The sequence below is a fragment of the Xiphophorus hellerii genome, chromosome 8 (assembly GCF_003331165.1).
Source record: "Xiphophorus hellerii strain 12219 chromosome 8, Xiphophorus_hellerii-4.1, whole genome shotgun sequence".
In the NCBI taxonomy this organism is placed as follows: domain Eukaryota; kingdom Metazoa; phylum Chordata; class Actinopteri; order Cyprinodontiformes; family Poeciliidae; genus Xiphophorus; species Xiphophorus hellerii.
This window is the reverse complement of record NC_045679.1, coordinates 13,551,402-13,670,749: the sequence shown is the minus strand read 5'-3', so window position 1 is coordinate 13,670,749 and position 119,348 is coordinate 13,551,402. Positions and strand designations below refer to the sequence as shown.

General features: G+C 37.2%; 6 protein-coding genes and 1 long non-coding RNA gene across 10 annotated transcripts; 3 read left to right on the top strand and 4 right to left on the bottom strand.

Moving 5' to 3' along the window:
* Positions 1 to 28,412: 28,412 nt before the first annotated feature.
* On the bottom strand, positions 28,413 to 32,754 carry ndufa8 (NADH:ubiquinone oxidoreductase subunit A8). The gene is made up of 4 exons (XM_032570838.1): positions 32,550 to 32,754; positions 30,724 to 30,887; positions 29,194 to 29,359; positions 28,413 to 28,572 (listed from the first exon to the last, which is right to left on the bottom strand). The coding sequence occupies exons 1-4, from the start codon at positions 32,598 to 32,600 to the stop codon at positions 28,435 to 28,437; spliced, it is 519 nt and encodes a 172-aa protein (XP_032426729.1). The 5' UTR covers positions 32,601 to 32,754; the 3' UTR covers positions 28,413 to 28,434.
* Positions 32,755 to 32,931: 177 nt separating this feature from the next.
* morn5 (MORN repeat containing 5) lies at positions 32,932 to 45,050 on the top strand. Its single transcript, XM_032569185.1, has 5 exons — positions 32,932 to 33,156; positions 33,282 to 33,429; positions 34,946 to 35,057; positions 36,312 to 36,443; positions 44,532 to 45,050. The coding sequence occupies exons 1-5, from the start codon at positions 33,110 to 33,112 to the stop codon at positions 44,627 to 44,629; spliced, it is 537 nt and encodes a 178-aa protein (XP_032425076.1). The 5' UTR covers positions 32,932 to 33,109; the 3' UTR covers positions 44,630 to 45,050.
* A 704-nt stretch (positions 45,051 to 45,754) lies between these two features.
* lhx6a (LIM homeobox 6a) lies at positions 45,755 to 59,550 on the bottom strand. Of its 2 annotated transcripts, none has more exons than XM_032570587.1 (9): positions 58,929 to 59,550; positions 58,055 to 58,126; positions 57,746 to 57,928; positions 56,108 to 56,229; positions 49,235 to 49,455; positions 47,899 to 47,999; positions 47,707 to 47,802; positions 47,334 to 47,508; positions 45,755 to 47,225 (listed from the first exon to the last, which is right to left on the bottom strand). In XM_032570587.1, exons 1-9 carry the CDS (start codon positions 59,004 to 59,006, stop codon positions 47,146 to 47,148), a joined length of 1,128 nt encoding a protein of 375 aa, XP_032426478.1. In that variant the 5' UTR covers positions 59,007 to 59,550; the 3' UTR covers positions 45,755 to 47,145. The 2 variants fall into 2 exon arrangements, with proteins under 2 accessions (XP_032426478.1, XP_032426479.1); XM_032570588.1 differs by having other exon boundaries at positions 49,235 to 49,452; positions 58,929 to 59,465.
* Positions 59,551 to 61,319: 1,769 nt separating this feature from the next.
* Positions 61,320 to 74,352, bottom strand: rbm18 (RNA binding motif protein 18). 2 transcript variants are annotated; one of them, XM_032570589.1, is made up of 6 exons: positions 74,148 to 74,352; positions 72,190 to 72,303; positions 67,258 to 67,384; positions 66,375 to 66,461; positions 63,454 to 63,554; positions 61,320 to 61,901 (listed from the first exon to the last, which is right to left on the bottom strand). In XM_032570589.1, the coding sequence occupies exons 2-6, from the start codon at positions 72,294 to 72,296 to the stop codon at positions 61,718 to 61,720; spliced, it is 606 nt and encodes a 201-aa protein (XP_032426480.1). In that variant the 5' UTR covers positions 72,297 to 72,303; positions 74,148 to 74,352; the 3' UTR covers positions 61,320 to 61,717. The 2 variants fall into 2 exon arrangements, with proteins under 2 accessions (XP_032426480.1, XP_032426481.1); XM_032570590.1 differs by having other exon boundaries at positions 66,381 to 66,461; positions 74,148 to 74,351.
* Positions 74,353 to 74,497: 145 nt separating this feature from the next.
* Positions 74,498 to 94,201, top strand: mrrf (mitochondrial ribosome recycling factor). The gene is made up of 7 exons (XM_032569942.1): positions 74,498 to 74,597; positions 78,207 to 78,386; positions 78,525 to 78,677; positions 83,482 to 83,600; positions 89,667 to 89,758; positions 91,833 to 91,992; positions 92,076 to 94,201. Exons 2-7 carry the CDS (start codon positions 78,209 to 78,211, stop codon positions 92,151 to 92,153), a joined length of 780 nt encoding a protein of 259 aa, XP_032425833.1. The 5' UTR covers positions 74,498 to 74,597; positions 78,207 to 78,208; the 3' UTR covers positions 92,154 to 94,201.
* LOC116724325 (uncharacterized) lies at positions 85,329 to 87,539 on the top strand. Its single transcript, XR_004340140.1, has 2 exons — positions 85,329 to 86,163; positions 86,525 to 87,539. It is a non-coding gene; the product is annotated as an uncharacterized LOC116724325 (long non-coding RNA).
* A 13,464-nt stretch (positions 94,202 to 107,665) lies between the features above and the next one.
* On the bottom strand, positions 107,666 to 116,550 carry LOC116725109 (programmed cell death 1 ligand 1). 2 transcript variants are annotated; one of them, XM_032571006.1, is made up of 9 exons: positions 116,399 to 116,550; positions 114,882 to 114,951; positions 114,439 to 114,695; positions 113,760 to 113,856; positions 113,004 to 113,270; positions 112,090 to 112,200; positions 109,127 to 109,192; positions 108,842 to 108,892; positions 107,666 to 107,808 (listed from the first exon to the last, which is right to left on the bottom strand). In XM_032571006.1, exons 1-9 carry the CDS (start codon positions 116,399 to 116,401, stop codon positions 107,792 to 107,794), a joined length of 939 nt encoding a protein of 312 aa, XP_032426897.1. In that variant the 5' UTR covers positions 116,402 to 116,550; the 3' UTR covers positions 107,666 to 107,791. The 2 variants fall into 2 exon arrangements, with proteins under 2 accessions (XP_032426897.1, XP_032426896.1); XM_032571005.1 differs by lacking the exon at positions 116,399 to 116,550 and adding an exon at positions 116,041 to 116,138.
* Positions 116,551 to 119,348: the final 2,798 nt, after the last annotated feature.

Here is a 119,348-nt window from a genome sequence, read left to right as displayed (position 1 = left end):
TGTTGCCAGTTCATCATTGGGCATTTTGAAGCCTAATTTTAAGAAATTATCAATTTTACAGGAGCAAAAATTCCAATAACTATATCTGAACTGTTTAGAGAGTCAGTTCATAGAAATAAACTGACTGCATTTTGTTTTTGTGTTTTTGTTACACTTATATTTAACTCCTTGATTTGGTCTCTTAGCAGTTCAAAAACAGCTGAAATAAATCTTTCATTAATTTGTAGTTACTGCAGCAGAGTTAAGAACATAACCCAGTTTAAGTTTTACACTGCCACTAGCTGTAAAGCTATTACATTTTGTGCTGTATGGGAAAAATAAAGAGAACCCAAAACTGTAAGGGACAGATGCGATTGTTTTATTTTATGCCATAATAGTAATGGTGAGCTACAGTTTAAAACAGAATAGTCACTAATTCAATTAAAGGCCTCTGGAATCTAAAAATATTTTTTATACTCATTCATTTTATACTGAGGAGAGAAAACATTCTAAAAAGGAAGCTTGTCATTTGATTTCTTAAATAGAAACTAACTCCAGAAATTGACCTTACTTTTAATGAATTAATCATAAAGTTGTATGCTTTCTACTTTCACATGAGTCCCAAAAATAAGTGGGTATGATAAACTAAAAGAACAATAATCAGAATTCTGTACAGCAATAACAACAAAGACTGTTTCCTTTGGCACAGATTTGTTCTGCTTCTGCCTTGTTTCTCACCATTTTCCATCAAAGCTTTAAATCTAAAGCAACCCTATATGGAAGTGCATTTGTTATTCCACCAATTTGAAGCACTGCTTCCCCTTACATGTAATTTAGCCCCCAAGTTGCTGTTTGATGAGTTAGACTTCAGTCCACCAGCCGCACTGCGATAAGGAGATAAGTATCTACGGTGGAGAAATTACACACAGATAACAACATATGTGAGCAACTCTGGAGGTCAGCACCTGCACATGCTTTTTCCTCCTGTTCTTTCGCTTCAGTATCTGTTGTTTTTTTTTTCCTTCTTCTTCATTTGGGTTTTCCTCCCCCCCTGACTAAGTGCAGGTTGCTTTTGTGTGACGGAAACATGTCAGACCACTCAGTGTGTACTTTTAGATGACTATCAGGGAGTTTGGTAATATTTTAGATACAGATCTATATGCATAGCTGGTGACTGTATAAAAGTTGAAAGGAGAAAAAAGCCTGTTTGTGTGCTAGCGTGCGTGTGTATGTGTGTGTTAACCGTTATTTAAGAGAGGAAACTTGACTAAGAGTCTTACTGCACATGATCTATAGGAGCAACAAAAGGACACACAGGGCAGGGCTTTTAAAAGCTGCAAAACAACATCGTGCATTTTTGGCTTGTGAGCAACTGTGCAAGTTATTCAAAATAAACTTACTACTTTTTCCAATGTCTGCACCTCTTACGCAACTAAAGTTAGTTTTTATTTTCAGCTCTCACTTTCCTTTCCTTGAATGTTCTCTCACGGTTGATCTCCACTATTTTTGACACTGTCTGATGATTTATACAGTGTTGGCTACAAAAGCAAACTTGGTTGAAACAAGTATGTTTTTTTAATGTAATAAGTTAGTACACGTCACCCATTATTAGCTAATTTGCGGTTCTTTCATGCCATCAGATTAGGTTCTACAAACTAGCAATAAAAACCTTGAAAACATGCCTGTTTCTGTTAATTTCCTTTTATGAGTGATGGGATTAGAATATAAAATTTCCTTCCAAACTGGAAGCACTTTTTGTTATTTCGTGATGACAGCTTATTGTTTTTTTGCTTATATTATTTTTCTCCTGGGACAGGAGCTGGACAAAGGTGATGTGTGATGACAGTCATGGAGCAGTTTGGAAATACAGCCAAGAATAAATGCAGTCATATCACAGAATTCACAGTCACAGCAAGAGAAACAAATTTGTTCGTCTTTGACATCTAATTTCATTAAACATATTGCATGAGTATAATGAATGCATAATGGAGTTGGATGTTGTTGTGGAGAGATTTTTAACAGTTTTAAATGCTTTACTTATTAGAAGCACCTGGGGTTTCATCGCATACATAAAAAAGCAACATTTTTCTGTTCACAGTAACAACTCAAAAACTAAGAATAATACAACAGAGAACAGGAAGGAGACAAATAAATGACAGAAGCACTGAGGCTGGTGTACTTTCTATGGGAAAGAAAGAGTGAACATATTTAATGGCAGCACCAATAACTCCATGCAGGAAAGAGAGAGCTTAAAATGGAATCAGGCAGCTAAGTGTACTAATGCACTAATGCTGCATTTAACTGACGGTAAATGCAGCACTGGTTTGTCTCTGTCATGAAAAGGTGCAAGCTCAACAAAGAATCTCCTTGACAAAAAAATCTGTCTATGGAAAGGACAGACAACGACAACACACAAAGTGCCAAATTGAGCCAATAGCTTTATCAGTGGCTCCATTCAAGAAAGAGACACAATTAAACACAAAATCAGTGAGCAAGAACTATTTTCTGTCACCAAGATCATATGGCCAGTTATATCCTCTATGGAAAAACAAGCACAACGATGGAAACAATTTCTCTGTTGTTAGTTTTATCCAGGATAAAAAGACAGAAACACTCAGCTAGTTCATTTGATGAAATAGAACAACAAAGATATCACAGAACATCAATTTTAACAAAACTTCCATTAATGGTGGAGAAAATGAACACAGAAGGACAGAAGGTATACCAGGTAAATCTTCCATTAACATCAACAATCAATTTTACTGCACTTACTTTATCTTCCGATGTATTTCATTAAAATCAAACAGTGAAGAAAGAAGGCAGAACATTATAGTCATTTAATATACCAAATGCAAGAGGTAACAAGAAAAAAAAAACATCTTATCAGTATTTCCTGTGAGACAATGCATTTAAGATGAATTTTCTTCAGCAGCTTACCTGTCTAAATAAAATAAAAATGTGTTTGAAAGTAAAATTGGATTTCCCAAGCGTTAGTCTGAGTTTCATTTGCTTCGTGTTGCTAACTATCAATGTGGTTACTTTGGATAAACTACCAAGAGTTTCACTATGCTTTCTAAAATAAGCTCCCATGAAAATAGCTTTGAACAGAGGCTGAGTCAGAGGGCTTTGGTACTTTAATTTACTCCTTGACTAAAGCATTTAGAAACTTTAAGAAAGCATATCAACCTTGGGGGCATTGTATGTTTCTATTGCGAGAACTTCTATAAAAATTAAAGCCCCAAATCTTCCCTAATTGGCCAGCTAATTTGAAAAGACAACTCTTTACTCTTTCACTGGGGCATGTCAAACCTGCTATCTATTCAGTTTTGCACACATTACAAACTATGATTTAAGTGCCAGAAGAAAAGCTTAAAATAAAAACAAAGAAGGCATTTTAAGCTGCTCATAAGCAATGTTGTGCTGAATTTCTACCTGTGGTGTTGACTAAACATGACCAAAAGGCCTCCAAATATTACTGAGTTTGTATCTCAGTAAACACCTCAGGGTGTTTGAATATTAAACTTATTACATAGAAGCAAAGGTCAATTAGCACTTTTCTAGTTTATTTGAAACAAATTGTAGCGTTGCTATGTATGCTATAGTGTACAGCAGAAAAGGGAAACGTTTACAACTTTTTCTGCCATTCTGAGCCCATCTAGTGTCGGTGATCACAGATTGGTGGTGGGCTTGGTCTGTAAGTGTATTCAGCATTAAAGAACTAGTAGTTTTGTCACAATGCATCTAATGCTGAACACTAATTCCTGCTTGTTATGTTTTGTGATTTCAGCATGAAAAGCTTGATGAAACTGTAAAAAATTTACTTAACATTAAAATATGAAAGATTCTATTGTTGCAACTATTTGTTTTTGAAGCATTGATGGCTAACGCCAAGGCTCTGAATCCAACACTGACCTTAGGGCAACAGTGGCATCTTTCTGTCTGTGATCCGTCGTTCGTCTGATCGTAACATGTTTGTTTTTGTTTCGAGGGAAACGGTTCAGAATCCAGCGTTGCTCAGCTTTCCTTCATTTGGTCCAATTTGCTGCTGGCAGCGCTCTTGTTTTTCCGTTGTCGAGAGAGAAGTCCCTTTCATATTCATATGAAACGCTCTGAAGTCTGCAGAGAGTGCATGTGTATTCCCTTAGAAATTATTTAGAGAAAAATATGTATGCTTCAGAGAGAAGTTGATGGCAAAATATTAAGTCAAAACAATCAAAGCAAAATGGAAATTTGATGAAGAAACTAGCTCAGTCCTAACAAACACCTAAAAGAGAATGATTAAACAAAGGTGGTGCAGAGAAACTCCATTAATACCCCTGTATATCAAATAATAAGTCTCCTTGTCCACAATTATCTAAATATTTGTTATTTTCCTGTGTGGGGATGGAAGCAGAAAAACTGGACCTGGATAACATCAAGGAGGGTAAAGAACATCAATCACAGTTAATAAGGTAAACTAAAAGCAGAAATTAATATTTGAGTTAGATCTTAATGACTGTTGTATTTCGCCACGGTTTTTGCGACAGGATGTATTAGCAATTAGCACACGCCTTAGCCTGATTAAAAATAAGTGTTAGTTCATTTTTAAACGGTTTGTCCTACTACATATTACTGTCAAATCTGACAGCAGGACATGAAAGGGGTATTTCTTTCAAAAACTGACAGAGCGACATGATATATTTCACTGATTCTTGCCTTAAGTAAGTTGTTGATCAATATGCCCAGCGGGTGCGATGAATATGCACGAGGCGTCCGCCGCCGCGGCCCGGTAATTGCCGGTCGTCAGGGGTGGCAGGCACCGTAATTTGCATCTCGGGGATCCTGCAATCAGCGCTCTATTCATTACCGCGCCAGCCGCTTCATCTGCTGGCCACTCAAAGCTGCCAATCTCCTCTCAGCAGCCAAAGCATTTGAAAAAAAGAAGAAGAAGAAGAAAAAAAAACAGAATAGAAAAGTTTCAATTATAAGCCAAGGCTGCGTGTAGTGGTGTAACAAGTCTTAAACCCTATATTTAGGCTGCTTTATGCAGGTGATTGACTGTTATTGCATTGTGAAAGAGAACTGGAGGAAGAGCTCAGTGTAACGACCATAATCTCTTGTATTTTATATCACCTTTATCTCTGGGTGACGGTCTGCATTCACAGCAGGAGAGGGCAGCGGCCAAGACTTTTCTGCCTGTCTCAAGTAGGCCTTCCATCAAAATAGAGGGGGGGATGAGTTACATGAAAGGAAGCTTGTAATAAGTGAACACTGAGCCTTAAGGCCATTGTCTCATGACAAAACACATAATGGGCACACTTTGGGCCTCCATTCAGGAATATCTATCATTTTCTCTGCAACAAAAGGAAGTGATTGCAATATTTCTGCATCCGATGCATTAATAAAACAGAGTTGGCTGATGTAAAGCAATACTGAAACATTGTTTTTCTTCTTAAAGCCATAATTTCATAAATAAATATGACACCTCTAGTGTATGGAGTCTCTTACCTATACAATGCAAGGTATAGTGTCCTACCTTGCATTGTCCTGAAAAAGATGTTGTTAACTGTTTAGCTCAATTACAAGCCTGAATGTGTTTATCACATTTGGATGGACAAACAAAGTTAGTACATATAGTAGTTGTGAAGTAGAAGGAAAATAACACATGATTATCCACATTATGAATGATACAACAGCTTATTGTTCAGATCTTTGTTCAATAGTTTTGGCTGCATGTTTAGTATCATTTGGCTCTATTTAAAGTCTTTTTTCCAACATTGACCTTTATCTAGCTCCATCCATCCTCCAGGCATCTCTGACTACCTTTCCTGTGAGTGGTAAAGACGAGCATCCTCACAGGTAATGCTGCCACCACCAGGGTCATGTGCAGTGTCAGCTCTGCACAAAAAGCTTCAGCTTCAGTCCTCAAGGGCCGGTGTCCTGTCAGTCTTAGATGTGTTTGTGTTCCAACACAGCTGATTCAAATGATCCAACTACCTCCTCAGCATGCCAAACATCCGCAGAGTTCTGCATATCAAACCATCACTATATTTAGGTGTGTTAGCTATAAATCTCTACAGCTCCTCCAAAGTCATCATGGAGTCTTTTACCCTGTGCACAATGTCAGGTGCACAGGGGGGACCTGACATTGTCCCCCCTGTGCAATGTCACAGGGGGGACATTGCACAGCTCATCAGACTAATTTATGCTGCAATTACTCAGGATTTTATCTATTAGTATCAGAGTAAAGGGGAGTAAATGCAAATCTGTCACAACGGTCAGATTTTTATTTGCAAGATCATCTATATTATTCCTTTAATTTCATAATCATGACTTTGTACAAGTAGGGGGACAAGAGAAAATGCAAAAAAAATGGAAATAAGAGTACTTTTGTAAGGATATGTATTTTTTGTACATTACAAAAAAAAGTTCTTAATTCACCGTACTATACTGGCAGCTGTGGTTGCCGTATATGGTACAATTCTGGCAACCACAGCTGCAGGTATTTTACCGTAAAGTATAGACATTTCTTTTCCAGTGTACTATTAAGAGGAGGATGCATAACATCAGTCACTTTAAGCTGACGTCAAACAGGGGGGGGTGTTTCTTAGAGCACTTCAGCAGGAAGGGAGTTTCTTGCAGGAGACGCAAGGGCTTTGCTAGACAAGTGTGTAGTTGTGAATTTTCTGCCTATTGTTTTTTCAGTGACACCATCGCTGCTTCCTGTATCATAAATCTAAATACACACATAGCTATAAGCTAGCAGCAGCAGCACCACCACTCTTAATGTTCATTAAAATCTACTTCCACAGAAACACAGCTGACCAACATATAAAATAATAGGATGTACTGCTACATTTGCCTGCAACCATTGCAAACACAACTCTGTACACAGCTGCTCTGCCAGGCCATTGTCTTGCAGAGGAAGCAATGAGTTTAAGAGGTAGAACCTTGTCTTAAATTGAGGATCAACATGTGATGAAGAGGGTTGTTTGGAGCACACACCAGGATGGAATGATGAAGGTGAAAAGGGAAGAGGAAAGGAACAAATTGTTACTAGAAAAAACAGTTCAAGTTTTGAACTAAAGCTACTTCACATATTATTGATGTAAGTGCAGCTTAATGCCAAATTTTAGTCTCTCCTTTCTTTCTGCAGCTTTCCCAGGCAAATTACAGCCATTTGACTTCTCAAGGGAAATGTTTTAGGCTTAATAAAGAGCAGTAAACTCTCCTTATGCATATGCTCACAGATATTTTCTCAGTTAAAAATGTTTTATTTAATAATTTAAGTATCCTGAATTTGATCTATTCATTGTATGAAGATGCAGCTATTGTAAAAAGCCAAGTTGGAATTTAATCACAGAGAATCCAGGCAGAATTTCCCCCCATTGAATAAATGAACCCAAACAAAAGGTTGAATTTGTTCTAATGTCTTGGTGTGGTAGATCCCACATTTGATTCCCCACAAAACATTGTTTTTCCAGTTTATGTTGGTTAAGATTACTGTCCATGATGATGATTCAAATCACATCGTAGCGCTCTGACTGAGTTGATCCGAAACAACCCACAGGTGAAGGAGAACAGAACTGAAACATAGAATGTGTCTATCACATCTATTATCATCAGGTTGGTAGTTTTTTTAAGTAAAAAAAATAATTAACTGTGACTAAATGAATTTGTCAGAGTTTGAGATTTTTGTAGAGAATGGAGGAGCAAGAATCTCAGATTGCTCTGCCATTTTCAAAAAACGTAGAAGTTGCTCCACTTACTCCATTGCTTATGATATTGCTAAAAGTTACTTGGAAGGAAGTTTCATGGTGCCATGTTGAAATTTATTCTTTTACAAATGTGTGTAGAAGCGATATGCATATGTATACACCTGTGGCCGTGGAGGTGAAGGGAACGCCTGAGTTTCATATTTTGGAAAATTGTTGTTTTTTTTCAAAGTTGATATCTTCAACTTCTTTAAATAGGTATTATTATTTTGAATTCTGAATAAAGGAATGGGGTTTGTATAGAGACACATGGGTGACTTCATGGCTCATTGTCTTTGGTTACCGAAGGCAGACTCCCATGTTCTAAAGACCTCTTGGTCTGAAGGTATCCATCTGGGTCTTTGCTTAAATTACATTTGAAATCTTATATCAATCAAATATCAAATGGGTCCAATCTGTTTATTTAGAGATACCATTAAGAAGAAACTCCTTGAATGTCAATATATATTTAACAGAGCTCAATAATTTGTCCTAATGTATGTAAAAAGGCACGCAGATGATGCGTGTCAGGGTCTGATGACTTTATAATAGTGTCTGCCTACCGGATTGAGCTGGCTGGCAAAGAGCCACTTAACTGATTAAAGCCACCACATCAATCTATGTGTGTATAAACATGGGAGTGATTGATACATTACTTATGTTGCCATAAAGAGTTAACAGCTACCATATTGATGTGAGCAGCATGAAACAAAGGATTTGTCCGATTTAAGGATGTCATATTTTTGTAAGAAGTGTTACTGCGTTATTAGGAAGGGAAACAACACTCCTTTTATCTCAGCGGAAGCACAATCTATCTTGTGACCACAACATCTGCATACAAAGTCTTCCTGTGTAAGCAACATACTACTGCGCAGCTTCTGATTTTTGTTTTTTTTACTCATTAAACTGTTTATTTTTAAGGGCAAATATGCTTTGCTTCTAAAAATGATTCATGTGGGAAATAAAAAAAGAAAAGCAAAAGTTCAAAATAATGGTGATCCAAAATCACTAACCAGATTATTCACGGGTTTTGATAGAAACTATATTTCAATATGGCAAGTAATTTACTTGTAGATGTAGTAAAGTAGTAGAAAACCAACAGAACCAACCGTCATCACATGCAGGTATCACACAGGCTGTACTTTTTTAAGGACAAAGGCAGCAAATGTTGTACATGCAAGCTTAAGTGCATTCTTTCTAAAATCTGATTAAAATGACTTATTTGGGACATGAGAAGACATTTTCTCAAAAGCTTTAAAATGGAAACCAAAATTTGTCTGTCTGCATGTTTAACCAGGTGGTTAGCAGCACAGGCGGACCTCAGGGGGCTGTACTCTCACCATTTCCTTTCACTCTACACCCCCTCAGACCTCCAAGATAAGTATTTTAGAAATGGTCAAGCAGAGTACAGAGAGCTGGTGGTAACGAGTGACAACAAAAAATGTTTTAAGTATTGAAATTGATCATACTTAATATAAAAATATAATTAAGCAGCATTCTCAATTGTTATGTTTATTGATCCATTGGTCTTTTTTATTCCCTTCTTGACGTTCTACCTCAATAATTGTGTTTGATCCAGTTTAAGGAAACTCCATCATACCAAGCAACATGGATCAAGAATTTATCTTTGCATTTTAGTATTGTATCTGTGAAACAAACAATTCCGTTTTCAACTGTGAGAACTGAGACAACCTTTGTGTGGGTGATCTTGCACAAGACTGTCGTAGATTTTTCTGAAACCATGTTGTACACCCTTGTTTTAGTTTATCACTAAAACCACAAATGTAAGCAATTCCTCTTTCTGCTTTCACTAAACCGACATAATTGATTTGACATGTCTGTGTCAAATTATCCTGTAGCACCTCTCCCATTTCTGCTTCGATGCATATCTCTGCAATGCTTGTTCAACTGGACTCCACACGCGCAGAGACTCCCTGTCTCCAAATGATTGGAATAACACTATTACTCCTGCCATCATCACGTCAAAACTTTTTTCAGTGTCAGTCTGTCTCACGCAGTGCCGATGACCAGACCCACAGCTGTCAAAATTGTGCAAATAAAAGAAAATAATAAATTTTGCCATGAAAAGACTCTCCGGGATGCATAAAGGGGAAGGGAGGAGCCTCTGCAAAGGAAGGTGAATTCCAGGCAAGTCAAATACTGGGAATTTTCGCTGGGAAGCCTCCTTTCCCAGTTTAAAACAACAAATCTTTTTTGTTATTGCTCTTAAGAGGTGTGAGCGGTATGCCAACACCGATGCGCCTCTCTGGGCTTGAATAGTAAGAAAGTCTGTGCGGCTCTGTGCAACCGCGGCAAGCTGAACGCCCTGCTCATGCAGACACCTTGACACGCACCTGCCAGCTCCACCAATGCAGCTTCTGCACATGTGCACGAGACACAGAGGGAGCAGCCGAGAATGCTTTGCAGCTTTGTGGGTGGCAGAGGAGAGGGATCACTGGATCTGACAGGAGCTATTTGACTAATCCAAAACAACAGCTGTAAGGTAGGGGTGAGGAGGAGACAGGGGGCAGGAGAGGGTGGAGGTGGAGGTGGAAATGGAGGTGGGCTGTCAGTTGAGGGGGTTTGGGGAAAAGGGAAGCGCAATATTAAAATTAATTCCTCATGTAAGCCCTGGGGTGGAAGAAAACCTAAACTGCAAAAAAAGAAAAAAAGTAAAAGTTGGACATCACAAAATAAGCATGTAGGGTGAGTTCATGTAAAATCAGCTCTATAGACGGAAGAAATGACACGTCTGAACCCCACAATAACTTGGGGTTGCATCCATTAACCTCTCTACAGGGGGCTGGATCCGCACACACACACTATGACCCAGGTGAGAATGATTACACACACACCATCCTCATGTATGCACTGGCCTTCATTACACATCTGGTTGAATTTTGTGGGAGGAAGCTACAATTGGGTGGTCCTCGCGCCTCTAACATGTCTGCCTGTTAACAGGCCGGGCCGCTTCCCTATGCCATCTTTATATCTTTACTTTTCAACATTTCGGCTCGGCACAGTGCAATAAATGTCACCACTCAAGGTTGGATTAGCAGAAGATACTCAGAAATGTAGAGGTTTTTTGTGCGTTTTTCTTTTACTGTCAAACACAACTCCAACTAGAATTAAAAGCTGATATACATTAAAAATGCCATAAGCACAAAAAATTAACAAAACCTGCAACTACTAGTCACTGAAAATAGAGGTCTACATCATTAAAGGAAAGCATGAAGATACTGATGTTTTTGTAAAGCTAGCCCTATTAATTACCAACATAGGAAGCTAAATTCAGATTAACATGCCAACTCCAGAATTTTCCATTTGGAAGACCAAGTGTTTTCATCAGTTTCTCATAATGCCCTTTATTTTACAATGCACCAGTCCCTCCAGCAGCATATAACCACCGTATCTCACTGTACTTCGGGATGTGTTCTGAAAACAATGAGAAAGCGGGTTTGATGACCTGACTGCCGAAATGTTATTGATTTTAGACAAAATCGTAAACGGCAGCAATTGAGCAGCAAACACCATTCTGTTCCCTATCTCCAGTAAATGTAAATTAAGTGATTTTTTAGATAAGCTGCACATTCTGTGTAAAATGCATGCTTACCTACCTGCCATTCATGGCAGATACTAGGCATCAGGCAAAGAGCAGGGTGCAGTTTGACATAGAAAAGGAAACATAAAATTCCTACCTAACATATTCTGAACTTGACTCCACATCTAAGTGCATGCAAAGTTAGATGATTTGTGATGACCAATCTTATGAGAAATACATACATCTTAACGTAATCCCTGAGGATGTGTGAAAACATGCAGTGTGTTTTTTCTGTGCTGGTTTGATGTCTGTGGCATGTTTCCTTCTGGTTGGAAGTCATCCATTAGTTTGTGTCCAAAACTACTGGATTTACACAACTGGCATTGCCAACAAACAGCAGACAGATTAAAAATATCTTCAGCAGACTCAAAAAAGGAGCAGATGAGTCAGTAATGAACCATGTATCAGTTAATTTCATTCACAAACCTGAGTTACAAAATGTACAAAAATTGCTTCGTCAAGTTAATTTAATCACTTACAATGCAACTTTATCTTGAATGTAAAAAATAAACATTTTTAATTTTTTTTTAATTTCTGCATGTAATGTACAGAGCTCTGAGACATGGAAGCATTAGGCTTCAGTGTCAACAATTTGTAATTTTTTTTATCTTGCTACTTGCTGTTTTTTAAATGTCAGGCTAGTTTTAATAAGAGCAAAGACATTTGTTGTTTAGTTCCAACAGAAATCCTGAGCAAAGTTTCTGAGCAAAAATGTGGTTTTGGGAAATGAAACATTAGTTATATTCTTAAAGATGACGAGTTATGGCGTGGTCATCTTCAACCAGACTAAAGCTACTCAGCTTCCTCAGTAATTACTGTTTTCTCAGTAATCGGATATATGAACTGGAAACACAAATATACTATGAAAGAGACACTACAATAAAGTCATAGACAAGTTTTAATTTTAAACACTATTTTTATAATTAAAACAATGTATTGACATAACTACAATAGACATAATGCTAAAACAAATAGTAAAACTCCCACACACACCAATTTACATTACATGTGGAGGATATGACGTGAATCACTCTTTAAAGTCACTTTTGAAACTTTAAACATGCCTTCATGTCTGATTGGGTCTCAGCTCTTCTGTAACCTTTACTGATGCGCTCTATGTGTGTGTGTGTGTGTGTGTGTGTGTGTGCACGTGACTCATGACTTTATTGTGGACATAAGTAGCAACAGATGCTGCTGTGACCTCAGAGACTTCCTGGAAACACAAATTTGTCAAAATGAAGCAGCAGAAAGAGACAATAGCAATTCAGGTAAGTGCAACATGGGGCAGACGTACGCTTACACACACACGCATAAAGGACACACTCATCCCTCGCACTAACTGAACAAATTAGGACAGCAGTCTACAGCTTTGACAAAATTTTGCCCTCAGTCCAGCAAAATAAAACCCGTCTAGAGCTTTTGAAAGCGACAACTTTAATTTCTGGTACATATCTAATGCAGAAAATTTGTGGCCATTTTTTAAATACCAGCATTTTATTTCTTTCTCTTTCGATTTTAAAGTAGAAAAAAAAAACATAAACTTTTTGCAAGAAAAGGATGGGCACATTTTCTTGAATCAGATGCTGTTATTTGTCCAAAATTATGTTGAAAAAGCTCTAGTTTTCAAACTAATAACAAGAAAGACTGATCTAAAATTATTGCTCATAGCCTTAGTAATTTTGTAGCAGCAATTAAGTGCAATTATTCGTTTAAAAAACTGATAAACTACGAAAATCGGCACCTACATTTAAAACATTGTTTGTTTGTTTTTTATAATCGTTTGCCAAAGTTATTGCGAGTCATTATGAAAGGTCCAAAGAGAAACATGTAACTTTTTAGCTCCTCTTTTGCAAACCCCTGAACAATAATTAAGCTTGCATAATATGATTGCACATATTGATACAAAATAAAAAGAAATATTTACTGAATAACTTTGGGTTTACTGTTAGAACACATGCTATTTACCTAGAATGAGTCCAAAGTACAAAAATCTGACTTTCTCAATGAAATGCTGATTCTTTATTGAAAAAGTTAAAACAACAGATTAAGCAACGCCAGTGTGGCCACAAAAATCTGAAAAAGCAAAAACAAATTTTGCATAAGATGAAATAGACTGTAGCCAGACCAAAAATCCTCACAGCTGGTCTTTCCTCTTGAGTCATTGAAATCATAGGCTACAGCAAATTATTTTAGCTTTTGATATAGAGCAATTTCCTCCTGACGTAATCGCAGAACATTTAAAATACCAACTTGTAGAAAAGGCCCTGTTCTGACTGTATTTTGGCATATTCTCCATCTATTTTAGCGATAAGTGCGCATGATTTGAAGTGTGATTTACCGACCCAGTACCTCACAGAGAATTATGCTGCCCTCTCATCCATCTTTACTCTCTTTTTTTCTCCGACACCGGAAACAATCACACTATCTCACTGACGAACAAGCAACCTGAGCGCATGATATCACCTCTTTTAGGAAAACAAGAAGGAAACGCGTGCCAGTGCTCTCACATGCGATCAATTATTTGACGCTGAACTCAATGGGGGGAGAATTTTCAGCCATTAGCCCTTTAGTGCAGGGATCACACTGAGGGTAATAGTGACTAAACACTGAACAAACACATTTGGCTAATAGGTCATTCAAACCTGAAGTGGGCCTGTTGATTGGCTGGAAAGTTGCTGTAAGTACACGCATTAGCAACACTTTCAGTCTGAAGAGCTCAAATGATTCTAAAAATATATTTTATTCTGAGATAGAACAGGTAGAAAGGATATTTAGCAGAAAGTATCAACGATTTAGTGTAATAATTTCCAGAATAACGTGCAAATCTACCACCTTTCTTGGAAGTCCTGGTAAAGGTGTATGAAAAGTCTTCAAATTAACGAGTATTTTACTGTCGTATAATAATCTAAGAAAATCTGAATAAATATAAATAATTTAAATACATCTATTCTGCAAAAATGAATAAATTGTGAATGACATCTGAAACAGTGTAATATAAATTTGAAGCATTTCAAATTTTTTGGCCACCATTTAACTTGTTTTATTTTTAATATTTTGATGTGTAACTGTGTAAATATAATGTGAAAAATGGCATTTCGTTTAGCAACTCTTCCAAATCAGAAAGACAAGAAAACAGGTGATTTAAAAAGTCAGGAAATTGGTCAAAGAAGCCATGTCTATCTTGGCACCCGGCTGCAAGAAAGTAAGGTAAACTGATTGTTTTGTGTGTGAGAGATTATGCTTCAGCAATAAAATAAATGTTAAAAGCCACCCACACACCTTGAGGCAATGCAAGGGCACAGTGGAAAACAACTACTTCCGTAATTACTGAGGACTGAAAGTTCACCCTCTAATTCCAGCACCTTTAACCTCAAAGAGCGATCGAGCCACTCACCAGAAAACCATGACCTCAAGTTCACTGCGGCTCTACTTCAACGGTTGTTCTCATTTTTGATACATTTGCAGTGTAATTCACAATTAGGAGGTTTGGAGTATTGACAGCAGCAGCCTCACCATGCGACTCAACTTGTTTGTTTTCACTGTAGAAATACATTAACAGAGCGGGAACCAAAATGGACGTTTCCTCACTCTTCCCATTGCTTGGGCGTGTTTTGAACCCCGCCCTCTGTCCTCTCCGCCTTCTGTTTATCCTTCTGGTGATGCAGACCGGGCCCCAGAGCCCAGAGGCCAGTCATGTTCTCAGGGAAACAGCAACTCTCCATAGAGCTGATATCAAAATAGTTTAAAATGTGAATTGTCTGATAGTTCCCAGTGTGTGCAGAGGGAGCCAAACACTTCGAGCTTCCCCCTGCCAGTAGAATGTAAACATAGACGGGCAGAGAGAGAGAGAGAGTTTGTGAACCTGTTGGGTTCTGGAAACACAAAACAGCCTGGCCCGGTCTGCTTGCCTTAGTTGGTTTGTGCCAAGGTTCCCAAATTTTGTTTCTTTTTTCCCGTTGCTGTTGTTTTTGCACAATAATCCGAGAGAGTTCGAGGGGGAAAACTGTCAAGGTTAGAATAGTGAGTCTTTAGCAGACTTTAGTGGTCTGTTATTTACACATTTAAAAGCTGAACAGAACAGTGAATCTAAAGTTTCACATTCCGCTTTGAGACATCATTAAATAATAGTTTTACAATCAAGTTGCCTTAAGGGGTATCATGTGCTTTTTATTAAAGCCAATAAACTTTCCTTCATTTCCGTTGGGTGGCCTTCAGTGTATATTTTAATGGAAGAAAAATATGTGACAGTCCCTATGAGGGTCATGTCCATGATGCATTATAAGCACATTTGCAGGCCATTAAAATGTGTTTAAGTATTCTTAGAAAGTCTTCACAAATGTTCCTAATGGTACTTAATGGAATGTAAAGAATGGAAAAATTTTATTTTGGAAGTATAAATTATAAATATGAGAATATAGCCAATCCAGATCTCTTAACATTTCATTATAAGTTCAACATACAGCTCAATGAGAGCTCCAGTATAAATATTATAAATTAGTTGCACATGGAAAAATCTCAAAACTTTCCAACAAAATTAATGAAAATTCCAGCAATATACACAATTGTAAATTGTAAATGAAAGAAGTATTGAAAATAAATAATAAATAAATAACAATAATAATAATAATAATAATAATAATAATAATTGCATTGGTCCTAAACAGCAATAATGTTATATAGAGTAGCATAATCTAGCTATATAGTCATGCATTTATCTATGCCTCAGTTTCAGGCATTTACAGCTGAACAAAATTGTACATATTAGAAAAAAATTATAATATGTATATAAACATTTTTGCCTGCTTTATAAATTTATGTTATATTTACATTGTGTTAAGTGCAAATAATTACTTTTTTTAAGGGTTATGAATAGCATTAGAGTATGTTATAGATATAGCCCCCTATAAACTTCTGAAAGGTTTTTGTTATTAGGTATAATTTGCCGCAAGAAACAATTCTTTGCTATAGTTTTCCAACAGAGATCTTTAGAGATTTTGCTTATCATCCTCACTATTTTGGTGAAAATACAAACTTTTATTCAGTTCTTTGAAACTTCTTAGTTTTTGCTCTGAGTGTAGATATGAGACATTGAGGTGAGCAGCTATGTTCTGTTGGCATTTCTTTACTAATGAAGAGTAGCACAGATCTGCCTTCCTGGCATGTTGTTCTGTTTTCTATTTTGCAGAATAAGTGAGCAACTTTCCCTTCAAAGTTTGACTCTGTGGAAGCAGGCAGTATCACCTTAAAAAATTAAAGAAAGCATTTAAAAAAATTCATGTGAAATACCTCACATTTTAATTAGTGAAAGGTTAAGGTGTTTGAAAGGTTAGGTATCAAAGATGCTTTTTAAAAACTAGCTTTTCCCCTTAATGAAAGAGTTAAAAGGTTTGAATTTTGAAAATGTTTCTATTATGCTTGTACAAAGAATTTTTTCACATATCATTACCAGACATGCCAAAAATTGCAATATCTGATTGCAAATACAAATGTAGTTTTTCATAAAAATTCAGCAGGACATCTCTCTACCATCAAAGCTTCATGTAGCTTTGTAAAACTGAACGACCAAGCACACATGAAATGTCTGCTGCTTTGTTTGGGTAATATCTGTATCAGTACTTGCCAAAAGTTAATTGCAGGAATCTAGAGATTTCTCCTAACATTTGCATGGCCACTCAGAGCATATTAAAGTTATTAGAAATGATTACTTCCTATAGGTTACGAAGGGCAAACTGAAAACCTTAAGAAACAGACTGAAAATATAAGAAAACACCTCAGTTTCCGTTCAAGCAGGAAAACCATGTGAGGAAAATGAAATAAAGGCAGCTGAGTAAAATCTCATTGTCATTTTTCAAACCTTTGTTGATAATAGCGCTAGACTTTTAATCTTTAACCTCTATTAAATGTGGAAAGTTAAATTCTGTTCTTAACCTATTAGCTTAAAGAATGCTGGAAGAATATATTTATCACCTTCTTTTAATCTAAAATAAAGATAATTTTAAAGTATCTCTACTTATCTCTACTTACTTCTTCAGACCTCACACACACAATAGTTCTTTATTAGTGTTTTCATTATCCTTCCAAAATCTTGCAAGGTACTTAGAAATGCATAAAATCTTGTGTGCAAGGTGCCATTAATAATATGTATTTGTATAGGATTAATTGCAAATAAAAGAAAACACTGAAAACAAAAGAAAGTTTTCCATGAGTGTGTTTTTATATGAAGCATTTGTGGGCTTTGCCTGAACGCACACTGGAACTTTCCAACCTTTCTTTTCCTTCTTATTTATTTTTTTGTCTCTGTTGTTTTCTCAGGATTGCAATGCATCACTTGACATTACCCAAGCAGGTTTGAGCAGCGGCGCATCAGCTGAAAGCAATTTTGTCCAGAGCGCAGCTGCCAGGCGGATAAGACTTTCCTTCTTTCGTTTACTTTGAAATGCTCCTTTTTTTCTTCAACATCCAAAATACACAAGGCAGCCAAATTGCTGACATGTGTGCGAGAGGGGCAGCGAGACTTCTGCATTCTTTCATGCCCCACTATGCAAAACTCCACATTGTTTATTTAAAGAACACTGAACACTTTAGCACTATTAAGAAACATGTCATATGGTAAACTAAAGGTTTCCTCTCAGGAAAAATTCCTGTCAGTTTATTTTTCTGTAGTATAAAGTTATTTTAGTTTTGACTCACAAACTGACTACATTCACAATTAAGAATCAGTGTAGTAACATGGTGTAGCGAAAGACGCCAACAGACAAGGTAAACCTGAAAATGCTGTGTGTTTATTTTGGTGGTAAAAACAAAAAACTCCTGGGTGAAAAGAAAGGACTTTGATTCTTGGTATAAAAACTTCTAACACATATGATCATATTTACTTAAAGAACAAAAAATTAGCTACATAGCAATTTCAATCCAATGCAAAGAGAAAGTATTTGCCTCCTTACAGATATCCCAACTTATGTTTTTTTGTTACAATTAAATATTTTGAATTCTCAAACAAGTTGTAATATTATGCTAAGACAGCAATAATTAATAAAAAATAACTATTTTAAGTAATACAATTATTTACCTAAAAATGGAATAGTCTTTCCAAACCAACCTGAAACCAACCGAAAACAGAAATTGTCTCAAACTGGGAGCAAATTTCTTGGTTCTGCCATTTACAGCAAGTCAAGCAGCAAAGAAGTCCCAGATCTTTACATTGCCATTGTCACATTTGATGGCTGGTTTGATGTTCTTGTATTAAAATGGCTATGTAGTTTTATGCCAGACATCCCAACAAGGTCCACTTTTGTCTTATTATTCCACACAATATTTTTCCTGTTATCTTGGGGGTCATCAAGATCAGTTTAGGGGTAATGCTAGCTGGACATTTGCCTTTGTTTCGTCTGCAGTGTGTTTTGACTTAGAACTCTCAATTGTCTTAATATTGAATCATGAGCACTAATCTTAACACAGGTAACAGAGGCCAGCAATTATTTGGATGTTGTGCTGGAGTTCTTCTTTGATCTCCTGGATCAGTCATCGATTAATATCAAATACTGGTTGGTTCACCGTTGTGGGTGTTGGCTCTCACTGCAGTTTGCTGGAGCACAAATCCTTAAATATTTAACTCTTCCAAACCGATAGAGTTTCTATACATCAAGGCAAGATGTGTTGCTTTTGAGATGTTTTAGCCTACTTCATGTTATCAGACAGGTTCCATTTACATAATGTCTTGGTTTTACAAGTCTGGCATTAACCAAACCTGGTTGTGCCTTGTGAAGTTGCACCAACAACACATTGGTAATTACAATTGATTCATGATTTAATAAGCAGGAATCAGACACCTTCATACTGGGCTAGGGTGGGTGTGATAGCTTCATTTTTCCTTAACAAATGAAAACAATTATTTGAAAACTGCTTTTTATATTTACTCAGCTTTCCTGTGTGTGGCAACTTGATAATGATCTTACAAAAAACAACAAAATCAGAAATTTGTAAGCGGAAAGGTCTTTTAATGAAACAATAGGAAATTGCAGAAAGTTAAGGATAAGTGATTTTAGCACAAAAATAACATTAGCAAGCAAGCATTAGCTAGGACACTATATCAGGATGGATATAACATGGAGCTATATGACGACTTAAATTGAGTACAATGAAATGTGGCTTTCCATTTTCTATTTAAGAAACTGCAAACATTTAAGGTCTGGCAAAGTCATACTTTTAATTCATACAATTTTAAAGATGACAAGTGAATACTGGGCTTTGACACACTGTGACACAAGTGGAAAACGGAGCACAAGACAGCAGGATGTGAGGCCCGACAGAGTCTATAATAGGAAAAACCTGACATCTGAACTCGGGACAATTGTCAGAGGTTGTATTATGTGGCATTGCATACTAGGTGGTGTATGGGAGGCGGCCAGAGAGGGAGGAAAAGTATTGTGAGTGATAGCCCACCAGGGCATCAGAGCAGACTCGGCGCTGGAAGCAGTTAATTTACCTTGACATGCGTAGGAAACCCAAAACTTTCTGAGCTCCGTGTCACATAGGAACCACCCAGAGGAGACCTGCCACAGCCGTGCAGCCCCTGCCGCTGCGCGTCCTTTCTAACTAGCTCTGTTTAGATGAACACACAGTGGAAGAATGCTGCAGTATACCTAGCAGAAACCACAAGCACAACAGGATAAGGGGCAATGTGAACTTCCCAGGGGATTCCATGGGAATAAGACAGCCAGCAGGGTTATAAGTGCTGTACGTCAGCTGATGTGTATCTTTGTGTGTCTGAGTGCACACAACATTATCCCTGTCTCGTCACTTTGATGCTATGATACTGTCAGAAAGCAGTCAATAATAAGAGCTGACGAGGGGGAAGTTCCTCCGAAATGATTTTGACTTATGGGTGGGATTTTAAGTTTTACAGTGGTCATTGAAATCATTCATCTGTTTAAAATGTATTAAACTGCATATGCATGAAAAGAAAATCTGCGAATTAAATTCATCTGGAGATGCGGGTTATTGTCAAGGTTGGACTTCACAGGCAGTGGTTACAAGGAGCAAAAGACATGGTTTGTCCTCCTAAATAAAGCATGGACTTCACCAGGGATGAAACATTTATATCTAGAAATTCCTGTTTTCCTCTAAGAACATAATTTACGTTATTACTTCAAGCACCTTATAAACTTGTCATCATGTCTTGCTATATTTGGGACATTTTTTTCTGTATTTTGGGTTTGCTAATATTTGCTTTGAAAACTGCGTTCATATGGCTTTTACCATAACGGTTCATGTCCTATTGTTGAGTGTCTTGTTTATGTTTCTCTTCTGTCATGGCAGCATGCCACCATTACATTACTTATATGTTTATTTTTCTTTCAACAAAAAAAAATCTCTTAATGCTCTCTGTGTTCCCTGTGCTAATTAGTTAACATATTTGTAGATTTACAGCTCTCTGCACCCCCCCTGTTGTTGCCACCAGCCTGTATTCCTTCCATAATTTATTGTTTTGGATTTTCCCCAGTCTATTTTTTTGTATGTTTTTTCCTCATTTAAAAAAAAAAAATAAAAATTTATTTTTTACCTGCCTACAAAATTCTGGACTACGTAAATGGTAACCTTTCAGAACCTTTTGTTAATTTTTTACAGTTTTACAAATTAACACTGAATATCCCAGATGACTTGCGCTTCTAAAATAAATGTGAACTGAGGTCAGGACATTGTGGTAAGAGTTTACCAGGTGGGATAGCTGGGAATTTCTCAACGGTATTTTCCCTTTCCCTCAAGGCCGAGATGAACAACACTCAGACTGAACATTGAGTGCCATAAAATGCCAAAAGAAACAATTATCTATTTAGTCAAGATCAAAATTTCTACATGTTGAATATTTCTCTCTTGCAACAATGCTTTTTGGCAATAAATTGTATTCTATTGGGAAAGCCTGTTTATTTTTTCTTTGTTTGGTACCACATTTGCATGGAAAAGGCATTTTGGGGTTGAGCAGCAAAGTTGAAAATGTGGGTTGCAGCCATGTAAAACTTGCAAAATCATCTCTGCCAATGCCAAACAACTTATTCTGCTACTGACTTCTGTTTGGTCTCGCTTGTTGATCAGAGGATTGATGTTTTAAGAAAAAGATATATTGGCAATATACTACGCATAACAAGCCTGGAGCCTCCTCTTTTTGCAGGTCACCAGCAATAGTCACCCACCGCTGTAGGACGGCATTTGTCACAAGTCAGCCAATTAGATTGTGTTGATCATTCTGACAAAAACAGAACCTAAAGTGATCCAACACATGTTCAGTAGGATTGAGGTCAGGAATGAAGGCAGACTATTGCATCCTCTCCACTCTATAAGTGAAAGCATCAATATTTCTTGAGGATGGAAACTCATCCCTAGGAATGGAGAGATGAGATTATAGAATCAGGGAGATTTTGCCCCACAGCATCATGCTACTTCCACCAAACCTTTCATCAGCTAACTCTCAAACTAAACTCTGCTATGCCACTCACACATTAATTTTCTTTACAAATATGGTACCATTTAAATGGAAATTAACTGGATTTCTATTGCATAAGATATACTGACAAAAATCCTTCATACAACAAAGAAATAATCGCAGTTATTTTCTTGTGATCGGTTTGATACATTATGACGTAATTTCATCTGTGCTCATTCCTGTCCTCTAGTCTCTGCTCAATGAAAAAACAAGAAGTAATTCTGCTTTAAATTATTAGAACAAAGAAGATTTGGTATTTAGCCATTGTGCTTCTAGATTGGTATTTTGTGTATTAACCAACAGATCTACATATCCAATTCAGTCGTTGAAAGGCCTAGCCGCATAAAAAACAGTGTGAGAAAATAAAAACTATAAAAAGTTAAGTCTTTACAACACATTTAAAATTATGAGCATGTGCCACACAGACTGTATTTAATCACTGTACATATTAAGCAACGTGGATACTGTTTGTTGGAGAAGTGGAAGAAAGTCCCTCATAGTGAAGTGAACATGTAAATAAATCAAGGTATTGCTTGCAAATAGGGTTTTTCTTTTCAAAGAAACTTGTTGCATTTGCTTCAAGTTGTTTTGTGTGTGTGTGTTCAAATATTATCTTAAAGATTTTTACCCCCAGCGTGTATCCCCTAAGACCTTACAATGACATATGACTCCTCTCTGGTGTTAACTCTGCTAACTCACAAAGAGTTCCTGTGCTTTCCAACAGTAGAATATCTATAAACAATCCTCTACATGTGCCACAGACAAAACACACTTCAGATTGTTTTCCCTTTATTTTTGTTTGTGTGGTTCAGTAGAGGGAGGTTCCATCCCACTGCATGTCTACAGTATGGTTTATGAGTGAGATCTGCACAAATACAAAGAAATACTGAGAGACAACATTGAGATTTTTAAAATACTTTCTTCAAATCTTATAGTTTACACAATTTTTCTTAATATTTGGCACAATTGCCTTTTAAACTGTAGGACTTGTGTAATTGAGTCAGGTTTGTATGCTGCTCCTTGCTTGTACTGTTTTAGCTCTGTCTAAAATGTTCTATGAGACTGATATCAATGAGTTGTGATGGTCTCTCTAAAACTGTTTTTTTTTTTTTTTTTGCTGCTGCTGCTGCTGCTTGTTTCTTATGGTCCTCACGCCTTTTTGTGACTGATTTGGTAGTATTGTAGGTGCTAGTCTCTATTTTACCTATCTTTTTATGTAGTGTATACACATTTTCTTTCAACTACAAATTATGAAAAAAAAAACATTTTGTTGAATGCACTGAATGCAATTCCCCAAAAAACACTGTCACATCGGTTATGGGAAGTGTCTTGACTTTTTGTCTAATGCAAGTCAACAGAAAGTTTACTTTAGGAGTATTTTAGTCTCCACATGGAGAACAGGAAGGGACAATTAGCATATAAACAATCAATAATACAAAGGAAAAAATGAGTCAAGGATGGATATGGATATACACTTAGTCAGGATTTAATCTGCTTGGCTGAGAACAGGAAGAGCAAGAAAGGGGAGGGTTTTTTTGGAAAGAGAGAGGAGAGAGAGAAAAAAAGTATAGGATGTTGGCATGCAAGGAGAGGCAGTCTGCGGTAGACTTGTAAATAGCCGGAGGGACAGAGGGATGGAGGAATAGAGCTATCAGCGGAGAAGTGATGAAGGTCTGGGATCTGGCCAAGATAAACACACACCAGCCCAAAAGGAGCAGCAGCAACACACACTCACATACATTTCAGAACTTTCCTACACATAAAAATGCAACATATAAGGCTGCAAGCACTTTATATCCATCATACACCTACTTGTACTCAAGCACACATACACACCTGCAGAAAAATAAACAGTGTTCTATATGGATCACCAACCACAGCTTCTTGAGTGTTAAGCTGTGTGACAACAGGCTGGGCTGTCATTTTGACATCTCTTTTCATCACATGCTACATTAGTCCATTTGCTCAGATACCACAGAATAAACATGTAGAGAAAAGAAATGGTTGGAGTTTTATTTTTAAACACATGAAATAAACAAAGTTGAGTCCTCTGAAAATCCCTCTTGGCAGGGTCATTTCAAAAGTTTCTAATTATCATTAAATTCTCTACTTGAAAAAGCGGTGTCCTGCAGATTTAATCGTGGATGCAAGAAAGATTCCTGCCACTGCTTTTAATGTGTATGCTGGTCTTTTTTTTCTTTTCCCCACTGCTTTTGTGCAACTCTGTATGACTGAGCCGGGATGTTACGGTGTGCGTGTGACCAAGCTTCATTGGTGAGCCATGAAGCGAAGGCTCTCCTGCACTGTCTTGCCTTCAGCTAACACACACCTCGACTGAGACCTTAGAAGTTGCTAAATGTTATCTTAAGAGTGGCATTCAGAGGCAAAACTGCAGCGTGAAAGAGCAGCTGTGAAGCGTGCCGAGCTGGAATGCAGAACACAAGCCATGGTCATCACTCTGTCACCATCCTGATTTGGAGGACCAGTGCAAATCAGCTCAGTTTCGGCTAAAACTGTGTGCATGTCATTGTCGTAAAGCAGATACCTGAAAAAAAGAAGCCAAGATTACCTAAAGCAACTGTGAGGACTACTTAAAAAGCAGTTCAAATTATTTTCATTGACGTGTCAAAGGCTGCTTCTTAAAGCAACTCAGCTTAGGCTACATACAGGCTTTGTGGTTTTGATGACTTAGTATTTGAACTGTTCCTTGTCTGGACTAAAATAATTATGCAAGCGACTGCAATTAGATGCAAGAATTGGGCCTGCAAGTTTGAGTTTGTGAAGGATTTTCTCTAATCCACACAGGGTTATACATGTTTACACACACACTCAAATATATGCAGTCATATGGAACAATGTGGACACCTTACAACATCCTGTGTGTTTTCTGACGTACTTTACAGACATTAAATTTCAGTTTTAACAATAGGCCAAGCTGAAGATTAAATATACATCAATAAGCAATACAACTAAAGACCTTTAACTTTTTCTGTAAAATGTAACTAAAAGAAATGCATTTTTTTAGTAAGGAATGGATTAGGATATTTTTACATTTTTTTCAAGCTTAAAATGGTTAAAGTTAGACTTTGGTATAGTTGATTAGGTGGACATTAGAACATTGTTTCTCTGCATTTTTAAAAACTGTAGACTGTAGCATCACATGAGTCTGATGAGGAATTAAAGACACTTAAAATCAATCACAATCACAGTTTGATTGTCCTCCATCAGGACAATCATCAGTACAGGTGGGTTTTTTTAGAAATTTTCTGAACAAATGTATATTCTCAATATTATTGAAAATCTTCTCCTGATTGTCCATCAGGAGGACAATCAAAACAACTGAACTCATGCCTAGTACAGTTGTTCATCCTGAAAGCAGACTGCAAGATGCTAAAAGAAGACTCAGCAGGTGCTTGCAGCTCTTGATATAAAGGTTGATTCATGTACAATCAGAAAGAAACTGTTCAAGTGTAACTTTCATGTAAACATTTTCTGTGCAAGAAAATCATAAAGTCCAGACTGAATTTTGCTGGGGAAAAAAACATAGACAAAGTCCAGCATCTCTGGAATAATGTTCTTTGGACATTTGAGTCTAAAAGGAAAATAATTGGACACCAGAGGCAATTGCATGTTTGGTGTAAATAAAATACAGCATTCCAGGGGCACAAACTCACACCAGCAGAGTTCAAATTTGCAGAGTTTTAAAAAAGCTTTAACCACAGCAGAACTGGACTAACTAACCATTACCACGAGTTCCACCCTGAATCAGAGAGAAATGTGAAATCATTTGTGAAGAAATTAAAGCTGAACAGTAACTGGAGCCTGCTACATGATTAGGATCTATCAAAACATATAGGTGAATCCGCCAAGGATTCGCTTGGAATTAAAAAAATGGAAAGTCACCGGTCAAGTTGAAGCCCGGATCTTCATCTCATTGATTTGTTGTGGAGTGATTTAAAATAGTCTGAACATGAAATAAACCCCTCAAACATCTCATGGTTACAAGAGGAGTAGGGAATGCTTTCCCTAGACCAGTGTCATCTGGTAGATGGAGCTTTTCTGTACTCCTGTTTCCTGTAGAAGCTTAATCTTTTGAAGCTCTCAGATTAGTAATCCCCTTAAGTGCTGGTTGGGGATGCAGTGGTGGTACTTGTGACCTGGTGGGCATGTGCTTTATGCGCCAACCTGCATAGTAGTTCAAAGCCAACCTGTGCAACATGAGGAGGGGGGGGGGATAATGGGACACATGAAAGTAACACTCACCAGTGTGTAGTGTCTAAAGATCAGAGCCCAGTAGGAAGAAGGGAGCGCCAACATAAACAAATCAAAAGCTCCTACATTTCAGAGTTTGTCTAGTGAAATATGCCCACATATTGTTGGTTCTTAAAAGTCCTGATGCAACAGATGTGGACATTTCAAGGTAGTGTTTCAGACAAATAAGCAAGCTGAAAATGTCTGATGTGAAGGTGTTTTTTTTAGAAATTTTCTGAACAAATGTACATTCTCAATATTATTGAAAAAAAATCTTCTCTGGGTTTCTGGTTAACAGATGAACATTTCAAACATTCATTCTGCAAGACAACAGAGATATTGACACATGAACAAGCCAGGCTGCTTCAGTGTTTTAACGCGTCAGTCTCCGAGGCGGGTTGTAGCTTTAAAAGAAATTTGTATTGTATTTCTTTCCTGTGCCAGAGCCCCCTTCCTGTGGCGGTCCTGTGTCAAACACTGATGACCTCCCGCTTCCTGCAAGTCGCATGGAGACGGGCCTGCCACGAGCCCCGGGCCTCACCGCCGGCCCCTGAACAACCTCTGAGCCCCTACTCTTTATCTATCATCAATCTGTTTTGAAATTGTTCCTGACTTTTACTCTCAGCTTTCTTTCAGTTTAGTAGTTTCATTATTTTCTATCATTCTTCACCTGTATATCCTCCTCTTTATTGCTTTCCTCCCCTTTTTTTCTGTTTGCCACTTCTTGCCAGTAACACCCCCTTCTCCTTACCGCTTCCCTCTGTCCACACCTCTGTTCCCCTCTGCATCCCTTCTCTCTTTGTCTGTCTGTCCAGGTCAGAAGAGGGTCTGTCAGACATTTCCTGTGCAAGCTGCAGATCTAGACCACACCTTGCGAGGGGATTTCTGCAACTGCTGTCACCAACACCTCGTTTGTAAACTTGATGAAATACTACCTGCATTGAAAAAAAATAAAACAGTACACACTCACATAGGAGCCATTGGAAATTTATGTTGACTTTTCTCTGCTGAACATGGAATGTATTCATGATAAAGAGAAAGTTGTGGTATAAAAATGTGGTTATTTCACCTTACCTGTGGATCAATGCAGCTCCTCCACAGGTCTTATGGGTTACTGCTGAAAAACTGTTTAAATTGATATTAAATTACACAAGTCTAGACTACTAAGTGAGTGATCTGAAGGCAGTAAGTTAAAATCGAAGGGAATCAAAGTAAAGACAAGTAGAGACAAATGACTCCATCCATTATGTGGTGCCTACCTCTATCAGTCATCAGACAAGAGGAGGGGTACACCTTGGAAAACCTGCACACCTTCCTTGGATGTTTTATTTTTAAATGCTTTTACAAATCAATTAAATATTTTTTGTCATTATTTTGTAAAACTGAGTTTTTATTTTGACATTAAAAGGGTTTTTCTGAAAATGTTTCTGTCAAAAAAAGCCACATTTTGTTGATCCTGATTGATTTGTTAAAGCATTAAAAGGGTAAACCATCCGAGGGGGTGAATACTTTTTAATAGACACTGTGTGTTCCTTTACTTGAACTCAGTTTCTGTCATACGTGAGCGCCTGTGTGTGAGAGTTGGCACGGCCCCACATGTTCCACAGGCCAGCGCGTCTTTGACTTGGCCTCACTTCTCCTTGGATCCGAGGTCACCGAAGTGTGTTTGTGCACACGTGCCGTCGGCAATAACATACCTTTGCTGTGAATCTGTGCACACTGCCCCTCTGGTCTTCTTCCAGTCCAGGTCAGAGGCAGGAAGAGCGCCGAGAGAAAGGGAGGAAGCAGAAGCCTCTTTCTCGCTGGCTGCAGGTACTGACCCTGAGCTTTGACCTTTAACTTCAGCTTGAATCTTTCTGGCAAAACACAGCTCTACAATTACAACTCTAAATACCTGATGCTACGGTTACAGAAAGTTTAATATGGGTCATGTGAGTAACAAGTAATAAGCAAGACACAAAAAACTCATTAAATTCCAGAAATATAATTTAAATCTTTATTTAAACAACAATGTTGTTTTGACACATTTGACAAACCTTGTTGTTTTTGTTCACTCATTACATTTACAGAAATGTTTCAGAAAGCTGCATGAACTGATTTATTTTGTTCTGCCAATCATCTGTTTTTCTTTCCTTCATCAAACTGTTTGACAAAGACGATACGGTGCTGCTTTTAAAAAGGCTGTACAGACATGAGTCCTGTCCAAATCCAACCACATCCACAGAAAAAGGTGTAAAACGCTCACACCTGAGTGATTTAAACCACTTGATATCATCATCATCATCATCATCATCATTACATGGATGCTCATAGCTAGCCTCACTGTTTTTGGACAGAAACCATGACTTTGGAGGGTAATAAATTGGGGTTTTTTTTCTCCTGGTGCCATTTCACCAGGTCCAGAAAAATAACCTGCTGCCATGTTTGGCAGGCTCCAGGTTGCCTTCGATGGCCGGGTTGGGCTCAGGACGTGGTCTAGAGTGGTAGGGGTTCTCTGGGAGAGGCCGCGAGGTTGACACTTTGGTTACCTGTCAGAAAGCAAATGGGAAAAAAAAAAATTCAAAGGTTTATTAGATGTTCATTGCAGAAGCAATCATGTCTTTATGAACAGGTCACCATTATCACAGTATAACAAAGTTTTAAAATTAGAAAAGATTTTTCTATCACTTATAAGAAAAGCTAATTTGTTTGTTTAAAAATATTAACATGGTTTGGTAATCTACAAGCAGCTTTGTACTGTTTACTAAATGGCCTGGTGCTGGCTGGCTGCCAGTTACAGAGTCCAAATAATTAACCAGGAAAGTCAATTTATACTCAGTAACACTCTCTGTGCTGCTCTATGAAGAGCAAAATGGCAAAACAGGTTTAACATATTGCAAAATTACCAAATGTACATAATAGAACAACATGTAGATGGTGTTGATTAGATTTATCATAAATATCTATATCAAAATTAGAGTAAAAATTAATGTCAGACACAATGTGTCTGTTCATTAAAAGCAATTAGATCATATAATACGTTTTAGTAATACCATCAGATGTTGAAACAGTGTCAATTTTACTCAAGGTTATCAGATGGTGAACATTTTGTGTTGGGGTGCGTAATAATCAGCACAAATAAAGAATCACAGTACGTTCGTCTGTCTCACCTTAGATAGATCTCCCAGGTCAGGTCTCACCCAGCCCAACTTATCAAGGACACAGCTGTCAAAAGCTTGCTGCTGTTTGCGGCAGTGACGTAGTTCTGTCAGGTTGGTGTAATCCAAGCAGGTCCAGTACTCCGTGAAGGACTCAGCACAGTTTCCCTTGATTTGTCTGAGATGTATACAGACATGCAATTATAATTCAATCTACTGCTAAGTGTGACTCACAATTGTCAGCAAAGAAAAAAGTTTATTTTCTGGTTTTCAGAGATGATGTTTGTCACCTAGAAAAACATCAAAGCAACAGACAAGTGGCATACTGCTGTAAAACTGGAGACATTTTTCTTTAAAAACTAGATATATTGTTCAGAAACGTCCAAATAGGTCGGACCAATTTTATTGTTGTAGATATTGTCAAAATTACAGTATTTTTTCAGACTTGGAAAATGCTGACTCCCATATAAGATGACAAATAATAAACACATGAAAAAAAGACCCATAGTTATATGGTTACAGCTTTTGGGACTACCTTTTACACAATGGAAACCAACTGTTGACATCAAAATGTGTCTCAGAAAACATAAAGTAAACAAATGTTCAACCAAAATTTTGAAGTTGGTAAATTTACTTTTATAAAAACTATTTTTTATAACTCATTATCAAGGTGTAAAATGTCTTATCGCCATATGTACAGAAATGTGGAACTACTTTCAAATTTAAAGACAGCTGCTATATAAACAGCATTAAACTTTGCCCTTCTCAACAAGTCAATCTGCCACATTATAAAAAAAACACCATATAAACTGTTTGAGGTTGAATTTCTAAAATATTTCATAAAACATGAACCTTACATCATCAATCCTCCCTCCATTCAACTTAAAATCTCACCAGCTTTTTCTCCTACTGTTGTTCAGCACTAGTTTTAGTTACAAACCTCTACAGCCCATAATAAATTGCAAAGCCTAATTGCAGAACAAGACACAAAACCTGAAACTTTTTAAATCTTCAATCTATATAACAGCTTTGAAGTCCATAAAAACAACTATCTAGGACGAACATTTGCAACTTCAGACCACATTTTCTTCCCACATGTCCATCACTGAGTAAGAAACATACAAACTCTGACCACAAACCTCTTATGACCAGAGTTTCATATGGACTCCTAAGGTCTGCACTGTGTTGGCTCCAGCATTCAGCCACATCTTTAATCACTCTCTGAGCATAGGACCTAGGATCCATTTTGCAGATGACAGCAGGCATGCAATTTTTAAATCTGAAAATGTAATTATTCTTCACAATCAACACAGTGTTGAATTCTCTCAAATATAATAAGAATTTTTCCTCTGAAAAGGCAAAGAAAATTGTTACACACTTATTTTTTACCCTTAAATATGAACCATGAACTCAAGAAACCAGTTAGTCAACTAATCTTTCTAAATGTCATCTTTCATAGATTTTGGGTAAATGCGCCAGGCACTGTTTCCATTCTTATGAACTAGGTACCAAAAACATAAAATGCTGAATAAGTAAAGTTACCTGAAGAAGTTAAGTGCACATTCATTGACCTTCCTCCCTTCTTGTAAACACTTTCTTGGGTCTTTCTCCTCCCAGCGACAGAGCATAAACTCTTTATTGGGTTTGTCACACTGGGAGCCATAATGGTGTGCAGCAGCCTTCAGAACTGCAGATGAGACGTTTACCTAAAGCAAAAAAGAATGACAAAACATTGAGGGGTTCAGAAAAAAACAACCAAAAAAAAAAGGTCAAAATAATTCCTTTTTTTAGCCCCTTCATGCAGCCTAAAATTTTTGCTCCTGAATGAGAGATGAATAAACAAAGGTGTGTCGATTAAAGGCTGATCTAGAATTTAGGGAATGTGCCATTTTAATAGTTTCGTCCTTGTAATATTATTCATTTACATTCTTGTTCAAGGAGAAAAGTTAATTTTAAGAAAAAGACAATGCAAAAAATTATGCGATCTATGTTTTAAGAAAATCTATGTTCCCCACAATCATCTCAAACGTTTTTCCCACAGACGTTTAACTAACAAAGCAGTGGATTAATCTGTCAACTATTTGATCCCAGATATTTTTCTTCTTCACTAAAATAGTTACTGGATTAGTTGACATGTAAAACACATAGCAAATAAAACACCACCACTGTTAGTGTGTGCTTTAACGGGAAATGTAAAGTTAATATGTTTAAGATGTTTTTGAATGTGTATCTTCCTTGCTCTCAGTTACTTCCTGAAAACATGAAAGATTAAATTAAATTATGCAGTGCATGGGTTTTATTTGCTTTCTTAGAATTTAAAATGATACTGTTTTTTTTTCTTTTTTTTATACTCCACCTTCCCCCTTTCATTTTCTAAATTATAAAACTATACTGACAAATGTTTTAGGGTGCAAATCACATCATAGCGTTGTCATATTGTGCACTGGTCTTTTTTCCCTAAACTTTTGTGAGCAGGAAAAGGATAGGTGTTCAGAAAGTCTCTTCAAATGCTCTTACAGTCGATTATAGGAGTATATTAAGAGAAAAGTTCCATTTTCACTTTTTTATACACTATCCTTTGCAGCTAAAATATTTGTAGAAACAAACAACTATGAAACTTCACAAATCCTACTGCAATCAAAGAGTATTTGTCATATGCATTTTTCTGAAGGTGGTACACAACTTTGTATCTGTAAATGTATAAATAAACTTTCATTCTTAGCGAAGGCTTGAGTAAACTGCAAAAACACAGACAAAATAAAGACAAGACAGGCATATGCTAAAACAATGAAGTAAAAAACTTGCTCGCAATTGTTAAATAATTCTGCACAAGATCTGTCATATTAATAAAAGTAACAGATTTGCTGCATTAATAATGGTTTTATATATGTGAATACGACAAATATCGTCAAGTGTTTCGTAAATTGAACAACTACTGAAATACAGAAAGCTTCCAGTTTATCTCAGTGTTGACAATGACCTGAACTACTGACAGCGATGACCTGAATTTCAAGGACAGATTTTTTTTTTGGCTAAAACGAAGCCACCTGAATTGCAAATCCAATTCAACGAAGGATGTAAAGTAGTTTCTATAAAGTCATTGTTACTTAATAAGAAGCAGAATGTGAAATATGACTTGTTTGTCGTGCCGCAAACCAACGTTATCGTTCCTTCAGAAGGACATACGTACATTTTAGAGTTTTTACTTTGGACGTGCACACAGTAATTTCATTTATACATAATTCATCTTGCAATCCTTGTAACTGACTTTCACCGATATGACTTCAATGGGACAGCTTTAGCAGTTAGCCTGTTAGCTTGCTAGTTGGCTACCATGCCTTCTCTTAGTAACAGTAACCACTGCTTACCTCATCCACTTTCAGGTCCTGCAGAGTCGGTACTTCCAGTGTTGTCGGCATGGCCAACTGCTGGTTTTCTAATTCAGGCGACTAAAATCAAACACGGCCGAGAAAACCATTCAACGTCCTCCTCGTCTGTTTCAGGGACGAGAACGACAAGGCCGCAGAGAGGAAGGTCAGCTTACGTCGTCGTCATCCTGATGACGCAGTCACGTACGAGCTACGTGTAAATCTTAAATGATTTAAAGAAATTATTTGAAATAACTTATTTACGAAAAATTAAAAACAAGTCATCGTTTCGCTTGGCATTTGTTTTATTTTTACTCTTTTGAGCAGTTGGCTAAGCAAAGCGTAACCCTTACCACGTTGCCATGGTAACAACACACAAACATTACCCTATCTTAATCTCTTTTCTTCGTAGTTGTGTTTGAGTACATGCGAAAATTACCGCTAGTAACCTTTTTTTTCTGGCATTTTTATTGTTCTAAATTTTTAAAAAAATTGTTTTGTTTTCACTTAGTCTTTTTCTGTATTTTGGTGTTTCCAGAAGACACAAAACAGTCTAAGCAATGGAGCTGATTGGAAACAGATACAAAGGAAAAATAAAAAATGGAAGGTAAGTATATATTTTTTAAAAAAAGCTAAATTGCATTAATATTGGGCCATAGTAAGTTAGCAGTCGAGAAGAAGTTGATCATGTATTTAATATTTATCTTTTTATTTATTTATTTTTTACCATAGGATGGAAGGTGATGGAGAATACACCTTTCCCACGGATACTAAGTATGTGGGAGAGATAAAAGACGGGAAGTTTCATGGCAAAGGCGTGCTGTACTTTACAAATGGAAGTAAATATGAAGCCACCTGGGAGGAAGGCATAGCTATAGACGTGAGTTTCTTTGTGAGTTTGTGTGTGTTTCTTGCTTTAATTTTGGATTGCATCCATTCAATTACATGACTGTGTTTCGCATTGGTTATACTTAATGCTACATCTGTTCCCTTTTAGCAATCACTCACCATTATTGTTGGGGTAATTATGTTGCTCCCATTATTTCCAAGTATCATGCTTTGTTCTTCCCTGCTCTGATATGATCTTTCATGAGCTTTGCAAGTAAAGCGATCATTCCATTTTTTTTTTATCATTGCTGCAGTTGTGCTCCATTTTAAATGTTGGCAGCTCTGATCCATGGTAAATCCTGGCTCATGCTACCTTCCACCTGCATTCAGTGCCAGCCTGAGAACCTAGCTCTTTTCAAAGAGTCTTTAGATTAGCTGATGCAGTACTAAGATTTACATTCACAAGGGTCTTATTTTTTTCTTTATGTGTAATCTCATTTAGTATTTTAATTCAATACTTAAAATTTGAAATATTAGCTATTTTCTCTATTTGAGATTATAAAAAGTATTAGTTGATTCAGTGTTTCCAAAGCATGAACTATTGTGGCTTAGTACCCTTGATCTTTTTCACATCCTATCATGTTATATCCCTATGCATTGAAGCTCACAGCTCAATTGGAAAAAGCTATTATTCAGTCTGCATATCTGACTTTTATGAAAGAGTTGCGAGAAAAAAATCCCAATACTGACCAAAAGCCTTGCCCCAACAATTTTCCTCAAACGATATAGGAGACACGGCAAACATGTACAGAGATGTGCTCTGATCAGTTGAAACTCAACATTCATTTTCTTTAGGTTTTTTTTTTTTTGCAAAACTGAAAGTGCCCTAAAATATTTGTAGCTGTAATTGCATCACAGTTTGATTGTTTAAGGCATCTTCTCAGAACAAATTCTGCACTACACCCTTTTCAGATTTGGTTTTGGCAAAAAAAATAATAATTTTCACTTCCGTGGTGTTGGTCTATCACACAAAATTCAATTAAGATACAGTTAAGTTTGTGTTTAATACTTTTACAAAACATGAGACAATTATTATTCTGCTTACATTGTTGGTTTTGCACAGAAAAGGTTTGAGATATCCATCTCAGAGAGGCCTGTCTCAATCTAAAGACAATAGGGGGAAATATAAATTCTTTTGTGGCGCTTTAAGTGCTGGAGAATGTCATTTGAAAACCTCAGCATCTACTTATCTCTTCAGTAACCATGTCTGAGGTATGCAGGATAACCCCCTAGACCTCATATGCAACTGTTTGTGCTGTAACTATTTTCTGTGAAAGAAGTATTCACATGGGAAATGCTCAACAACACTGAGCATTATCTTGACTGGTATAGGTTTGTTTCTGCCTTTCATCTTTCAATTTACTTCTTGCTTGTTTTCAACTCTAAAAGAAAGCATACAGTTATACCAAAACTCTGTGCATTTTATCAAAAGAGGTGAAATAGCAACACCGATACTATTAATGAGGGACAAAATTCTGATTCATGTTTTTGATGTTTTCTTTCCTAAGGGGACATTTATCTTCCCTGATGGTCTGGTGTACCGGGACAAGAACTGGGACTACTGTGATGGTTATGACAGACGTTTCTATACTGAAAGATGCTATGGATTCATACCACCAGGTTGGAATTTATTGTATTTGCGCTGATTCCATTTTTTCTCTGTTCAGTTTTCTTCCAAATGCACACATCATTTAGTTTAAAAACAAAATAATTCACATAGTAGCAAAGTGAAAGAATAGTAATGTGACAGCAAGATAATTGGCAGGTTTAAAGGCTTGAATCAAAATTAGCAAAAAAAAAAAAAATCCAACAAATTACAAAACAAATAGAGAAAATAGGCAATAAAAATATTACTTTTGATTTTAAAGAGTGATAGACTACATATAAAAAGCTGAAATATTTTCATTTAGATTTTTAAAACCATACACAGTACATCATTTGGATCATATAAATAGGAGATTAGATTGAAATTTTGGCTTTTGAGGTGAATTGTTTTCCAATTTTTGGGAATGGGTGTGCCACATTTTTATTATTTTTTGTTTCACTAAGTCCAGATGCTTTAATAGCGCTTGCAAGGCCAGGACTGGGAAGTACCAAATACCACTTAATATGATCTTGATGGAAAAGAATGAATACTTTAGCTGAAAACTGTGAAAACTATTTGTTAGAGTTGCACAACAAGACAACATGATTTTTCCAGCTCCTTTCTTCTTTTTTTTCCCTTCATAGCTATGTCCCCACAACTTTTTGTGAGCTTTAGCATCTCAGCCACAAAAATATCTGTTCTGGGCATCAAGAACCAAATATACTACTGGCATGCACTCTAGAATTTATTGTGATGTTGCAATAACAAAACTGCTTCGATGTACTTTGTAACTTTACATGTACATGCCTCAAAAACCATACATCTGCGATTTACAGTTTCTGTTTGCAAGAAATAGCTGTCTAAGAGTCCAAATATTCATTGTCAGCCTTTGAATTTTATGGAATAGTTTAACTATACTTGTTATTTCAGATGAGAAAAACTCAAAAATCATCTGTGTTTGACCAATGAAAAAACATGATTTGCAATTTTTTGGGCAATCTACTTGCAGTCTTTGATGGAGTGACCCTCCTATTATTTGTAGGGTATTCCACCATCTGTTTTTGTTATTAACAATAACTGCTTTAAAAGTTGGAGACTTTTCCATCTAGTACATGGAAAAGGAATCAGGTGGGACACATTAGAAAAAACTGAGTAATCAACCAAGAGTCACCTTGGTTTTGTGCAATAGCATCAAATATTATTTTGCCCTTCAAGTTAACATTATGATTATGGAAAAAGAAAAGAAAAAAATCTTTAACGCTCTAATGCCAAGCTTTCTGTTTACACAGGAGAAACTCAGCTGACAAATGTACACCCACCACCACTTATCCCTGATGGCTGCTACGATTGTGCAGATGGTTTCTATGACCCAAAAATCAGAGTCATCACTACCTACGCTGGCGAATTCCTCAGAAATGCAGGTAAAACAAACATGTGGTTCATGAAAATAAAATATGTTATTTAACCACTTTTGTAGCCTTCTCAAAGACAATCCTCACGAATTGATGTCTTCACTATTATAATGCAGTCACATATAACAGTGAATTGCATGCTGTTGTGAACAAAAGAGCCTATAGTTGTTGTGTAACTGCACTTTTACTTTAAAGTAAACTGAGCTCACGTCTTTCAGTTTATGCATTTTTCTTCCACTAACCTTTTGCCAAATTGGCTCGGTCTGAGTGAGAAACATCCAAGCATGGAGGGCTGTGGTGCCAAAGTAAATTAGAAAGATGAAAGTCAAGAGCAAACACAAATTTCCATTTCAAATCGTGTACACAGACTTTTTTTGTTCGGTGAAGCATCTTTCACTGATATACCGGTGAATGTTAAATCTTTTTACTAAGTGACCTAGTAAAGAAACATCATTACAACAGAGTGTTACTGTTCATTCAACTCCTATGTTTTAACTTGAACATGTTTCAGTTCTTTATTTGTATAAAACAAAGAATCCTTCTAAAGTAGGATCAATATGGCTTTGCAGGACTCTTTAGAGCATAGTCCTTTATTCATTTTCCAGTTGTCTGGAAAAAAATGTTGGGTGGAGCAGTTGGTGGGAGGGACTATTGCCTTGAAACAAAAAAGTTCTGGGTTCAAATTTTAGTCCGTGATCTTTCTGCATGGAGTTGGCATGTTCGCTCTGTGCATGTGTGGGTTCTCTGTGAGCTTCCAGCTTCCTCAGTCCAAAAACATCTGTGTTAGGTTAATTAATCTGCGTAAGTTGTCTTCGGTAGTGAGTGGGCGTGTGTATGCATGTTTCTATGTTACGCTGTGATGGTCTGGCGACCAGGCAAAGGTGTACCCTAAATATCCTCCACTGTCCACAATCCTGCAAAGGAAAAGCTGATATAGATGATGGAGAAAGTAATGTCTCTTTTCTAAATTGTATTTATATGTGAAGGATGCAAATGGAATTTAAAGTCAATTCAGTTAATTCAATCCTAAAAAGTGGAATAAATAAAAGACTTCAGATGTTCGATTATTTTATCTTTTCAACATAATTTTACATAAAAAATAAAAAATTAATATTCAAATTAAAATATTTCACTTCTGAATAGTGGCTGTAGAAGAGCAGGTGTTGCCTGAAAGACCTGAGCGTATAAACCAAGATGAAAGCTTGGAGAGAGAGGTCCAGCTGTGTAGTTCTGGTTCTAAAGGGAACAACCAATAGGATTAGATAAAGAATATTGAATAAGAGGTGGCAACACAGACAACATTTCCTGATAAGTAGATTTTATGCCTAACTAAAGCTACAGTTGTTTCATAAATGTGGTTTGAGTAGAACATTTTTCTTTGCCTATATTCTAAAAGTTTCCTTGGTCTAGGAACGTTCACAATGAACCTATGGAGTGAAGTTAAATGAGACCCTGCATTATCTGATTTGAAATTTCTGAGTAATGTCATCTGACAGGTTTCCTTTTACAGGCTTTTTTTGTCCAAAAAGAAACATTGGATGCACATTTCATGACTGAATCAATGCCCAGAATTTAAAGTACCGTAAATGCAGTCTGTCAGGTGCCCAGAGAGATATTCTCTAATTCTGTCATCCTCTGTTCATCAAGTCTCCTAGACTTGTTGTGACAGAAAATGATAGCGTTGCTCACCTCAGGACCTTACAGGAGATGCTGAGGAATTGTCTGGGAAGACTAATCATTTCAGCACTTTGATCCAGAAAGCAACAAACTTACTTGGCACAGGAGGGAAACATGAAGGAAAAGCAAAACCCCAGCCACTGAGGAGCATTTGAGAAAAGGCATGGAAGGAAAAGCACTGGTCCCCAATCCTGGTCCTCAGGGTCCACAGCACCACTTGTTCTGGGCCGTTGTCTTCTGTCCAATACCTCTGCAATAAAAAATTTTTGAAGCACTTATATCAGAATAGGGAGACATTTAAAACCTGTTTGGCAGTGAGCTCTGAGGCTCATAATTCGGGTCCACTTAGGTAGATAATGAAAGGGTCTTGATAAAAATGACTAGAAATTACTAAACGCAAAATAAATAACTGATCAGGATAATCACACAGGAAAATCTGAATTAAAGAACAAATTGTATACAGTCTATAACACCAAATATGACAAATAAAACTAAAGTTCTGCTCATGTCAATGTAATAGTTGTTCTGTACACACATTCATCCACTTCAGCTTTGGACCTCTGCAGTTCTTCCAGAGTACTATGAGCCTTCAAGTTGCTTCTCTGTTAAGCAATTGCCTTCCCTGACTTGCCAGCTTTAGTAAACAGCCATGACTTGGTTGGTCAACATTTGTGCCATACTTTTTGAAGATGGACACTGTATGAGCTATTGAAAGCTTAGGATATAGTTTTCTAACCTAAGCCTACTTAAAGGTTTTTCAAAACCTTATTCTTAACCTGAACCCTCAAAGAACAACCATATTTATACTGACATTACATCAGAAAATCAGCAATTGGTTGTACCATATTTAATTTAGGGGCATCTTATTAAGGGGACTGATTCTGCCAGATTTTTATTCATCAAAATTGTGAAAATTATTATTTTTTCTCCACTTCACAGTTATGTTTGTGTTTGTCTATCACATTACATCCCATTTAAAAAAAACATTGAAGATTTTGATTGTAATGGGGCACAATTTGAAAAAGTACAGTGAATATGAAAACTTGCATTGTCTTTTGTGGCTTTTATGTTTCTTAACTGGATCTTTGTTGAACAGCACCAAGCATTTAAAGACTGAAAATGTTATATCTCATTTTCAAGTATGGCAAAGATTAACCAAAATGTCAGGATTATTATCTCTATCAGATTGATCCTGCATTTGAGATTTACTGGCTGTTTGCCCAGAATAACGAAAATAGGTATTCAGATAGAAATCCTGAAAGGAATGTATGAGTGACTCGCCTAAATGATTTTTTATGCAGGGTTTGTATTCAGATTAGCTATTTGCAATGTAAAACAGAAGTTCCACAAGCACTCAGATCTCATTTTCATACATGTAAAGGCAGAAGATAAAATCTAGATCAATATCAGATGCTTAAGATTGCAAAAATGTGCTTTTTTATATTTCTTCCTGATGCAAGTTCTTCTTTGCTATTTTAACTCTGGCAGTGACGAACAGAAAAATGAGATAAGGGGGGAAAGGGCAACAGAAAGACAATATGGGAAAAAATGTGTACCAAAGACTGAAGACATGAGGAACAGAGTACCTTTGAACAATACTCACTCTTGATTTAAATAGATATAGAGGAAAAACAGGAACTGTGGAATTGATGTCTGCCTGTTTTCGGCCGTGGTCGTGTTCGTGCCCTCCGAGGGATGTGCTCTATATGTGGCAGCTGATGACAAATACTATTTATGCCTATGTATTCTCTCCCTTTTGTCTTGATATACAACTCTTGAAAGGAATGCTTCTGTATCCTGTAAGGATTTATTTTTCAACCCTGGGAGGTGAAGGCATATTTGTCAGGGTGGGTGTGAAGACTGAATTTATTGCCCAGCGGCTTCCGCCCAGGATGAGGACTGCAAAGATGATGGGACACAGGGAAGACCCGCCCTCCCAGTGGGGGCGCTTACTGTGGCAAGAAAGAGGAAGGAGATCCCCATGCAGCTGTGGATGTGAGGCGATGGAAAACTCTGCCAGTGAAGACAAACATTAAAAAATATTGCATAGATAAAGCTTCTTTTTACCTGCATTCTACTCTGTTAGCTTGGACAGATGTAACTAGGAAGCATGAGCATATTTAAATTACTGACCTCCTTGGTTACTAATGTTAACATGGATAAACAAGCCATTCTGGAAAGGTGCCAAGCTGCAAAACAATAGGATCTGTGGCTAATATCTCCCAAGTGGTTACAGATTCTTTTGGAGGATCTCTGAAGCAATTTTTGCATAGCATCTTGCAGGACAAGAATGTGAAAATCTACAGGAAATTGTAGTAGTGAGTGGACACAAATGGTTCACTGGGCTTAAGAAGTAAGTTCAAACATATATCTCAGTCTTGTGTGTCCTTATTTTCAGCAGAGTGTCTTGGTGAACCTAAAGGCGTTTCTTCCAATACTGTATGTATTTTTATTCTTAAAATACGATTTAGACACCAAATGAAAAATGTGTCCATTGGTTTTGAAAACAGAAGAAGAAAAAAATGCCACAGATATGAAAGTAGCCAAAACATCCATTTAACATAACAGGGTGGATTGGAGAGAGGGGGCAGCACAACGAGGGAAACACGTAGAACCCAGCGGGAAGCATGGAAGCGTAATGAATTCCTGCCGTAAAGGCAGGGAGGTGGAGAATAACAGCCACAATGATTCAAAATAGCATTAGTACTTGTAAGAGCTGAGAGTCAGGACAGATGAGGAGATGCATGTATGAGCAACAGCAGCAAAAAGATCTGCTGACTAAAGAGTCCTGCATGGTCAGACCTACAAGCCAAAATCGGTTTTCATTGCCACAGGAATCGTCATTTTGGTTTCAGCCCCCTTAGATCAAATGTCCTTAACCTGATTAGCCTCAATGTTAACAATTTAGGCATTTTTATAAAAAAAAAATGCACAGACAATAAAAATCTAAAGCATGTATGAAGAATATATACATTATCTAAATCTGGAATACAACTCACACTGTGAACAAAATGAATATTTCAAATTAATTTAAAATGTCAGTTTTATTTTATTTCAAGGAGACTTCTATGGACATTTAATTGTATTTAAATTTGTTGCTGCTGATTAGAATTGTTGCTTAACTTTGGAGGTGTAATATGAGCGATTTGTGTAATTAAAAAGATTGAGAAAAGACACAAAGTTCACATCTGCACAATCAAACCTCCAGCATCATCTGATTGAGCACGTTGAGTTATTTTCAAAACAAACACCCTCCCGGATACTTTTTACTGTATACCCGCTTAGCAGAATGGCCCGCGTGTTGCCATATGATTTGGTCTTACTTTCCTGTTGCTGGAATGACTGCCTCCATCTGAAACTGTGGACAGAAAACATTCCACTGCCAAGGAAAACACCTCCAGTGACCGAACCGTGGCCTGCTCCCTTTGTCCCCGTCCAGTCGAGGTGTTTCACAGACAGATAAAATCAGCCTGGGCTCTGGGGAGTGGAACTGAAAATTCTTTGGAAATTCTCCCTTTTCAAACATCTTTCAGGCTTTCACCCTAAAATTTGAATTATAGCTTAATCCCCTGATCTTTGACTGATGAATTAATGTTGTTTTTTTTAAGTTTTAATCTGATATGAAAGCCACAAGCTGATTTTCTGACAGTTTCTGGGAGACGCTTGACTTATGTGAGCATATTTGAAGGTTTGTTTTGGCGTTTTTATATTGTGTGATTTCACTGTAGTGCCTCTACAAACTGTGCATACAGGATAATAGCACATAATGATCTTAAACTCAGCCTCTGGTAACTATCACAGGAGCAGTCGAAATGCTCCTATTTCTGCCTCAGTTTCACTTTAATGTCCAGCAGAACCCCATTATATCTTATGCAAATTACCACAAATGAAGAAAACTGATTTTTTTTTTTATTGAGCCAGAGTGGGTGTAACTCTTTGTGTACATGTGCAAGTGTTAAATCACAGCGATCAGGCTGGAAGGAAACACTTTTCCCTCAGAGTATGTTTTGAGGGTTAAGATAAACAGACTTTAACAAGGTGCCATTATCGCTTCCACACTCACTCCTGTGTGCCTTGTATGAAGATCATCCATGTTTGTTGTCAGTCCAGATCGGTATCCACAACAAAAACTGCTGAATGGGAGTACACTTCCCATTCAGCTTCTTAAATACACTTTAAGAAGTGTATTTTATTTTTAAGGTCTGGATTAATATGAAAAACTATTTATATTTATATTAGAGATGCATCAATCAAATGTTTCCTCTCTATTTTTGATGTGTGGGTTTTCTGTGGGGGGGGGTTGTGGTTCTGATCTGTCAATTTCCAAGTTGACCCGGTATGATTTACTTGCCTAATGATTGTTATATAGTGCATAAAAGTTCATGCTGTTGGCTGACACTTGAGCTGAAAAAGGTGGGAGTTCTCAGTTTTGATATATTAAATAGATTAAGGGGAAAAATAAGATCATTTAGTATGCTCAAATCACCAATCAGAGTCAATTAAAATAAAAATTTGGCTGATTCCAACCACTGGCTAAGCGTTTGGTACATAATGCTTATTATTTAAAAATTGGGACATAAAAAAATTGGAAATATAAAATGTACCATAGCCCTGAATATAAAATATGTGATTTTAGCTAGCTAAAATCTGAATATTTTTAAGTTCATAGACTGGAAATGTTATGCTTTAATACAGTGCATGCAAAACCTAAAATATACCAGCCACCTGTGCCCTCATTTAACTTAAGCTGCCAATTACATGTGACTTTAATCCTCAGATAAACGCTGCTATACAATCTGAAGAGGGCAGAATTACAGCAAATATAAAAATGTCTCAATCTAATCATCATTAAGCCTCGGGACTGTGACTAATTGAGGTCAGTCTCATGGAAACACGGATATTGCCGTCAGTAATTACCTGTCCCATTTTCAACTACGTCACAAAGACGGCGCAAATGTTTGCTGTGGCAGCTGTCGCGTGGCCGATAGAGGGTCCAATTGCCCTCGCGATCGGCGCAGGTAGAAAGGAGAGCCGGGCTGTTATGCCCTTGAAGTGGCTGGTGGCGACCACGCCCACCACTGCCAATTACACACAATCAGCGCGCGAGCCGCAGACCTGCACCTCTGCGTCTACAATAGGGGCCCCGCGCGCTTCGTGGACCCTCGGGGTGAGGCCCGCGAGCGGCTGAAGTGCGTGCAGCTGCGCGCGCTCCAGAAAAAGCTCACTTCCCCTGCAATTAGCTTCTCGTTTCAGCGTCTAACAAGGAGAAACTGGTTTATTATCGGCTCCTCTGGCGGTCGTTTGGTTTATAAAAAAAAAAGATTGGCGTCCATTTTTGGTGGGTTATTATTTGTTGGTGTCTGAAGTGGCACTAAGAAGTTATTTTCCTCTAATTGTTAGGCTTATCTTGCTTTGACAAATTTATCCAAGATTTGAATGACACTTCAGTTCTGCAGTCTAGCGCAAAAAACGACCTGCAGTTTAAATATGCAAGCTACTGATTGTTACACTTAAAATGAGCTCAACAAAATGCGCTCAGCCTCTTCTTACCCTTTATACCGGAATAAAAAGACGGTTCATTTTTGTTGTTTTGTTTTGTTTATTACGATTGTTGATTGTCTTCAAAAACCAGGAGATGTCTGGAATTTGCTTTCAGAAAAAATAAATAAAATGAGTGGAAAAAAATTTTTTTCCTTTCATTTTCTGAAAGACAAAAATCTGGTAATACTTAATCAGTGCGAGGGGATTTTCACATTGATTTTTGTGATATTGGCCATCCTTATATTTAATTTGCCTCATCACAATCTGATTTGAATATTTTGTCAATCATGCGTAGGTTTTTGATCCAATAACAAAACACATTACCAAAAAAAAATAAATTAAAGGCCATTTCACTACATGTTTGGTTTATAAACAACAATTCCGGATGAACTAAACCAGTGTTTTTTTCTACAATGCTAAGGAAACCACTAAATATGATATTTTTATTACATTTTAGTAAAGAAAATAACCATGTACTAAAGTTTACAAACTGTGTTTAATTTGGTCTAGAATATCCCATTGCTTATTTTAATGCCCAAGAGTTACAGGTTTTGAACTTGAACTGATGTAAATTAGTCCAGATGCCCCAAACGTTGTGTAACTACCCTGTAACACTCCAAAAGCCAATTCCAGAATTGTTTTGTTTCAGTATTTGTGGAACTCAAAAATGATAAGATATTTAAGCAAGTTCATCATTGATTTTTTTTTGTACTCAAATATCCAGAATGTTATAAAACAGCTGAAAAAATAGATTTGCTCCTGAAAAGGGTTATTATTATGAAAAATATTTTATTGCTCTGGAAGCAACAAGTAATAGCTGTTACTATTGTTTGTTTCTGATATTAATAAGAATTTATTTCCATCTAACCCTTTCCACAGATGACAATGAACATGAGTGGATAGTGAGCACATGTCGCAGGGCTTGGGATGTGCCTTTAACTGATATTCCTCTACAAACCTCTCGCAAGCAGATCTGAGGAGAACAGCAAGATTGTCTTAATAGTGTTTTAAATTGAGCTGTTTCACATAAACTGAGCTGTGGGGTTTTCTCTCTTCCTTTATTGTACTCAAGACATAGCTGAATAAATGAATAGAATTGTAATCAAAGTTGTTTTTTCTTTGAGATGTTTTTTTTAATCAGCAAAATGCTCTCTTTCCTTCTCAACATTAAGGCTCTTCCCACCTGCAGGATTGTGTGTTTCAGTACTAATGTACCTTTATGCCTATGAAATCAGTTCACTTAAAGTTAAACACTTTAGTTGTTGCAGCAACTGAAATTCATTATTTGCTCCTATTGAACAAACTCTTCAAGGCCTAAGCAAGCACTAAAGCCAAAATTCATTTTCTAAAAGATTCATTCCATACTTTTATTCTCTAAAAATGCAGTTAGAAGTTAGATAGACTTAAATTAAGACGATTAATAAAAACTTCAGATATTAGCAGAATTATTAGTCAGTTTTGTTGCTATGCAATCATAAGCAGGTAGCACTTGTTTACATAATTTCAACAAGTTAGTCACATAGCTTTCTTTTAATAATAATTTAAAATTACATTTCTTTTCTCCCCTCCAGGGGGTCTTTTGTGGGCTCTAGTGTCCCTTATATGAAAGCAGGCTGACAGGAAAGGGGGAAGGAGCGGGGGAAGACATGCGGCAAATGTCGCCAGGTCTGGGAATCGAACCTGCGACGGCCGCGTTGAGGACGCAAGGCCTCCAAACGTGGGTCGCGCTATCCTCTACGCCACCGCAGCACGCCCCAAAAATACATTTCTAATTCAATTTGGATGCCGTTTTCCTGCTTTCTGCCCATCAGTAACAGGAACAAAAACAACAAGGTGTCCAGTAATAATGTGAGACAATCATCCGTCACCCAAAGAACTAAACATGCACAGAGCAATCAGCACACAACAACCCATAGAAGTTGATCCAATAAACAATTAGATTTTGTGTATCTAAATAGATGCTTTAATTTGACTCAAGACTAATTTAACTATCAGGTTAATTTTTTGTGCCGCTCCATTGGTTTGATAATGCTTTTAATAAGATAATGTTCATCTATGCATTGTCATAAATGATCTTTAAAAAAAAAACCACACACCCAAACCAAATTATCACATTCTGATTTATTGCATTTTATTACACAAAACATTTATGATGCACAGTCTCTCAAATAAACCCTTTGTTTTATTTCTTTTTCTCTTTTTTCTTGTTAATATTTCTTGACTTAACAAAACGATGTCAGAAAGTGGGAAAAAGTGCTTTTTACAGGAATTTTTATCATGTCAATAAATACAAGGTCTTTGAGGTGTCGTTGGATTCTGTCTCAACACAACGGCCATGGCACTAAGATACAAACACACACTCACTCTCCCCGCCCATAAAACACACAGAAACACATGCACACTTCTCACTATGTACAAACCCACTTGGTTTAATTGGGTCGATATTGTACCAAAGTTCTCAGTTTTCCTTATGGTATAAAAAAAAATACACACACACACACGCACATACACAGAGAGGCAAATCAAGCAACCTTCTAAATATAAATTACTGAAAATACAAACATGTGACTTTCTTCAGGAATGGTTTGAGTAGATGTTAAAATGAGATTTTCTCTTTATTAGGAGCTTTGTAAAAGAATTAGAACAGATGCCAGAGCCTTTATTCAATAAAAAAAAAAACTCATCCAATTTTATGCCTTTTGATTTTAATTTAAGAGAGAAATGTGTGAGTGTAATCTGGAGGGGCATTTTATAAATATTTAATACCATTTTAAACCATCTACCATCTTTAGTTTTTAATTTACTAATGAGGAAACTTTATTTTAATGAATAAGGCACATCTTGTTTTATTTGTATTTTTTTATACCAACATTTTAATTGTAAAGCTGTTAAGCTAAAGTGTAATTGAAAACTTGAATTTTTTTTGTTTTGTTTTTTACAATATCATTAAGTAAATAGTTATTTCAAATGCAAACAGTATATCGTTTACATTTAACTTTCCTTCATGGTTGCTTTGAGAAAAAAAAAGGGAGGAGTCTTACCTCTAATGTGTGAGCCCTTCCCAACGGGCCACAGTGACATTTTAATTTAATCTTCAACAATCTGACAACCTTCGAGAAGCTGCAGTCCTGCTTCTTTTATCAATTACATCCATTTAAAATTCCCCAAGTTTGAAGGTGGGTGAACAGAGCGGAAGATGCTGTACATGAGAATCAGGGTGGGTCCATCAGTGGGTGTAAAACACAGATTGAGAGTTCCTGCTGATAATAAATGCTGGAAGGTGATTGATTTGACACACTGGCCACATGCTGAATGTCCCCATCCACTGAAAAGAAGAGAAGACGACGGCAGATCTGTCTCTTTCTCTTTCCGTCCATGATTGGAAGATTAGTCTTTTCTCCACGACTCTTGCACAATTTTCAAGTGAGGTCAGGCGGCTTCACTGACTGCAGATCCGGAGTAAAGATCCAGAGGTCAGGGGTCACGTGGAGAGCTAGCGGCTGAGGGGGAGCTGGGGCAGCGACATGGCCTGGTGAGGGAGGCTCTGAGAGGTCAGGACGGAAAACGGATGACCTGGAAAACATGTATTTTAAAAAAAAGAGACACGTAAATGAATATCTTGTATTTGATGAAGCTTCAAAAACACCGTAGGGCTGAAAAAAAAAAGAAAAGTAAACTCACTATCGATGTACCCGTGAAGAGCTACCATGCGCGCTCGTTCAGGACTGCCGAATGGGGAGTAATGCAGCTCATCGGGCAGCGACGAGGGTATCCTAGACTGAGGATGACCCTGCGGAGCACCGCTGTGCTGGGGCGTGTGCTTTTTATGTCGCGCTCTGCAGTTTTGAAACCACACCTATGAAGACACAAACATCATGTAGCTACGCTTTTTCCCTTCACCGCTTTATGCTGATGTAAAAAAAAAGTGTAAGAAAAAAAACAACACCTTTATTATTCTATATATCTGCTTTGATCAAGACAAAGAATTGTGGAACTGAGTTATTTGAGTTTGCATGCAGATGAGTAGATTGTGAATATGTGTGACCTTTCTGACCTGTATAACTCTTCTGCTCAGGCCCGTCATGTCTGCCAGTTTCTGTAGCGTTTGGGCGTCTGGATTGTTGTCCTGAGCAAACTGCGCCTGCATGATCTTCATACGTTGACAACATATTAATAGAGATAAACCACAAGAGTTGCTAAAAAAGATGCAAATGTTCTAAGACATTCATTGAAGGGAGAGTCTCACCTGTAGCTGTTCTGCAGTGAACGACGTTCGTGCTCTTTTGGCCGGTTTAGGCTGACTGTCCTGTTCTGTCGGGACTGCACCCTCTAATGTAATACCATTACCTGAAAAACACACCGAATTATCAGATGTAGATCCAGTCCATATTTGCAACTAAGAGGTATCACACGTTTTGTTTATTGTCAGCATCTTCCAGCAGATCCATATTTTACATTTAATATGTTGTGTTGCACCATGCTTTCAAAATATTGGGATAGGGGTTTAATGTTTACAAAAACCAAAAAAAAAGAATTAAACTTTCAGATGACTTACAGAAAATTGGCAAAAGTTTTGATAAGCATTAAGAAGTTTCATAGCATATATCAACATTGTTAAAAACATTTTTAACCCAAAAGTAAGTCAGATTATCTATTAAAACTCATCAGTTGCATTTAACTGCAAAATATTTTGCTAAGTTTTATGAGTTACGGTCCTAAAATAGTTTCAAATTAACTTCAAACAGCTGTCAGTGATTAAATAGGCAAAACAAAGGACACTTTTATAGTGTGTGCTTTCATTTGTCATGTTAAGTGCATTTATGTTATCTTCTAATTAAATGCTAGAACTTATGTGAAAGATAAACTTAAAGAAGTGCATTTTCTTTGTTTGTTTTTTACAGAAAATTAAATTTGAAAAGTGTGTTTTTCATTTCCACTCAGCCCAACCAAGTCAGTAATTGTAAAACTCACCTTTACAATTACAACAGCAGGTATTTTGGAGTGTATCGCTACACCAGCTTCACAAACCTAGAACTGAAACCTTTCCCCTTTCTTCTTTGCAAAACAGCTTAAACTCGGTCAGATTATATAAAGACCTTCTGTGAACATTGATTTTTAAGTCCTGCTCCACATTCTCAACTGAATTTGGGTGGAGACCAATATGTGACTATGCTTTTTCATAATACATAACAATGCAGCTGCGGTTGTATTTTCTACCATAGTGTCAAGTCCTTTACAGCATATTACAGGTTTTCTTCCAGAATTACACTGTATTTAGCGTCATCTAAATACTAACAAGAAACTCTGACCAGCTTCCTGGGTCTCTGCTGAAGAAAATGATCTCCACACCCACAGTGTTTTGCGTGTAGCTCAAAAGATTTTGACTGACGGCAATGAGTGCTTGCTGTGTCCTACTGCAAAGGGCATCTTTTGCCTGTTTGTTAACACTTCTTGCCATTCTTTCATATTGGCTAGATTTGTGAATCAAGTTGTCCTAAATAATAGTGTGAGCCACAAGAAACTATATGCTTGCAGCATACAGAAAATGCCTAAAGGCACAGGGAAACATCTTTGCCCCTCACCACTCTCAGCCGCCCGCTTGAGGTTCTCCACCATGGTGTCGTAGTGGATCCGACACAAAACCTTCTCCTCCACCAAGCCGAACTCTTCTCCCGTAGACAGCTGCCTCTTACACGAGTAGCACGCAAAGCAGGCCAAGTGGTATGCGTTCCCCCTCGCACGACGCACCCAGTCGCTGGCATATATCTGCCGCCCACAGCGGGCACACTTGGTACCAAACCTACTGTGAAGGAGAGAAGAGGGGAACAGCATGGGGCAGAGAGGGAGAAGGAAACACAGAGAGAGAAATGAGGGCAGTGTTCACTCGAAAACAAATCCTAAAAATGAAACATCCACAATTACATCCTTTTCTTTCAGAACATTTTTTACCAAGATGAAGTATGCGTGTGTATGTCTGTATGTGTGTTTAAACTTGTGGCATTTTCTGAAGCCTTTGAGGGAAGAAACCTTGGAGGAGGATGAAGCTTTTAGAAAAAAAGTCCTGCAAACTGAGCCTTGAATACAAACAAACCAACACCTGCAATTTCCTGGTTGATCCATGAAGGCCCTGACACACACACACACACACACGCCTACCCCCATGCCCCCTCCCCAACGCACGCACACACAAGTAAACACACATCCTAAATTAGACGGAGGAGCAGGGGCTTGCACACATTGGAGTAGGAGGAAAGACGATGACATCATTTCAGGTCACAACACTGTAACTGATAGTAACAGTGAGCTCGTCTGTGTGTTAGTTACTGTTGCGGGTGGGCGGTTTGGGGAGTTGATGAGCATGGGGGGAGACAGTGGGTGAGAAATGAATATCCGAGGAGGCACTGCAAGAGAAAGGGGATAGCTGTAGTTGAGGAAGTGGACATTAAGTTGTTAGATCAACAAATTCTGCAGAAAAAAATATCTTTCATCCTAAAAAAAAATGAAAAAAAAAGAAGAATAGCTGCATTTCAGAGGCTGTGAATATGACAGATGAGAAAAATATAACATGTTTGTAGATATAAGAAGTTATGGTACTCTAAATGCATTTAATTTGGAGCTGCACAATGAACCAAATCACAGCCACCATCACAAAATAAATATGTGCAATATCACAGTCACAAAAGATTGGTTGGCCTCCCCACCCTTGATACCTACAGCTGTTAAATGTAGCTATGCCAATGCTAACCAAGAGTGGAGGTGAATTTGTGATGAAAGAGAAAAAAGGGAAGTGTTAGCAAAACGTGGGTTAACGAGAACTGACGTGTGAATAAAATAAATAAATAAATAAATAAATAAAGCCAACTGCATTTTTCATACAGCACTAATTGAAAACAAATATATCTTGAGATATTTTGCAAGACAATCTGGTTTCAAGACTAATTGTATAGAACTGCCTGGTCAAAATTCTGTTTAAATTAATCTAGTTCATTCTAGTCAAATCAGTCATGAAGCTAGATTCAAATTAGATTGCATGCAGTCCAAATTGAGGAATACAATGCAGTCATATTTAGTTGACTGTATTGTATGGTGATTAGTAAAAAAGTTTTGTAAGCAAGGCACTCAATTTCATTGAGTCATTAACAACAAATCCTGAGAATGGGAAGGAAGAAGTCCCTTTTTAATAGGAAGAAACCAATCAATTCTGGCTCATTATTACTGGGCATCTGCCCTTGACCAGCTGGATGTTAAGAGTAAAATAAGCAGAGAGAGAGATAAACAAACATGGGAGCACATCTAATATGGAAAAAGGAAAACAAAAGGAGTTCACAAAATTCATGGGAAAAACACTTTGATTAATGCCGATTTTCTGACTCCATTAAGCACAGAAGTACTGAGTCAGGTGTTCTTTCTATGGGAAAGAAAAACAAGGGGAGTAAAAGAAAGGAAACAGTAGCATTAGCTCCAGCATTAGCACTATCCAGGAAATAGACTCATCTAAACACAAAAACACAAGGCCAAGTGTATTGACTGTATTTGTACAAAAAAAGAAACTTCAAACAGTAAAACACTTTTCACTGTTATTTTCCAGGTAAAATATAATATTCAATGATGACGTCCTCCTCTGTTTTTTACTACTTGGTTTTTGGTCACATGCATTAATAAATACAGTTGCTAAATCTAATTTTAAACAATCATACAGGAATAGACAAGACGAATAATGCAAATAAAGAAAATTGCTGTAGAATATCACGTTTATCAGATGCTTTAAAATGTCCAAAAAAATCTGCTTTACACATGAATGGAGCATGGGATTGAACTGTGTTCTGAAGTGTGCATTATGGACTTTAATGAATGTTAAATGCTTCAAGTTCAAGATGGTTGGGGTTAGGTTAAGAGCTATTGTTGAGGTCAGCAGCTGGCAATTCTGGTGAAGGAGGCAGCCTGAAAAAAAAATGAAAAAAAGAGCTGCATAAACAGCAACCTTTAACCGGAGTGTACAGCCAGATTTATGGTGATTAATGCTTGCTATGGAGATATCCTTTTCGATATCAGAAGCCATGAATAAAGCTCAAAGGAAAGTTATATTTCAAAAATACTTTAGAGGAATATAGGCAAGGGGAAGGAGCAGGATAATAGACATCCATCGGGAAGGCGAAGGACCGGGGCAAACAGTTGTAGTGCAGAGGGAAGTGGCAATGTGAGGAACGTAAGCGAGAGAGCAGGAGGACTAGGGTGCGTTGCCAAGTGAGTGGGTTTGGCAGCGTTTCAGTGCACTCAAGTCCACTCTGTCTGGGATAAAAGCGTACTACAGCCTCGACATCACAAGGTTGCAGCTCCTCTTCTGCATAAGAGCGAGAGGTTTCATTTTTATGCATGTAGTATCATAGAGGGCAAGTCGTTGACTGTGTCTTACTCGCCATCTAACTGTATTCCCTTCTGGATTTTATCATTTCAGAATAAATCAGCAAGTAATAATAGATCCAATAAATTGTTACTAGCCACAGAGGGATGAAACTCGCCTCAGTATGGACCGTGCTTACGAGCCAATAAAGCCGTGCCAGAAACAAATTGACCCTGTGGCTCGCTGTGCACATTGTTACAAAGGATTCCAGCCCGTTTTTACAGTAAGAAGGAAAACATTGTGAAACGTTGTGACTAAACCAGCATGACAGCTTGTCAGTTTCATGCTAAGAGACAGAACCCAGAAAAGCTGTAAACCATCCCCATGTTTCAACCTCTCACTCTTCTATCTCGATCAGTTCCCTCCTTCTACACTGTTCTTCATTAAAAAAAAAGAAAAGGAAAAAAAACATATTTATGTTGGAACACTGTCATTTCTGGCCACCTCTACAACATCCCACACCACTAAACTCATTTTCATTACCGGCCTCTCGTTTGACTAATTTTCATATTATTTTTTTTATAGTAATCTTCTTACTGCTGAAAGCGCTTTCAGGAGCTACTGATTCTTGCATTATTCCTTATGAGCTTTGAGAAACTCGCTTCGCTATTATTAGATTTGTAGAAACTCTGATCATGCCTGACTGCGTGGTTTTATGGTTTGTCTCAGGTTTGCAGCAGAGGAATCAAATAAAAGAAAAGAAGAAGTTGTTCACATTCTTTGCAGATTTTTGGATTTGTTTTTTTTCTTTAACTATTCAAGTCTTTCTGCTCAAATCTGAGAATACAATCATTGCATTTAACTAAATAGAACAAATGCAGACAGATTTTTTTTTTATTTGCTTAAAAAAAATTCAAACCATTCTCTCTGTGCCCACTGTTTTCCCTTTTTTTTTTTTTTTGCTACCATGGAGACCTAATCAGTTAAATAGAAGTGGGTAGGTGATGAATAATTGCTATTCCAAAAATAACAAAGAGTGCACATGCATAAAGAGGTGCACGGACATTTAGATGTGAAACACACACTCATAGTTACAGCCCTGACGTCCCAGGGAGCCCCTGATTAGTGCAGCAGAGCAACTTCCCATATTGCCTGCAGCTCATGGACGAGGCACCGGTGGAGTGAGGGGAAGGCTGGGAAGAGTAGGAGGCTGATAAAGAATCATTTTATATATATCTATATATATATATAGTATATCTATCTGTAAGAGTGTGTGCAAGATAAACTCCCAAGGTCTGACATTGGTTTGAGAGGCACAGCGGGGGCTTTATCCCCTTCAAGCCCCCCTTCAACTCCATCCCTGCACACACATACACAGAGGGAAACCCACTCTGATTTCCTGCTATTACGCCCCATTAAAGGAGCTGTCAGTCCAAAGCCAGATGAGAGGCTGACACAGATGAGGAAACATCTCCAGAGGTCTGAAAGCGGCCCAGAGGATCGGGACTCCAGGGGTGTTTAGCTCACTTTTAAATCTGATGGCCTAAGCCCAGACTGCAGTTTGTGTTTACAGAACGGGGCGAGGCACAGCAGGCCTTGCAGCAGAACCAGACTGTTTACTGCTATGCATTTACACAATTTTATACTCTCAGGCCAACTTAAAGAAACAGCAAATCAATTTTTAAGAATTTAACTAGGAAATTTTGATATTTTATCTGAAAATCGTTACAAAATTAGAGGATTCACTTTTTTACTTGATAGGGTTTGACCTGCAAAACATACAAATCCTCACTATTATGTTTTGATTTATTTCTGAGTTAAAACGGTTAAATTGTACTTTTAATTTGGCAATTGGAAGTGTTGCCCTATTTTAATCAGCTAAGATGTTAATATTTAGCCAAAACCATAAACATACTTGATTGGCAAACGTCTCCACTTTTCTTAGTTGAACTTTTTTTTACATTTATTCGGGCATCATAAATAAGAGCTCCATCTGTAGCTAAATAACTCTACTGAAGGCCTCTTAACACTGGCACTGCACATAGCCATGTAATTATTTCATCAAGAACCCTGCTGCTCTGTGGGAAAAAATGGTCGGATGATTCGGTTTATAATTCACCCTGTAAAATAGCACCATATGCTATATCTCAAAAGGTAAATATGTACAACTTTACATACAGAAAGTCAATCATTGTGCTTTGATGGCATTACTAAGCTGACACACATTCAGAATTAAAGCCTAAAATATAACAATATTTTCAATGACATAAAAGCTAGATTATGTTCATTATTTTTGGAAATATGAATCGAATTCAGAATAAACTCTACAGTGTGGCTTTGTGTGTCATAGTTTAATTTTAAAAAGCAAAGGACGGAGCCTTTAAACAGGCCACTGGTTCAGTAACACAACATAGCAAGGCAAATATGAAACTCCAGTTTGTTTTTAAGAATTGCAAAATGACTGACAGCTCGTAAATGAACACAGATCTCCATGTGAAATCATATTATTTGTATATAATATGCATTTCAAATAATACGCGTGAAAGTGTGCAGCTTCATGTCTCTTTGTATCAGAGTTTCAGTTTGGATAAGAGTCACATTCATGTCAGGAACATGCTGGACCAGACTCTCGGGGCGGTCTAATTGCTGGTCTGGAGGCCTGTGGGTCTGGGGTTGGAGGACAGCTAATTGCGGGTGATTATAAACCTCAGAGCGCTGGCCTGGCCTGGTGTCAGGTTCTGATCAGACAAACACCCAAGTTCACGCGCTGCTCCATGCGCTCTCTTCCTCTGCTCTGGTTGACACACACACCACACACCCTCACACACAAACACTCACAAACTGCAGTGTTAAGCATAAATAGGCGTTGTGTGTCTGACCCCAACCCAGCTACTGAACATAATATTACTATGCTGCTGGCGTGAACCCATTTCAACCCCACACACCACACAAACACACACACACACACATGCATGCATAGAGAGTAATATCTTTTGATCACCCTTTGGGTTTAAGAAAATAATTACTGGTAGATCCAAGAATGAAGTCATTAAATATTGCAAGCAATAAAAGCTACAGACACTGCAATAATAATTTGGGGCAAAATTATCCAAACGATGTAAAACTTTGTCTCGTTTTGATTTTTTTTTTTTAATTAAGCAAAAACTTTATAGCAAAATTATATTTATCTTTCTACATGAGCAGATAATTTTTTTATTACAATCAGTACAATAAAATCTTGTTGCTCCAGATTGCTGAGCAGATTATTGTGCATTTCTACATTTGATATTTATACTTATTGATGGTGAGCTTCAGCTCTTTCAGGTTGGAAGGCCTCCCTTGAATCTCCCTAATGTCTGACTGACCAACTCCAAAACATCAGCACTTCCAGTCAGAAGAAAGAAGAAATTCTGAAGAAAAAAATCATCTTTAAACCTACATTTACCAGGGTTATGATATAAATCTATTCATAAATACATAAATTTGACCTGTTGGTCTTGGTGCCTTACGAGTGAGTTTGCGATTTGTAACGTAATTGGGTACATTTTGGCGTTCGGACTAACAGCAGCTAAATGCTGACTGCTCTGTATGCTACATTGTGTGAATCATGTGGAAATCTCGTTTACAGTCAGGAAACAGCAACACCTCCAAGCTGATAATAGTGGAAAAATAAGAGAATAAATAAACTCAAGGAACGCATAAACGCATTTTTAAAAGCAGTCAAATCCAAAACGTGAACTTGTCCTCATAATAAGTATAAAGATTTAAACTCTCATAACAAACACGTTTTATGCTTGAGAAGCAGAGAGGGGTGCTTTCCTTTCTGTGGCTCTTAGAAACGTTGTGTGTCAGATAGCCATAACAACAACGCGGATCTTTCAGCTCTTCCCTGTGAGCAGTGGCTTTTATTTTGATACACACTTTCAGCTTTTGAAAGAGCTTTTCAAAATTACATGAAGCAGCCCGCATCTATCTCCAAGGATATACAGGATGCAGGGTGCGTGTGCATGCTCATATGTTTGCGTGTGTGTAGGAGAGAAAGAGAGAGAGAGAGATGGAAAAAGTATAGAGCAGACGTGGTGTTTTGAAAACGCGACCATAAACTTACCCCTACCTGAAATAATCCATTTTGCAGAAGATCTCCTTGTTCTTGATGTAGCAGCTGCTGTGCTGACGCAGTGACGTTCTGCACACCGAGCACTCCAGGCAGCGCACGTGCCAAATCAGGTTGTTCACCTGCGAAAAGACACCAGCCGTGTCAAATCCACGATCAGACCCCCGCCACCTCCCGCCCCAAAAAAAAAAAAAAAAAAAAAAAAAGAACAGTGAGTTAGCTTGTCAGTGCTGAGATAACCCTGCTGCCACATGCTGCAGAGTTCCGCCTAATCAGCACTAATATGAGGCTGATCTCGACTCGGTTAACGAGATTATCGCCAGTTTTCCCCGAGAGGGATCAGGCCTATCACTTATGATTTACATTTAGTAAAATGTAAAAAATAAATAAATAAATAAATAAATAAATAAATAAATAAAACAGGAAAATAAATAAAATATTTAAAAAATTGTCAAAAATTTTTTTCGATTTGTCTCGATTTTTATGTTGCTGTTTTTTTTTAAGTCAGTCCAGTTTTATGTTTGCACATACTGTGAATTATTATGTGAATTACTATACTGTATCTTTAATTTATTAAAAAAAGATATATAGCATTACTACTACTACTACTACTACTGCTGCAAATAATAATAACAATAACAATAAAAATTTGGTGATGATAATAATAACTATTTTTGCAGTTTGTGAAATACGTGGCTTTTTTTCCTTTTGTTTGGTTTGTTAGCCGCAAACTTAGAGAGCAGCATGATATTTTAACAATTATGAGTTTTCTTTACCACTAGATTGTCAGTTTGTCTACATTAAATTATGTAGGGTTGAATTACCAAAGAAAATTTCACAAAAAGAATTTGACGTAATAAACTACAATCTTTGTTATATTTTAGAATATAAAAAGAAATATTTTAAACGCTGTATTTAATGAGAAACACGGTAAATATAACCTTTCTTTCTATTTAGCTACTTCGTTTACTGACTAAAATATTTTTAGCATAAATAATTCTTACATGCATTTATTTTTTTCAAAATATTATTGAAATAATTTCAATGATTAAATAGTTGGTCGAATTTAAATAATAACTTGGAAAAACGAGGGGAAACTATTTTATTATTGTTGTTTTTAGGTTAATATTTAAGTAATAAAAATGTCTATTACAACATGCATATTTTTTGTTTAAACTGTCATAAAAGTTTGAATATGTAATTATTACTGTTGTGAGACAACAGACCTCACAAAACCAGTTTCCGAACATTTGACGCTGGAGATAACATCAGCCGCATCTGTTAACATTCACGATCCGTTCAAATAATAATGATGATAACCTTTTTTCATTTGTTGTATAAATACTTTAGATTTGTTTTTCTCTTTGTCGTTCCGCAGTTTGGGTATTTAAAGTGCCATCGTCCAGCACAATAGGCGCATTAAGATGTTGAGACTTTCTTTTCACTCCAGCACACCAGAACAAACACACAGCGCGTCTGTTACATTCCCAGTAAGACCACAGTAAACACGCACACTTTGCTTCTGTTTGTACTTTGCAGACAGGCTGTTGTCTGTCGATTTTCATGCAAGATTTTACACTTTTTTTTCTTTTTTTTTTAATGAGTCTGGAATTACCATAGGGAAGGTCTCCGGCTCACCTTCAGCAAGTATCTGTCCAGGATCTCCAGCCCGCAGCTGGCGCACACGTTCTTCCCGGTGGACGGCACGGAGCTGGCGGTGGAGGTCGGCGAGCACACGGAGGGGGTGGACGGAGTGCTGGGAGGAGAGCGGATGTCTTCCCGCTCCATATTGGAGCGCTGGGACTCCCCGTCCGAGAGAGACTGAAAACAGAGGCAATCATAAAAAATAAAATAAAAAATCCGGTTCGCATCATGTCGCCATTTTTATTGCGCAATTCCCCACTTCTAAACAGATGCACTGATGTCAAACGATAGAGAGGCGCTCACCATCGGTGTGTGTTTGGAGTCCACAGTGCTGCGCGGGGTTCCCGGTGTGCTCTGATGCTCGGCGCAGATCACCTACAAGAAAGCCTTCAGTGAGTTCCCGGTCTTCATCAGTTTCCAGATCTCATCTTCAGCTGAGAAAAATCCCCGGGAGACATTTGCGGAACCCTCTTCATGCGGGGCTGCTCCTTTATAAAGCAGTCCCGACAATAAACGGCGCTTAAAACCGCTAACGGGGCCCCCGCAACAAAAGGCACATTTTAATGAAGCTATTTCAATTTGGATTGATTTTTTTCCCCCATGCCCTTAACCCATGCCTCTGAGAATAATAGTATTTTCTGCGCAATCCAGGACAGCAAGAGTGGAGGGGGGGACAACTACCTGTAATTACAAATAGCTGCGGATAAGAGGGACCCGGAGTGTCAATTTCATCTGTCAATCAGCAGAAGGCAACGGGTCACCCAAAGAATTGCAAATTTGATTTTTAATGGCTGTAATTAAAATCTAATTCTCTTCAGGGCGAACTGGCTGCGCTCGACACAAACGGAGGAGAGAGAGGGAGAGAGATACGCGGACCGCAAATCACGCTATTCATAACAGAGAGGGCGCGTGCCTCCTCACGGCGGCTGGCGCGTGCGGCTGATCTCAGTACACAAGCCGTGATTCCTGTGACATCACAGAAAGGCAAAAAGAAAAAAAAAACGCACAAAGCGGGAGGCTGCGGGATGCAAAGAAACAGCGCGGTCTGGCCGGAGGAGACATGCAATGAAGGAGCGTTTTTTTGTTGTTGTTTTTTACGCACAGAGTTTGCGCAAAACCCAGGCCCAAAATGGTGCTATACGCACCCCCTGATAACAGTTTCCCAAAGTGTCAGTACCTGCTTTGTTGGAATTCCTTCAGACATAATCTTATTTCCCTCTGAGAGAGGGGACAAAACTTCATTTTTCCAGTACATGAACCCCCCCTGCAGTCTCAGTCTTCAGGGTCTCCAAACTCTGCGCCTCAAACCAGGGGAAGAAACAGCGCGTCAGTCGGCGTCAAGGTTTGCAATATCCGTTGGATATCTGGTGCACCGTTTCTGTTTTTGATACAATAAGTTTTTCTCCGCTGAACCCTGCAGCGCGTTCAGATCTGGGCAACCAGGCATAAGCTTTGCAGATGCAATGACTCCCGTGTCCGACTTCTTCTCCCTCCTTCTTTCTCTCTCTCTCTCTCCACTTTTGAGTAGAAGCCCGTCTACAGGAAGTGAATCAAACGGAGGGCTTGGCAGCTTTTTTACTCCGAGTCTTCAGGACAGGCCGGCTGGGCTGCGGCGACCAGAGCGCAAGGAGAACAGAACCAAAGTGTCTCTGCAGAGCTGCAGGGAAAGTTTGCGCGGCTCTGCGGGCCTGCCTTATAGTTAAAGAAGGGGGAGGGAGAGGAAAGAGTTTCAGAAGGGTGGACACAGTTTGCAACAGCTGTGACACAAACTTACTCAAGTTATGCATCTGCGTGTTGGTGTTCTCTGACCGAATAAAAAGAATAACAAAAGTAATGTACTGAACTTATAAATAAATGTTACTATTTGTGGATTTCTAACAAGTGATCATATAAATTTTAACTATTAAAATGTAATTTTTTAAATCATATTCATGTAAATAATAATTACAGTTCCTTCTAAACATTTTAACCAGGCATTCATCATGTCTGATTGGCAAAAAAAAAAAAAAAACCCAACAACAAAAAACTAACTAAAATATCAAAAAACAAAATTCCCGCATAAATTTGTTTGCATAAATTTCATCCTGAAATTGTAAATTTTGTTCAGATGCTTTCAACTACAATGGACCCATTTTCCGTTTCCTGTGCAGGCCTTGCTTTATAATAATAATAAAATAAATAAATAATAATAATGATAATAATAATAATAATAAACAGTTCAGAAAAAATAACGAGTACTCTATCGAAATGTATTCGACTCATTGATTTTATACAATCCCCAAGAAGTTTCTGTAAATCGTGTCTTAAATGATCACTTAAATAAGCAAAAATATATATATGCAATTTTTAATGTCGTATACAGCTCAATTTTGCGCGTTTTCTTGAAGAATAGTGAAAACGATCAATCAATCAATCAATCACAAAAACATCTGAACCCAATAGTAGCTTTCCAATTTGGTTTTTAAAATAATACATAAATAAATTCATCAAGTGTCTGGTTGATGGATATATGATTTTGAATCTGGAAGCGCCATTAGCCAGCTGTCATCTGTCCCCACAAGAATACCGGTGATTTTCTGGTGAATGTTAGCTGGTAAAATACGAGGCACAATGGTACTGTCAGAGAACCAGTTTACCCTCTAACGCTATGTTTTTAAGATAAAAGCTAAAGGAAAAAAATTACAATGAAATATTTTATCTTCAACATTAAAACAATATTAATGTTCACTGAAATCACCTAAACAAAGACAGAAGCACACAACCACAAAATGCTCCAACTCTGAAACATCCAATAAGCCAAGTTTTTCACCCAAAGATACTTGATTGAAAAAATTATTGCAAGTCCCACTTTCTTGATTTTCTTAATACAAAAATAAAGTTGTAAGTTGTAAAGGTTCATGCAGCCATTGCAAAAACACCTCAGGTAATTCAGTTGAGAAAAACAAGGACAGACGTTTATATTAGTAGGGCATTGTAATTACTACCAGTCATTTATGTAGCCTAAAAAGAAGCATTAACCCAATCAGTTTTAGTATATGGCAAACTTAAACTGTAAACAAATCTATTAGGAAGCTGAATATATTGTCTCTTCAGTCTTGTTTCAAACCAACTTTTTTTAAAATATCCTCATCAATTTTGATTATTAATGAAAATGTGATACAACATTTTGGGTATTGAAGCCCATTTTTTTTAAAGCCTCATAAGACGGTTTTAGTCCCCAAAGTCCATGTTTAAACAAATCTATGAAATACATCCTGCTTCTATTTTGCTTATTACTTCATGAAAACCCGTTTTAAACGTCTCTAGAATAAAAACAGGAGCCTGCATGAAGTTAGATGTTTGAGATGCACCAGAGGGCTGTGGGCACCACACTTCCTTTGACTTCTAATCCAACTTGTAGAGTCAACGGATGCAGCAGGACGGGAAGTCATTGAGAGAATATATCCCACCTCCTAACCCAAAAAATGACAAACACATCAGGGCTGGGCTTTCTTCAGTGGTTACAGTTGTGGAGACTCCTGTTCTCCAAAACGCAAAGCGTCCTAAAGAGGTAACAAAAACAAAGACCCGCGAGCAGCTTGTGCTTTATTACTTCAGTCTACCTGAACAAATGAAAGATTATGAAAAAAGTAGAACTCCAACACAAATCCAAAACATTTTAATAATTAAATAACATGAAGTGAAAACAAGAAAACATGTTAAACCAAAGATTAGATGTGTGTAGAAGATGTGAGCTGCATTAGAAATGCGCACGAGTGAAAGAGCAGTTTAATAGATGAGCCAGTCAGATCGCTGGCACAGCAGTAAAAATAAACACATCATCCACAGTCCTGGTGCTGTTCATCTGCTGCAGCTTCAAAATCTTCTCAAATTTACAAGTCTGTGAGAGAGATGGTGGGGGGGAATTAGGAGCAGAACATGGAGGAGGAGGGGAGTAGAGGGCTTCAGAGCAGGCAGGAGGATGGGTCATCTCCTAAACTTGCGGAAGGGCCTGCTCTGGTTACTGTGGTGCGATTTAGAGTAGGGCTCCCAGCGCTTCCTCTCAGGCGGTTTGTTGTAAACATAGGCCGACGGGCCCGAGTAGCTATCATCTGGATTCTCCTCCATCATCTGGAGCTTGGCCTCAATGGCACGTATCTTAGCGCTCGTGCTGGAGAGGTAGGGGGAAAAAAAAAAAATTCAGAGAGGAGATGTTGGCAGTGAGGGTGAGAGGAGACGCAGAACTGAGAGAGGAGAAGGAGAAAAAAATATAGGCAATATCAGTTTTGCTGACAGGTGGGGCGGATTACAAAAAAACTGAGATCAACAACCGTGTTTGTATTTAAATGAGAGAGAGTATGGAGGTGCAAAAGAGACAGGACTGCAGAAAAAATTGTGGGGCTTGTGTGAGAGAGAGTAGACGAGGGATGGGTAAAGGTAGAAGAAGTAGAAGAAGTAAGGAGAAAAAAAGGGGGGGGGGAGTGTATGAATCAAGTGGGGGAGGTGTTTCAACACTATATAGATGTGGGGTTCACACCACAGAGGCGAAGTATGCTATTATGTCCCAGAAAACCTGACGGATTTTACCTTTCTACACAGAAGTGTGTTTATTGGAGCTGACAGTGTTTGGCTGATGGGTGTTTATAGGGATAGGCCTGCATGAACCCTCATGTTCAGCTAGTTAAAGCACAACAATTAGTTACACCAGCATTAAGAACATGCTAACTTCTGACCTAAATGTTATATACAATTTAAATACATTTGACGACTTATTAGTTGGTGACTAATCCAGTTCATACTGGTCTAGGTTTCTTAGGAGTGACACCAGAAACCAGACCAAGTAGAGCTTACTTTGAGAAACACCATAAAACTATGAAAAAAAGGCAGTTCTTAAATTTTCATACATGGTTTAGTTAGGTATTGATAACACACAGTTGAAATGAAATACATACAATAGAAGACTTTTTTTCTGTTTTGAATGTTTAGGAAATACTAAGTTGTGATGTCATGGCTTTGTAAGCATCGGAGTTAAGTAGCAGCACATCTGTTGATGTCTTTAAGGCGACACCTCAAACTCAATACCTTGTGTGACATGATAAAATAAAAAAAAAAGAAATCAGGCAAGATTTCAGGAAGAGAAAAGTGAACCTTCACAAGGCTGATTCATCCAATTTCCTGATTCCTGAAGTTGGCACTCATCTGTTCAAACAATTATATCCAAGTATTAACGCCATGAGGATGCCCAGCCATTATTACTGCTCAGGAAAAAACACTAGATCTGTGCTTCAGAGATTAATGTGTTTTGGTGCAAAATGTGAATATCAACCAAAGATCAAAGTGAAAAGACCTTGTGAAGATGCTTCCTGAATCTGTTAAAAGCATCTCATTATCCACAGTAAAAAAACAAGCAACCAAAAAACAAAACAAAAAAACCCCACATGTACCATATTGTACTCAAAAGCCATTCAGCAAGGGAGAAGCCATAACTTCAAAAGCACCATTAAAAAAAAAAAACCCAGATTACAGTTCTGCAAAAAACAAATGCTCTAATTTTATAGGACATGACTAGTGGTCTGATCATTGTTACATTTGGAGGAGAGAAAAGCTTGCTTGAGAACATCCTCCCAACTGTGAAGGGAAAAGTCTGGAACTGTTTTTTTTTTTCAAACCGAATTGTCTTTTTCCATCTGATCCAGACTTGCAAAATGAAATAGGATACCAACCTGAGGTTGCTTGTTGTAATAGAGCCTGCCTCTGTTGAACCACTGCATGACGGTTCCAGGCTTGCAGGCATCGTCTTCTCATTGCGAAAACCTTCAAACCTCTGTGAAGAATAAGTGGCGAGAAAAAAAAAGATGGCAAGGGACAAACAGATGGAAAAAAAAAAACCAAGAAGCAAGAAACAGACATGAGGACAGTCACAAATTATAGATAATAAAACATAAAGATGTCAGCATAAGATTAAATATTTTCTGTTGAATAAGTAGAAGAGGAAGAAAGATTTCTATTAGTAGCAATCAGAGCAAAGTAAACACAATCATTTACAGTCATCCGGAAATTGAACACTGACAGACTTAGTTCCACATGTACGATCAACAAAAAACTTCCGAACTTTTTCCTCGTCCAGTCAAGCAAATATTAACCAATCGGTGCACTGTGTCCAGCTCAGTCACACCCTAAGAGATGAGTGAGGATAATGTTGGACCATCTGATGAGCAACAACAAACATCTGCACTCATTCCTCTCAAAACCACCTTCCAAATCACCATGTAACCTGCAGAGAGAAAAAAAAAAACACAAACAAAACAAAGGATGATGATCACATGACAGGTTATTTCTGTCGCTTCCTGTAAGAGTCTCCGTTAATAAACACATTTATAGACCTTGTTCTCAAGCTACACTGGTGGAATTAAAAACTGCATACTGTTCAGTGACATAAGAAATGCATAGAGTGTGAAACAATGACGTTTCCCCCAGCCAGGACCCTTCCCTTCCACCTATTCCTCCAGGCCGGAATGCCAGGGATCTGCACAGAGCCAATGAGGCTGGAATAATCTGTAAACAATCCAGGAGAGCTCAGAAAAAAAAAATGTTTCAGGTGGGTCAGTTAAATCTCTGCATTGCAGAGTCCTTTTAACAGCTACTCTATATTATGAATCAGATTTTTTAAAGGCTTTTTTAGTGTTGAAAGAACACTATGTATAGATATGTATTTATATATTCACCTAATATTTCAGAATTTAAAATAAAGTTAAAAATTCTAATGAAATCAATTCTTGATTTAGGATATTTTCACATGAAGATGAACACACTGATCTACTGTTTGGTATAATATATTTAGAATTTCCTGTATGCCAAACCTGATACAATAATGACATTTTACTAAATGAATATATTACATGTAATCCAATGTGTATATGCAGGAGAAAACCAAACTTGTGCTGCATTTTACTTGAAACTTTTACTTAAACTTCACAAAGTTACTACACAATAACTCCGAACACAGATAAAATGTAATTACTTTTTTAGGGAAAATAAATCAGATTTTGACTTCTGTTTAATTAAAAATGTATTTTAAATGATTTATAAAATTGCAAAGATGTTTGTTAAACCTCAGGACATTTACTTGGATCTTTGTATTTCAGACTGGTTTATAAATATTTTCAATACATGCAGCCAATGAGTCACTTATTTGACATCTTTTGGCAGCTCCAGGAGTTAAACTCTAAGAAGAGGAAATGCCCTAGAATCACCTCCACCAACGGAGAGTCCAAGCAGCTCTGAGCTCTTGACTGGTTTCAGATTTGGCCAAACACTATTATTGGGGTAGAAGTGAAGGAGGCCATCTTGAACCAAGCCGAAAGCCTGATCTGAGCTGCTATAAGGAAACAAACTGCTAAATTCTTCCAGGGTGAAACAACTGACAAATCAGCTTGAAGTGTTTCAGACAGAGCATGGCCTAGAGTTAGCTAGAGTACGGTTCTCACACAATCTTTTCCAGACTCTGTTTCTGGTTTAGGACATTTTTAAAAACATAACAAAACGTGGCATAGAAATTATGGCATATATTTTTGCAGGATGGATGCAGGATGCAGAAATCAAAAAACAAATGTTTTTCAGAATCACAATTTATCTGCATAAACATGAAATTTGACATTGGTGTCACATGCTCCCAGAATACAGACATTAAATATGAATACATAAACATTAGAAAAGATTGAAAAACCAAAGAACGCTATGTACAGATATATATCTATATGTTCACCTAATATTTTTTTCTTAAAAATGGTGCAAATATACTTGTCTTGTTTTACAGCTGACTACTCAAGCTGCAAGGTGTTCACCAGAGAGACAGAAATTGTCTCTGGGTTAACTAGATTTTGCAAATAGTGCTCTGTAGTGCTGACCTGAACATAAAATTTGTGTCCAGTATGTGTGGGATCCGCAGAGATTTTAGCTAACATCATAAAAGATCTGGAAAATGTAGACAATTTGATTGCAAGAGTGCAAACAATTATGCAAAATGTTAACCCTCGTATAATATTTGTAATAAAACATGTAATGATTCTGCTGCATTATATGCAGAAAGTTCAGCAAAACAACATAGAGGAGGGTCCTGACAGCTCAAACTCAATTTCAAATTACCCTTAAAAAATACAGCGATGCATTAATTCTTGATATCTGTGAGAATATCAATGCAGATAGCTTCCATTTCTAATCCAATAAGAAAATTCGGTCCAGCTCCAGATTTATTTAACATCATGTTGTTAAAGAGGTTGCAGCATTGACCTTCACCTCCCTCTGTCATGTCTATGTTCGTATGTGTGTATGAAGGGCGGGATTCGTCTCTGTGCAGGATATCCCTTCACCCTTCGTCAGTCAGCTGCCTATTGTTAGACAGCCCTGGGTTTGTGCAGGGCTCTTGCTGCTCTCTGTAAACTGCATATAAAAGAATATCGGATGGAAACTACAAAAATAAATGTTTTTTTATCTTATATTTCAATTCCCTCAACAATATATCATTGATTTCACGCCAGACAAACAGCACCGGCTAAAGGTTTAGACAATCAAACAAATTCACTTTGACTTTTACATGCATTTACAGAAGCAATAGTAAACTGCTATGATTCAGCGTGACACTTACCCTCACCTGAGCGTGCGCCCAGCGCACAACCAGCTTCTTGGACAAAGCTAGCTTTCCATTTAAACACTGGATCGCCCTCTCTGCCTCCTGTAGGCAACACAAAGAAGAGGAAAGAGGAATAGGAAAGAGGGAACAACAGACTGTTCAAAATTATCACTAAAATCAGTGTGCAATTACATCCACACCATTAAATCATTAGATAAATGATGATAGATGGCAAAGAGACAATCTGCTTACAAAGGGCCGAAGGTAAATCATGTGTAGCACATTCTGAGCTTTGTCTCATCAAATGTACGAGCGGCTTTTATGTAAAATTATATTCCTGAAGTTCTTTATCTGACCGTGTCTACAAGCGAGTGAGTGCGAGTGTGTAAGATAAACAGCCACTTCCTCTGTATAATCCTGTTGGGAGGGCTTCATATCCCACTGATAGACACTAGCTGTGAAACGAGATGCTTATCATGATCCCCAGGCACACTCCAAAACAAATACTGCCCGACAAAACCTGTGAAGTTGACCGCAGTCTTTTTAAATCCTTTTATTTTATTTCTTTTTCCTTAGAAACACGGTCCACTTCAATGAAAACAAACAGTGAGTTCCTGTCTTCTCGTGAAGTTTATTGAACAATTTCACTTAAAATTTTACACCAAATGAATGGCCCTTCTCTGATAAAATATACAGACTCCATCTGTGAGAGTCTATATGAAAGACTTTTATGCTTTCGCTCCCCCCTGAATCTGTGCGCAAACATCAAAATGGGTTCCTTGACAACGAAAAAGAAGTTTTAATACAACTTACCTCCACAAACCCAAATTATATGTGCAGAATATTTACAACAAATCAGATAAAAACAAAAAAAATGATACATGTCTGGTTTGTTTACCTCTCTGGTGCTGAAATTGACGAAGCAGTAGCCACGTGGCTGCCCCTCCAAAGGCCCGGACTTATGAAACAGGAAGTCAAACTGTTTAACTTTGCCAAACTTCTCCAAAAGCTTCACCAGGTGATACCTGTCAGGAGAATGTAGAAAAGGCAAACAAAAAAAAGGGTAGTCAAAAACTATATACATTAAGTCATGAAACAATATTAAACACCTATTTGCCCACACTGGATTAATTAATGCATAAAAAAATTCTGAGCAAGAAATTAATTGGAATCTTGTGGAAAAACAACCAAATAAAGCTCAAAACACAGCAAAACAAAAACATTTTAAGTGGTCAGAACAATTTTACAAAATGCATTCCCCGTGATTATTAACCAACAATATTTTAAACTTAATCTAAAAGTATTAAACCTTTATGAAGAATCAGAAACTAAAACTGCTAGATATCATCAACTTCCTAAAATAATGGCTGAATTGATAAAAAAAATAAATAAATCACTTTTGGCAAAAAGATTACTTAGGACATTATTTTAGAAAGGTGACAATATCTATTATATTATGTTATTATATGATTATGAATAGTAATAATAATTTTAAAAAAGGACAAGAAGACAAGCTCCAAAACATAAAATAATTTTGCCACTGCTTGTGTGAATGTGTCAGGCCTGGCTAATGAGAATGACAGCTTTCTCTCCTTGACACCTTTTTAGCAGCAGGCCAGCTGGTGTGGCCAGCCACTAACAGTAAATCTCTTATTGAGACAATGCTGAGGATACAGTAGCAGGACAATGAGGGAATAAAACAGAGGAAGTCTCAAATCCCCCCTGAGCCCTGGAGTTCGGCACAAACAACCTCCAATGACGACGTAGAAGCTGCAGGGCACTGCTGGACTGAGGATGACGACAGATATGCGGCCATTGAAAAGATATGCACCATGTGTGAGTGTAGGCGTGTGTGTGTGTGTGTTATGACCATTAGCAGTCATGGGAATAAATTGTTTCTCCAACAGCACAGAAGAGTATTAAGTTCAGGGGCACTCAAAGAACTCATTTATTTATTCTGGAAACAGCCAGAAGATAGTTAGAGGGCACTAAAACAAGTAAGTTATGCTTGGTAGGATTATAGCAATTATTTCTATTTACTAAAGACCAGGATGAAGAAGTGCATACATACTGGAAAATCATGAAAAAACAATATAATTTCCAATAAACCCACATTTACCCCACTCCTCCTTTTCTCATCTGTTATTACTATCCTTCCAGCTCTTCTTGTGATCTTCAGCATCTTAAGTACTGTCATCTGGGCACCTACTGCAGTCAGACTCAATCTAAGAGCTGGAATGTATTGCTGGTATGCAAAGAGTCAAATCTTGACACCCTCAGAAAATACTGCATTCCACAACAATCTTCATTCACACAGCAAAACTGTGATTAAAATTTATTTGGGATATATTATGCTGTTCTAGTTTAGCGTATACATACATTCATTGTAGAGGGATTGCTGTGGTGCCAATAATTGAGTTTTTGATTATTCTTTTATAAAACCCCACTAGCTCCCTTACAACACTGTCTCTGCTCCTCACTGTACTAAGGGCATCTTTAGTCATATCTCACCTTTTAGGTTTGTATGTTACACCAAACATTAGAAAAAGTTTTGATCTGTTTATAATTTCCTCTGTAATTAATCATCTGATGGAGTCACCCAACCATTAACGACTTCAAAATTCTTGAACAAAATGAAACAGTGCCGTTTAATGATCCTTTATAAATGCCTGACAAAACACAAAAATAAACTCACGTTGAAAATAAATAAACAAAAACCGTCACTGAAGACCTTCCTGTGTTTTTGTTGGCGTTTCTCACTGTAACTGTTCAGGCCCGAGAGTGACCCCCAGGTGCTTTGTGTAACTGTTCAGAGGGGCTTAAAACTGCAGTCTCTTATTGTTTAGGCAGTTGTTATTTTTAAGTCCGTAAGTGGTTTCGTGTTAGTGTGTGTGTGTGTGAAACCACAAAAATGACTGTGTGACGTGACCGTGCAAGCGTGCGCTATGTGTGTTGGAAATGGACTCGGTGCTGGATGCTCAGGATGAATCTGGGGGGGTTTGAGCAACAGGTTGCACTAATGTCTTCCACCCCTCTCTCTCTATGAGTCCCTAGTGGGCAGCAGGCGACACAATTTCTGATTTTCCCAGACAACACCCTAACGGTCTCCCACCTGGAGGTGGCTCATCATGCACTGCATAAATGTATAAAGAAAAATCAGAGCTAAAAATGGATCTGATTTCTAACCTTGTTCTAATGTAACAATTAACTTCGATGTTGATCAGCAACAAGACCTTCCTTCGATTTAACACATTTTAAGACAGCTGTTTCCAGCAACCAAAAAGCAGCAATTTAATTTGCAATTCATCAAATTTCACGTAATTATTCTATTTAGCCACATACTATTTTATATGTTTATTTTTAGAACAGATTAAACTCCAAGAACATTTTTTGGGATGCTATAGTGAGCTGAACTACAATGGGTTATGCCTCCTGGGGGCTATAAAACCCACCAGAGGAAGAGGGGGAGGGAGGTGGGAAAGAGGGGAGGAAAAGGGAGGGAAAGGTGGGTAAAGGGAGAGTAAAGTTCAGAGAGGGGATGTTGACAGCAAGGTGAAAGGTGTGGGAGAAGGAAGATGAAGCTGAGGAAAAGAGGAGATTAGAAACCAGGTGAGACAGATATGAGAGGAAGGAAGGAAGAGAAGGTCACAGAAGTCGAGTCTAGAGAAAGATAACAATAGGCTTTAAGTGGGATAAGTGTAAGTTAGGAGGAAAAATAGGCTTTAAGTTTAGGATTTCTGCAGTTTCTTCAGCCTATGGCGGAGAAATGAGTCATTGCTGGTGGTTATCGTCCAAGTTCGCTAATAAAAACACATGACAAACGGCAGGCCCACGACACTGCATGTAACACGAGGTCCAGAGAGGGAACAAAGAGGAAGACTGTGATGGATTACCACAGAGCAGGCAAACGCACAAAAACACAAATGTGTGTTGAAAGTTTCAGTAACACCTGCTTTGCCTCAGGCCTCAATTGTGCACAAGAAAAGTGGAGTGTTTGTCTCTTTAACTATAAACAGCTACATAGGAAACACAACAGATTGTGTCGATGTGCTGCTTTCTTCATCGTCGCATCCTTTATGATCCAATACTTTGCTCAAAACAACCACAGCACAAAAGAACTTTGCGAAAATATTCCTCTAACTTGAACATCTTCTGTGATGCTAAAAACCAAACTTTGATGCATTTATTAGAAGTTTCAGTAATAAACAAGTAGTTTATATGTATAAAGAGTAAGAAATAGCCATCTAGCTACTGTTTTACCCACTTATCCACAGAGGACCGCATGTGACTGGAGCCTATCTGCAGTAGTTATTGGGTGAGAGGCAGGATACAAGACCCATCCAGAAAAACATTTGAAAAGTGTGGCATATATATGTATTCAGCCCCATTAGTCAATACTTTGTAGAATCATTTTTGTCTTTAATCATTACTGCAGATATGGTTGGGCTGCACTTTTTCAGCTATCCATCCTCATTTCCTTTCACGTTATAATTATACAACACTTTTTGTGTATCACAAAAATTCTAATCAAATAGATCAAAGTTATGTGTTATGTGACAAAGTGCAAAAAGATTACAAAATTAAGGTGCTTTGAGTGGCTTGAATTTCTTAAATATTTATGCAAACAAATACAAAGTAAAAAATTACATCTTAAAAATATGATTCACTTACTCTACGATACAAGCTAAGCACGTTTCCACACAGATTCTACGTTTTTACACGGTTTTGAAGAAAACATTGTTGGTTAGTTAATTAGCTGAAATAAACAACGAACTAATCTTATTCACTGTTGATTTGAAACGTGTCAAAGCAGTGCAGCGTGTTCAGCTCCTGGTCTCCCCTCTGCACCGAGTTTGGTTTTGCTGGACAATCAGAGGGAGTCCTGCATGTTTTATCCTGGAGTTAATTAATCTTCCCAATCAGTAACAGGGGCCACGTGCATTTCTCTTGTTTTCCCTCCCTACGCTGAACCACTGGACTATTTAAAGAGAAGGAGAAGCAGAGCAGAGCACAGTTAGGGGAAGGAAACGCCTGTCTAGACGCCCACCAGAACCTGGGTCCGTACATTCTCCAGCAGCCCCCCCAACAGGCTTCGTAACACGCCCCTCACCCTAAAAATGTTTTCTGAATATTTTTATCAATCAAGACTATCTGGCAAGAGAAGATGCATGCAAGCGAGTGAGACAAAGTGAGTTAATGATGTTCAGACTCTTGTATGTGTTGAAGCTTGCACCTCTACAAGCTGCCACTCAAACGTCTGGTGTGGATTTTAACACCCTCACACACAAACACGCACACACACACCTTCAGGTTGACACAGAGAGAGTAAACAGGGCAGGTGAGTGAGGAATGATGGCTGCTCCTTAGCAGAGCAGGTCTCCTCGCCTCACTGCATCTCCTTCACACACCCAGGCTCGTCTGCTCTGTCTCAGCCCATGACACACACACACCAGCTCACCCCCACACACAACATACACAGTTAATTAATCATACATGCAACCACGATATGTTGCCTCCTATGTGGCATAGCCATACATGTTAAAACTAAACTCTTAGGGTCATACCATAAACTCTATTATGGCATCACTTTTTAAAAACTGCATGAAGCATATTTATTACCCTGTAGAAGCTTATAACACCACCTTGTAATAAAATTTTATTCTGCATTTTAACACCTTTTTATCAGGGATATATTTCTATAAAGATAAGTAAAGCTGACACCTTTAGGATCGCAGTATATAATAATTGACGGGTAAAAGAAGCAGGCTGAGAGCTTTTCTGCACATACATAAAATAAATGCCCAGCTAAAACTGGACTGGATTTACTCACTCTGTGATTTTGGGATCAATGTTGCCAATCCACAGGCGGTTTCCATCATGAGACGCACTCTCTGCAATAATGGAGGCATTTTCCACAGTCTCTGCTGCAGACGACATGTGTACCCTGTGGAAAGTAGATTAAAACAATGTCACCAAAAACTTTTAATAACAACGTTTTGAGTTCACATATACACATGGCTTTACAATATGGAGAAAATAATGTACAAAGCCTCCTACATCCAGGGTTTTTGGGTTTAGTTTTTCACAAACTTGTACAGTTGGTTTAATTTCTGTTTCATTAATAATGTTATTGTGGAATCTACTGTGTGAGATTTTACACTCAAACGTTTATCTAAACTCTAGGATCTGGTAAAACCTAGATGATATATATATATATAAACCCTATCAAAACCCTTTAATTAATGAGGATGTACTTTCTTCTAACCATAATAGCAGAAATAAGATTTAAACTTTCTTTATTGAAAGTTTACAGCTTTAAACTTTCAATAAAGAAGTTTTTTGTTCAAAATTAGAAAACTGGGTAAAAAAAAAAAAAACAACAACAAAAAAACAATACCATAGTTTGATAAAACAAGTATCCACAATTTCTATTAGCAATGCATGATATTAAGAAATGTGAATATTGCAATATTATCATTGAATAATAATACCTGCCAAGGGAAACTCATGGGAAAACTGCAAAAGTATAACTTAACCGCTGAGAATTTACATCAGCTTTACAAAGCGCTGAATGATTATTGGCAAATATTGACATAATAACCAAACTAAATGAAAGAAGACAAAAAAAACCATAAAGAACTTATGTCTTTATTGATATGCTTGAACTATACAAATGAAAAGATGAATGTGCCAACAACCCCATCAACAACCCCAAACTGTTATAAGAATGGAGTTTTTTGATGATGAACAGTGACTTTTAAAATATGGAAAGATCAAAATTTGGTCCTGTTAATTAAATGTACTGTAATCTCCAACTTTTTTCCAAGCAACAAACACACACACCAACAAACAATGCATTCATTCATTCCATTTTTGGGAATTTAGTAATAGCCAGATAACGATTAAGGATTTGTTTTTTGTTTCATAATTGGAACCATCTCAAAACTCCTTATTTTTCTGTTGGGCTCAGAACATTTTCAGTGTTTGTTAAACTTAATTGCAGAATTAAAGCAAACTGAACTCAGATGAATGTGTATAACTGAAATTCGTGGGTTAAACTGCAAACAAAAAGACAACTCAAATATTAGCCAATAAACTCATCATGTGTGCATCTCTAACAGAACTACTACTAGATTATCTAGCCCTATTGTATTTTTTATTTTATTTAAAGTTTTATTTATTTTTGTATTTTGCTTGTTGTGTTCTCTATTTTTGCTGTTTGGTTGGCAAAACTGTGGAGAACTTTAATCAACTTTTACTATTTTTAATGTGCTGCGGAAATAAACGTAACTTTGATCATTTTTATTTTTATTTACCCAGGCATGAACTGGTTAAAACAACTGGCAATTTATACCTAAGAACGATCTCTAACGTAATACTTCCCCTGTTATGTCATTTGTTGCAAAACAAATCACGTCTATCTAAAAAAAACAAATGGAGAAGCAATGTTTAATTTCATCTTTTAAAAATACAAAAGTGTATATTTTCTTTCATATTGATTTACAGCTGCTGAAGAGAGTTGTAGCTTTTAAAACATTTGTTGTCACGTAAAAACTCATTTCCTTTTAGAGAACGCAATGTTCACAACAAATAAGTAATTTTGCTTTTAACCTGATCTTAACTAACACAGCAAGAATGAACTATTTATTACCAGTAGTTAATAATTACACATATTATACAGCATAATACTAAACGTGCTACGTTTTTACTAAGAATAACTTTATCTGAGAGTAAAAGCCACGTTTCAAAAGAGAAGTGGGACGTAGCTTCTAGCTGCTCTGACATTACCTTTGTTTGTTCTTCTTCAACAAGTCCTACGATTTAATGTTCACTCTAATCCCACTTTTGGGATGATCCAGTGGCGTCAAAACGTCACTGCAGTCATCTCAGATCTCAATTGTCCACCTAAATAACTGACTGAGTTTGTTAGCTCCGAGAGAAAACACATCCGCTCGGGTCCAGCCTGACAACAAAGGCGCAGGGTGATGGCGTAGATTTTTTAGCTGCCAGACATGTCCGTGGAGGCAGTTGGTTTAGTATCTGGTATCTCCCGTATGCCCTATGTGCTCGAAAACGTCCAACATTGTCAATGTGTAACTCCGCCCGCCCGGTGCAACCCATAGACTGTCTCGAGCACACTTATCTGTGATAGCGCCTCTTGTTGATGACGAACTTGTTAACTGTGGCGCTTCTCTCTTTAGCTAACATGCTTCTCCTGTAAAGCCTGACCCCGAATAGGTAAGGAAGACTTTTGTGTAATTTAAAGCTGTGTTGCCTTTTTGGCGCAGTTAACACTAGATATTTGTTGAAGAACTTAGTCACGTTGCTATATTTATGTTGATATATTTATTCTCATTACCCCGACCTTCACAAGGCTTTAGTTGAAAATTCGTAAAAATATAACATGCCTGAATGAAGAATATTATTTAATGGCTCTACATTTTTCGGTGTGCTTATTACTCAAGTCTATAAAGCTTACGACCTGGTTGCATTTTCAGGACTAATAATTAATTGTGTGTTGTAAAGAAGCCTTGCCATCCACTGGTTCACCACAAAGATTTGTTTTGCTCACGTTATCTTGTGCATATACATTATGTTGAAGTAGAACCACTCTAGCAGAGGGATAGCAGGGTCTTAATTGGCCTGCTGCATGGTGAGTGGTATTAAGCACTTGGCCAGGTGGTTTAAAGACTTATTTGCATCTGAAAATATTTTTTTAAAACTCAATACATAACAGTGGATTCTTCCCCAAGTCCAAAACATGAGTTGGGTTAACTGGTTATTACAAAATTGCGATAATATGTCTGTGTGTGGGTGTGTGTGTGTGTGTGTGTAGGGGTGTACATGGTTGCTTGTCCTGTGATGGACTGGAGATAGATAGGCACCAGCCATCCTGCTTTTATCAATCTAAATAAACAACAACCAATTCTGTACATGTCTGCAGCTGTTTTTATTTGTTTATTTTGACTGGAAATATCTATGTCTTTATTCATTGTACATTTTTAACTTTCCATTCCTTTTGGATTTTTGCCTACAGGGTTTCAGTTTTGTAGTACCAATGGAGCCTGGAGCACTGATTTTGTAAATATTGTCCTCTTATAAAAATCTAATCAATAAAAGAAGCTAATGCTTGGCAAATCTTTAGATTAAAAGGAGCTTTTTAGTCTATTTTTTAATACTTAAAAATACAGATTAGACTTTGTAAGATCCAACAGTGTTCTTAATTTTAAGTTATTTGTAAATGTAAAAAAAAAAGGTCAAAATTCTGATTAGTTTTGTTATTTGAAAAGAAAACAAGCAAAAAAACAATCCATGCTTATATTTTGGACTTCCCAGGGGGGAAAAGGAATAACAGGATGTCCCTTTTATTAAAGCTCTCCTCTAGTACTTTTTTGACTTCTTTTCTCCCCTCCCAGTGGAAAATGTGTTGCAGAGTGATGCAGAACATTATCAGATACTCTTCAGTGTTCCTTTCTAAAGCAAACAGTGAGGGCATGTGGGCTGACCAGCTGGCTCCCCGCTGCTGGATGAAGAAATAGGGGTGTGGCTGCAGCTGGTTGTGAAACCTGCAGGATACCAGACTACAGTGTCCCATTGAACACCTGGGCTTCACTTTGTTCGCTTGACTTATTTTGTAAAGAGATCTGTCACCTTCCCACATCTCTACCCGTCAGCTCTGCCACTGTGTGGCGAATCATGTCGGCTTGTTCGGACCCCCTCCTCCCCAGTTTCAGCTGCCTGTTGCAGATTTATTTCAGGAGTGGTGGTCCAAAGTTTAGCCTAAATAGAAAGTTTCTTGAATTGACAGCAAAGACTAGAAACTGAGGAAACATCGGGATTGTATCGGGGATTTTGTAATAATAAGAAAAAAAAGTACTTTTGCTATGATTTTTATAATTTTATGATGTGAAAGCACACATAAATTTCACAAAAATGAAATGCTTATGGAGAACTCTACACATTTTAATCTGCATACTCAGCTTCAATTGAGAAAGAACTGAATTATTATACATGACGTGATTTTCTTTGTAATATTTGACTTTCAATTATTTACTGTTATGTTGGTTTTTTTTTTTTTTTTTTTAATTTTATTTGGCAGAGTATATACTGTAGGTGAAATATACTGCAGTATCAGCTGAGTAAAGTTCTCTTTGGCTGAACTACTGCAGTGCAGAACTGATGGTATTTTCCTCTTCAGAGTTAAAAGCTGTGAATTCTCCCCAGACAAAAGAACATGCCAGTCAGGGACTAGCGTACTACAAGCCCTGTACATTCACTGACTTTGAAAGACAGGCTTTACTCTGTGCTTGTGTCTGTGTGGGCTTAACTATTGCAGAGATGGTCTTTGTTTGCATGTGCAGAAAGAGGGTCAGTGACAGAGTTCACAGTCAAGAGGCAAGCTGGAAGGTGGGCTATAATTCATCTATAGAAAAGCAGAGCATGGAGTCGAATTGTTGTGTTTCTGTTCAGGAATGCCCAAAATGACTGAGTGTAGGATGAATGTAGGGATCATGATGTCTTCATAGTTTTGTCAGTGTAAGAAGAAGTTGCAGAATTAGATATATATTGAAGCTGCTGCTTGTGCTGCTGTTTGCAAGATTATCTACAGTATTAAATCCCATTCTTCTCATTGAGAAAATATGATTAACTATGCTTTAGGGTTTTTTTTTTTTATCATTTCAGACATTCAAAAGACTTGTGATTTTTTTTTGCTCCTCTTTGCTTTGTGTAAACTGGCTTATTTTCCCTTTTATAGATGGGCAAGTATACAGTTATAGAACTAGAGATGCACCAATCAGCTGACCAGTGATCAGAAATTAACAATTTTGCTTTGATGAGCACTGATCCATGATCCTTTTTGTTATTTTATAGACTGATAATGGGAACTTTAATTATTTTCAGTCTATAAAAGCATCAACCAAAGGGTGATGCATCCAAGTGTATTTAAAATGTTGCTTAACTTTCAAATATAAAAGTAGACTTAAGTAGACTTCATCATCATGATAATTAAAATCATCATAATTATTAAATGTTCACTGACCTTTTCAACAAAAATATGTGACTAACTTTATTTATAAAATACTTTTTATTCTAACTACTTATTGACATGTTAATTCTCATTTTTATTCATCATGATTCTGTTATGTTGCAACCAAATTCCTGCTGCCAACATTTATAGATTATGAACATTTAGTTTCATATAACCACCTTTGAACCGTATGAACTTGTAGAAATTGTAAGGAAATATATAATGTTTTTTGGTTTTGTCTTGGTATTTCAGTAGATGGTAATGAGATGTTTATTACAGCACAAAAAACAGATTTCCTCAATGCAAAACAATCAACAAAATTCTCCAACTGTTTATCTACTTGGGTGGATTATGTTTTAGTGTTCTAGTTAAGTTATTCAGGTTTTCTTTTTTGATTACCATAGAATAAATTATGCATATAGCTGGAGTCATATTTTGCTGTGTATGAAGGTTTTGTCCACATCACCTGTTGCTAGGTACATTTTTTATCAATAGAATTGTAATCTTAGTCAGTTTCTTGCCTAACTTGAAGTAATTCAAAAAAGACCCCTATTTATTTATACTAATACTCTCCATAGCTGTTCTTAATATTGCATCAAGTTATATATTTCTCGATTAGAGGAAGCACCCTTTATGCTGTTGGAAGTAGGAAGAAGATGTTGGCCTACCTCCTGCTGGCTAACATGAGCTATTACCTCATTTTAATAAATATGTTCATTGCAGCTGTCAAATGGTTTAAAATTATACATGACTTTTAAAATCTGTACATCACATTCATGTCTTTTTACCAAAACTTTTCATTTTTGGCTTGTTTACAGTCATGGTTTTGAATCACTTGAACCTGCTGCGACCCTTTCTGTGTCAGTCCCTGGTACGGCCTGCCAGGTCTCCATTCACAGTCACCTCATGGGTCGGTTTCAGACCACCGATTTGTCCTGGTACCTCCCTCCACCCTGCTCCTGCATGCATCAGGCTCTACGCCACCAAGAAAGCAAAAGGTCAGAGAAGAGAGTCGTGACACTGAAGCTCAGATTTGTGTAACGTCTTCTCTTCCTTTGGCTCAGATGGAAGTTTGTTGATTAGATGTTATTTGTCTTTATATTTGAGTCTCATTTTCTCCTTTTTCTTCCTCTAAGCCAAGGCAAAGGGTCAGTCAGCTAAGGTGAATATTAATTCATCTTTGGTGGAAGACATCATCAGTCTGGATGAAGTGAAGGAGGACATGACCGCAGTCCTCAGTGCACTCAAAGACGAGTTCACACGTAACCTCAGCATCCGAACCTCGCCAGGTAGTTGGCTTGTGTCTCTTGGACCTCCTCACACGTCCCCTGTTTGATTCACTCTCATTTTTCTCCAGGTGCAAGAGAAAACAGCTTACAATGAGATAAAGCATAATTTCTGCATGCAAAGCCAATTTCAACATGTAACAATGTTTTGGAATTAGATTTTCTTTTTTAGGTTTTTTAGACTCATGTTTTAGTTTCCAAGTGTTTTCTACTTGAGATAAAACATTCTTAAATCAATCTTATTTAGTTTATTTTATTAGATTAAACTTGAAAAAGGTTGTTGGAATTAAAGTTTATGTAATATGTAACAAATAGACATGATCCTACACTCAGAAATTCTTCTGAAAGCAAAAGTTACTGCTGAGTCCACACTTGAACTTACTTAGGATATCATCAGGTAAACTGTAAAATAGAATAAATTTTGTTAAAAGTCATTCTGTACATCTACAAGACAAATCACTCTGAATCTTATTTTTACATATAACATACTTCCTTCTCAAAATTAGGTCTATGCAAATCAGCATAACATTAAGAACAATCACAGATTGAGTGACTCTATTCTAATCTATTCTGTTTTTGCGTAATGTTGTAGATTCATTGGACCCTATTGTTCGTTTTTGCTTTCAGCTAGAAAGCAAAAACTGTGTTTCCATCTTCCTCACAAAGTCCCACAGGGCTTAATATGAGGAGATCCATGTGTGACATGAGTTTGACCTGACTTTGACCTTTGTTTCCCAAACTACATCCGGGCCGTGACCCTTTGTTTCTGGGTTCTAACAAATTGGGGGAGTGGAGTGTGTAATAGAAGCTGCCATAGAAGGATACTGCAACAGAATCTGTCTTAAAACTGAAAATTACTTCCTTCTTGGTTGTGTTTTACATCAGGGATTCCAAATCCTGCCAAAGAAACTTTCACTATGTTTTGCACAGAGACCAAACAATAAGCTGTATATTAAACAAAAGCCTAAATGACAATTTGATTGTATCAAATCCTGATATTATTCACATATCTGTTTTTCCCCATGTATGTAATGACTTCAAATAATAGAAACTTAGTCTAAACTTGGATCAAGCACATTTTAATGTGTTAATATGACATTTTAAGTCTTTAGAATGATGTCAGTCCAATGCATAGCATTAAGACAGGAAATGAAAACATCTTGCTAGTAGAAACTAAGAAGAAGAAAACAAAGTCTCAGCGAAAGCGTACTGTTGAAACTTTGCAGGCAGATTTTTTTAACATCATTTGGGAAGAAATTTTGTCCGGTTTACAGATGTTTGCAAAGAGCCTACTAATAAAAAAAAAAGTGTCTGCAATTCAGACATGCAAAACCTCAACTGTTTACAGCAGGGTGATTTATAAAAGGTTTTGGATAGTTAAAGGTAAAGATGATTTGCTGGAATTGATTGGTTTCAAGTTACTTTTATTTATAACTGTATATGTACATGTTGGATAATTTAGCTTGTGGAGCTACAGTATAAATTGAGCCTTGATTTGTATGATCGGTCTCCAAGCTTGCCTTATGCATTTTTCCCCCCTGATTTATCACTCAGGGTCGTTTAGAGTGAATCTCCTGTGTTGAGATCTTCTTTTCATTTATTACAATAGATTATTACAAGGACCTTTATACGAACTGCACAATATAATAATCTTGAGGAGAAATACCACAGTATCACTACATTTACAAAAGACATTTAAATAAGTTGTTTAACTTGATCTAATGTATTCTATTTAAGACAGAGAAGTGTAAAAAGTAATAAACAAATACATTTATTATTATTTTGATCTATGGAGTCAAACAAAGGTTTTAAATAAACCCCTGATAAATTTATTTGTAGTTATCATGTAAACTTGCTTCTTGTGAAGAATATTATGGAGTAGCCCTGGGAGTAGAACATCCATATATTAGCTGCTTATGTAGAAGCTGCTTAAGAAACATGTCTACACTTCTCAGAAATATTCCACACAGTCTCACTCCTAAACCTCTACCAATTAGCTTTTCCAATTCCTCTCTTTACTGTCTCTGTTGTTTTATTCATCTATTTTAGATTAATCCCTTTGCTTTGTCATCCTTCCTGTCCTCTCCCTCTACCGGTCTGTCTGTCACTGCTTTCCTCTTGATTGTCCATCCCTCCCTCCTCTGTCCAGCTGCACAATAATCCAGGGAGGCAACATGACTTGGATCTGACAGGAGAGATGAGGAATTGAATGACGTCAGTTTTGTCTCATGCAACTGTATGCGGGTTTGTCATCTGGGTCTTATTAAAGCTACCAGTGGGAGACTCTGTGTGGATAGCATTGTATCTTTTGCTGCGTGTTGCTATGAATCCGTTCTTGTATGTACAGTATGTGTTTGTGCGTCAGATGTATAACAGGAAATCACACAGATAGATGCATAGAGCGTGGAGAGATCAGTGGCTTGTCCAGCATATTGAGCTGATTAAGTAAGGGTTTTACCGCTTGGAAACTAAATTTGTTTTTATGTAAACAAAGAGTGTATAGGTCATTCGTTTGGGGACTAAATCCTAAACGCATTGTTGTTGCAGGAGTCAGCAAGACTGGAAACTGAGTTTCGAGGTTTTATCTCTCTACAAATCAAAATTTGATCACCTCTAAAACTAAATAATTAATTCATTCTTTTTCATTTTCTTTTATTTGAAACACTGTTGTCCATGTCTGCTTTTATTTTGGATGGTATTAGCAAAGTTTTGTTTGGCTCCAAGTTTAAAAGAAAAATAGTCAAGCTGAGTTGTCCCTTCTGTAAAGCCAAAGCTTTCTTTCATTACTTTGTAATGTCTGAATAATTCATAGGTCATATTTGAGCAGCAAGACAAACATTCATCTAAAATAAAAGAAAAAAAAGAAAATGCGTCTCAGTATTGAAGGAAAACATTGAAAGATCTTCAGAAAGCCTGCAATGTTTAATTGGAAACTATTTTATAAGATTATTTTAAAAAGGGCTGCTTGGGAGCAAAGTATGACGAAATGACATTTGCTAGTTCTAGCTAAGACCTGTTTGTACATGTTTAAAAACCATGCTTCAATTTAAGCATGGACAAATATTAAAAGTTTTGTACACATGTGCTTGCATGAAAAAGACTGTAAACATTATCGTAACATTTAAAGGCCTTTTAAATGCATTTTTAAATACCTTTTATGGTGCAGCCAAATACAAAAAAAGTAGATTATCTCAAAAGTGTGGGAGATGTTTAAAAGAAAAAGACAAAGGTGACAAACTTTTCAGGTGGCTTGTGATTGAAGACTATCCAGTTATGCATTTATATTGTACTGCCTGCATGTTACAAGCCAAATTATCAATAAGTCATATGAAAACATGCTAGGCTAATGTCAGCCTAGCAATATCGGAACAGTTCTGCATGGAAAACAGTCAGCTGAAAGAAAATGTTATTTTTTTTAAGTCTTGAGTTGTTTGCTTAAAGTCAGATGTTTACAAACATGAGAGAGTCCAGCATTAACTCATGTTGGAACAAATTATCTGTCAACAATATACTAGTAATACTTATTAATTGCAGTATGCTATTTGACTTCACTTCAAGGCTACTGAATTGTCATGAGCATACATGGAATTTAATTGATCAAAGCAACTGTAAATACCCATACTTAGATGACTGAATGGTATTCAAAATAAAACATAAAACTTTTTCAACTGGAAGATAGAAATCGGGTTTTGCTTTACCCCACTTTGACAAATTAAAATCTGTTTCATGCCAATTAATCCGCTAAGAGAGTATTCTGCACAAGTAAGATACTGATTGCTCATATTGTCTTATCAGAACCCCACTTTAAACAAATACTAAATTCAAGCACTTGTAAATATGTAGGTAGTCAACAGAGTAAATTCAGGTAAAAAAATTAGTGTTTGCCCTTTTACTTTAAACATCTGGTTAAACTGACATTTAAAATAAAACTAAGATGTTATATAATTGTGTTATTCATTCAATATACATTTGATCACATATATTATTTTTAATACTCCTCGCTCATATTGACTCTCTGATTAGTGCGTCTCTTTTTCTGTCCTTGAAATCAAAAGACAAATTGATCCTATAGAGAAAATTACACCACTGGCTCACCTCCCTGTCACCCCACTTCTCCACACACAGCACCAGCACACCCCCCTGGGGGAAAAGAAGGGAGGAGATGATGTAAGGCAGAGGTGGAGGAGAAGGAAACAACTGCGTCTGAGGTTAGCCAGATGGAGGAGGGGGAAGGATGGATGGAGCAAGGAAGCAAAAAAAAAAAGGGATGAGAAGTGGGTGGAGCAGGAGTCAGCTTGTGTTGGCAAAACATTTGTTTCTGTCGCTGGTGACTGTTATGGGGAGACAAAAGATCGTGGAAATTTTTAACAGCTTGACAGTAGGCTTAATTTTTACATGTGTTATTTGTGGCTTCTGCTGTAGATTCCTTTGTCTTTCTGTTTGTTAGACTGAGCAACTGGATGATTGATTCTGTTTTCATTAATTCCAAATCTACGTAAACGCAGTCACATCAAGCCAGAACATATCACCACATTGATTAGAGGCCCAATAACAACAGGAGAACTTGACCTCAGTATATAATGCAAAACATACGAGTTTAAATACTTCACAAATTTGATAAGTCTTTTTTTTCACTGCCTAAAACAACGTTAAAAGAGAGTCCTTTGTGTGAAAATTCTGCCAAATATTGAAGAAATGCAGTTGCCACAGTGTAAGAGTGCATATCGTGTTCGTCACTGCAACCAATGCGACATGGAGGCAGATAAATAAAGAAATGAAACACCTCCCCTGGTCTGTATTTATTTAGGGGCTCTGGATCACATTGTGGTGACGACTCAAGATGGGAAGTTTCCTCTGAACCAGCTGGGTCAGATCTCCATGAAGTCCCCTCAAGTCATTATGGTCAACATGAGCAGCTTCCCTGAAGTAAGACGATCACACACACACCCACACGCCCCCACACACACGTCAATGTAGTTTCTTCCTACCTGTATCTGTTTGTCTCATTCCGGACAAGCGCTGAATAAATAAGCTTTGTACAAATAAGCCAAAGCAGAGACAGATAGATGGTCTTCAGTGAAGGAAAAGTGAGCCAGACCAGAACTGGAACCCCACATCACTCTGTGTGTAAATGAAACCTGACCAGCCTCTTTCTGGGCCCCGAGTCTCAGATGCTAATTGATTGATCACTCAAGGACCCCTTTGTTCTGAAGGTGAAAGATAGCAAAGAAGGGTATGTGTGCACTGTAGTGGACTTATGTCTGCGTGTGAGTCGTCCCAGATAGGAAATGACCTCATTTTACCCCTGGGTAAGGAAGAAATGGATTATTTTTCTTTTTTCTTTTAAATGGCTCAATTTCTTTGTAGATTTTGTTTGAGGGGTCAGAGGTATCCAGACTCTTTGATGCTAGAATTTGCATTTGACCCAACATTATTAAATCATGTATGTAAGAGTTGGATTTCACAATGTTTTTTGTGTCTGCTCAGCTTCCTGATCAAGTTTAGTTTTATTTCGAGGTATAATTTTGCAACATGATGCAAAAGAAAATACTTGGCAGAAATGTCGAGATGCTTTATTGCTAAAATCATGTTGCTTTCATCACATAATTAAGGTTTACAACAGTAGATTCCTAATGGTAAAACAATCCTGGTAATGTCGCTGCATCGCCATTTCTGTAAAAAGTCTTGAACTAGATTCAACTTTTGATGCAGTGGTATAATCTAACACTTTAGCATATAAAAAGTATATCAGTTAATTTATTCAGCAGGGAAAAAATATCACCTTATTTAATGAGCTTGTTCAGTTCATTAAATTAATATGAAGTTACTGTAATTTGAATGTTTTTATTTATACTTTGCAACGTCTAGCAATATTTACTTAGTAGTCAATGACTTCCTGTTTTCCTAGGGCAGTGGTTCCCAAAGTGTGTGCCATTGCAGGGGGGGCGTGGGAAGCGGTATGGATAAATGAAAGAAAAAAATAAACACTTACACAGAAGTGTTTCACTGTAAAGATGGTTTGTAGTGTGTTTTGTTGCAATCTGAAATGTGAAATAAACTTCAGTGGAGTTTGAAAACAAAACATGTGTATAGGTTTATGTCTGGTTGAACGATGTGTGTGCCCAGTTGATTTTTTATTTTTTTTCTTTGTTGGGGGGGATTTTATTGTAATCCATAGGGGGGCCCAGAAAATCTTTGGGAACCACTGCCCTTGGGTAATATGAAGTTACCACTGCCCTTGGGTAACACCCAGGCCACTTTCTGTTAACTGCTGTTCAAAATGAAAAAAACAAGAGAGCATACCGTTTAAATAAGGCAAGAGTCAGGATATGGTGACAAGACAAAAACAAGCATTAGTATCCTGAAGGCACCATTAAACATTTTACACATGCAAATTAATTGTTCACATCTGATACCAGGGAAAAGGCTTATTTCCAGTCCTACCATCACAAATGTAAACATGCAAACGAAATCTACAGCACAGACCAAAAGTTTGGACACAACTGTGTGTCCAAACTTTTGGTCTGTATTCAGTACAGACCAAAAGTTTGGACACACCTTCTCATTGAATTCAATTAGAAAGTGTGTCCAAACTTTTGGTCTGTATTGAGTACAGACCAAAGGTTTGGACAAACAGTTGTGTCCAAACTTTTGGTCTGTACTGTATGCCGTGGAGGTCATCAGAACCTTATTTTTTATTTGCTTTGCAATAAAAAGTGAGGTTCCAGTGTGAAAATGTAAAAAGAAACACAATTCCTTTTAGTAGCAAGTATAAAATAGATGCTAAGATCGGATGAAGAACTCCATAAATATATATCAACAAAATTTTTAACTATCTCTATATAAATATTAATGTCATTATATTTTAGCAAATGCTCAATATGTTAATGCTTTACCTTTGCAGTATGTGAAATAGCATTATATTTTGCATTCGGAAGACTGAATAAATGGAAATTAGCATTTTGACCAATTCCGGTGTATTTACAGCAATATTTTATGTTCATCTATATTCATTTTCCCTTTAAAAAAATCTATCCAGTTCAACTTCCTAAAGGCCTCAACAGTCCAGACTGTTGCTTTTCTGCATGTAAACCTTTCCTGGTTACTTTACAGATACGGTTCCAAAAGCATCTATTAGCTTAAGCAGATGTGATAAACGTGGGTGATTTCTAAAAGGGCAGGTTGTCGAGTAATAACAGTTTTTCACCTTGTCTAATGTTATCCGGTCATCAAGGAGCTGTGGCTTATCTGGCTTTGTTTCCAGGTGGATCAGCAGCATAAAAACATCAAAGTTTTTATCAAAATTTCAATCTAAGATACAGTTCTAAAGCTGAATCAGGTTAAATATTTCCCCAGAGAGTGTTTTTTAAAATTTATTTATTTTTTTCATCTTTTATTAACCACAGACCACACATGCTCAGACAGACACACTCTGTTTCTCTCACATGCCGCTCTGTCAGGACCAGTGTTACCCAAGTCCTGCACAGAGGTGAGTCTTCAATCGCAAGACCTAATAGGCTTATAATGACACCTATCCATTACCTGCCACTGAAGAGTCTCTGCCATTGTTTTTATTCATTCATTAAGAACATTCAACAAAAGTGGACAGTGCAGCCAACATATGTAAATGTGGGAGCAGTTTACTATGTGTGTGGGCATGTATGCCATGTTTAGGCATTTTAATATTGCCCCTTTTAAAGGTACACACAGCCTCTCGATCACATTCCTCTCTGCTCTCCTGCTTTCTTTGAACTGAGCTGGAAGCGTTTGATGCAAAACTTCACTGTAATTTCTCTTCCTCTCCAACACATTAACCAGAACCTGCCCAGCACTTTTTTTTTATTTTTCAGAGGAATTGAACTCTTGCTCATCTGAGAGAGGAAACTGTGATGAATTCGATCCTGAGAACAATCAAACATAGGTATGGGATAAATCTATCACCCTGCTCTCAGAAAGCAACTGGAGGCCTGCTTTCCGGATGACTTTAACAAAGGAAAAGAAACCTCATGAATTTTTTTTAATACTCACAAATAAATTCCTTTAATCTTGTTGCCATTTCTTTGCCCCCAGTGGGAAAAGTCCAGAAGGAGCCGTCAAAGAAAAGAGGGGAATAGAAAGGTGGTGGGGCGGACAGGAGGAAATTGAATGGCTTAAATTTCTGTGTATCACACTTTTGCATACTTTCAAAAGATCAGTTAAGGGAATTATTATGCAGCTGAAAAATTACCTTCCTTCCTCTTGTGCATATATACCATTACTGTAGCTCTCCAGTGTAGTTCAGTAATCTAGAGAGTGAAGGATTGTGTTGGATATTGGTGATACTTTATATTCTCCTGTTGGTGTATGTCAAGCTTAGATTTTTTTTGGTACCAGTTCAAAAAAATGCATGATAGTAGATACGTTTTTAGTGGGGTTAGGGGTTTCTGTAACAATAATTTGTTGTAGTGCAAAAAAGATGACTGCTATAAAAACTTTTATGTTTTCTTTACTATATATTTAATATAACTGATTAGATTTTCAACATGAACACCAACAATTATAGAGCCATGAAAAGTCACTTCTGCTTTTTCAGTTTTTGTCACACTTCAAGTTGTGACAAATCCTCTGTGGCCACAATAACAAGCAAACATTTGCATTAATTGTAAATTAGTCTTTTTTATCACTTTGGAAGAATTTTGGCAAACTTGTCTTGGCAAAACTGTTGAACCTGAGTTCACGTCTCTAGCTACACTCAGAACTGATTACTGCCTCACCTGTTCTAAATCAAGACATCGCTTAAATAGGACCTGACTCACAAAGTGAAGAACACCAAAACATCCTCAAGAACTAGACATCATGCTGAGTTTTAAAAAAAAAACTGAAACAAATGAGAAAGAAAATGAGATTTATTAGTCTGGAAAGCCATTTTTTAAATGTAGGGACTCCACTGAACCAAATTGCAACCTGTTATCAACAAAACATGGCGAAGACATGGAACAGTGGTGAAGCTTCCCAGGATCAGCCAGCTGACCAAAATCACTGCAAGAACAACTCATTCAATAGTGCACAGAAAACCCCACAAGTTCAGAGGTCATGCCTCCACCATAATAACAAGATTAGGCAAAAAAGACTTGCATGGCAGAGCTTTAAGACAAAAAACGCTGCTGAACAAAAAAACCGGAAAGCTCATCTCAGTTTTTTCAGAACATTTCTTGATGATCCCCAAGAATTTCAGGAAGACTTTCTATGGACTGATGAGACAAAAGTTGAACTCTTTGGATGGTGTGTGTCTCATTACATGTGGCGTAAAACCAACACCGCATTTCAGAAAAAGAACATGCTTCCGACATTAAAATAGGGTGGTGGCAGTGTGATAATCTGGGGCTGTTTTGCTGCTCCAGAACCTGGAAGACGTGCTGTGATAAATGGAAGCATGAATTCTGCTGTCGACCAAGACGTCCAGAAGGAGAATATCCACCCACCTGTTCAGAACGTCAAGCTGAAACAAACTTTGGTTTGGACAGTGATCCAAAACACACCAGCAAGTCCACCTCTGGCTGAAAAAAAAATTAAAACAAAATGAAGACTTTGGAGTGAGAATCCTAAATCCTATTGGGATGCTGTGGGACGATCTTAAAAAGCCGCTCCCCTCCAATGTGGCCGAATTGCAACAATGCTGCAAAGACAAGTGGATCACAATTCCTCCACAGTTGGAAAAGACGCATTAATAGTTGTCACAAACACTTGATTGCAGTTGTTGCTGCTGCTAAGGGTGGCACAACCAATTATTAGGTTTAATACCTAATTTTTTCACAAATTGCCGTGTAGGTTTGCTTTATTTTCTCCCTTAATAATAAACACCTTCATTTAAAAACTGCTTTTTGTGTTTACTTGTGTTGTCTTTGACTAATATTTAATTGGTTTGTTCTGAAACATTGAAGTGTGACAGTCAAAGAAACTGGAAATATGGAAGATAAACATTTTTCACACCAGACAATTAAGGCAAACCTTTTTTGAATATTGAGATATTTGATTAAATCCGTTGGCCTTCATATATTATTTAGTGCATACAGGTGTTCAATAAATCAAATCTCTCACAATAAAAACATTGTTTCTTTGGAAAAGCAACCAGATAAAACTATAAATAAAGAAATCTAAATTTCTGTAAACTGAATTAAAAATCATTCTTTGGAAAAGGTTTTATTATAACATGACCTTTTTTCTGTTGCATTGCAATGTCACCATATGTTATGTAACAATTGTAAATAGCTATTTGGATGTAATATTTAGTGCCATGCATACTATGGTTGACAGTAATATATTTAGCAGATGGAATTTTACTGTTTTTTATGTGCGTACCTGATCAAGATCTTAGAAATCAAGGTTTTAATTTGTTGGAAGGGTGTTGGGATGAAGAGGATGAATGTTGAAAAAAGTATGGGTCAATTGCAATCAATATCACAGGTATAATATTCAAGAACTATATTGCAATTGGATGCTTTCCCAATACCATTAAACAGTAAATATAGCCCATAGAAACCTGTGTAACATCTGTTTGAGAATCTGCTAAGGAATCAGCTTGGAAGGGGTTAGAGAAGAATTTAAAAATAAAACATATCTATGGTATTTGTGTTTTTTAAATATGGCTCAACTAATCATCCTTACTTCCATCTTTCTGAACAATATTTATTGAATTCAAATGAGCTGAACACATGTTAGTGTTCATGTATCAAATGCGAGTGCAGGCAGACTCTCCTGTGAGGTTGTCAAAGGTCAACTCTGTGCCCCTGCAACCTCTCAGGCCCGTCCCATGAGACCCGGCGCTGACAGTGGCCCAAGGCACTTCCATGCTACATGGGATTCCCCTGGCACACACACACACACACACACTACCCTAATGATTGCCAGCTGGAACACAGTCACTACCTGTAGCCGTGGCTCTGCTTTTCCTTTCACACCGGTGCTGAAGTTGTATTTCTGTGTGTGTGTGTGTGTTTCTGCCTCCCGCCCCAGGCTACAGCGGCAGCCACCCGCGCCCTGAGAGAGAGCAGCATGAACTTAAACCCAGAGGCGGACGGGACGATCATCAAGGTGCCCGTTCCCAAGTGAGTCCCCCTTCTGACACATAAATATGCCAGAGGCCAGAAAGCCTTTCCTCCGCTTTACCACTTTTCCTTCTTTTCCATCTTCTGTTCACTTTTGTTTTTCCTCTGTCATTTTTCTGTTTTTTTCCCCCTTCCTCTCTTGTTTTTATCACAAACTTCTGTCTGTTCTTCCTATGAAACAGCATCCACCATGCAAATATCGCAGCCAAATCTCACACATAATTTCTCACGGTTTTTGTTTCACTTCATTAATAAATAAATCCACAATCTTAGCTGTAGCTGACAGGTTTATTGACTTTTCAGAAGGAGTTTTAGACAGCCTCAGTGTGTTGGCATGATTGTCAGGTCACTCTCTCTATTTCTACTCTTGCTAAATATCTCGCACCCTTTCTATTTTTTCCCCTGCCAAATCAAACAACCTCACACAAAACAATCCGTCACTCACTCAACAAGCCGCTCTCTGTGTGTAAAGACTACGGTTTTTGCATATACACAGTGTGCATGTGAGTCTGCACGCCTCCTGTTTTTATGTGCATGTGTGGTGGTGTGCACGTGGAGCAGCAGGTGTTAGTCTGGCAGAGGAGGGACACAAGAGTCGGGTCTGCTTTTCCCTCTGCAATCAGTCTCGGCAGGATCCGAGCCTCCATTTGCATTTCCAAAGAAAGGCGCTTCTTGATTGGCCCTGGAATCGTTAATTAGGCCGCATTGTTTGCAGTAAATAGACGCGGCACTCGGATTGTTTGCAAATTGTCCCCGCAGCAAAAACAAGACGAAAAAGCCAATTAAGGGCAAGAAAAGCATAGTGTAACGGGAAGCTGGTCTTTTCTGACTGACAAATGCAAAGTAGATGCAAACTTGTTGGGAGGATTTTTTTTTTCTTTTCTCCAACTCAGCTTTATGTCCTCGAAGTGATTGTAGTTCAAAGCTGTGAGTCAGAACTACAAGGTTTATGTTTAAGGCTAACAAGCACTAAGTATATCCATTTGCCTGAGTGAGGATATCATTTTGTGCATTTACATTCACGATCTTTTTTTAAGCTCATCCATGCTACAATCAGATAAAGTTGTAACTATGTAGGATGCAAAGAACGGCAAAAGTATTTTTTACGACGACCCTTCACTAGTTTTACGTTTTGATTTGGACTTTACACTTATTTTGCAGTTTGCAGCGGTTTCACTTTTTTTTTTTTTTTTTTTTTAGATGTTTCAGAAATAAAGTTTTCTTTACCTCAAGTGATTAGCCTGGATTGTCAGTAAAATGCAAGGCAATGTAGGAAAGATCATGTTTTAAATCTGCTCTTTAGCTACTTTATTAGACATTCGTCACAAAGATAAAGTTACAATTTTTTCATCTGAATGTTTATAACAACTAAATTTCAGACGTAAAATATATGAATTTAGTTATTACATAACTTTGAGATCGTGTGTGGAATTCTTTCTCCTGTTAAAGACATGACCTTTTTTTTTTTTTGATTAACACCAAATTTTGTTTGATTTTGATTTTGGACTGGCTTGCTGACAGCAGCACAAGAAAAAGTTGTGTTGCACAAACCTACACAAACATAGCACAAATGTTTGAAGCCAGTTTTGTTTAATTTGAAGAAGGTCAGGGGAAGGGGCAACTTCACCCAGGTTAGCACAATACAAAACTAAACAGTTTGGGATCTCAGAATAATATGAGCAGCTCACAGTGACCAGTAAAAGCACCTACATTTTGGATTTTGTGTCCAAAATTATTTCTAACTGTACCCTCTGTGATATGTGTACAGGGAGCTGCAGCAGGTCAACCTTATTACACAGGAAGTCACACTGAACAGTGCAACGAAACTGTACATAAAACCCTCACACCTGCATTTTCTCAAGATGGTGATTAATTGACTGTCCTAATCACATAAGCTTATCCACAACAAATCTGAAACTGATGGTGGAGTTGCAGAAACCTCTTATTTTTATTGAGCTGTGAATTTGTTGTGATTAGGCAACCCTTGAACTGTTTCAGAGATCTCCCTAATCCAGCGGGAATCCTTGTCATCAAACTATTTTTTTGCCAATGCTTTCCCTCCTTTTAACGGCAGGGTGACACGGGAACACAGAGAAAACCTTGCCAAGGTGGCCAAACAATTCAGCAACAAGGCTAAAGACTCTCTGAGGAGAGTGCGCTCCAATTCTGTCAACCAGGTGAAAAAAGCAAAAGAGGGTCACTCTGAAGACACAATACGACTCGTAGAAAAACAGGTACAAACCCTACAAGGCACTTTACAGCTAAGAGAGTAAAATAAAATACTTTTAACTTCCTATAAATTCTTTTTTTTTAATAGGTTCAACAGATGGCAGACAACATTGCTATGGAAATCGACAAACAACTTGCAGCCAAGACCAAAGAGCTTTTAGGATAACCGTAAGAAAAGAAAACCAATAAGTCTCCAGTTACATATTTCAGCATCGATAAGACGAACTTGAACCTGTTGGTAACAGAGACTGGATCATGATGGAGACCTCGCTTCTGAATCATCCACAGACGCACATTTTGGTCTGCTGAATCTTTTCTTCTTGACCACACTGTTGGATACCCATCATTGCTGTGCGATATCTGCGTCCAGCTGCATAAAGGCGTAAACAGAAACTGGCACGGAAACGGCAACAACGACGACAGACTGCCTGTCACCTCCCTCCTCTTCCTTGTTACTCTCCCCATCTTCAAACAAACATCCAACAGGGGACGAATGGCCTTTTAATGGGATTTGTGGGCCTCCTCCTAATCAAACTCCTTGCCACAGGGGCTGCCTGTTTATACAAACCAAGCGCACCCATCCGAATGTAAACTGCGTCTTACCCTTGGTGGCAAGAGCAAGACGCAGTTTGTTCTCGAAACTTAGGCAGATACCATTAGCGTGTTGCCAAACATTTGTTTCGCATTGATTTTCAGTCTGGTATAAATGCACATCAGGAGGGAGGAAAAAAGAGCCTTTAATTTCTGTCCATGTCTAGGATTGATAACATGGCTACTCTATTTTAAACACAATAAAGTCAGGAAAGACACATTATTGATGGACCCCATTAAAGAAACACTGCTTTGAAGCATGTGCGTCATCTTGTTCTCTCTTGTTTTCTTTTCATTTGCTTTACTTTTTGGTTTAAAGCCGGCCCCTTGCTCCATTAGCTGGAGTGATAATGGACTTTTCCTGTGCAGGGACCTTCTGGGGGCCCCGGCTGCTGGCACCGTGGTCGTCCATTAGGAAAAGAGGCTTTTAATGTTCTACACTTGGCCTCCTTTGTCTTTAAATAGCTTCACTTTTCAAACTTGCAGCTGAGAATAGCTGGTTTGCAGGAGCTGTTGAAACCAAGTCAATAACAGGAATAGTTGGAATGAAAAAAAAAAAACACACACACTCACATTGTGTCCGGCTCTGCTTTCATCTGCCCGCTGTTTATACCAGCTGGAGGCTTTCTGTGCCATTATGTGGCTGGTGTCATCATCTTTATCATGATTTCTTTTTCTCCTTCCGCTACTGGTCACAGGCAGCCCGCAAGTCAGACAGTCTTTATTTTCAGTCTGCCCACACTTGATCGCACAGCCACACAGTCATTTGATGACTGCAGCTGCTAATTAAATTTTTATTACAATGCATTCTCACTTCTCCAAATTGGATTTAGGAATAGGGGGGCATTGCAGGTTTCACTGGGGGTCCTACTGCGTGGTTTTAATGTCCAGAGTCCTCTGTCTGTGGCTGCTCTTTAATGGTCCAAACAGTCCAGAGTCACTGGATAAACAAGAGTTTAGCAGAGGAGTGGACAGGCTGGGACAGAGGAGGGCGGGGTGGAAATGTCAGGTTTTTGTGGTGATTCTTGGTCCATATGTCAGCAATTTGAGGGCATTGTGTACCTTGGCCTAAAACAGAGGCTTCATGATCGATGGAGGGGAGAAAATTCTCCCAAAGTCCCTGGCGCACAACACAGGCAAAGCACAAGGAAATTGCTTTCAGCTGATAGCTTCATTTCGGTTGACATTTATCAACTGAATTACCCCTGTTCCTTTTCGAATGTTTACTACTACCAGCAGCGCTGCCTTTTTGACGTACATGTCTGCGAGCGTCCGCCGTTAGCGTGTGAGACCGCGCTTGTTTGCCAACAAGAAAGCGGTAGAGGTTTTGTCTCTGTGGAAATTTGGCTGTATCCTTTGGCGACGCCTCAAAAAAATATACAAGGCCAAATTAGTTCAGTAAACGTTTAATTTGATAGGGCAGGCCTTTATTCACAGCTGACGCAAAGTGCAAACATGCTGTTTGTAAAAGTTGTTTTCGTTCTTTTTGCAAGAAGGGTCAAAGTTTGAATCCTAAATATTAGAAAGGTCACATTCAGTAGCACTTCCTGTAAAAATACATAAAACTTAAGATGAATTCATCCTCTACTGCAGTGTAGCGTACTCACACAGTAAAAAAAAAAAGGAAAAACCGAACTTCTGATTTGAGTATATTTATTCAGCAGGGGAAAATCCTACATTAGGTAATAATTGCTATTTAACAAATTTACCAGTGGCACAATTACTGGTTCTTCTATTAATAGTCTGCTCAACCCCCTTTATGGATGACACTCCTAACATTTCACAATGTTGTTGCCTACATGCTTGGCACTTGGTATGGCATGGAAAAGGGTTGTCTTACTGTTTGGTAAAAACAAAAGACATTTATTTTAAATCATCATATATTTGAGATCCATTAATGTTAAATTCTCTTTTTTCCTGGCAGAAACCATCAGCCTTTTAAAATCTGATTGTGTGTCAGAGAGTTAATTGTTTCATGCACTCTTAAAATGTCACATTGCTATTGGAAGAAAAGAGTCCAACAGCATCAAAGATCCTCTACTATACTTAAGAGTAGAAATGAAGGGGTTTTTTCCCCTAAAAATCTGCCAATTGTTTCACTCCACAATCATATGGAGCTTGAGTTTGCCTCAAATATTAATTTTCACCTTGGTAATCCAGAGATATCACTCTTTACTGCAGTTGAGAGGTTTTTTTTTTTTTCTCAACTTCTATTTTCCCCCCGCTGATTTAATGTAGTGAAATTAAAGGCTGGATTTTACTACTACTTTCCCTGTGTTGTTTTGCCAAAGGAGTGTTGTACAGCAGGGGAACCAATGATTGTGCCACTGTTGAGTCTGTTAAAAAGCAATTATTTCATTATGTGGTATTTCTTTCCTACTCAATAAATGTACTGAAATTAAAGGTCACATTGTTCCTCATTCGTCTGTTTGAGAATATGTTGCTGCAATACAAGACGGATTTATGTTAAGGCTTTTTATGCATCTTTACCTGGATTGCTTTTAAATGTGGTCAGCAGTGTATCTACTGATTAAAGAGCACATTCCTATAAACGCCCAGGCAAGCAATGCCTTTTTTTTTCTTTTTAAGTCAAGTATACATTTTGACAGGCCAATAGAAACCTGAGCAAATTATGTTGGAGTCACCTGAGTCTGTAGCATCAGAGAACTCCTCTACAAAACATTTTCATGATCTGTCTGATAAAATACATAATTTGGCTTAGTGAGAAAGATGAGTAACATGTTGGTTAGAAGAAATACTAGGATCTGCAAGCACCAGAAGAGAATTTGGGCTTAGTTGTGAATATTTTCTAAATACAGACGTTTTTAACAACTACACTCTTTAATGAATGACAAGAGCCTGACATGGTGAACAAACCGAATGGACTAACTCGTTTTGTCACGTTTGACTGAGGGCAGACGGAATGCAACGATGATTAACAACCCCATCTTGAGGCGCAAAATGGTATTACACCTGTGTCCATTCTGGTGCTCACTGCTAAGCAATGTTTAATGTTATTCCCTCAAAGATGGATGTCCACAGAAGATTAAAAGTTTGATATTATAGCAACCGAAGAGTTGAGACACTGAACTGTCTTAAAGTTTTCAAGAACACAATAAGCTTCTGCTGCTACAGATTTTGTCCAGGATGTGTCCTTTCTTGCATTTTTTTGTTTTAGATGTATCCATGGTCTAACTCGACTGATTCACCATCTCAGGTTTCTACCTAAATTAAGGAAAAGTTCAACATTTATGCAATTGAGTTTTAGGTCACACAGCACCTCTAAAATTTAAATACATACTTTCTGTAAGTAGATAAGTTAAAAAAAAAAAAAACTATTGGCCATCCAGGATTGTGCAAAATATTTTTCTATTCTGACTTGATGCAGACTTTCTGGTCTTGATCAACTTTTTCATTAATTTTCACATTAATGTTTGTGGTAGCAGCTAGACTCTGATCTTAATTGGTCATATAAATGCTTGTAAAGGCATTTATACAGCATTTATATTTGACAAACAGGAGTAGGATTTTTTTTTTTTTTCAGACTGTTATGTCATAAATAATGACCAAAAAGCCTTTGCATGCACTGGTGCTGCATCATTGGTTGAAGGTAACAGATATAAAATCTTTCATACACCCAGAGCCTCCTTTAGTGATCAGTTTAATTTTTAAACATATTCCCGAAACACTGTTAAGTTGGATTTAATATCACTCTATTCTGTCTTTTTTATAGCCTGCTGTGCTTTAATTAAATTGTATAAACAACGCAACGTACAAATATAGCCTCTTGTGTGTCGTGTTCCTTCGCAAATCGCATAATGTTGCAGTGAATGCCACACACCATCATCAGCACCTGTTTCTGGTTTCACACTGATGATATTAGATTAATGCTGACATTTATCAAAAACATTTTTCACTGAGCTTGTCTTTTGAGAAGATTCTCGCTTCGTCTTTCAGGCTGTCGGTGTTTAGTAGCTCAATAACCACAAATACAGTGGGAGTTCTCTGGTTTGTTTTGTTTAATTTCCATTCATTTTACAATATGGGGGCACAACATTATGAGACTGTGAAAACCAAGCTACAGAAAATAAGAGAAAATAATGAAAAATAATTATAATTGTGTTATACAATAGGAGGATCAATGATTAGTTTACCTTTAAAATAGCAGTGTGCATCCAGTTAATTTAAAACAACAAAACTACAGTTAATCATCATAAACTGAAAACAGAATAACAGATTATTACAAACAAATAGAAAATTAAAACTCATACTAAAACTACTACTGCCAAAATTACGATATATTGATTCTATAATATAGAAGCAATACATCACAATTTTATAATTAATAAAATGTATAATTTTATAATTAAGTGATATATCAAAATTATGTAATATGTAAAAATTTTAAATATATAATTTTTTGAATTTGTTATTATATATATATATATATATGTATATATATATACATATATATATATATATACACACACACACACAAAACAAAGGTTCAGTTTGTTACCACCAACAAGTTCCCTTCAAAAGGCTGTTTGATAAAACCAGATGAAGGCTGATGCATTTTTCTGGTCCTGCATAAGGAGCAAAACCTCACACACACAAAAGTCCATTGATCAGAATCACTTTAAATGACTACAGTAGGAATGATTCCTTGGACTAAATTAAAGCCTGTTTAAAACTTTTGCACACAACTGAATGTCTTTCCAAGTAAATTCAGAGCCATTCATCATTTTTGATTTCCCTTTCGGAATATTTCCACTTTGAAGCTGCATTTTTCATACAGTCCAAGAGAATCTTGGCATTCGCCAGTCAGATGTTCGTTTTACTGTACAGAATACACTGACGAAGAGGAACACATGCTGCCGTCTTGCTCTTGTCTTGGTCACGTTGCTCCAGCAGCAGATAGAGGACGGTTGGACAACAACAGCATTGACCACTTCAGGACAGACAGAGTGGGTTTGACTCCACATGCTTACCTCTCATCCCCCCTCCTCCTCCTTCCTCTCTCTCGCCTCTCATCACCTCTGGAGAGTGAAGGAGCATCGCAGTGCGAGAAGCCACCCTGAAGATCTCATCAAGGATCCAATCAGTGCTTGAAAATGAAATGCACTCTCCTCTCTGGTCGTGATGATGGGTAAAAAGACATATTGAGAGGGCCTGTTTGGAAGTAAAATCTCTGCATATGCAAATAGGGCCTAAAAATTTAAATGAATTTAGGAGTGTCTCTGATCATGTCAAAGCCACAGAGGGGAGAAAAATACGTGCAGATTAGCCCATTAATATTTATAGACGTTTTTTATATATATACATGTGCACATAGATATATCTGGCATCAGGTTTGGTTGTGTCTATTAATCCAGGTGGGTACTCTCGGTTCCTCTAACGGGGAAATGAATGAGCATTTTAGGAGGAAGCTGGATATCCTAATAATCAGGTAAGCAAATAGCAGGCAATGAGAGAGTTTCCTTCCGTCAGTCATTCCCAGAATTGCTCCTGTCTGGTCTGTGAGTCATTTTAATTTAATGGAGCGTGTGCCATGCTCCCCTCCAGCTCCCCCACAGCATTTAGAGAGACCACACTGGACCCCAGGAAGGCCTCCACACCCACTAGGACGCTCCCCAACCTCCACAGGGACCCAGCAGACGGTCCACCCTGGTTCTCAAATGGGAACAAAGCGTTCCCCAGTCCAAAGTGGTTAAACTGTCATTTCGAATTGTCTGGACATCGTGATTACCGGCATGGGAGGAATTATATATTTAGCTTTATGTCCATCGCCATTTCCTCCCCCCGCCCTGATCTGAAGTGACTGGCCCAGTAGTGCTTTCGATATTACTATCTCTGAGGGGTTTAAACCTTCCCCCAGGAGACGGGAGTAATCAAGGACTGCCAGCAGGAGAGCAGCAGCAGGAGGAGGAGGATGAGAGGTGTGGGGCGGCTGCTGATGGGATGGCGAACAAAATGACAATGGACGTGATTTTACAGATATAATTGTTTCCCTGACGCTTGTCTGAGAAAGAGAAGTCTAACAGAAAGGAAAATTGTGTGAAATGAGTAACTGGGATCGAGAAAGTTTTTTTTGAACAGAATTGTTTTTGGAAAATCGGGAAGAAAATATGTTTTTGTTAGAGAAATGTTCTTTAATTCATTTTTCCCACTTCTTGATATTAGGAGTAAAACTTTTTGTCTGAGTTCCTCCAGCATATACATTTTTCTTAGTTTTCAAGAATGGCAAAAAACACAATTGTGTTGCCATAACCTTAGTGCTGTTAAGTAAACACTTACCTGCTTTTAAAATTATTTTTTAATTTAAGCAAACCAAATTTGTCATTTATTTTAATGTTATATTATAATTTTTTATTTTTGCCTTTTTTTCTGCCTTTATATTTCTAGAAACAACATTTTTATCTTTTAGAAACATTTTATGTTTGAATGGGGTTTTTTTTTCAAATTCTATATTTTTATAATTTCTTGTAGTTCTTTTAATTTGTTTATTTATTATCTGTTAATACATGATGAATTTGTTGGTTGAAATTCTTTGGTGCTTTTAAACGTGCTTTATTTACTTTATTTATTTTATATAACTGCATATTTCATACATATTACATATATAAATCTTGTAGATTTATTTAGTTTCATTTATTTACAAAATATTGTGTCTTGGTATTTTATTTGTAGAGCATAATTCATGCATTTAGATTAGATGACAGATGGACAGATAGACAGAAAAAAATGAACAGTACAGCTATAAATAGGTCAGCATTGATATTCTTCATTTAGGTTCTTAAAAATACTGATCAGTGAATACTTAGACTTTTTTTCTGTCATTTATCCGTATTTTTTTTTCTTTTGTAAACCTCTTCACCTCAGCCTCTCATCCATCCTAATAGGAATCATTTATCCTCAGTAAAGTCACTGCGTGGTTATAAACAAAAGTGACCGTCAGAAAAGCAGATGAACTCAGCCAATGAACAGGACAGGAAGCCTCTTAATCTGCAACCCAATCCAGCCGTAGTTTAGTGAAACCTGGCTCAGCTTCGCCGGTCGAGGCTTGCGAGGAAGGAAGTGAAGGGCTCAGGAAGCAGCGCTCAGAGCTTTCACCAGTCATATCCATCACAGCACACAGTGATGGAAGCATGTGTGTGCATGTGTGTATGTGTCCCTGTTTCACCAGTCGTATCCATCACAGGACTCTGTCTCCAGGCCCGGGCGGGGGGACTTGGAGGGTCATTAGAGGGGCTGGGCTGCAGGCTGCAGTGCTGCACTTTAACTAAACATCTTTTCCATAAAATAAATGCTTCCAGGTTAGAGCAGGTCTTGGAGAAGCCTGGTCGCCTCGCTTTTGCTGCCACTCATCTGATCCCAATTACCAGACACATGGGGTCAATGCCAGCCAAGAGTTTATGGCTATAAACTGGAGCCGTTGGACTCCAAAATGAACCCTACCACCAAAGTGTTGCATCTTTGGGGCCTGCTTGTCACTCAGCTGTGATACATCATTTAATGTAGCCGCTATATTTACAATAGCTTTGTCTGTAGGTAAAGTGTTTAGTTTAGTGGTTAAAACTGTTGGGATATCAGACCAGAGACTTCCTCCGTTTTTATTTACCTTTATTCAAACCTTTTCAGCAAGTACAGAGAATAAATAATTTTGATTTCATAAAATGTACTTACAATACCTTGCTAAAGTATTCATTCCTTTTTAAAATCATTTTTCTTATTGTCTGAAAAGTGACGTGTGCATTTGTATTCAGCCCCCTTTTATGGGGATGCCCCTAAATAAAATCCTGTGCGACCAACAGCCTTCAGACTTCACCTAATTCGTAAATAAAAAACACCTGTTTGTAATCTGATGCCAGTATAAATACAGCTGCTCTGTGACTCTCAGAGGTTTGTTAGAGAACACGAGTGAACAAACAGCATCATTAAGATCGAGGAACACAGCAGACAGAGCAGGGAGAACGTTGTGGAGAAGTTTAAAGCATGGTTGTTAGAAAAAAAATCATTCAACGTTTGGAGCATCACTCTGTTCAATCATCTTAGAAAGGAACCAGTATGGCACATGTGCCAAGACAGAAACTGACATGCCAGGTATGAATTTTGTTAATCAAAGAAGCAGCCATCAGAAGTTTGTAGCTTCTGGTTAAAAAAGAAACTCTTGCCCAAAATGCAAAATATTGTGTGGGGTGGAACGTTAACTGCACACCATCCTGAATATGTAATTTCACAATAATGAAACATGAGATGTAATATGAATACATCTCTTTATGTGGGCTCATTGTATAAAATGCTATCATATACTGAATATTGTGGTTTTACCAGAAATACCTTGTCAGCTGTGCAGATCAAAGTCTTGTTATTGAATATTTACTGTACATATTCCACTTTTACAATTTAGTTTTTTATTTTTATGTACATTTTTGTTTCTACAACCCTTCTCTCAGGTTATTAGGATACTTCAAGCTTTCATGTTGCAGAGTACATGAAAGCATGTAGTTGCACTGAGTAGTCTGTGAATACCAACGACGGACACCATAGGATTTGTAACAATGAAAAATTATGCTAAAATGTGATTTGTGTAAATTAGTTAAACCACCGTTTGTGTGTAGTTGCATCAAACGCAAGTAACCTGATCTCTGAGGAGAGGAAGAGTCGATCATGGTGATGTATATGTGCTTGTGTACGTGTGTTTGTGTGGACTGAGTGTGCATTTACATCCATACATTATTGAATAATTGCTTCCCGATGCTCTCCTCTTTTCCCTCGAATATTAATTACAGATTGATGAAACTTTGTTGGTCAGAGGGGTTGACGTTGAAAGAGGAAATGGGGGGGTGAAGGTGGGGATCAAGCTGTTTGAATGGAGGGTAAACTTATTCAGTGTGTGTTGTGTGTGGTTTGTGGCTGTGTTGGGAGGCAGGATGGGGTTGATGGGTAATGGAGTAAAGCATCAACAGCGTATAGTTTCAGGGAAAATCATTTATCTTGGTTTAAATGATAAGATTTTAAAAGCGGCACAATAACAATTGACATTTATCCCCTTTTGACGGACAAATACGCTTAAGAAAGACTTTGTGCTACTTTTGTAAAGTCCCTCATATTGAGGAGATTTCTAGCTTGTTAAGTCTAGTTGTAATACTCAGTATACAGTTTCTGGAGTTTGTTCAGTGGTGCCTTATTGCACACTTTAAGCTAAACCACAAAATGAGATTGCAACACACCAACAACAGCTAAAGTGAACTCAGATGCTTTTGTTTCTTTATATGTTTTTTTTTCTTCTGCAAAACTATTTAATTCCAGGGTAGCAAACAGACTTAAATGAAGCTATATGGTTTTATTATCACAGAAATCGAAAAACCCAGAGGCTGCATGGAAAAGAAGATGGCACCATCTAGTGGACGTCTGAGGTAAGATAAAAAAAAATTAATGGGATTGTATAAACAAAAAGCCGTGCATCAAGCGTCTAGTTTAATTAATTGTAATTTACTGATTGTAAATATTTTTAAGATATCTTGAATACTCCTTTTAAAGAGCAAAAAATTCTACTGAAAGAAATTTTATTAGGTTATGATTACAATAATTTCATATTCACAATAGAATATGTGAATATTCTACGGTGTATCTGTTTGCAGGTTTTAGAGCTGTGTTTGTATTGTCTGATGTGCATTCATATCAAGTTAAAAGGCAAATTTTCATCCTCATTAGGTAATCAGAAGCCAGACAGTGACAGTCATGAAATTATAGATTTTTATATTGTTTAGATATGCTTTGTCCAGTTGAGTGGACAGAGGGTCTGAAGGAATCATTTCTCCATACTGAAAAATTGGGGAACTCAAAAAGTGGATGAACGCTTCTCAAATGATCAGGAGCAACTGTTGCAATCGAAACTCATATTCAGTAGATCTGAGGTTTTTATGATGGGAAACAATGTTAAAAAATAGAGGAAGCCTTTCTTGCACAATCCAGAATTTTTAAGATTGCTACAACACCTTTGGTACTTTACATTATTAAGATACAAATGAAACTATGTTATGATACAATATGCAGTATTACTGTAAACTATATTAATCGTGTTGCTTGTAAAATGCTTAGACACATAATAATAAAAAATAAAATAATATTTTAATCTTCTGCTGATTTTGTAAGTCTGTCATTTTATAGCAGGTTCATTTTAAAGCTGCGAGACTGAATGTTGACCAAAAATATAGAAAAACAAAAGGTTCACAAATGTGTCATGGGGGTTCGTCCCCCCGTGTCTCACTGTGTGGCAAACTTTCAGCTCAGTTATGATTGTGTCACACATGTTTGATTTTATAGATTCTGTCTTGTTCTATCTGCCTTTTGTTAGATAGAACAAAAGTGATGTCATAAAATACATGCAGATTTCCTCAAAAATACCAGTACTCAAAAGGGGCTGTAGTACCAACTGTAATGGGAGTTTCCAAATGATGCATTGCTTCCTGAACCCAGATTTCTTAATAAGGATGACACATATAGCAAATCCCACAGAGGCCTATCAATGAATGATGATAAATGTGGGAGTTTTTTTTTTGTTTGTTTTGTTTTTTTTTGACAAGGTTGCTGAGACAAATTACAGTATGTCGCTGTAAATTACCACAGTTCCCATATTGGCTTCTGAAGTTTATGATTTGATAACAATCTGGTGCAGTGGTGGAGAAAGTACTCAAAAAATGTACTTAAGTAAAAGTACAAATACACAGGCAAAAATGTACTCAAGTAAAAGTCAAAGTACCACATTAACATTTTACTTAAGTAAAAGTAAAAAAGTACTGGCTTTTAAAAATACTTAAGTATTAAAAGTAAAAGTACTTGCTGAATACATAACCTAATCGCTAATATCATTAAGTGTGCCGATAGTATTTAATTTGAATACATCATAAATGTGCCATTTTAATAAACAATGTCACAGATTAAACATGTTCTTATTGTGTTTATTCTCTGTAAGAGTTTAGACTTAGATATGTGATTCTATGCATCATAATTTCAGGGATGGAAACATCTTATTTCCTGTCCTAACGTAGCATGAACTTCATTAGTGACATTTATTTAGAAAGAAATCCAACTGAAAGGGGATGGAACGAAGGTGTGGGGGGGAAGACATGCAATCGAGGAGCCACGTAGCAGAGTTGTAGTCAAGACCACTGAACACGAGACCAAGACCAGCGCCCTGCGCTACATGACACAATAAAATGAAGTGCACCTATCAAAATTGGTTCTCAGATTGATCTGAAAGATCCACATTTCCATAAAAACACCTAGATATAAATACTTAGAGCTGAAATATATTTAACCAGTATCAATTACAACTCATTTCATTCTGTTTTGCTTTCATCGCTGTGCTACAATCCGCAGAGGTCGCCTGCCATCCCTATAAAAATAACGCCCTGGGCGGTTGCCCATATTGCCTATGTCAGAAACCACAACTGTCTGCACCATTAAACCATGAAACATAGCAATTAACTGTAATTGCTATGTTACAATTACAGTTGTAATTGTAACATTACAACAACACTATGAACACTGTCCAACGGCGCAACAAGCAGAAGGAGCACCATGACTGTTCTCATCCTCCCTCCCACTGCATGTTTGCCACCATGACAGGAGACAAAATCAATCAATGAGCATGCTCTGTGTTCATACGTTCAACTTTTACTTATTCGGCAATTAAATAAATGTGTGTGTGTGTGTATATATATATATATATATATATATATATATATATATATATATATATATATATATATATATATATATATAGCTATATATAGCTATTGCAGTGTATACAAGAACAAAGAACGGCTCTCAGTGAGGCTTCAGTCCCATCAACCTTAGTAAAGATCCGTCCAGAAGAATCGGATCGTTCCTGAATCCACACAATAATTCAGCGCATGAGTGACAACTTTTTTTCATCGCAGATGCAACATGTGTCTCAGTACAGCTAGCTTTGCTAGCATCACGTCCACAGATCTTACCTTTCTTTAAGCTTTCCTTCCAAGTGACGCTAAAAGTTGGACAAAGTCCCACCGTCTGTGAAAGCGAAGCGCTGCTGGTTTTACATGTCGTCATATCTTATAATTTATGCAGCTACTATCGATTAGTTAGACATCTTCTCCCGCTCAGAGGAAACCACTGCGCATGTCTGGAGCTTAAAGGGGGAGGCGATGGGTGACAACAGACACTAAGTCACGTTATTGCTTGGATTTTACGGCGCCACCTTAAAGTCCCTGAACTTCATATTTTAACGGACAAAAAGAGAGCAGTGCGACTTGGATGTAACGAGTAACGCGACACTTTTGTAGAAATGTAGTGAAGTAGAAAGTACAGATACTTACTGTAAAATGTAGTGGAGTAAAAGTAGAAAGTACCCATTATTAAATCTACTTAAGTAAAGTACAGATACATGAAAATTGTACTTAAGTACAGTAACGAAGTACTTGTACTTCGTTACTTCCCACCACTGATCTGGTGATTCCTTTATGAACATCAGAGGAATTCCTGTCTCTTTTTTCATGGAGCTGAGCAAAAAGTCTTTTCAGGAAGAAATCCTATTAAAAAAACAACCAAGCAGGGGACAGGTAGTGAGGGACATTATTCATATTGCATGTGGTTGGATAAGGAATTCACCTATTTATCCAGGCAGACAGAATAAAATAAAAACAGGGCACAAGGAAGTGTTTTCCAACTAACGGGCTAAAAAAAACACAACAATAAAACTGACAGATTGTACAATTGTCTTTCTAGCAACTGGTCCAGTTTCTTTTTTTACCATAGGCATTTTGAGATAAGATCATCTTAACCTTAATCGCTTGTTATTTCAATGTTCCAGGAACAGGAAATGTGTTTAAGTTGTGGTTTTAGGTCACAGTAACAAAAAGGCCTAATGACAAATGTAAAAAGACCAGAGGTTGTGAATTCTTTCTGCAGATTCAGTATTTGCTGCCATGCATGAGGAATCCGCCACAATTTTCTAAACTCTGTAAGTTGAAGTGGAAGCTTTAAACTTTACAATAAGCTCTTACATATGTAACAAAAGACAAAACTTTAATAACCATTGCAATCTTTCAAATTAGGTTTGACATCCAATCATGTTCGTCGTTGACTTTGACTGCTCCTGCAGCTGTGCATTTTTATCTGATGCATTAATAATTTCTTATGAAAATGCAACAACATGTGCAAATTTATGTCACTGTTACATGTCAACCACAGGAACTTCAGGGTCGCTATCTGTGGTTGGTATTTAACTTCTCCATTTATGCTTCATAAAGAAAACAACACGATATGTGCCGGTTACAGCAGTTTAAGGTGTGTCCACACAGACACAACTTAAAATACTAAAACTTAGATTCAGCCATTTAGTCTCCTGAGAGTTAATGAAAAGTAGCAAGTAGCCCTTGCAAGCATTTTTACACTACTTCTCAAATCTAGTCTTAACCACAAGCCTTAATATATTGTATTAGGATTTTATGTAATAGACCAAGCAAAGAAATGCTTATTTGTGAAGTGGAGTGAAGTGGTTATGCAAAAATTTTACTCATAAAAACTTGAAGCGTCTTCACAAAAGAGTGGCAAGAAGAAAACAACTGTAGAAAGAAGGCCAACTTTTTGGCCTAAATTCAAAATGGTAAAGGAGATGGAAGAATAATATGATGCATCTCTATGACACATCATTGCAATGGTGAAACATGGTGGTGGCAGTATTATACAGAGGGGATACTTTTCTTTAGCAGGGAAAGGAAAGATGTAGATGATGACAGGTCAATCCTAAAAGAAAACTTAGAGGCTGCAAAAGACCTGAGGCTTTGGTGGAAGGCACAAGAGCTTGAGCTATTTTAAAAAGAACGGGCACAACTTTCAGTTTTTACATGTGCAAAGCTGGTAGCAATATAGCACAAAACACTTGCCGCTGCAGTCGTAGTTAAAGAAGATTGCAGACTTTGGTAGATGAATACAATACACAATTTTCAGGTTTGAGCTAGTCAATCACATAAAATCCCAATAAAACATTGAACTATGTGGTTGAAATGTGACAAAATATGTAACAGCAGAAGAGGAATGAACGTTTTTTACAGCAATGTAAACCAGAAGTTTCTTGGCCAATACCCTGAATTACTCATAATCTCAGAAAAAAGTCCATTAACTTTTCTGAAAAAGATGATGTCAAAATAAAGTTTTATTTTAAACTAAATGTTACTGTAACAAGTCAAGTCTCTTGCCAGTAAAGTCATTGCACTTCCTCATCTTCACTGATATTAGAGAAGCTGTTGCTGCTTCGCTTGCAATCCAGCAACTGATCTAAATCAAGACCTTTCTTTTTCTCATGCACGTACAAAGAACTGAAACCTGCACAAAGTCTCAAAGTATGCTTGAGTTCAAAGTATGCTTGAGTTCAAAGTATGCTTGAGTTATCAAATTGTTTAAAAATGAAAGAGTCTGAGACCAATATTGCATGTCTTCACTATTGCACAAAAGGACGGAGCTCAAATTTCCCCTGGCAGCATTTCGAGAAATGTTAAGAAGTCGTCTCTTGAAATAAACCAATGTGTGAAATGTAATCTCTTTAATTAAGTAGACAACAAAGACAAATTATAAAAATACAAAAATCTATATTTATTGCACATAAATTTAAAATGTGTTTACTTTGCAGCATATTTGGGCTTTAAAAAACTATACATACTATCATTTCTTAAAAAATGCAACATGTTTTTTGTTCAACGCCTCTGTGTCCTCAGTACTTTGTAGATTGTTCTTGACACTTCAGTGTCCCTCTTGTCTTCAGATCTTGCTCAAGAACAGGGCAGTCACATGCAAAGGATGTGACTAATGCTCTATAAGATCCTCTTTCACTTAGAAACCTCCTCAAAGTCTCATGAAAAAGTGGCTCCCTTCTTTATCCAATCGCAGCAGAGTCTTGTTGGACTGGGACAGAATAGTCCTCAACTTCTCCGCTGATATCTTTTCCACCAAGATAGAGCCGCATTCTTGCTTCCTGGAACAAGTCACCTTCCAGGTGGTGCAGTTGACATACATAAGAAGATCCAAAAAGCTGGCATCAAGGAAATTAGAAGCAGCATTAGTCCAAGATGAGAGCAGGATGTCAGCTACAGTTGTTTTCCCACTTCCAGGAAGTCCCTCCCTCAGGTAACAAGACTTCACCGGTATTTGCGAATAGATCCTGGAGTCTCACTGACATCCCTTCCCTGAAAATGAAAAGAAGCTCTGTAATTCTGAACCATATAACATTATTAGCTGAAGGCATCAGTACAAACTCTTAGTTTCATAACACTAATGTAAATACTGCCAGTAGAAAAAAAAAGAAAAGTCCTAACAGTGAGCCATGTGGTACACCTCAGATTTCTCAAAAGTGACATATGTTGCAAGGGGAAAAAAATATGCTGTTTGTGTGTTCATATGCTTTGAAGTCCTTGAACTGTGTCACCTGGATGAGTAAAATATAAGTAAAATCCTTAAAAATTATTGAAATATGAGCAAAATATGAGCAAAATTTGAACATCTGCATAATTTGCAAAAAATACCTAACAGAAAAAATATTGGTTTGAGTTAACAAGTATGAAATTATTTGTCTATGGGTAAGAAATTAGTGCACTTGCGTAGCTACAATGTATGGGTTGAAAGAATCAGTTGACCTTGGAATCGTTTTAATTTCATGCAGTTAAATTATTGGGCTTCCTGTAAATGAGATTAAAAAGGAAGAGGAGTCTGCTATTTTTTTCAATGGGATTGGAAAACTGTCTCTGACTCACTTGTTTTGCAGCCTGAAAGGCAGCGAAACTATCACAGAGGCGTCTCGTTTTTTTGTAGTGAGATAAAACTCGGAGTAACGAGCTTTCAGATGCGATCTCAGATTTTCCTCTGTGGGACGTGCAGCAAAAAACAAACTCGTTGAAAGAGAATGCTAAAAGAAACAATGTTCTTCTTTTACTTCCTTCTTGAACATATAATTTTATATTATTGTGTCCAAAATGGGTGAATTTGTCTAGTAGCTTACTAATGTAGTTTCCTACATAAGTAAGCATTCTTTTATTTTATGCATTTAGCGCAGTATTTCAACTTCATTTCTTTCTTCTTTTTTTTTAGATAGTTGTTTTCTATTCTAAAGACTTTTACTGGAACCTAAAGGCAGTGATGATAGTAGAGGATCATATCACTGTGGACAACAAGAGACAGATATCAAACAACACAACAGTATCGTAACTCAGCGTCACGTCTTACCTTCAGCAATAACTATTTCCTCAACTTCGTTTCCTTTGTCTTTCTGTAGGCCTGAGGGAAAATGAACATTATCAGGAAAACAGGGGACTTATTTAACACCTTAGCTAATCAGTTCCAGAGTTAATAATTACCAACTAATTTAATCATGACAAGTGTAAACATAGAAGAGGCCTAATATATCAATGATTTGACTTCAATGGACTTTTTTTTGTAGCTGTTAAATGGTGCTTTCAAAGATAGTAACGTTGTTGTTCGGTACAGAAGAATGGAGCTGTTCAGACTTACAGGCAGCTGCAGACATGGACTCCACATCACCAGCCAGGCAGCTATGGGTCCTGGGAGTTCTGATATCTATAAAACAAGGGGACCTTTGATTTAGTGTGTTGATACAAAATGTTAGATAAAAAATATATAAAAGCATGAATACAAAGAAAAGAATAGTGGATGGTCTGTCTGCCTCTAAAAGCAAAACACAGCACATTTACATTGGAATAAGACATATTAGCTTTAAATTAATGCTTTACAGTATGCTTTCTATTCATTTCTCTTGCAACACATTTAATGATTTGGAATTTGAAGTTTAGGAACAAAATGCAGCACTTTTCAAAAGATTTTATGCTAACCTTAGTAAAGATGATTAAATGATCTTTCTTTGCATTATAATAATCTCACAATGAAATTTTAGGAAAAATCCAAACATTAAGTAACTAATAAAAATATTGGTTTCCACACTTATTTGTAATCTTAACAATACAATTAAATGTAGCTGAATCATATTTACTATAACCATTTCCTTTGCAATGTGGATGAGAGTATTTAGGAACTATAACAAGACCTCCTCTTACTTTGAGGTACAAATATGTGACAAAGGGGCCAATTTCTCTTTCTACTAAGCAAAGAGGGAAAGACAAGTACTTGTACTTATGTTAAGCAGAAATTAAGAAATGGCTGCAAGAAAAAAGCCATAGTGTCTTTTAAAACAATAATAATTTCTTAATTTGGGATTTTTTTTCTTCCAACTCAATATTGAAGTTAAAGTTTGGATTCTTCTACTATTTTTGTTTGTGAGCGTATTCAACTGCAAAAAGATAGATTATTTTAAGATTTTTTACACTTTTATAGTGACACCAACAAATGTGGAGGATGATGGATGATAATGTTAAGGTGTTATTACAAGAGCATTATGACTTCATTTTTCTTTCCGTCTCTTATTTACATAGTTAACACTCAGTCTTTGTGTGAAAACAATATTCTTGTAAGTATCGCTCAGAATGCGATACTTACAAGAAGTAAGTATCTGACTTTTGCTGACGTTTCCTGACTATAGTCACCCAGAGATTTCTATACCCGTAACTCAAACAGGATTTCTTGTCAAATTAGCCTGTTCGTTTATCTGAAAGTGTGTGTAATAAGTGTACAAGGGAAGAGGGTGTTAGTTTGGATGAAAAGGCGAACAAGCGCTGGAGCAAAAAAGCACCTACGCATTCACAAATAGCTGTGAATTTCCCCTTTTGGCAAAACCAAGCAGGGTGATTCCAGGCAGATTCATGAAGTCCTCAACTTCAACAAAAAAAAAAGCAAAGTCATGCTCACATGACTAGTATAAACAAAATGTCACATGCTGGTGAAATTCCACTAAATTAAAATGACAAAAGGTACGGTACTAAATCAAACATGAGATCGTCAAAAACATTTTGAGAAACACTTCCTCTTTCAAGTGGAAATTGCATTGCCATTGCCATACATAAAAAAACCTAGATTTATGTTTCTGATTGAAATAATGTGTTATTGTTGTTGATTTTACCACAAAGCCTTTATTTTTTTAGTCTCTTTAGCAACAGAACTAAAGTTCTGTTGCTTCCTGTTCTGGCTTGGCTCCAGAACAGGAAGGATATAAAACATGCTGTGAACTGCACAGACAGTAATGTCAGACTGTTTGAGCTTTTAGGTCAAACACTAAAAACATGAGAGACACTCCAGAATTTTCTAGCAATGCAGCAAGTTACAAAGCTAAATAAAGAACCAAAGTGAAAGTCAGTCTCAAGTGATGCTTCCCTTTCCCACTGGTCTGTTATGCATCTCTTCTAGATTCATCTGTGCATCAATTTTGTTTTACTTTCTTTCTCAACTTATCTATGTTGACAAAGTCATTTAACATTGCCAAATGTGGAAAATTCTTAGCTATTTTTTCAGATTTGGCTTGTTTCACACACTGATGCTTCCTTAGAAGTAAATGTTACTCTACAGAAGAATATTCCAATTTTCTCAAATACTTTATTCAGTAACTGTATAGTAATCTGAAACTTAAGTGGTCAGAATTATATGGTGAAGTAATATATGTACAAATGCTTATTAACAAAATCTAAACACTGTACAATATGCTGCTGGTAATGATTTATATTGCTATTTATATTGTCTGATTTTTAGTAGATTTGTTTTTCAGGTAGTAGCATTGCAAACCAACAAATTAAAAAGTTTTAGTGATGACATTTTAAATACAGGCTGCAATTGTTCACTAAGCTGCAAAACAAACAAAAAACTGTGGTAGGATGTAGTAGTCCTGAGAAAAAACCCACAGCCCACGACCAATACAAGATTGAGGGATGGATGGATGGATGGATGACCCATGTTGACCCACGTTGTAGACACCAAACAACCCCTGTACTATCACCACTTCTAACACCTACATATAAGCAATGAGTACCAATGTGAACTTATCAAACCAAAGAGCACTTGTGTGATGCAAGTCCTTCTGAGATAAGATTGTACATATGCAATACAACAGCTCCAAGTTGCTGTCTTACTTTTTCTTAACTGAAATGGTTTGAGCTTATATTTCTTGATGCTGCAGTGAGCTGCTAAAATACATCCACACTTCCTGTATTTATTCAATATTGTATTTTGCTAAGGAAAGTGTTTTTCTTGCAATGGTTGGTGGATCTCTGAAAGAGTTTAGCACAAAAATATCAGTGCTGAATTTGCTTTTCATACACAACCATAATCCCCCCAACCAATTTTCAAGCACCAGCTTTATTTCTAACAAAGTATCCGACCGGGACTTGGCATCAATAAATGCCTTTCCTAAATGACTTGGGTTGGTATCAGGGACTGAAAACCTTAACTGGGACATACGTGACTTCATCTTTCTTTACAAATTGATCATTTTTGGACAGTATAATGTTGCCAAAAATACTAACAAATGACATTAAGTTTTGGTTCTGTGTTTAATTGAATAAGCAGGCAGTTACCTTTTCGGCGTCGGTAAACAACCACTCCAAGACCAATGGCAGTCAATACTAATCCTACACACAAAACAACGATGAGGATGTCATTTTCTCCTTGACGGAGTGGTATGTCATCTGTAGTAAGAGAGAAAATACAGAGCAACCTCTTTAATAACGTACATAAAATTAATCTCAGACAAACATTTTGTTTATGTCCACAGATGGGTTTTATAAACCACTTTGGAAAGAACCAAATTTACCAAAGACAAATTGGAGCAGACTTCCCTATAGTGGGCAAAAGCAAAACTAATAGTCGCTGTGAAGGAGAAATAGTTTAGCCTTATGCAACAGTATTTGTGCTGAGCATCAAAATATCTTTTCAGATTACTTTTACTGTTTTTGTTGTTGATTTTCATCGTTTCCTAAAGAATACTGGATCCTCTCTGCTTTAAGCTGATCAAGTTCTGTCCCTTAAAGACTAAAATTAACCTCCAGTCTTTTAGAATATACTTTCCAGTGAACCTAAAAAGCAGACCATATAGCCAAAAAATAAATAAAATCTAAAGATTTTTTTTCTCAGCACCCCTACACGATGTTGAATTGTTCCAAAACACCTACAGTTGCAGTAAAAAGAAGGGGTAATTCTTGCATCTCTTTGCCACTGTAGGTAGGTGCAAAGATAAGTTTGCTTTCATATCGACTTGAGGGAGCCTGAGAGTTCATTTAAGATGTGAAAAAAGGGGGGAAAGCACGAACAAAACAGGAAACTGAAGTAGCACAAAGAAGAAGATATCATTTCTTGCTGATTTCCAGAGTCAGTAAATTTTCTATGACATTTAAACTTTGAACTGATTCTTTTCCCATTTAGTACCTTTCTGAAGCAAGTTCTTTGAGCACTATATTAAAAAAAAAAACCTTCACAAATGTTAAGAATTTACCTGGAATGTGAAATGTTGCAGACGAGTGGTCTTTTGTAAAGTTGCATGTGTATTTTGTTTTCTCTGAAGAGCTGACTTCAATCTGACTGACGACTTTAATGAGACCGTCTGGCGTTGTTGTAGTTGTGGTGTTGGAACTGTAACTCTGCAGATGCCCATCCTGCCACACAACAGGAGACTGAGGGTATCCCTCAGACTGGCAGGTTAACACCAATTTATCCCCCTCTGCTGTCCTCTCAATCTGTTTTGAGACTGAGTGATATGGTGCTAGAAAAGAATAAACAATTAAGATTAGCGACATTTTATTAGAATAAATAATGTAAATAAGAATTCAAATGTTGTGTTTGGGTTCAGACATAATGGATTGGCTTAAACTAAAGCACATTTATGTTTTGGAGGCACTGGATCTAAGTAGATGTCAAACTTTGCCCATTTTTGTTTGTTAAAGTCAAAGTCTGTGCATGCCTACTTTTGCACTTATTGTCTCAAAAGATCAAACAAAATCCCAATAAAGTCTAAAAATGTTTTAGGTATGTGAAAACCTCTGCAAGGAACTGCATCTGAAAAGGTCTCAAGCTTTTTCTCTATCAGACTGAACAGTGATGGGTTTAGTTTCATTTTCAAAATTAGTTTTACTTTTAACTGCCCAGAAATAACCATGTGCAACAGTCATTGAGCAAGACCATTCCTGGAACAAAAGTTCTGCTGTAATGAACAAAAAATGCACATCGTAACAGACTCAAAGAGTGATCTTACCTCCAACTGACAAAGCTATAGTTTTATAATCGGTCCCTTCTGTTGTTTGAACCAAACACTGATACGTCCCAGAGTCAGTGATCCTGAGATCTGAAATCTTTGAAGTGAGATGGAAGGGAAAAAAATTATTATGTACCATAAGACAAACTACTTCAAATGAACTTGAATCATAACTTCATTTCTACTTCTGTCTCCAAGCATTTAATAAAGTACAACAAATCATAAAATTGTGTTGCATATTGTTAATGCACATATTGCCCTAACAGGATTAAGAACGAACAAACTTCAAAGTCATTCATTTTTTGGCAGCATAAAATGTGTTGGCAAGTTCAAACAGGCAAGCAACATATGTCATAAAGAAATTACCCAACTGTCTCATCAGTCATCTGACAATTGTTATGTAAACTCTGGTTAACGGAAACTGATTCGGTGCCAGAAACATTTTATTTTTCTTTTTATACAGAGAAAAGCTTCTTGTGGACAGGCATTAAAAAATGGCATGTTTGCCATAATGCTTAAACTAGAACTCATCTGGTCAATACAATACAAACACACTGGTGTTTGTATTGTATTGACCAGATGCCAATGTGTTGTATTGACCAGATACCAATACAAACACACCAGTGTGTTTTGTATTGTTCATATTAAGTAAGTAAATAAATAAAAAGAAAAGAAGTACCTGTATCTTTGCCCAGCTATTTTTCAGTTCATCAGTGAGAAGCTTCACTCGACCCTTGAACTTTGAAGAAGAAGAGCTCTCCAAGTTGCCTACTAGCCGTATCACTTCCTGATCTGGACTGCCGTCCATCCAGTGCCAGATAACCTTGAGGTCATTTTGAGAATTTGCTGGTTTGGAAGAAAACCTGCAGCCCATCACAACATTTCCTCCATACTCAGAATTATATGAAGTGTGCTCTGCCTCCACTGTAAACAAGGCTGCAAGACAATAATGTGTAGTAGATGTTTTAGAATAAACTTGCACAAAATACATAACATACACACACTAAATCTCAGGTTCATTTAAGTAACAAGCTTGCTTTGCAGATTTAAGTTAGCTTGCGTGTAAAATTGAAATAGAAATAGAAATTCCTCATGTTTCACAAGTATATAGTTACTACCCACCTGCAAGAGATGGCTGCAGGGACACTTGCAGAACTACAAGAGCTACAACAATGACCAAGTCCATTGAAATCTGAGAATGAATAAAAAGTGTAAACAAAATATTGAAAACTTTTGGTCACAGATAATCACAAGTCACTTTGCAGATGAAGGTCAGCTGAAAATTTTGCAGTGCATGACATTGAGATCATCAACAACACATGATGCTAAGATATACATTTTTTTTTATCACCGACCTAAGTATGACTAAGCTCTTACTGTTGCAAAATGTCTATTTTAGATAACATCAGGAAACCACAAAAAAATATAATAATGTGTGTTCAGCTGTAGATAACATCATATTTCTTCGGCAGAATGATTCACAACTAAGAACTTCATGGAAACAGCAAAATATTTTCACACAGTGAAATGTCATGTCTGGTTTTGCCATGAATCTGTTTTACGAATTATTGTACAAAATAGTAACACTGAAACGGTATGACGTTTTTAGTGCTTACCACCTATGACTTCCACAAATGACTTAACAACATATGCTGGAATTGGTTTTGGGTCTCAGCTAACGTTCTGACTTATCAAATAAGGACTGGACTATCAGACAGTTAACGCAGATTTTTTTAAAGCACAGTTGGTAAAAGTTGGTACCTGCATTCCATTAGCAGGTGGTAACATTGCTTTTTTATTTTTGAAAACTCAAAATACTGTAATAGTAAAATCAAGTTGCGATGTAAATGTAAATCCTCTACTTGTCCAGACTTATCAAGACAGCATAAAAACCTAGATAAATTATCATGGAGTAATTTACAAACGCTTGCAGTTTCCATAAAAGGAGATTTGTAAAAAAAAAAAAATATATATATATATATATATATAAAATAATTTTTTTTAAAATTGTAGTACTAACAAATAACTAACCTTTAAAAATATTTTTTTTAACGTGGGGCAAAACATACATTAAATTAACGCTATAGTTAAGCTACTAAAATAGAGAGACAAAAGGTTTTTTTTAAAAACTTTCGAAAATATACCTTTAAAAATTCCCCTTGTATTACTGTAGTATGACTATATGAATAATAAAAATAGGTACCTGCAACTATTAATCGTGGCTAAGTAAAGCAAAAATTTGAAAGCTAAAAACAGAGTATTACTCAAACTGCTGTCCTACCTGCAGATTGATACAATCAGCCTTTTGTATTTTCATGTGCTGCTTCCTTCTTCCTTCACGTCTAAATGATACTATAATTTCTTCGAGCGCTTTTAATAAAGAGGAGGTCCTTCCTCCTTAAGTAATACACCCACACAGCATGGCTGTATCTAACTTAACTCAGTCATATGAATAAAGTTGAGGCGTGTTGCTCATCAGGGACTTCACAAATAGTATTATTACTACATACTATGTGTTCACTGTGTTTTAAAAAAATTGTAAAATTGTAAGTAAACGCTGTAAATAAGTATTTAAACTTGTTTCTTTTTTTAATATAGATATAAAGACCAAATTACATATTTTACTAAGGAGGACCTACCATAAACAACGAGTAGAAGAAGCAGTTTCTACCGTAACCTCTTTAATCAGCGTGGCGAGCTCTTTGCAGTTGAGGTGCGACGTCAGTAGTTTGTAACAACAGCGTAAAAAAACGTCCAGGAACTGTGAAGGCGTGAAGAAATGAATCCCAGCTGACTCAGTGTGCGTTTTATACTGTCTGTTTTCCCCCGCATTCTCGTGTGGTGTTTCGGGATTCTCCAAATAACAGACTCTTTTAAGCCAAGTCAGTCACTATTACCGTAAAAGTGACGGCGCATTTTTCTTTTTCTTTTCTTTTTCTTTTTGCTTTTGTTTTGTTTTATCAAGACCTTAACCATAATTTCTCACCAACATGAGCAACCAGGAGCTTCTTTAATAAACCGTGAAACAAATTATATCGCATGTAAAGTAACATAATAAAAACTCACGTACAGTAAGTAACACAGAAGAATAAAAACTAAAGCAGAAATTACCACAGACATTAATTTCAATGCTCATATATTATTACAGCATTAATAACAACTCACTCAAAACTGAAACTATTCGATTTGTCTTATGACTAGGTGAATATACAAGGTTATAGTAACTCTGGGAGCATAACAGGGTGACTTTACAAGTTGATATTCAACTATCAGCTCTGGTAGCCAACCAGCTACTTAAGTCGAGGTCCTGCTTGTAGAATATTACTTAGTAATAGAAATACCACATGAGTGCATGGTGCACTTGTAGTTTTCTCACCATGACTGTTTTTATTCCATCTATATTTCTAAATAGCTGACTTGTCTTTCTTGTAAGAAAGGGTCAGCTGATAGGCAGTGAGCAGCATCATGTGGAGGAGGGACAGTGCTTTGTCAGGGACAGTATGAAAATTAAGTGGCTATCTTGCTGCCAGTGACTGACTCATGTTTATTTAAAAAGTTGAATCAACATATCTTTTTCTGTCTCTATCAAATCTTCCACTCCACAAATGTATTTTGTTCCCTGAAAGTAACTGATTGTAGAAACATTGAATAAGAAAATATCAGAACTGCTAAAATAGGCAAATGACCAAAACGACCAATAAATAAATTAGACAAACCAGCTAGAACTGTTGAATAAAATATCCATATTCCTGGTTTAAAGAGATAAAGGGAAAACTTTTGGCTACTTTTTGAATAAATAATTTGTTTATATCTTTCTTTTGTTTCTTTATTGTATCTTGTGCCATATAGCTAACAATTTGTGGTTTTTCAAGCACTGTATGCAAATGCCGTTCTAAAAGTACAATCCAGAACAACAACAATGTTCCCAACACAATACAGATACATTCACAAGATGTAATCTCCAACAACAACAAAACAAAAGAACGGAAATTTAAATAACCCTGAGTTTCCATCACCAGCCTTGCTGCCAGTCAAGTGGAATTCCCACCTGTCCTGTAAGAAAGATATGTAATAATTTAACTATTTATCTCTGGCACATATCACCATAATATATTTACAGTGTGACTGGGGAAAATTTTGTGGGTTTGCCAGTGATTTCCTTTTCTTCCTGTGCAAGCTGGTACACAACAAATTTCCTTCCGGTAGTAAAAGTCTGTGTCTGATTCTATCAGTACTAATGTTATCTCAGAGTTTAAAATCCTTTACCATTTTTCAATGCATCTCCTGGAGAGCTGTTGTTGTTAATGCTACCTCCCCTGTGACTTAAGGCAAAATGATACCTGTCACAACAGGAAAGATTTCTGAGATGGGTGAAAACTCTTGTGTGGAAGCTGCTTTTCCTCTGCTAAATTCAGATGTTAGTGTTAAATAATGTTACCAGAAAAAGCCCTGGTAAGATTTTTTTGTTAATGTCTTTTCGCTTCTTTCATCCTTTCTTTGTTTCTTTCTTGCTCTCTTTCTTTTTTTGCAGTCCCAATGAAAGGTAAGTCAATCTTAAAGTTTCTGGGTTATCCTCCAAAAAATAGATTAGTGTGAAGAAAATATTTGAATTATAATTTTAAAGCACTGGCGAAACACACAACATATATTTTTGTGCCTGTGTGTATTAAACAAACATTTGTGGGAAGAACTCAGTCCTCTTTAGATGTTCCCACAGGATGTAAATGGGAAGGTAACCGCTTAGTGTTATTAATCAAATTCACAATATCTAGTGATCATAAAAAGGTCAGAACACCTAAATGTTATACATAGGAGAGTACTCTGAACAGAATACCAAGGTGGAAAGACGTCAGCAATTTCTTAAGAGAAGTATCTGTTTCTACCCATCAATCTGGGAAGGGTTATAATATCAACAAGCAATCAAAAACTCCATCATTCTACATAGAGAAACATTATTTAGAAGGAGCTTATTGCCCAAGTTTGTGTGCACAAAGAAGAAATTTGAAGTGCTCACAGCACAGTATAAATATATTCACAAGTAAAAAAGAAATAAGACAGCAGGTTTTACCTCAAGAGCCAACTGTGCAGCCAAGAGAAAGATAAAAAAGACAAGCGCTAAAGTCTATGTCATCTCTCTGTCTCACCTTATTATGGTGGAGATTAAAGTTCATAAGAAGACAGAGATACCAAAAATATTGGCTTTGCTTTGTCTGGAAGTATTGAAGAAGAAAAAATATTTGGCTTAAGTTGGATGAATCTAGGACATACTTACAGGCTAAGACTTTTTTTAATAAATGTTGAAATTATGGAAGTATTTGTGTTTTCACTCTTGATGTCGGTAGAGGACAAATTGATTTTATTATGTTCTAATACATAAATCCCTAGAAATAATTGAACTATCAAAGGGTGTAGTCTCTCTTTTTTTTTTAGCCTGAATATATGTCCATAACATGCATAGAGTGGAAAATGTGTTGTAGACTTGCAAGAAATTCTTCATATCTTCAGCTTTTTTATTTATTTTTCCTCCTCATTTCTGGAGATATATAAATGTTTTTTTCTTCAGGTTCTTAGTTCAGATTTTTAACTTTA

Coding starts and splice junctions, on each gene's coding strand:
- lhx6a (XM_032570587.1), bottom strand. CDS start 59,006: ATGTACTGGAAAAATGAAGTTTTGTCCCCTCTCTCAGAGGGAAATAAG. Junction 48,000..49,234: donor CAAGCGGGCGGCTGAGAGTG/GTGAGGGGCAAA, acceptor TGTGTTTTTCAG/GTAATGGTATTACATTAGAG. Junction 47,803..47,898: donor TCACTGCAGAACAGCTACAG/GTGAGACTCTCC, acceptor CAACGTATGAAG/ATCATGCAGGCGCAGTTTGC.
- morn5 (XM_032569185.1), top strand. CDS start 33,110: ATGGAGCTGATTGGAAACAGATACAAAGGAAAAATAAAAAATGGAAG. Junction 33,157..33,281: donor GGAAAAATAAAAAATGGAAG/GTAAGTATATAT, acceptor TTTTTACCATAG/GATGGAAGGTGATGGAGAAT. Junction 36,444..44,531: donor CGAATTCCTCAGAAATGCAG/GTAAAACAAACA, acceptor CCCTTTCCACAG/ATGACAATGAACATGAGTGG.
- rbm18 (XM_032570589.1), bottom strand. CDS start 72,296: ATGTCGTCTGCAGCAGAGACTGTGGAAAATGCCTCCATTATTGCAGAG. Junction 66,462..67,257: donor TCAATTTCAGCACCAGAGAG/GTAAACAAACCA, acceptor TGTTGCCTACAG/GAGGCAGAGAGGGCGATCCA. Junction 61,902..63,453: donor ATTACAACAAGCAACCTCAG/GTTGGTATCCTA, acceptor CTACCTCTCCAG/CACGAGCGCTAAGATACGTG.
- LOC116725109 (XM_032571005.1), bottom strand. CDS start 116,076: ATGAAAATACAAAAGGCTGATTGTATCAATCTGCAG. Junction 113,857..114,438: donor ATAGCTGGGCAAAGATACAG/GTACTTCTTTTC, acceptor CTCACTTCAAAG/ATTTCAGATCTCAGGATCAC. Junction 112,201..113,003: donor TGCAACATTTCACATTCCAG/GTAAATTCTTAA, acceptor CTCTTACTACAG/ATGACATACCACTCCGTCAA.
- ndufa8 (XM_032570838.1), bottom strand. CDS start 32,600: ATGCCGACAACACTGGAAGTACCGACTCTGCAGGACCTGAAAGTGGAT. Junction 29,360..30,723: donor TGTGCACTTAACTTCTTCAG/GTAACTTTACTT, acceptor TATACATCTCAG/ACAAATCAAGGGAAACTGTG. Junction 28,573..29,193: donor ACCTGGGAGATCTATCTAAG/GTGAGACAGACG, acceptor GCTTTCTGACAG/GTAACCAAAGTGTCAACCTC.
- mrrf (XM_032569942.1), top strand. CDS start 78,209: ATGGTTTTGAATCACTTGAACCTGCTGCGACCCTTTCTGTGTCAGTCC. Junction 83,601..89,666: donor ACATGAGCAGCTTCCCTGAA/GTAAGACGATCA, acceptor CTCCCGCCCCAG/GCTACAGCGGCAGCCACCCG. Junction 91,993..92,075: donor TACGACTCGTAGAAAAACAG/GTACAAACCCTA, acceptor TTTTTTTAATAG/GTTCAACAGATGGCAGACAA.